Source organism: Siphateles boraxobius, unplaced genomic scaffold (genome assembly GCF_051911475.1).
Source record: "Siphateles boraxobius isolate OS27281-9 unplaced genomic scaffold, OSU_SipBor_1 76, whole genome shotgun sequence".
NCBI classification, from domain to species: Eukaryota; Metazoa; Chordata; class Actinopteri; order Cypriniformes; family Leuciscidae; genus Siphateles; species Siphateles boraxobius.
This window is the reverse complement of record NW_027509204.1, coordinates 2844922-2989100: the sequence shown is the minus strand read 5'-3', so window position 1 is coordinate 2989100 and position 144179 is coordinate 2844922. Positions and strand designations below refer to the sequence as shown.

General features: G+C 39.1%; 5 protein-coding genes across 6 annotated transcripts in view; 3 read left to right on the top strand and 2 right to left on the bottom strand.

Moving 5' to 3' along the window:
- Nucleotides 1–72169: 72169 nt before the first annotated feature.
- On the bottom strand, nt 72170–77566 carry aar2 (AAR2 splicing factor). The gene is made up of 4 exons (XM_077217786.1): nt 77248–77566; nt 75943–76701; nt 73961–74190; nt 72170–72696 (listed from the first exon to the last, which is right to left on the bottom strand). Exons 2-4 carry the CDS (start codon nt 76697–76699, stop codon nt 72529–72531), a joined length of 1155 nt encoding a protein of 384 aa, XP_077073901.1. The 5' UTR covers nt 76700–76701; nt 77248–77566; the 3' UTR covers nt 72170–72528.
- On the top strand, nt 77539–100632 carry LOC143724608 (translocating chain-associated membrane protein 1-like 1). The gene is made up of 11 exons (XM_077217788.1): nt 77539–77811; nt 80117–80183; nt 81669–81793; nt 86715–86831; nt 86909–86967; nt 88249–88333; nt 88763–88833; nt 89412–89516; nt 90114–90257; nt 92210–92367; nt 95638–100632. The coding sequence occupies exons 1-11, from the start codon at nt 77692–77694 to the stop codon at nt 95709–95711; spliced, it is 1125 nt and encodes a 374-aa protein (XP_077073903.1). The 5' UTR covers nt 77539–77691; the 3' UTR covers nt 95712–100632.
- A 503-nt stretch (nt 100633–101135) lies between these two features.
- On the top strand, nt 101136–117538 carry arl6ip5b (ADP-ribosylation factor-like 6 interacting protein 5b). The gene is made up of 3 exons (XM_077217808.1): nt 101136–101557; nt 109680–109897; nt 116175–117538. The coding sequence occupies exons 1-3, from the start codon at nt 101379–101381 to the stop codon at nt 116348–116350; spliced, it is 573 nt and encodes a 190-aa protein (XP_077073923.1). The 5' UTR covers nt 101136–101378; the 3' UTR covers nt 116351–117538.
- A 5501-nt stretch (nt 117539–123039) lies between these two features.
- srsf6a (serine and arginine rich splicing factor 6a) lies at nt 123040–140469 on the top strand. 2 transcript variants are annotated; one of them, XM_077217784.1, is made up of 6 exons: nt 123040–123249; nt 131201–131442; nt 134726–134841; nt 137948–138150; nt 139448–139525; nt 139606–140469. In XM_077217784.1, the coding sequence occupies exons 1-6, from the start codon at nt 123143–123145 to the stop codon at nt 140045–140047; spliced, it is 1188 nt and encodes a 395-aa protein (XP_077073899.1). In that variant the 5' UTR covers nt 123040–123142; the 3' UTR covers nt 140048–140469. The 2 variants fall into 2 exon arrangements, with proteins under 2 accessions (XP_077073899.1, XP_077073900.1); XM_077217785.1 differs by lacking the exon at nt 123040–123249 and adding an exon at nt 130969–131126.
- Nucleotides 140470–142867: 2398 nt separating this feature from the next.
- LOC143724603 (zona pellucida sperm-binding protein 3-like) overlaps nt 142868–144179 on the bottom strand; it is a 4029-nt gene continuing 2717 nt past the window's right edge. The window contains exons 6-8 of the mRNA XM_077217781.1: nt 143189–143271; nt 143027–143118; nt 142868–142952 (exon numbers count right to left, since the gene is read on the bottom strand). Of these exons, the coding sequence (XP_077073896.1) occupies nt 142882–142952; nt 143027–143118; nt 143189–143271 (246 nt within the window). The 3' untranslated portion in view covers nt 142868–142881. The remainder of the gene's footprint in view (nt 142953–143026; nt 143119–143188; nt 143272–144179) is intronic.

The following is a 144179-nucleotide window of genomic DNA, read 5'->3' as shown; positions in this document are numbered from 1 at the left end:
CTACACATTAAACTACACACTACATGACACATTAAACTCCACACTACATTACACATTAAACTACACACTACATTACACATTAAACTACACACTACATTACACATTAAACTACACACTACACTACACACTACATTAAACTACACACTATACTACACTACACACTATATTACACACTACATTACACATTAAACTACACACTACATTACACATTAAACTACACACTACACTACACACTACATTACACACTATACTACACACTACATTACACATTAAACTACACACTACATTACACATTAAACTACACACTATACTACACACTATACTACACACTACATTACACACTATACTACACACTACATTACACATTAAACTACACACTACATTACACATTAAACTACACACTATACTACACACTACATTACACACTATACTACACACTACATTACACATTAAACTACACACTACATTACACATTAAACTACACACTACACTACACACTACATTAAACTACACACTATACTACACTACACACTATACTACACTACACACTATATTACACACTACATTACACATTAAACTACACACTACATTACACATTAAACTACACACTAAACTACACACTATACTACACACTATACTACACACTACACTACACACTACATTACACACTACATTACACATTAAACTACACACTACACACTACATTACACATTAAACTACACACTACATTACACATTAAACTACACACTACATTACACATTAAACTACACACTACATTACACATCAAACTACACACTATACTACACTACACACTATACTACACACTACACTACACACTACATTACACACTACATTACACATTAAACTACACACTACATTACACATTAAACTACACACTACATTACACATTAAACTACACACTACATTACACATTAAACTACACACTATACTACACACTACATTACACATTAAACTACACACTACATTACACATTAAACTACACTACACATTAAACTACACACTACATGACACATTAAACTCCACACTACATTACACATTAAACTACACACTACATTACACATTAAACTACACACTACATTACACATTAAACTACACACTACACTACACACTACACTACACACTACATTAAACTACACACTATACTACACTACACACTATACTACACTACACACTATATTACACACTACATTACACATTAAACTACACACTACATTACACATTAAACTACACACTACACTACACACTACATTACACACTACATTACACATTAAACTACACACTACATTACACATTAAACTACACACTATACTACACACTATACTACACACTACATTACACACTATACTACACACTACATTACACATTAAACTACACACTACATTACACATTAAACTACACACTATACTACACACTACATTACACACTATACTACACACTACATTACACATTAAACTACACACTACATTACACATTAAACTACACACTACACTACACACTACATTAAACTACACACTATACTACACTACACACTATACTACACTACACACTATATTACACACTACATTACACATTAAACTACACACTACATTACACATTAAACTACACACTACACTACACACTACATTACACACTATACTACACACTACATTACACATTAAACTACACACTACATTACACATTAAACTACACACTATACTACACACTATACTACACACTACATTACACACTATACTACACACTACATTACACACTATACTACACACTACATTACACATTAAACTACACACTATACTACACTACACACTATACTACACACTACATTACACATTAAACTACACACTATACTACACTACACACTACATTACACATTAAACCACACACTACATTACACATTAAACTACACACTACACTACACACTACATTACACACTATACTACACACTACATTACACATTAAACTACACACTACATTACACATTAAACTACACACTATACTACACACTATACTACACACTACATTACACACTATACTACACACTACATTACACACTATACTACACACTACATTACACATTAAACTACACACTATACTACACTACACACTATACTACACACTACATTACACATTAAACTACACACTATACTACACTACACACTACATTACACATTAAACCACACACTACATTACACACTACTCTACAACGCGAACATGACTCTTTCAAATGTGGACGAGAGAGATCTCCTGAGCATAGAAGTGTAAAGTACAGCAAGTTGTAAATGGCTAAATTTAAAATGGTCAGATTTGAGGGAATTTTAAGTGTTTTCCCATAGTGACTGCTTAAAACATGTGGGAAAAATGTTGGTTTTGAAATTAGCCTTTTTAGTTCTAAAGAATTCAGAGAGACAGGGTCAGTTTTATAGTAGGACTTGTGCTCTTATTAATATTTGGTAGAGGGTAAAGTTTGATGTAGTTCCAAAATACATGACGCACTTCATTGATGTCAGTTTTGTATGATCAAAGGTTATATCAGGTCAATGAGTTGTGATTTAGGATATCAGGTCATTGAGGTTTGAAATCTTAGTAGTTGTCAGTTGTTGTTAATTCTTTAGATTCCAGCTTTTTCTTTTACCGTCTGTGAGTGGTGAGCACTTGGGAGTAAGAAGGTGTCAAAAGGAAAACCCCAATGCAGATACAATTTTATATGATGCTCCTGAGCTGCAGGTATAATTTACAGAAAGCACAGTGTTGAAAATAATAATAAAATAACAACTTGTGTTTTTGCCCCCATTTGCAGAGTCGTTTAAATCATCTGTAAAATATACGATCATTTGGGTACAAATAAAATGTTTTTAATTCTAGCCCTGTGTATTCTCAATTAATAAGTGTTTTTTAACATGTTCTGATCTTGCCTGAGTTTAAACAAACCATGAAACATCTAGAGAGAATTGTCCCACAAAATAGTATATGTGTGAGAGGCATAGATCCAAAAGCATCTTCATATCAACTCTTGTTTACTCTGTTCAAGTGATACTGTTAAGTAAAGGATATAGATTTTTATTCAACTAAAAAACAATTTGCAAAGGGCCCCACAACTACTGAATAGTAAATGCCTGGCCTCACAAAGTATGTAAAACTTGAAGTGTGTGTAGGTGGACCCACAAGGATGGAAAACCAGTTTGGGACCCCACATGTGGCATCCCAGTCAGGTCTTGTGAAAAGTTCTTAAATTTGAGATTATCAAGTGAGATATGGGTTTATGAATGTGTTCTGATCTTGCCTGATTTTTTTAAAAAGCGTACCTCTTCTAGAAAGGGTGGATCCCACAAGTGATGTCCCAGTCATGGGGTCTCACAAAGTAACAAAAACAAGGATGTGTGTGTGTGTGTGTGTGTGTGTGTGTGTGTGTGTGTGTGTGTGTGTGTGATGGGAAACGACTGCAGGAATTAGTAACAAATACAGTACACACTTTTACCCCTTAAAAGTCAGGAAAGGGAATCCTAGAAAGTCAGTATGGAAAGATCCATTGTAAAGGAAACTGTTAAGAGCTCTGTTACATACAGGAACTACCTTCCCAGTTTCACCAAAGAAAGCCCTCCTTCACTCCTGCGCCTGTTGGGACAGATTTGTTCTCCATCACTTCAGGAAATCTGAGACTGATGTTATCACTAAAATGGGGTATTTTGTAAGAAAGATCTCACTCTTATGTGCCTATCATTGAAAGAAGTGTGATTAAAGTGTGACTAAAACTTTTTTTTTTTACATGAAACTGATTCAGTTATTTTTCAGTTAATTTTTATAATGTACTTTAAAATATAAAAAAACATAAAACCATAAAAACAACCTGCTCTAAATAAAGATGTGCAATTTACAGTACTATGGTTTACTAATGTTTCGATAGTTACAAGGCCGAACATGTCGCACAAGTGTGCATACGATTGAAACTTTACTATCCCATGAGGCCACGGGAGAGGATTTCTGAATGTCAATGCAACTGGCGCTGGTAGGTCATGTGAAAATGACAAAATGGCAAATGTAGTAAATCCAGATTACACTCATGTTGCACACATTCATACTATATAGAGCACACTCTTTAGTGGTCATGAAGTAATTACTTATTCAGAATAAGTACTTAAGAGAGTATGCAATTTTGAATGCAGCCTTACTGACTACCGATCGAGTAAGAATAAGACTACAGAGTAAGACTACCAATCTGAATAAGGCAGATGAATCATTTTTATAATCACTTACTGTATATAAAATCTCCTATTCATCAGTACTGAATGTTTTTCTCTTTATCCAATAAAACTAGATACAACTGTTTTTCAGCATGAGTCCACTCACACAAATGCACACACATTACTGGATGGTGGAATGCTGTTTATTTTGCATGGATGGTTATTTAAAATTGGATGGTTTTCAATGCATCTCTAATCCATTTGATTAGCTGAACGCAGTAATCTTTGCAAAGCACAAAGAGCCCTTTCAAAGTTCCTTTCAGCATTAAACACCATATATCCCAGGAATTTTATATTTGTATTTTATCATATTCAGTTTTTCTTGTCAAATATGTGTTGTTCTTAAAACATTCCAATTAAATTTGACTTACTAAAAAAGCTTAAAGCTCGTGTAAATTAACAAGTACTTATGATACATGTTATTTAACAAAAAAACAAAAAAACAGTGGATGTTGTGGATGTTGGGAAGATAATCATGAACCTTTAGACTATCAGTTGAGTGCAATATCAATCACTCCATCCATGACATACAGGGAGAGAGCAAGGAGATGGTATAGTCCTATAAGTACCTAGAAATCCAGCTAAGCAGAAAAATAAAATCACATAGACATTTTTAGATAGAAACTAACCAGATTTAATAATTCCTACTGTATCTGTCAGATCATTACCACTTTGCTTATTTCCGTCTGTCCGACCTAACAATTGTAAACTATGATGTGCAACAAGGCTCGGTATTAGGCCCTTTGATGTTCCCCTTGTACATGCTGCCGTTAGGTGATATTGTTATGATACACTGATCTTTATTTCTTGAAGACAGAGTTTTCTGAACCTGCATCAAGGATTCTTTTGCTAAATTTTGATGAAAAAAAACACACTAATCATTGGACTAAATGTGAAAACAGATTTCTACAAACGGATCAAAAATTATTAGGATTAATTAATAAGCCACAATGTCTGAGAAGTCTTTAGCCTCGTTCAGACTATCAGTCCAAATCCGAATTTTATGCATTTCTGATTGAAATCCAATCACATGAAATAAGATTTTTACAAATCTGTTTGGAGCTACATTCATATGCTGTTTGCAATCCTATTCAAATCCCATTTCTGGAAATATGTTTCAATCTGACTGCTCTGATCGGGTTTCGTGTGGTTTTTGTGACTTTCTCATGCCACGTAAACCATAAACGTCAGACGGTGTTAGAGGAAACATGCTGAAAGTCGCTGCAGAAACAAGGGTGTGATGGTGCAAAGTGCCAAACGAGCAGAAAATGACAATATAACAGAGACATGTTTTCAAACCAGCAGAGACGACAGGACAGAATAAAACATAACAGCCTCATAAGTTTAAGACACAGTAGGGACTTTAAGCAACAGCTGCTGACGGTCCCTGGTAGTCCAGCGCAGCGGCTACACATTGTCATGTTGTAAATAAGACACAATCTGTATTGTAAAACCCCTCCATGTTGCAGTTGTTGTTTTTGGCGTATTCCTTTTGTATTCCTTTTGTATTCATGTTGTCACGGGTGTTGTGCGGGTAGAAGAAGGCAGGCTGAGGCAAAAGCTCTAATTCTAATATTTACTGAAAAAACTAATGAAACGAATAAACAGATACAGGCAGGTTGGCAGGTTGGCAGAATGGACAAGCACTAAACACTCTAAACATATCCAGCATAACATCTACGTAACAGACCAGGACCGACCAGGACAGACTGAACAGAAGCAAACTAAATACAAGCACTAATCAAACATAACAGGCCACGGCGTTGAGGACCCTTCGGGCAGCAACGGCGGTGAGGACCCTTCGGGTGACCGTGGGCTCTTGGGCGCCCACGGCGAGGGCCTACTGAAAAAAATAAAACTCTGTTGACAAGTTTAAAAAAAAGGCTAAATTAAATTGTTAGTGATTCAGTATTTCAGAAAACTTTTAAGAGGTTGCTTGAACTGTATGTGGTTCCTCTCAAGGTTTCTCCTTCTTCCTACTTAAGCATCTCAGATAATATTTTCTTTTGCTGTCACCTTTAATTTGAGTTTTGATTTGGAAGTGTATTGTGAAAATGTGCTACAACATAATTGAAAACTGGACTATTCTATTCAAACAGAATTATTTAAATAAACAACTTTCTCAAGCAGTCAAACTTGTTTTTTCTGTTAAAAACAAGGAATGCTGGACAACCTCTGAATTCTTCCCTTCGTCCATGTTCCACCAAAGCTGGGCTGTTGATCTTATAAGATCCCTAGAGTACTCACTTTTTAAACTCTTTTTAATCTAAACAAATATGTCAACCATTAGATGAGAAATATTCTAAAGAAAATATGTTTATGTAGTTTTAGAGGTACATATGTTAAAACAAGCAACAACCTTTGCAAATGACATCTTCATTCCTGTTTTAAAGGCTACATTCCCAAACATTTTGGCTTAAAAAAGAACACATACATTCGAGTTTGTTATTGGGCTTACGAAAATGGCACAAAAATATATAGTTAATTAGTAAATATGATTATGATGAACTTGAACTGTCACCGTCCACGCCTAAGTTTACTTCACTATATCACAATTAAATCCTAATCTAATCATGACAAACTATATATCGTTGGAAAGGTCAAAGACCCTAAATAGATATTTTAGCACTGTTTTTTGTTACAAATTATGTAGGAACAATAAAAGATGAATTATTGTGAAGAGTGCACCTCAAAAAATCGACATCATAACAGGAGTTCTCTCTTATTGCGTTAGTTTAGCTTACGCTACGGGAAAGATTCATCTTCTCGAGATACTGAAGCCAAACAATTATCCTTAATTTTGTATTCCTTGTCAACGCAGTGCAGCAGCTGGCAGATCTAGAGCAGGCCATCTCGCATGCTCATTGCCTGCCCTGCGGCAACTGCTGCAGCCTACCAGTGAGCCCAGCATGACTTCACGCCCAATGAAGGGGGCCCGCGCCTTCATAGCGTCACAGCCCGCCAGAATGGGCGTGGCTTAGCGTATAAAAGTAGGGGCTGTAGGCTGAATTCTCTGATTTTTCGTCTCTTCAGCGAGCTCTTCACATCGCTGGATTTGAGAGAAGCCACCGCCGCCATCGAACAGCGAACAGCCCGCTTAGGATAGCTACGCTATCCCGCGACGTATCCTTTTTGCTTTGCAAAAAAAAAAAATATATATATATATATATATATATATATTCTAAAAGAGCGTCTTTTTCAAGATGCCTCACACTTCCTGCGGCTCGTGTAGAGACCCGCTCAGCGCTCTCTGCCTGGGCCTGGAACACGCAGAGCTCGCCCTCGCGTCCGGGGGCTGCGAGCTCTGTGAGGAGCTTCCGCTTTCGACCCTGCGGGCTCGACTCGAGGCATTTAACACCGCAGCAGTCACTCCGCCCTCTGTGGGACCGCGCAGGAAGTAGCGCCGTTCCCTGAGACAGCCGGAACCTGTAGCCACAGCGACACGCTCGCCGGAGAACCTCCCTCGAGCCTCGCCTTCGCCTTCTCCGCCTTCTCCGCCTCTCCTCACTGACGCGCAGCTGCCGCTTACGAGCCTCACTGCCGTCGCATCGGAGGATGAGGCCGAGGAACACGCCACGAAACACTGCTGCTCCATCCTGGCATCGGACAGCGAGGAATGGTCGCTTCATTCCGCCACCTCGTCCATCCAGGAATCTACCCGTACCCGCGCTGGAGCTGATGCGGAACTGATGCGCCTGCTGACACAGGCTTTTGACCGTCTCGGGCTCGAGTGGTCGCTGCCAGAGGAACCCGCGCCGAACATGCTCGACCACTGTTTCCTTCAGAGTCGCCGCCGCCATACAACTTCAGCAACTAGGCCCGCTCCATTCCTGCCGGAACTTCAGAACTTCATGCGGAGCTGACGAAGTCGTGGAGTACGCCTTTTTCTTCAAGACTTCAGTCACAGGCCTCCGTGTCGCTCTCCCAAGTGGACGGCGCCGCCGAGAAAGGGTACACGGCTATTCCCCCTGTGGAAGAGGCGGTCGCAGCGCACCTTTGCCCGCCCTCTGCGAGATGGCGGTTACGGTCAGCCCTCCCGTCTAAAGCCTGCAGAGCCACGTCCGCCTTGGTCAGCCGCGCTTATACCGCCTCCGGCCAGGCCGCGTCTGCTCTACACTCAATGGCTGTGCTTCAGATCCTGCAAGCCGACCTCCTCCGTGAGTGGGATGAGAAGGGCCGGGATCCAGCTGCGGTTACGGATCTGAGAAGTGCGACAGATCTCTCTCTCTGCGCCACCAAAGCCGCAGCCCAAGCCATCGGACAAGCCATGGCCGCGTTAACTGTGACAGAGAGGCACCTCTGGTCAACGCTCGCGGATATGAGGGAATCTGAGCGAGCCACCTTCCTGAACACGCCGCTCTACCCCACTGGTCTCTTCGGCCCAGCGGTGAACGGGATCGCTTCTCTGAGGTGCAGAAGACCACGCAGGCCATGAACCTCTTCCTGCCGCGACGCTCAAGTTCTGCCACAGGCCGCTCTCGCGAGAGACAGAGCCAGCCGCCTGTGCGAACCAGCACCCAGCGTCCAGCACGGCCTCAGCCTCAGCCTTCGCAGCGACGCCAGGGCGGCCGCCCTAGATCGCGCTCAGACAGCCGTCACAGACCGCCGCCCCCCAGAGGGCCTCGGCAAAGAATTACGCTGAAGTCTGAGCACGCAAAGCCCTCCTAACAGTGAGAGTGAAAAGACGCCATTGCCCAGAACCGAGAGCGCACGCACCACGCTTTCGGCTCCGGTTCAGTTTCACAAGCCCGCAAATGGCGGCGGTCTGAACCCGGAGGCCATTCGCCCCCTAGCGGCTCACATAGCTGCGTGGAAAACTATCCCAGGGATTTCAGAATGGGTATTGAGCACAATAAAGCAGGGCTATACACTTCAATTCATTCGCCGTCCCCCGCGCTTTCAAGCCCGGACCGCGACGATAGTGAATGCGGAAGTAGCACACCTACTAGCAAAGCTGCTGTGCAAAGGGGCTATAGAAAAGGTACCGCCTTCTCTGAGCGAGTCAGGCTTTTACAGCCGATATTTTCTCGTACCCAAGAAGGACGGAGCCTTCAGACTTATCCTAGATCTGGGACATTTGAAGTGCTTGCGAAAAGACCGTTCAAAATGCTTACGACCAGAAAAATCCTCGCGCACGTTCGCCCGAGGGATTGGTTTATTTCTCTAGATCTGAAGGATGACTATTTTCAGATTCAGATACCCCGTCACAGGCGATTTTTGAGATTCGCTGTTCGAGGGCAGACCGGTCTTTGGCTAGTGGTCAGACCAGGAGAAGGGTTTTCACATAAACTGTCTGGAGATGATAGCGGTCGAGAACGCGCTGAAGTGCTTCCTCCCGTTTATACAGGACCAGCATGTTCTTGTCCGCTCGGACAACATGTCTGTGGTATCCTATGTAAACCGTCAGGGCGGTGTCAGATCCAGAAATCTCTGCAATCTGACGGAACGCCTCCTTATTTTGTCTCAAATGCACCTGCGCTCGCTGAGGGCGGCGCATGTGCCTGGCCACTTGAACGACGGCCCAGACAAACTGTACAGGGACAATGTTCCCCCAGGGGAATGGTTCCTGCACCCCCAAACGGTCCAGAAACTGTGGAGCCTATTCGGCAGAACGCAAGTCGACCTATTTGCGTCAAAAGACAGCGCTCAATGCCCGACGTTCTTCTCGAAGGACGAGGACGCGCTGGCCCAGGATTGGCCCAGCCTCCCGCTATATGCTTTCCCTCCGGTCTCTCTGTTGCCACAGGTGATCAAAAGAATCAGGGAAACGCGCCACTCGGTGTTCCTCATAGCGCCGCGTTGGGAGAATCAGATTTGGTTCCCGGAACTAGCACGGCTGTCACATACAGCTCCGTGGCCGATTCCGGTGAGTGCAGATCTCCTCTCTCAGGCTCGCGGCACGATCTGGCATCCCCATCCAGAGCGCTGGTCTCTGCATGCATGGTTGATCAACGGGTACTCGTTGCCCTGCCAGAAGGAGTAATGAACACGATCACGCAGTCTAGAGCCCCTTCCACGAGAAGGCTCTACGCGTCTAAATGGTTGGTGTTCTCTGGATGGTGCACCGACAGAGGTCTGGACCCGCGGACATGCGGGGTGGCGCATCTGCTCACCTTCCTACAAGAGCTGCTGGATAAGGGAAGATCCCCATCCATGCTCAAAGTATACGTGGCGGCCGTGGCAGCGTTCGCAGAATTGACGCACGGCCATTCATTGGGAAGACACGAGTTGGTCATCCGCTTCCTTAGAGGAGCTAGAAGGATGAATGCGCCGCGCCCCCCGTCGGTTACCATGTGGGATCTTTCGTTGGTCCTCGAGGCCCTGAAAGCTTTTTCATTTGAACCACTAGACTCCGTGGGGTTGAAACATCTATCACTGAAAACCGTCTTTCTGACTGCACTGTCGTCAGTAAAACGTGTGGGGGACCTGCATGCGCTGTCTATCAGCGTGTCGTGTCTTGAGTTCGGGCCGAATGAGTCTAATGTCATCCTCAGACCTAGACATGGCTATGTCCCTAAAGTGATGGGCACTCCATTCAGAGCGCAAGTTATTTCATTGTCAGCTCTCCCAGCATCTGACAGCGAAAGTGATGTAAATCTCCTCTGCCCTGTCAGAGCGCTGAGGGTTTACATTACGCGCTTCGCCTCCTTCAGGCGTTCGGAACAGCTTTTTGTTTTGTTTGGTGGGCGCACCAAGGGTCTCGCCTCCTCGAAACAGAGCCTGTCCAGATGGATAGTGGACGCTATAGCAGCCGCTTATGCGTCGAAAGGTCTGCAATGCCCTCTGGGCATCAGGGCTCATTCCAAGAGAGGCGTGGCCTCTTCGTGGGCATGGTCCAGTGGAATTTCCATCCATGACATATGTGTAGCGGCGGGCTGGAGCTCCCAGTCTACCTTTGTCAGGTTTTATAACCTAGAAGTTCCTGCCTTGCAGGCTAAACTGTTGTCAGTTTGAAGGAGAGGTGTATTCTGCCCAGATCTCCTGCTCAGATCACTCTCATATGACTCAGCTCTCCTGGTTGAGCTGCACTAAGTAGGCTATGTGCCATGTGCCTATACAGACCGGCGCGCTGCTCCTTATTTCCTACGTGTGCTTATGTACAAGTGATGGCGCGCGTGGCTGGCCACCTTATTTTTCACTTATGGGGTTCCCCTGAAAGTTTGGGGTCTCATGGTGGATGCTTGGCGCGCACGGCGTTGACAAAGTGTTCCCGTAGCGTAAGCTAAACTTACGCAATACGAGAGAACCTCTCGTAAGAGAACAATACTCGGTTACTAACGTAACCTCGGTTCTCTCTAGAGAGGGAACGAGTATTGCGTAACCGGCCGTGCTCGCGCCACAAGCGACTTCGCTTCAGTCAACGAAAAACCAGAGAATTCAGCCTACAGCCCCTACTTTTATACCCTAAGCCACGCCCATTCTGGCGGGCTGTGACGCTATGAATGAGCGGGCGCCCTTCATTGGATTATATATACGTATATGTAATCCTCTAAAATATAATATTATCTTTTGTATCACCTTTTTTTATTACATCACATATTTTAGTAGTTATCATAAATTAGGTATCATTTGAAAGCTTACGAACTCTGTGAAAACCGTTTTGAAAATGGACGTTGCGTTTCTTTTTCTTTTATCGGGATCCTCCCCTTTTGGGCATCATTATGTTTCATAATTTATGATCAAAACTTTTTCTAATCTTGAAAAAACACATATTGTCAGAAAAGTCTGAGTCTCAAGGTTCCATATTTTGTGACAGAAGTGATTTTTGGACAGAAATTTATCCATTTGTTACAGCCGAATGCATACAATTAAATTCAATGGAATGTGTGTCACCCGGTGGCTATTTTTGGTATTACGCCTAAACAAAATCTCATGGGAACTTCAATTTTTGTGATATCAACTTCAAATTTGGAACACAATTTGGTTAGATATATGGATTTGATTTTATAGTAATTTTAGAGTAAACAATATTTTGTGCAATATATATATATATATTATATAAAAAGAAAAAATATTAAGTACAGTATATTTGATTTACTGTAAATTTAAACTTCCATTACTTTTCATAATTTCAAACCTAGGAATATATTACAGAGCATTCTTGAATTACAACCATTTAAGTTTGAATAGTGCATTTTAATGTCCATTCTCAAAAAGGGGGGTGACAGTTAAGTGGTTTTAATTAGTGCCTAAATATAGTAGTATATAATTAATAGTGAACAAAACAATGTCTTATGGATATTTAAATAATAAATATCCCAATTCAGTTCCATAATTGTGTAATATACAGTAGTTACATATTAAAATTATGTGACTTGAAAATTTGCCTTAATGAGTCTCCTTGTTCTGTTTTGCAGCTTGTTTGTCTCAATATGCTGATGATAGGAAAACTTTGGAAAGTAGCTTGTGTCGTTGAACTGACAGATGGAAAACCGAAGCAAGTTTTCTCTGGAAGTATTCGGTCTTTAGAGATGTACAATAAATTCAGCACTGAGTATGTGATTGTTCTGTTAAGACTATCCATCATGCTAGAAACTTAAAGTTAAACGTCTGAATTATAACACAACATATGTTTCAGCGATGAGATTTAAACTAAACCATCACATTCACAATGCAACAGTCCAAAAAGTACTTTCAATAAATAGCCTTACAATCTATAACTTTACGTAGTTTTAAAGAGATTTCTGCATTTTATGTTGCATTAAATATCTCATTCAATGCACATTCAAGAAACACATTGTTCAATACAAATGATTCAACAGGAGCCTGTTCATACCAATCATTCATATTTACAAACAGATGTCAGTTAAATCCAAAACTTGAACCTGTAAGTCTATTTGAAGGGGAAGACCGCGGTCTAAAAAACTCCAGCTAAATAGACGCTTGAGAGCTAAATGTCAAACCCACCCAAATCATCAATATGAACTCTTCTCTTGTACAGCTGTGGCTCAACACTGCAAGCCAGCACAGAAGCTTCTGAGTCCATGCAATCTAGCGGCTGGAATGCATAAAAACTGCACATCAGCCAAGCTGGATCAAGTCAGCAAACCAGACGTTATTGGACGGACCTATGCGCATCCTGATGTTGGTGTGTAGCTTCAGAGCAAAAGCAAAAGCAAAGCATTCCAGTGGCATCAGAAGATCAGGAAAGCTGAGAGCGATCATGCCAGCTTTGGCTGGGTAGCGTGTGAAAGTGTGCCAAGAGGATGCGTAATGTACGCACGAGTAATAAATTGTGCCTTCTTCATGGCTGTGTGAAGCTGAGTTTGGACAACAGGTCGAGTCTGACTGCACACATGCACTCTGCTGTCTGGGACATCATCTGAACTCTCTGCACAGGAAGCAGGAAATAATTTTTTCTAATGAAAACAAAAATTATTACAAAATGGTAATATACCACATGATCTCCTGTCTTCTATTTACCCGTTTCTTTTCTCATTACTGGCTCAGAAAGAATCAACCAACACAGATAACATTCTAAATATGTATTTAATCATATAACTTAAAGGGTGATTCCCACTGTAAAAATAATAATACACTATATCTACTCAATACAATTGTGGCAACAGATTACAAGCAATGTTATTAATTCAATTCAACAAATAATTATTGAGTTAGAATTAATCAAATGAATTCCTTAAAAATCAACTTCAAATAGCACACACACAAAAAAGTAAAATTTAAACAAAAGACATCAAAGATGAATTAAGAACTCTTTGTTTTGTATTGCCAACCTTGAAGACACCAGATGATAACGAGCAGAATCACTGAAGGAAAGAGAAACACGAGTGCTACAACAGACTTCAGCCACAGCCTTAGATGAATTAGACTGAAAATAAATCTCTCTTATTACAACCAGACTGACTTAATTTCTGTCATACGTCTACAGAAGTTCTTATTGAAAATTAACAGAGCTTTAGATGATGATGTTTTATTGAAAATGGTTGGTTATCATTATGCTGATCAGTGTTTAATTTAGTTGGGCAGTTTGACTCTTGGCTTTTTATGTGAGTTTTTGATCTTAGTTTCACATAATTTGTTGCAAATGATGCCAGAAACAAAGATGATCAGATGATATAGTTTTCAGAATCAAGAAGTTTAATAAATCACTAATCGTATCCCTGCTCTTATCCTTGATATTGATTCAGTTTCTCCAATAGTATTTTGTTGGCACATATCAGACATTCTAAATTTGGATTTTTAAATACATTGCAGGAATTTTTCTTTTTTTAGAGACAGACATCAAGAACAAGCACATGAATCTTTCAACAATGGTGACATACTTCATGCTGCAATGTATGCTGGGAGTGAACAGCTCTGGGTAGAAAGTCACAGGTTGACATCTCTTTATTATAGTTATGATATAAACTCGTAGTTTTGGTTCAGGAAGAACTGTAAGATGTGTCTGCTGCTTGTTTGCAGACTCAGTGACTGTCGGTCTACAACTTTGCATTGCCTTACAGAACGAGCTGATGACTTGTGATGTCTGCACGAGCAGATGCACGAATGTATGGAAATACATACGTTGATAGGCACGTAGGACATCTTATCATTCTGAATATCTTACATGAATACTTGGCTAGAAATACTTGAAAAACTTAAAGCACTATTTAATTTGTATCTTTGTTCTATTGTTTATTTGCTTGTAATTTGGTTCTTACTGTCTTTGACTTTGAAACCCCCTGGGATTCACTATAAAATTTAAAGATTATTGGAGTAAATTTACAAGAAAATACTTTTTTTTTCACTTTAAAATGCCATGTTTAATTAATTTACTTGCCATTTCTTTGTAATTAATTATGAAAATGGTTTTGTACACTTTACACACAAACTAAATGGACTATTGCCACGCTTTAAGACTCGCACGGAATGAAACATTTATGCAAATATTGTATGCAATTGTATGCAAATAACAATGAAATATTTATTAACAGATCAAACAGAGTGAAAATGAAATCAAAACTGAACATAATCATAACAGCTGTATACTGACTTTATGTTCCTCTACGTATGTGACAGAACATTTTGGTTTCAATTTATTAAACGTAAAGCTAATTGCTATTGAATAATGCGCACAAGTTACCCTAGTATACCCTGTTAACCCTTGCTGCAAAAAAAGGCAAAATTCTGACAGTATCATACCATTTTCCATTAACACAGTAATATACTGTAAAAGACAATGCATTCTGGGTTATATTTGTCGTTTTCGAAAATGTAGCCTACAGGAATATACTGTGAATTAACCGCTCAATGTCGACACTGATCACAGCATGATGTGTTTTTTTAAGAAAATTGTCATTGTAACTGATTTCACAGTGGTGGTAATGAAACATTTTTGATACAGGATTAATAAACTCTGAATGAGATCAGTGAATGAACAGGCTATATGAGGATTGTATCATCATCATCAATATAACAAACTACATTCACAAACCGTGTGTATGTACAAGTGTGGCTTGTAAAATCACAGTTCATGCAAGAGGAAAATATTTGTTAAAAAGTCAAGGGTCAGCATCCCAACTAAAGCAAACACTGATCTCCATAATGGAAACTTCAAACCAAACATTTTCAATTAAACATCTCAATAACAACTTCTGTAGATGTATGACAGAAATAACGTCATACTGGGTCATAATAAGTGTAATAATGTGTAATGCTGGAAGCCAGTTGTAGTTCTTGTGTTTCTCTATTTTCTGTTCTTGTGTTCCTCTTTCCTTCAGTGATTCTGCTTGTTAACAGCAGGTGTTCATCACTAATGCTCAACAATCACCTACATATTCCCTTAATTATCTCACTGCAACACAGCCTCACTGTTTTTTTAGTGTTCTCAAATGAAATAAGTTCACAGTAATACTTTGCTCACATTATCAGTGTATTATAAATATTAGTTAATACATCTAAATGACTGTTGGTCAATTTTAGGCAGTCGGGTGTTGCAAATTAAATTAGTTAACTCGAGTTTTAATTTATTGCATATTATTTTTACAGTAACATACTGTAAATTAGATTATAGTAAATAACCGTACAATTAACAATAAATTACTGGCGACACCCTAGTAAGGTCTAACGGTGATGATACACAGGGTAACTTTTTGAGCAATGTTGCTGGGCAATCTTGCAGAGCCATTTTTGCTTGGGCACTTTCCCAATAAAAATGGGCAATACATTTCTATCTGGATAACTTAGTCGTGGGCCCTGTGTCTCATCTGGTTGCCCGTTGTTGACAACATTGCCTAGCAAAATTGGTCAAAAAGTTGCCCTGTGTATCATCACCTAACAGTGTAGACTATACTTTTATGGTGTTTTTATGTCTTTCATATAATAAATAAAAAATCCTCACTTTACTTGAACATTTCTTCAAATAATATCCGATAAGTATTACAATGCTTGCTTGAAATCACCTTCTAATAAGATTAAGCTCAAAACTGAAATCACTGAAAAACCTTTTAGTGTTATTGAAACAGTGCTGCTATGCTGTCGAGTAATTCATAGAGTGCAAAAGTGTTTTTCTCTAGCATGCAACAAGGACAAGAATGCATTGCTTTAATAAAATGATACACTCACATCAACTATTGATTATTGTTTATGATTATTTGAAGTGTAAACATGACTATAATTAATAGTTACAGCCAGACATGAGGCTTATGTCACTCTGCATGGAAAAGAATTGGAAAGACATTTATTGACTTCACTGGTAAACAAAACTATTTCAAATGCAACATCAAAAGGATATTTCATTATCATTTATGAAAATGCTTGGATGATAAAATGAGTTGTCATGAAAGAAGTCTGTATGATGTTTCCAGCACTCCAGTCTTTCCAAAACATCCTCTTTACAGTGTCTTGCCACTTTCCCATGAATCTGCAGTGTCTCACTTCAAGCTAACGGCACTAAAATCTCTGAGAAATCTCACGCACAGAGACGGAGACAGAATAATTCTGTGTTTGTTGCTGGAAATGCTCCAATTCTCTGGTCCACTGGGGTCATACATGTTTTACCCATGCTTGTGATATTATACAGACATTATTGCATGTGTCCGTGAGAAATATTGGAAGGTGAAAGGTCTGGATGAGCTCTTTATAAGCAGGTATATCTGGGAGTATTTTAAGCTCCAAGGCGGTTTGCTAATTCCCAGTGTAAAGGCTGTTCCACAAGGTATTCAACACTTCTAAGACAGCATTGCTGCATGAACAAGACAATCCCAGAATGCAAAGTTCAATAGAAAAAAATGACCTCAGATTGTGTATTGCGGTGGTTATCAGTATATTATAAAGATTCAAAACAGACTTTGGTACTTTAAATTAAAGTATAAAACCTAAACTGTTGTTTTCCTTACTTACTACAAAAACTAGGTAACCCAGAACCCATATTAAGTCCAAGTAGCAACTTTATAACACTTTCTTAGTGAGTACACTGTACTGTAACATACTGTAAATTCAAGTGCAAACAAATTAATATGGGATTCATGTTCTATCAATGTTATCACTAAACATGTTTAAAATATTTTTAGAGAGTGTTATCCTACCTTTTAGGAGAAAATTCTGGTAACACAAATAAAATGATCTACAGAAAAGCGGGCCCTCGTCAGAGCCCTCGTCAGCGGCGAGGGCTCTGGGCTGCATGGCGTCAGCGGGGAAGAAGGCTCTGTGCTGGACGGGACCAGCGGTGAAGGAGCTGTGCTGGACGGATCCAGCGGTGAAGGCTTGGGGCGGGAAGGTAGTTTTCCAGATCAGGGCTCGACACTCTCCAGACACCGGAGAACGGTTTCCCTCCAGTTCAGACCGGTGGTGTCTGTGAGGTCGATCCGGTGGTGAAAGGTGGCCCCGATCTGGAACAGGGTACACAACCTCTCGTCGTCGAGGGTGCTGTGGAGGGCAATCTGGATGAAACCCTCGACGAACGAGAGGAAGTGGTGGCATCTCTCAGCCAGGGCGATAATTGTGACCCCATCGTCCATCTTAGGGCGGTTGATTGTTCTGTCAGGGTCTGGTGTGGTTGAAGACTCATAGGCAAAAGCTCCACTTGAAACAGTTTACTCCAATATATAACATACAGGTACAGACAGGCAGGCTGGAAGACGGGCAGGTACACACACTAACACATCCATGTATGACTAACAATCGACCAGGACAGACTGAACAGGAAGGAACTAAATACAAGTACAAATGAACACTAACGAGGTGAAGACAGGTGACACAGATGATGAAGGCGATGAACAGGTGGGTGATTGAGGGAGTGAGTTCAGTTGTGGAGACAAGGAGGATTCTGGGGAGTGTAGTGAAGACGAAGACAGGCTGTTGCAGATGAGGACTGTGACAATAATAGCCTCAAAACATTCATAGAACAATAACATTTCTAGCTGGGATGAGCTCACATTGTGGCCATAGTATGATACATTTGAGTCCTCAAATGTTATGAGTTATCTTAACTTATTGGATTTGACTTTGAGTGTGATATCGATTAGCTAGCAAGGGCTCTGAGTTCATTTAAAATTATGAAATTACTTTTTTTGTGGACTCAATTAAAATAAGTTCGTAGTACTCATAACTATTGTTTTTATTAATCAAATCAACTAAATAGAGGTAATCGTTGTCCTCAGAATAAATGAGCTTGTTGAGCTTGTTGGGTTTTACAGTGGTGTTTTACTCAGTTCTGGAGGGCCACTGTCCTGCAGAGTTTATCCCCAACTCGCCTCAACACACCTGCCTGAAGTTTCGTAACACTTTATTTCGATGGTCCACTTTAGACATTCTACTAACTATAATTAACTTTGCGACTACGTCAACTTATTCTCCCATCCCGAACCCTAACCCCTAACCATAACCTAACAGTCTACTACAGTCTACTAATACTCTAATGAGAGTTAAATGACATGTAGTTGAAAAGTTACTTATAGTTAGTAGAATGTCTAAAGTGGACTATCGAAATAAAAGTGTAACCGAAGTTTCTATATGCCTAGTAAGACTTTGATGAGCTGCTTCAGATGTGTTTAATTGGGTTGGAGCATAACTTTGCAGGACAGTGGCCCTCCAGGACCGAGTTTGGATATCTCTGAGCATTGAGTGTGTTTGACATAAAATTGCTACTTAGGTAGACAGTAGAACAATTCCTCCTTCCATGTTTTGGAATTTATTATTTCCTGTCTTAATCATCCCAATGCATTAGTTCAAACGTTGAGAAAAGAGACAGAGTGATCTTGACCATCTCAGTCGTTCCAAAAGCAATTGTTTTTTAGTTTTTTTCTGGCTGAGCCGATGGAAAAAGTATGTGGTATTATTTGGATTTAGAAAGACATGTGTTATATTTCACTAAATCTTTCCTGGAAAAAAATTGCAGCAAGCAAGCAGCAAGAACATTATTGTTTGATTCTCTCAGAGGGGATTTGTGCTATTGACTGATGTTTCCACAGACAAAAAGAGTGCTAATATATCTCCTTAATAATGTGGTCTAAATGAAAAGCACATAGGAATGCAAGCCAATACAATACAAAAAGGGTAATAAATAATAATAGTGTCTTTAGAGTATAGTCTTACAACATGGGAAAAATGTGCATGGTTAACGTTCAGCAGAAAGACCATTTTATTGGGTATTATTGCCCATGAGAGTTAGACATTTTAACAAACCCCTGTACCAAAATATTACAGTATACTTTGCTTTGTGTTACAGATCTTTTACAGTTGTTGCAACATTGGCTTACTGTATCTTCAACCTTTGAACTGATGGATACTTTCTCCACTTGTTGATGACTGTCTTCACTGTGTTCCATGGTCTATTTAACGTAAAAAAAAACATTGCCAGATTCACTTTGATCTATTTCGGATAAAACTATTGCTGTTTTAGTGGCGTTCACTGTACATTTCACTTTGAAAATGTTGCAAAACACACAAGAAGCAATATCTTAATTATATCACTGCAGAAATGTCCCAAAATGTGTTGTGATTTAGTTTTTCCAATGAGCCTGATGAGTCATAGATCAGGCAGCTTGTTGAAGAGAGATTTCCTTTTTTTCAGAATGATCATACTTATGTTTTTCACCTGGCAGATAATTGTACTTTGATGATCTTAATGAAATTGTAAGGGAATATAAAGAAACAGTAACATTCACTTTAAATTCTCCACACAAAAAAAAAAACATTTATTGTAATAAAATGCAATACTCAAGCACTGCACACACCTGTGGGTAATGCATATGCTTGTGCTGTAAGAGCCATTGACTCTTGAATATGCTGGTTTGAGTCTGGACTGTGTCATATTCTGATCCCATTTCCCAACCCTCTTCCTCCACATTCCTGTCGCTAGACATTGTTCTATAAGTAAAGGCACTAAAGCCCATAAAAAGACACTAAACTTTGACTTCTCTGGGGACTGCTAATGTAAGTATCTGTTTAGCTTCTGAGTTCTGACCTTTTCAGTTCAACCAGGGATTAGGTTTCCTGATGGGAATCTACTAGAGAGAAGAAGAGAGAGAGGGAGAAGGTGGAATGACTGAGTATCTAACCCCGTTTACACCAGATAGAAGAATGTGTTTTCAGTGATCCAATCACAAGGGGTCAGCCAAGATGCATTACTGTTATCACCTGATATTAACATGCATTTCACATGTGTCTCATTTAAACAATTGTGATTTAATAGATCATGATCTTCAGAAAAATGAGCCAGCTAACATGCAGCACAATCTATATCTCCCACTGAGCAAAGGTACGTTCAAAAGACTTCTTTGTCATATATTGAAAAGACGTTCCCTGAAGAGCCAGTATGTAATATTTTATTACGTCTTTTTATCTTTTTATCATATATTCTGAATGTCCGATATTGACGTCCATGTGACTGCTGTACAATGTTAACAACTCTTTGTTGACATATTTTTAACGACTTCTAATGACGGCAACATTCTAACGAAAATATATTTACATATATTTATGATCACTATATTATATTTTGTAAATACGCTGAAAAAAATATTAAATAATATATTGCATTAATATAATGTGTTATACATTACAATACATTGAATAATAAGTAAGGAATTGCAGCTTTTTATACATTAACACTGTAAAATGTAATTAGTTGAGTGTACATAGAAAACAATTGCCTTACATTTTCAGTAAAATTGCAACAAGTAGCATATCATTAGGGTTTCTTGTTCTTCTGCTGGACTGAAGCACAAGCTCTGATCTTCAGCACAATGGTGACCCACAAAACTCAGACTTTATGTAATTAACAGAGGTTTAGATGTTGATGATTTATTGAAAATAAGGTTACACTTTATTTTAAGGTGTCATTGTTACAGTGTAATTATATAATTAAGTACTGAGTAACATTAAGCAACTACATGTACTTACTATAGGGTTAGGGTAGGATTAGGGTTTGGTTGAGGGTTAGTTGCATATAATTATGCATAATTTACTGTTATTACTATGGTAATTACATGTAACTTATGTAACAAGAACACTGTAAAATAAAGTGTTACCGAAAATAATAAAATTTTACAGTCGCAATGATGGTGATCAGTGTGTTTTTTAGTTGGGATCTTGACTCTTGAGCTTTTTATCTGGCTGCTGTAACTTTGTTTATAAGACACAGTCATTATGGCTCAAAAAGCCAAGCGAAAATCTGGGGGAAATCTGTTCTGTGTTTATTGATGTTCTGTGATAATTAATATATAATAATTATTATTAATTATTCTGAGTCTAGATCTCATCCCAAGATTTATCACTGATCAAAAGTGTGCTAGATCATAAAATGCACTTAAAATATTGTATTATAAACACTGTGAAACTATAACGAGGTTTTACAGCTGTTGTCACCATAATGGTGACTGTAAAATTATATTATTTTCAATAAATCATCAACATCTATATCCCAGTTGATTCGCAATAATAACTTCTGTAGATGTCTGACAGAAATGAAGTCCAAATGTTAGATATAACTGAAGCTGGTTATGCTGTTTTTGTTGTTTAACCCTCCCCCTGCTGAGATCTGTTAGTGTTCAATGTTCTGTTGGGATCTATTGCAGGGATATCTGTTAAGCTCTTTAAGATTGTTTTTTTTAATTATTATTATTCAGTTAAGTTTCAATTTAACAAATACAAATAAATGCTCAGTCTATCATTGTCCTGAAACTCTTGTATGTTTTTATACTAGAAACTTACGACTTTGAGTAAAACATCCTTGAGAAATTTAAAGTAATCGTTTTTCTCATGTTTTCAAAGTATGCTGAACTAATTACATTTTACAGATTGAATATATTGTATATTTTTTTAAATATGAAAAGCAGCAATTTTTATGTATTATTCAATATATTGTAATATACAGTATAACACAATATATTAATGCAAAATATTATTTTTATATATTTACACGTATATTTACACCATATAATATATTGATCATAAATATATGGAAATATATTTTTGTTCCGTTAGGGTGGGCAGATGAACATGAGCTTCATCAATCGTCACCAGAGATAAATCTGTTGTTTCACCAGAAGGTCCAGTTATGCTCAGATTGCTCCAGTCTGCCTTGCTGCTGGTCTGCATCTGTAAGCTCCGTATAGTTTTCTTTTTTAATCACTATTTACTATCATTCCTTGCTGTTCTTATTTGCTAAATTTTAACTTATTCATCAACATATATTAGATATTGTATAATATTACTTATCACATTAATCTGACATCGCTAGCTTTTATCTAAATCATTATCACTAGCACAACACAATCTTGCTACCCTGTTAACCTGCCATCCTTGCTTGCCGTCTTTTTTTTTTCTCACGCGCGAGTCTATCAAGCAACTAAGGTAAGTATAATCAGTCAACAAACACAGTGAGTAATGTCTTCTCCTGTTATTGTAACTTGCACTCCGTGTCACATGTATAGTATAGCCTTATCTGTCAGCATTGAAGGATTTACATGTGATAAATGCACGGAGACAGTCAGGCTGACGGAGAAGATTTCAGAACTATAGACACGCATCCAAATTTTAATTGAGGATAGTAAGAGTGCAAGGGCTTTAGATACTGCTTTGGATGCTACTAACTTAGTGTACTCTGTACGGTTCCAGCTGTAGAGCCTGTGCAGCAGGGCAACTGGGTAACGGTGAGATGCTGTAGTCGTGGGACAAAACACCTGTTCTTCCATTCCGATAACAATATTAAACAGGTTCTCCCCACTCAGTGAAACACCCACTGAGAATCCTGTTGAATGTGCCCTAGTTATTGGCGATTCTATTACATGGAACGTGAAAATAGAGACACCAGCCACCATAGTCACATGTTTGCTGGGAGCCAGAGCACCTGACATCAAAGCAAATTTAAATGTGCTGGCTAAGGCTAATCATAAATTCTCTAATATTGTTATTCATGTCGGCACAAATGATGTTTGACTTCGTCAGTCGGAGATCACCAAATTTAACGTTAAAGAGGTGTGTGAACTCTCAAGTACGATGTCAGACACTGTAATTTGCTCCGGCCCCCTTCCTGTTCACAGGACTGATGAGATAGTTAGTAGACTGTCCTCACTCAATGGCTGGCTGTCTAAGTGGTGTCCGCAAAATAATATAGAATTCATAGACTATTGGAAAAGTTTTTGGGGCAGACCTGACCTGTTGAAAAGAGATGGTATTCATCCCTCCTGGGATGGTGCTGCTCTTCTCTCTAGTAATATGGCACATAGTCTTAGAGCTCAAACATGACAATCTGGGGCTCAGGTCAGGAAGCAGACAAACTGGCTAAACCGACCGTCTGCCAGCTGTCTCACGTCACTGAGGTCAGATAAACCCCATCACATAGAGACTCTTTCACCTAGATATCATCATATAGAGACTGTGTCTGATCCCCAAATTAGGAGAAGGAAAAATTGAATTGATGTTCAACAAATAAAAAGCAGATATAATACAGATGAACAAATGATAGAGCTCAGGTTGCTGAATATTCTATCCCTTACTTCAAAAGCACTTATTGTTAATAATATGATTATAGATTATAACCTAGATGTGCTGTGTTTGACAGAAACCTGGCTGAAACCAGACGATTACATTACTTTAAATGAGTCCACCCCCTAATATTATAAACATGAGCCTTGTCTGAAAGGCAAAGGGGGAGGTGTTGCTGTAATTTATAGTAATATCTTCAGAATTACTGAAAAGTCAAGTTTTAAATATAATTATTTTGAAATGGTGGTGCTTAATGTAACACTATCTAGTGTAAATGATAAATTACATTTGAGATTTGTGCTGGCTACTGTATACAGGCCACCAGGGCACCATACAGACTTTATCAAAGAATTTGCTGATTTTCTATCAGAGTTAGTACTGGCTGCAGATAAAGTCCTACTTGTTGTTGATTTTAATATACATGTAGATAACGAAAAATATGCATTGGGATTGGCATTTAAAGACATTCTTAACTCTATTGGAGTTAGACAACACGTGTCAGGACCTACTCATTGTCGTAATCATAATCTAGATCTAATATTATTACATGGAATCAATGTTGATGTCATTGAAATTCTACAGCAGAGTGAAGACATCTCAAATCACTATCTAGTCTTGTGTATATTTCATTTAGACAAGGCTGCAAAGTCGACTCTGTGTTACAAATATGTTAGACCTATCACTTCTGCCACTAAAGATAGCTTTATTAATAATATTCCTGATCAGTTTCATCTCCTCAGCATCCCAGATAGCTTAGAAGAACTAGACATTGTGACAGAAACTTTTGACTCTCTCTTTTCCAGCACTTTAGACACAGTTGCTCCTTTGCGCTTACTGAAGATTAAAGAAAAGAGTCCAACACTATGGTACAACAAGCACACTCAGGTCCTGAAGAGAGCAGGCAGAAAAATGGAGCGAAACTGGAAGAAAAAAAACTAAATGAGTTTAAAAAATGAGTTTTTTCGCATTTCATGGACATAATGCAAAAATTTTGTAAAAATTTTTTCAAAAAATAAACAAAACCATAGGTCTTTATTTGAAACAGTGGCTAAATTAACGAAAAATAAAGCTTCAAGCCCAGATGTTTCCAAGCAGCACATCAGTAATGACTTTATGAACTTCATTACTAACAAGATTGATAATATCAGGGAGAAAATTATAACTATGCATCCGTCTACTACAGTATCGCATCAGACAGTGCAGTGTAGTCTCACTGACGAAAAATTTGATTCATTGATTGCTATAGGAGAGGGAGAATTTTATAAACTCGTTAAATCATCTAAATGAACATCATATATGTTAGACCCTATACCGACTAAGCTGTTGAAAGAGATGCTTCCAGAGGTCATAGATCCTCTTCTTAATATCATTAATTCATCTTTGACATTAGGATATGTACCAAAAACTTTTAAGCTGGCTATGATTAAACCACTTGTTAAAAAAACGCAACTTGATCCTACAAAATTGCTAAATTACAGGCCGATCTCAAATCTACATTTTCTGTCAAATATACTAGAAAAGGCAGTATCTTCACAACTATGTTCCTTTTTAGAAAGAAATGGTATCTGTGAGGATTTCCAGACAGGATTTAGACCGTATCATAGTACTGAGACAGCTCTCATTAGTCACAAATGATTTGCTCTTATCATCCGATCGTGGCTGTATCTCTCTATTAGTGTTACTCGATCGTAGTCCTGCATTTGATACCATTGACCACAACATTCTTTTAAATAGACTTGAAAATTATGTTGGCATTAGTGGAATTGCATTCGCATGGTTTATATCATACTTATCTGACCGTTATCAGTTTGAAGCAGTAAATGAAAAGATGTCTTATTGATCAAAAGTTCAGTATGGCGTACCAAAAGGCTCAGTACTAGGACCATTGCAGTTCACTCTGTACATGCTACCTTTTGGAGATATCATTAGGAAGCATGGCATTAGTTTTCACTGTTATGCTGATGGTACTCAGCTTTATATTTCTTCACGCCCTGACGAAACTTACCAATTCACAAAATTAATGGAATGCATAGCTGATATAAAAAACTGGATGACTATTAATTTCCTACTACTTAATTCTGAAAAAACAGATTCTAATTATTGGACAAAAACCTTTTTCACTTAATAACCTAGAATACTGTCTAACACTTGATGACTGCTCTGTCAAGTTTGTAGTATGGAACATGAGCTTATGTAACATACTTGTCCCTATTCAAATAAACTTAAAATAAAAATAAATAAATAAGTCCTCGTCGTCGGTTAGAAACCTGGCTCTTTGATACCAATCTTTCATTTGAAAGTCACGTGTCTAGTATCTGTAAAACCGCATTTTTCCATCTTAAAAATATATCTAAATTACGTCATATGTTCTCAATGAAAAATGCAGAACAATTAGGTCATGTGTTCATGACATCAAGGCTAGATTATTGTATTGCTCTTACTGGTGGTTGCCCTGCACGCTTAATAAACAAACTAAAGATGGTCCAAAACACAGCAGCTAGAGTCTATCTTCTTACCAGAACCAGGAAGTATGACTGTTTCTTTCAAGACTGCATTGGCTCCCTATTAAACATCGTATAAATTGTAAAATATTGCTGATTACTTACAAAGCACTAAATGGTTTAGCTCCCCAGTACTTGAGCGAGCTCTTACCAGCATTATAGTCCTTCACGTCTATTGCGATCTCAAAATTCTGGCCAGTTGATAATACCTAGAATATCAAAATCAACTGCTGACGGTAGATCCTTTTCCTCTCTAGCACCAAATCTTTGGAACAGGCTTCCTAACATTGTCCGGGAAGCAGACACAGTCTGTCAATTCAAATCGATACTAAAAGATCAACAATATGCGTTTAGAAGATAGGGAAGATAGAAGATAGGGAATTTTCATTTAATGCAGACTTTAAAGGAGTCGTACACCCAAAAAATGTAATTATGTCTATTAACGGACTACACTTAAAGCAGAATTAAGGTCATTTGAAATTATCCCCTCTGCTACAGCCCTCAAACATCATTTGATCTCTCCAGGAGCAGGGTTGCAGACACATTATGAACTGTTACTGTCCTTCTTGGAGTTTGACAGTCATGGTTAATATAAACTGTTGTGTGAATAAGAGGTGCATAAAAAAATCCTTTTGTGTTCATGGAAAAAACAGCATTTTGAGGGTCAGTAAATAATGTCAGAATTTACATTTTCAGGGAAACTATTTTTCTAAGATGGAGAAATCTCTTGAGCTTGTCAAAGAGAAGCGTATGCAATAACGCCTTTAAACATACACACACACAGTAAATCTACAGCAGGCAGTCTACACAGTAAATCAGTAAATCTACACAGTAAATCTACTTTACATCTGGTGTGTGTGTGTGTGTGTGTGTGTGTGTGTGTGTGTGTGTGTGTGTGTGTGTGTGTGTGTGTGTGTGTGTGTGTGTGTGTGTGTGTGTGTGTGTGTGTGTGTGTGCTTTTCAATCAATCCCGGTCTTTCTCTCTGACCGAATTTCTCTTGAACATCAGTGTGACAGGAACCGCACAGCCAGAGCAACAGTAAATGTTTGGTGCTGTTTCACATTCAACATATTGACACAGCTGGAGATTTATTGGGGCACTTAAGCTTAAACACAATACTTATGATCTAAAGGCCTGTAGCAGCTGGTGTGGAAAAATTTTAAGTTTTCATGAATACAGTCAAAGTCTATCAACTTTAAATAGATTTCAGATTTCATAGCTGTGGCGTGCTGTAAGACTCCTGACTCTGATTAACGCCCATGTGCTTTGATTCATTAGTCTTTATTTACAAATCTGCTTTACTGCTACAATCTCAAAAGCACTGAAATATATCCAGAGATGTCGTGTCACATAGTTCTAAAGAGAGAATTTTTTTTCTTTTTTTTTTCTTGCCAGTCAAGTCAAGTTAAGTCACCTTTATTCATATAGCTCTTTTTACAATACAGACCATGGGCGTCGGAAGCAAAAAAAATGTGGGTGGGCCATCCTTCAGAATTTTTTTACTGGAGTAGATTAGGGGTGTTCCCGAAGCCAAATACCTTTTCTAAAATCTCTATGCAATATTGAGTGAAGTGAATGAGTGAGAGTAAAAATGAAACAAGCACAAATCCGTCAATGCGTGCATCTCTCAGAAATCAGAGCTTGGCAAGAGTAATATCAACTCAAATAGGCTACTACATGTTCTACGATATGATATCGTATATTATTGTATGTATATTTAAATTATTTTAGCCTTGTAGAATATGATAGGCTACTCGAATTAATGGATTAAGCACAGCACGGTCACAAATCAAACAGCGCGTTTATTGCCGTCTCTGCGCGTCTCCATCTCAGCAAACAAACCAGCTCTAATAGCCAATAATAAACTAAGATGCATATACTGTACATGAATTAATTACTACTTGATATGTGTATTTAAACGTTTTAAACTTCGTATGATCTGTATTCTAACTGTTAGAAGCTCCGGTTCTCATAGGAACCTGAGAATCGCGTTTGGGACAGCAGATGCGCATTGGCTCGTCTGGCTCTGAATGAAGGTGGGACTCTGAAGGTGGAATGGATTTGAGCAGTAGCATGGAAATCAAGGCTGTGGCTAAAACGCGGAATGGATTTAAATTTATTAGGGCATTCCTCAAGTGGAATGGATTTGACTGACGGCGCTCTGAAAAGTGAACGTCTCGGTAACGTATGTAACCCTAGTTCCCTGAATAGGGAACGAGACGCTGCGTCAAACGCTCTGGGAACGCCCCTGCGTGAGTGCGTCATGAAGCATGTATGGAATCAGTACAATGGCGAGACGGAACGTCATAGAAGGGTGACGTCGTCGACCAGGAAACTATAAAGCACCCCAAAAACACAACCGCGACAGCTTCTGATAGGCCTGAAGCAAGTCGATCACGGGCATGCCGGGAGTATGGCAGAACGACGCAGCGTCTCGTTCCCTATTCAGGGAACTAGGGTTACATACGTAACCAAGACGTTCCCTATCAAGGGAACTCGAGCTGCGTCAAACGCTGTGGGAATGCTAATACCCACATCGCCATAAGAGCAAGTGCCCGACTGTGTGAAATCAAAGCGCACATTCAGCCGAAAGCACCCGCGCCCCAGGAGTGGAGCTGAGGTCTAGGTCGTAAAACCTAACGAATGTATGACCATTTAATGTGTGACCAGCCTGCCGCATCACAAACGTCATGAAGGGAAACTCCTGACAAAAGAGCTTTGGAAGCAGCCATACTCCTAGTAGAGTGAGCTCACCAAAAATGGTCCTATTGCCATTTGCAGAAATACACCGCTCCCGGTCAGAAACAACCAATCAGAGCCAGGAGGAGTGTCTTAGCAGTGTCAATCACGCTCGTGTACGCGCTGATCACACCCCTCTCTTGCACAGCGCGAGTGTGTACCGTCGTTCAAACTCAAGATTGCCGGTGTGCAGCAGCTGTGCTAATGCTCGAGAAACAACTTAAACTGCCAATTTCTCGAGTGGCACCTGCTCATAAAACAAAGAGGTAAAAGGATAAAGACCGATGGCGATAAACAAGCGAAAAAGAAAGAATTAGACAGAGACCATTGACTCTGTGTTAAAACTCGAGCAGCACAACATGTAGATAAAATGTCACGCACTGTGCTAATCAACAATTGAAATCTGCTTATTCACTGGCTTGTCATGTTGCTGAAATAATGTACTAGCAAACCTTATCTAGCATTACATATCGCTAGAATAATTACTTACATACTGTAACGTTAGTTACCGTTACATTAACGTTATCTTACTAGCTATTTATAACTTATAGAAAGTGTGCAACGTTATAAAGTTACATGTATTGCAAAATACATAACGATTTGAGGACCAAGTTTGTTGTCAAAGTATGGGCAGGCCATAGTCAATGTAAAGCATGTTGTTGATGTTTCGTCCCTATTAGTGAATGTGCCATAACTGTTTATCCATCCACCGTCATCGGTGGCCCTGCTTACTAGCCTGCGCGTTCACGGCAGGCTCCGCTGTGGGGGAGGAGCTGTGGAGGGAGGGCTGTACCCAGCAGAGAGCAAGGGGGTGGGACCTGTAAGTTGTGCATGTTAAAATTTTCAGGCTAAGTCAACGTTTTCTCAAAACTCCCTACTGCAGCTTTAAGTGTGTTTATCATGGGGCATACTTTTATTAATATGCTGTCATAAAACACACCGTATTTTATTCCTGTGCTGCAATCTAAATCTTGAGGAATTGTGATGCTTTGTGTGAGGAACTGTTGTAGAGTGAGATTTATTGTTAAAAGGTCAAGGGGTCAAGAGCCCAACTAAAGCAAACACCAATCAAGTCAAGTCAAGTCACCTTTATTTATATAGCGCTTTTTGCAATACAGATTTTTTCAAAGCAGCTTTACAGAGATAACGTTGTAATGTAATGTTGTAATAAAATTGTTAAATATAAAATTAAATGTCCCCGACTAAGCAAGCCAAAAGCCAATGGCGGAAAAAGGCAAAAAAGGCGACAGTGGCAAGAAACGTCCTGGTTGAGTATGCAAACCACCGTTCCCTGAAGGAGGTAATACACATATGGGATTACCGTTAGGATTGCAACATATGGACCCAGCCATATGGACCCAGCATTTAGTGGGCCAACTTCGCTTGGAAACAGCCTTCCCTCTCTGCTGACTTCTTGAACAGATAAGAGCTGGTGTCAGGTTCTAAGGCTTGCGTTCTGTACACATAACCTGCAATGAAGCGGACGGACAGAGAAAGCCAGGGCTGGGTCTGCCTCCTCCGGGCCAGCGCTTGCAGGCTCGCCACCTAGTCCCATTTAAGGGAGAGGTAGGAACCTTGGGCACATATCCAGGCCAGGGTCTCAGTTTGTGAGAGTTAGCCGGCCCGATTTCCAGGCACAACTCGTTGACCGAAAGCGAGCAAGTACCTACCCTCTAGTAGAGACCAGGCGAGCAGGAGAACTGTTTTAAAACAGAATTTTTAACTCACTGCCTGCACTGGCTCAGGGGCGGTCTCTGAGTGCAGTAGCACCAGGCCCAAGAGGATAAGAGGGGCGCAAGGCAATTATATTGCTCCCTCAAGAACCTGACGATCAGACGTGCATCCCATGCTTCTGCATTATGATGTGCATCAAGAAAACAGAGGCAACATTATTTTGAGGGTGGAGGAACAGCTTACTGGAGTACTGGAACAGCCTACCCATCTCGCAGGAAAGAGAGCACTGAATGACTGAACACTCTCAGGATCTCCTCAGGGAGAGAAGACTCACTCAAAGAATAGATTCCTCTTCTTTGCCGTAAGCACAACTCCTATTTTAGGGTGTGCTCGCAGAAGTCATGGTAACTACCACATGTTCCTGTGGAAGCTACTTGAACCTCCGTGTCCAATTAGGACTAGCCTGGAATCTCTCCAGGGGTCTGAACGCGGGTGCCATCATGCCCCGTCCCTGAAATTTATTCAGGGGAAGTCAGGAGGGCTGTCGAGGGGAGCTAGGTCTGGTTGGGCCAATAAGGGGCAACTGTCAAGACCTTCTCCACTCCTGACCTACCACCATAGGTGCAAGCGGCATGCGCGCACAAGACAGGAGCACTGCTCAACACTACATGTGAAGATCACTGAGCTTCAGGAGCATCTCTGCTCAACACCTGAGTGTGAAGAAATTTACTGAGCTTTCAGGAGCATTTCTGCTCAACATGTAAGTGTGATGAAGTCACTGAACTTGAGCAGGCACCAAACAACAATGAAACGTATAACCGCTTTCTTAGAAGGCTCACTGTGGAACGCATTTCTGCGGAGCCTGGGGCCAGCTAAGAGCCGTGTGGGGGTTGAAAGTAGATGCTTTTAACATTTTTAGTACTGTACAAGCTTACATTGTGTCTGTCAGTGAGCAATGCTTAATATATGACATTATGTTGCTCATGGCAATTTAATTTCCTGTAGAGGATTAATAAAGTCTCTGTCCTTTTCTCTCTGTTTTTTTTTTTTTTTTACCTAGGTTTGGAGCCCTTGAGAGGATGCCCTGTGTCGTACATACATTGCAACTAGTGGTGAACATAATTCAGAAAGAAGCAAGTGTCAAACGCCTCCTAGACAGAGTTCAACTTCTTGTCAGGCTCTTTTCCGTAAGTCATCCGTGGCAACAGAGCAACTGCTGAAGTTGTCTGGTCTCACTCTGATCAAAGACTGCCCCACTAGGTGGTCTAGCACCTACCTGATGATAACACGTCTTATTGATTTGAAGGACTCACTGACTCAAGTAGCTGATAGGATGGGCTGGGATTGTTTGCTGCCAAGTGAGTGGCAAAGGATAACTACACTCAAAGATCTGCTCCTCCCCTTTGCTGAGCACACCCAGATCCTCCAGAGTGATACATACATGCTTTTCTAAAAATGAATCGGTGTCAGTAGCCTGCCAAAAGGCCGAATGTTGTTACTACTATTGATATCCTAGTTTGCTTTAAGATGTCACCTTTGTGCTGATGTTAGGCCAGGTTTATCTTGTTGGCACTTGTGCACTTTCAACTTTTTTTATTTGTAGGTAGCAGAAGATTTTAAAGCAAGTGTTGTGTTCAAGTAATTTTTTGCTAATTATTACCTCTGCCAATAACTTTTCACTGGCAGACTTTTGACCCATGTAGGGTATATAAAGGAAGGTTTAACAAACCTAAATTTGTTAATAAAAGGCTCTCTTAGCCTGTAACTTTTTTGTTTAAGATTTCAAATGTTATTTTGCTTCCAAATGTGTACAGCCTTAATGGTTTTATTACATTATGTTTAAAAATACTGTACTCGAATGAACAGAACAATAGTTTAAAGTACTGTCCTCTTGAATTAACTGGCAGAGTGATATGTCAGACTCAGGAATATGTTCATGAGCCATTGCACTGACTGCGTTTGAACGTGTGTTCATTCTTTGCACTTTTATTTGAAGTTTCAAATAAATGCTGTTTTCCACAACAGCTAAAGAATTGTTTTTTTACTTGATTTTATCTATCCTTTTATCTATCCTTAAATGTATGATCCTACCTTATAGTTATAGATCCTACCTATAATTAACAGACAGCGCAGCATATAGGCTAACTAACTAACTAACTAACTAACTAAGTAACTAAGGAAAAGGGATATGTAAAATTGCACAAGTGCTACTGCTAAGAGTACAATTTCTAAACAGCCTGTTACCTTGATTCAAATTTCTCAGAATTGTATTGGTCTAAAGAGAAAAATTATGACTATTTTTTACTAAAGACTACATATAAAATGGCTACCAAAAGTAATGTTTGTAATTGCAGTTTGACTAAAAATACTGACTAAAAGTTCACAAAAATGCAATTACTTTTCGTCGGCTAAAACTAGACTAAAACTATGAAAGACAAAAATGACAAAAATGTGACTAAGACTAGAATCCATTTTCGTCAGAAGATTAAGACTAATTCAAAAATGGCTGTCAAAATTAACACTGATATGGAGGAAGCCAAGTCTGCCATGTGCCCCAGGGGCCTCTGAAAGTTCTTTCAGTGGGACCCTTTTTCACTTCTATATTGCACCAGTCGAACAGACTCTTTTCTTGAAGAGACATGTTGGACCGAGTCCTTCTCCAAACTGAATACAGAATGATCTGTGGAGCGGAAGGATCGGTATCTGAAGTACTGTCCTTCAGGTCGAACGCTGCAGGCCAACCTTGGGGACGGAGCATTTGGAAATGCATCTGTGTTAGCAACTTGAACAGAGGCTTTCGAAAAAGGGCCCGTTTCAATTGACACAGGTCCAAGATGGCCATGACCCACCTATCTAGGGTACAATGAATACAGGTTTATAGAAACCGGTCTTCATATCGGCTGGAGGAAGAGGCTACATTGTATCCTTTGCCAGTAGGATTGCGACTTGCGCACACAGGACAGGAGCAATGCTAGGTGTGATGAATATCACTAATCTGAGGAGCATCTTAGCTCAACACCTAGGTATGATTAATATCACTGAGCCAGGGCGGAAGCCAAGCGAAATGGATCGCAAGCCGAGTCTGATGGCAGACCTACCCGAGGTGGAGCAGTGAGATGGAGGACAGGGACCCGGCTCGGAAGGCCCGGAGGCAGCCCGAAGCAGGGTCAGAGTGTGGTGCACAACAATTACCTGTCTCAAAGAGACGGCCAGGGATGCGTGAGAGGGAGGTTGACCGGGTCCTCGAACCGCACCCAGCTGCTGTGCTGGTGAACAAGAGTGGGCTGAGGGGTGCAGGCTTTACAGGGTCGCACACCGCAAGACTTGCCCTCTCGGGACCCAGGAACAGAGGAACTTGCTCTTTCTTTGAAGTGTGGGTACTGCTTGCTCCACTTCTTTTGGGAGCCAGCGGTGGAACAGACACACACGCAAATTAAGACTCCTCCCCGCCCTCACCCGGGGGGAGGGAGTGGATCAGTGACCAACTCCAAGAGCATGCTCCTCCAACCCTGGGCGGCACGCTCCGGAATGCTTTCGCTGTCGCTTGCCACCTGGCTTGGCAGCGCCTGGAGCGGGCTGGGCGTCCCTACCGCGGCCGGCTCCATGCTGAGGCCTGGCTGGAGGCTTCTGCGGAGGCCCAGCGGGAGCGGTGGCCGGGTGAACGCCCTCGGCGACGATCAGGCAGAGGTACTGCCACCGGCGGCGGGGTGGAGGCAGCAGCGGCCGCCAGGGCTAGATGTGCCGGATAGCCTCTGTCTGCACTTGGGCGGTAGAGAACTGTTGGACGCAGTTCTCCGCTGCATCGCCGACCAGCCAAACCTGGGAAATTGGGGAGACCAGGAACTGAACCTTGTCCGCTTCCGCCATATCGACCAAGCTGAGCCAATGATGGCGCTCCTGACTATTCCCTGTTGGTGGAATGATCTGCCTAACTCAACCAGAGCTTCTGAGTCAGTTGCCACTTTCAAGAAACTGCTGAAGACGTATCTTTTTCGGCAGCACTTGATCCAGTAATACTAACACTTTCTCTTCTCTTCTATTCTCCTATTTAAAAAAAAACCACTGTGTTAAATTAAACTGAGAGGGGTCAAAGCACTTACGTATTGAGGTCCTACTGTTAGTTTAACTGCTACTGTTAGTTCTCATTTGTAAGTCGCTTTGGATAAAAGCGTCTGCTGTATGAATAAATGTAAATGTAATGTAACTTTATCAGACTGTTCATTTATAAACCCCTTATTGGTGATTGGCTGCAAGGGTGTTGTGCTGTTCCATCTGAACGGTCCGATCCACTTTTAATTTCTCCTATTTACAGCGCCAGGACTTATGTACAAATACAATATTTTTCAACACAAACAGAGCAAATATCTAGCAAATATTCACAAAATAGTTTCTTTGGGTGTTGATTTCAATTTTCTGCAGTGTTTCTCAGGAATCAATTGTACAGAATGTTTTGACTCTACATGCTTTTACTTTCTCTTTTATTCCTTAATTTGATACTTGTAACCATGATTTGGCCTTGCCGGTCGTCCTGCTGTAGGGTAAATACAGCTTCATTTCACACCTCTTAATCCAATTTCACACTGTTCACGGGGTCATGAAGAGAAATACTGTTGTGCCACAATCTCTATTTCCCCCATTCATTTTTCTCTTTCTCCCACTCCACTCTTCCACCAAACTAGTTTCCATCCTAAGGCAAGAGGTTAGTGTATTTTGGAGACACAGGGCTGGTTGTGTGGTTTAGAGTACACGTGTGGGAAACTCGAGAAAGTAAACACTTAAATGAAGGTCAAGTGAGCAGGATACTGGTTAGGCCAAAGCAGGTTAGTTCACAGATTTTACATGCTCTCGCATGAAATGAACACACATGATACTTAAAACAAATGTGTAATATTGATTGTAAATAATGTCCCTTGAACTGGCCTTCAACCCTGTAATATTCAACCATTGAAACACACACACACACACACACAAACACGTGGGAAAATATGATTTCACATGAAGTTTAGCACTGACCCCTTGAAGTGAAATTAATAACATGAAGAATCCTGTAATTTCCAGGCATTAATGGCAGTTTCCTGAGAATGGGCCTAAAGTTACCCAAAGACCTTAACACCATTAATTTACTACACACAAAATACAACACACAATTACTTATTACCTCAAATAACTGCACTGTGTGTAGCCAAGGGACATATCTTTTGGCCTATAGGCTGGAAATCATATCATATTAGCATTTAACGTTAGCAATAATGAATAATGATATGGACAGGAGAGCAGAGGTCAACACAGGAGCGTAGAAGCTGGAGGAATGCTAGCAATGCTAATTGAACATGTAATTCACCTTGACACTCCAACTGTCTAAAGCAGTAACAATAAATGTGAATATCATTGTTCAATTGTTTGAACAACTGTGATTTTTACTTAATTTTCAATATTAGGACAGCAACAGATGTAGTCACTTATGTTGTTCAATCTGCGATATGGAAGATTGCTGTATAAAAATAAATTTTCAAGCAAGTTCATAAAAACAGTGTTTTGCCTCTTTACCTTAATTCTCAAAGGTGCTTATAATGATTGATTTATAATTTGTGCTATCAGGTCAGATTTCGGACAACACAGGCACGGTGATTCTTATTCATAGCAACCTATAAAAATGTGAAAATGTGCTCAGCAAATTGTAAGCTGCTACTGGAATGTAGATGTAGGTATAGAGTGTGTTGGATAAAAGTTTACTGAAACAAACAGTACTTAATCAACAGCGGCATACGTACTACTGGAAACACAGCACACGACTGCTGATTTCACATGTACTGTGTGTATAATCCAAAAGAGAGGTGTGTGACGCAGAATGAAGGATAAAGATACTTTTAATAGATGATCAAGAACATGAACACTACATGTTAAATGTTTACAACACAGAACAAGGAACTGAGGAAAACTGAAGGCTTAAATGTGAGATGGGTGCCAGAGAGATGAGGGAGTCCAGCAGATCCTGAGGGATTGCAGACTATGGGGGAGCCGAGGGAGCGTTGAGCCAAGGTGGAGCCGATTGGTCGGGGGGTGTGTGGGGGGGGGTGTGTGGGGGGGGGGGCGAGGAGGAATCTGTGGCTTGGAAGCTTGAGATGAAGCTGAGGGATCCACAGGCCAAGACATAGCTGATGACTGGGACTGGACAACGAATACTTTGTGCTGGGCTGAACCTGCAGAGACAAAGCTGTGCCACACACCTGGTCAAACTTCACACTGTGCTCAGGCTCCGGGACCAAATTGGCCTCTGGAGAATGCTCTGGCTCTTGCTTCTTGGCCTGCTCATGCTCAAAGTCTGTGGTGGGCTCTGGCTGTCCCACTGTAGGCATGGCTGAAGGGTGGCTGGGCTCTGGGTCCAGAGTGGGGCTGGCATTGTCCTCATTAATGGGGCAGACAGCGAATGGAGTTCCACATTGAACCAGCACCAACTCCACATAATCTGCAAAGCTCCCTCGAGGACCATCCATGGACAGGCGCGCCTTCGACCCCTCGTTAGGGCCGGTGTTAAAGAAAACACATAGCAAGCGGTAGGGATAGTGGTTTAGACACGCCAGATCTAGGAAGTCCCGTTGTTTGATCTTCAAGGGTGTGATCACCCTGTTCCAGCAGGAGACAAACAGCAGGAATATCCATTGCTATTTAGGTCGTTTCAATCTTCTCTAGGTTCTGTCATGTGTGTATAATCCAATAGAGAACAGGTGAAAACAAATCAGAAAGCATGACAACAAATGAATGAATAGAACTCAGACAAAAAAGAACAAAACATGAACGTGACAGCTGAAGGACTGGCTGGATGGCTAGTTTTGAAAGACCATGTGAGACTGTTTCAAGCGGGATTCAATGGCGTCTCCGGCGTGGGAGTCGGGCCCGCTAACAAGGACACTAAAGACCGCAGCTTCTAGCATCAGTCACTAGCACACCTATTGAGGCCAGGGGAGTGAGGTTTACAAGCACAGCTCTTACTGGCTTATGTCCTTTACACATACTAACTCAAGACATAAAGTAATGTTATTATCATGTTAGCTTAACACAGTTTACATTTTCCAAAAAGTACCCATGACCTGCGTTCTGAAGTGTGCATGCGATAGAAACTTTACTATCCCATCAGGCCCTGAAAGGGGATTTGTTTTCCTTGGCGAGAAGGGATTTAACCCAGTAGTGCTTTCTGATGGTCTGGAGCCAAGAAACAAAACTAAGACTATCAGTTATAAGTACACTTATTCATCCTGACTGTAACCAGGATTGCGAACACTCATGCACTTGGTGTGGGACACGCTTTCAGGTTCTGTCTCACGCCCTCAAACTGCACAACTAAATTTCATGCCAAATAGCAACCGCAAAATAAATCCTTAAGTGTGCTCATAGGATTTTTACACCAGCAAGTGGCTTGATTGGTCTAAAACAGATATTTTTGACTGGTCTGATGAGAAAGCAATGAAATTCTACACCAATCAAACTTCTTGACTACATAGCAAACCTGTTGAGAAGAACGCAAACTTCAAGAACACATATTCATAGTCTTTTTTGGGCTGGTTATTGCATCAGGTGCAGAGAGAATTCATTTTGAGTGAATAAGGTACTTGAGAGATACAGTCCCCATATTCTTATTTGTATATTTCCATTTTGCAAAACAGTTTGTCATAATAGCAAGGGAGTCCCAGTTCAAATTCAAATATGTGAATACGTGTCAAAGAGAGAAATGCACAACAGAGAACAATAGCACAATAATTTAGACTAGAAAATGCATTTTCATGCATCATTTCATGCTTCAAATTATGCAAAAAATTATATTTTAAATAACTGTAATGGGATCTTAAAAAAGATTCACTTACATTCTATAGGAAAAAGTAAACAACACTGTGTTCCTGTTAAAGGGCCCCTATTATGCTATTTTAAAGTTTCCTAATGTTGTTGTGGAGTCTCCTACAACATGTTTACATGCATCAAAGGTAAAAAAAAACTGTTTAATTTCCTCATAATATACATTTGCACATCATCACATTTTCAATGATTCTCAAACGACTCCTCAAATGAATCAATCTCTAAATCCCTCCTTTCCGTGAGCTACTCTGCTCTGATTGGCCAGACAGCTCAGTCTGTTGTGATTGGTTTACCGTGTACTGTGCGTCAAGAACAAAAACGCCCATTGCCATAACAACGTCAGCTCTGCATGTCCTGAGGCTTCCTACACTGTAAACTAAACACAGAAAGATTTACGTCGATTCGACCAGATTAATGCGAGCAAGTTCGATGATGAAACACTGTTTCAAGGACGACTCGAGCAGGACGTTTCACAGTGATACACTACTCAGTTTGAGGTACATTATAAGATGTTTCAACTAATTCCTCACCATCAGCATTAACAAGTGCATATTTTTTACTTGTACTAATTTATTTAAGTATTTTTCTAATATATTGCGGTGAAGATGTGGAAACTGTATCAATAACAGTGCATGTATGCAATGTACATTAGCCGAGCTCTAGAGTGAATGATCTGAGGTAACATAAACGTTGGAAAAACAAATATTTCCTCAAAGTAGTGAGAACGACACATAATCTGCATTAATAGACACAATTTTAGGTAATAGTGGCCCACAGCTGATCAGCAGAAGTATTTCAGTAATAATGTGAGTTAAAGGATTAGTTCACTTTTTAAAAAACTTTTGCTGATAATTTACTCACCCCCATGTCATCCAAGATGTCCATGTCTTTCTTTCTTCAGTCACATTACAGAAATTAAGGTTTTTGATGAAAACATTCCAGGATTTTTCGTTCATTCAACGAACAAAATGAATGACATGACTCGAAAAAAGATTTGTTCATTTTGATGAACGAGTTTGAACAGGAGAGTCACGAACGTGCATCACGTGCATCACATTATAAAACTTAAACTTTTTTATTTATTTTTGAAATGACCGATCGTTTCGCAAGATAAGACCCTTATGCATCGTCTGGTGTCATTTAAAGCCATTTGAAGCTGCACTGAAACTGTCATTTGGACCTTGGACCGTTTGGTACCCAGTGAAGTCCATTATATGGAGATAAATTCTTGAATGTTTTCATCAAAAACCTTAATTTCTTTTCGACTGAAGAAAGAAAGACATGGACATCTTGGATGACATGGGGGTGAGTAAATTATCAGCAAAAGTTTTTTTTTTAAAAGTGAACTAATCCTTTAACCAGTTAGCAGGAGACCTATACAATATACAACTCAAAACTAAGTTTTTTTGAACACCATCCTTCAAGAGCAAGCGTTTTGCGAATCCTGCATTGAACTCCGAGATTTGAGAAGCAGACGTCAGTAAAATAAAGGGAGCACAGCAAAAGTTTAGGATTATACTGCTGTGGTATCATGGTAAAAATGAATTTTAACCACTGATTCTTCACATGCTCATCCTTAGGGAGTGAAAAATAAATCTTAACCTTCACATTATAGAGCACAGCGTCTTCTCGACTTGATGATATCCAGTTTCCACAGGAATCAGCTGCCGGTTTGAGGTTCAAGTTTCCCTGGTGTCTGCGCATGCAATACATGGGCGGGCAATACACCAATATTTCGTCTTGACGTCACAACGAAATGGCTTATGACTCATTTGAAAAACGATTAATTTCATTGACTCAGAGTCGACTCTTACTTTTGAAAGACAATAACTTTATATACGGTGCACTTTCCGATTTAAAACTTTGCAGGATGTTTTCATTCACTTAGAGCTGTTCCACACTACATGAAAGGTCATTTTCAAAAATCCATAATAGGGGCACTTTAACACTACATTTGATTTTGTTCTTAATATATCATAATACATAATTTTGTTCTTTTTCTTTTTCTCACACAAGTAATCTGTCTGTTTTTTGGTAAATTGTCAGAGAGATAATATTAGGTAGACACAGCTAACCATTGCAAGTTTCTAAAAAGTGCATCTAATACAATATTAAGCTTAAGCATTTGGGTAAATGGCCAGGTGGAGTTTGAGAAATTAAAAAATGAAGTGTTGGATCCTTAAAACTGTCACCGTCCCGTATACGGGACTCCTAACTTTACTTCGCGATATAACTATTACATCCTAATCTAATTATAACAAACTATATATCGTTGGAAAGGTCTAAGACTCCTAAATAGATATTCGACTGCTGTTTTTTGCTACAAATTATGTAGGAAGAGTAACCGATGAATTTTTGACAAGAGTGCACCTCAAAAAAATCTGCATCATAACAGGAGTTCTGACCTTTGTCACAAAAAGTCGATGGATCGACTTTTAATCATTGCAACTTCTGTTTTTATGCTAAAAATTCATAATAAAACATATATTCTAGTATTTGTCCATAAAAATTTACAAAATTATGTTATAAAAATAGAGAATATCCATCTAAATAGAGAATATCCATCTATATATGAACATATTCATGTACATTGTCTTGAATGAGACTAATATTTGTATATATATATATATATTTATAATAATTAGTATAATTATAATGTTCATTTTGTAATAAAATATTTGTTTGTGTGTGGATTTGCTATAATATACTAATTGCTATATTGGTAGAGTCTTCTGACCAGCAACAGCCCACCTTCACACTGTTATGTCCAATAACAGCAAGCCAAGACAGTCTCAGTAGCCAAGAAAGAGCTTTCATAGCTGTTACTAAGGCTCATTTGCTTTGAAAGCAACAGGTTATCCAATAGAAACTTAGTTTAGGTCTAATTGCAAACACGTGCCAATCACAATCAACCTCCTGTTTGTAAATGCTGCTGAACGTTTATAAACGTGCAGAGCAGAAAGCAGGAGCACACAAACTGCACTCTCATTCTCCACTGCCACACTCACAAAATGGATCCACAGAGGCCTAAAAAGTGTTTTACACTGCTAGAAGTAGTTGAAGAGCTTTGTAAGTCGAGTGATGACGAGCAAAATCATCCTTCCAACAATGATGAGCCTAATCTTCATTCGAGTGATGATGAACCAGACGTGCTTTTGCCAGAGGAAATGTCCGATTCAACCCTAGAACGGTGAGTTATATTTTCTTCTCTATATTCTATTACACAATCTTTACTAATTTTACTGGGTTATGTATAAATGTGATGTAAACATATAATTGTATAGGTATACATTTATATATACTGTATGTATATATATAATTGAATTATGCATGCATGTACCATGTTAGTTTTATGCTTTATTCGGTTTGCACAATAGTTGCATGTACTGTATTAGTTGAATGCTTTATTCAATTAGTACTATATTGTTGCATGTACCATATTAGTTGTTTTTACTATATTCAGTTTGTACCATATTTTTGCAAATTCTATGTAAGTTTTATACTATATTCAGTTTGTATATTGTTGCAATAGGTATTCAGATGATGATGGTGAGGACTCATCTGCATCAGCTACTACATCCACTTTCAGTGGGTTTAGTGAAGAAGGCAGAAGGAGAAGCAGAGGAAGAGGGCAAAGCAGAGGAAGAGGGCAAAGCAGAGGAAGAGGGCAACACAGAGGAAGAGGAAACAGAGGAAGAGGGGCTGTTTCTTCGGGTACCACAGAGGCAAGATGGCACAGCTCAGATGAACCCGACATCCTGCGACCTGAAGTTGTGTTTCGACCAGCTCGAACTCCTGGCCCTCAGCTTCTGACTACAGAGTCGTATAGCGCTCTGGAACTGTTTCGGCAGTTCTTTTCTTCAACAGTGTGTCAAACAATCATTCGCAACTCAAATGCTTACGCAGCTGAGCACCAAGACACAACCAGGAAGCCATGGCAGGACATGTCCCTGAAGGATCTATACTCATACCTGTCAGTGGTCATCTACATGGGTCTGGTAAAAGTACCACAGATTTCAAATTACTGGAGTGGGTCCAGGCTTTACAAATTTGGCTTTCCTGCCACTGTCATGTCTGGCAGGAAATTACAGGCCATTTCTGGAGCACTGCATCTCAGCGATCCTAAGATGGATGCTGAGAATGCAAAAATGAAGGGGACTCCGGCCTATGATCGCCTGGGTAAATTGAAGCCAGTATACCAGGAGATAAGAGATGCTTGCAAGACCTATTTTCACCCTCATCAACACATCGCAGTAGATGAGAGGATGGTGGCCTCCAAAGCAAGGATTGGGCTGAAACAGTACCAAAAAGAGAAGCCAACAAAGTGGGGGTACAAACTTTTCGTTTTAGCTGATTCAGCCTATGGATACACATGGGATTTTTTTATTTATGAAGGCAAATCCCCTGAAGGCCAAAATGGACAAAGTAAGGGGCTGAGTTATGAATCTGTGATGGCACTAGTGGATGAGAGGATGCTGGGAACAGGCTACAAGCTGTTTGTAGACAATTTCTACACCAGCCCATCACTTTTCAGAGACCTCCTCAAGAAGGGCATCTGGGCCTGTGGGACCATTCGAAGCAACCGGGTGGGCTTCCCAAAAACTCTGGAAAACAAGTTGCCCAGAAATGCTCCCCGTGGGAGTATGCGGTGGATTCGTGATGACCGACTCCTCTTTCTCGAATGGAAGGACACCAGGGAGGTGCTCATGTGCTCCTCCTTCCATTCAGCAGGAGGAGATCACACAGTACGGAGGAGGGTGAAGACGAGAGCTGGAGGATGGACAGAACTCACTGTACCTATACCTACTGCAGTGCACGACTATAACAAGTGAGTCGAATTTATTCAGTGGTGTTGTGTTCAAAAATTGTACAAATGAGTTAATTTTATTTACTTTGTTACATTTGTATTTAGATTTGAAATATATTCTATTATTTCCACACAGGTACATGGGAGGAGTTGATCTCTCTGATGCCCTTGTTGGGTATTACAAAATACTCAGAAAGACCAGGAAGTGGTACCGCTCGATTTTTTACCACTTCATCGACATTGCAGTGGTAAATGCCTTCCTCCTGCACCAGCAGTTGGCTGCTGCTCATAATCAAAGAGCAAGAACGCAGCGGGAATTCCGTGAGGATTTGGTAATGGAGCTTGCAGACTGGATGCCTCCATGTGAGCCTGCTCCTCCTGCTCCTCCTGCTCCTCCAGCTCCTCCTGCTCCTCCAGCATCTCACTTGACAGGAGAACCCTCAGGCCATGTCTGCCACCGGCCAATGTACATCACTAATAAAAGTGATGACTCCAGGAGAAGATGCCAAGTGTGCCATCGCAAAACGCTTGTGTTCTGTCAGGGATGTGGATCATACTTGTGTTTCCAAGCAACACGGGATTGCTTCAATTACTGGCATGATGTAAATAGTTTGTAGTTTTCAGAAGTTGTGAAAATTTGAATAAAGTTGTAAATAGTTTGTAAATAGTTAAAAAATTGGAAATAGTTTGATATTTATTTTTCCAGTATTTTTATTTCATTATTCTTTTATTTTATGATTTACTAAGTCTGATTCAAGTTTCAGTTGCAATATGTATAGTAAAGTGAAAATATTTGTGAAAGGTTTGGATAAAAGTTTAAAAAAAATCTCTCTCTCTCTCTCTCTCTATGTTTGTGCTGTGGTGTCAGATGTAAGTTCAAGCAACTAAGTGACCTTTGGGAATCACCAATGAACAGGGGTGTCACCTAGTGGCCATTTGTGGTGTGCCAACTAAAAGTCTTGCAGAAACCTCATTTTTTAAAATATCAAGCTGAAAATTTAAACACAATTCATTTAGACTTGCAGCTTTTACTTTTTAGAATTTTTAGGCTAAAAACTATATTTATTAATATTTATATATTTAATATAATAAAAATAATATTACAGCACATTTTCATAACAATAAACTCAAACTTGAATAACTTTTAGAAACATTAATATAATCTTCAACAATAATCTTCCATGTGTCTTCTTTCAAAAAAGACCAACCTTTTGTCTGTACTCCAAAGCATTCATGAATTACAGCTGTTTAAGTTTGTATAGTGTAATATCATGTCTATGCCCAAATATTGGGGTGACAGTAAAGGGGTTAAACCTCAAATAGGGGCATGTGATTAAAATGGTCAATGTCATCAAAATCTCACTCCAGCCAGATTATCAAATCTGGCAACCCTGCTGCACACAGGACAAGGCTCATAAAATCAGAGATGATTTTATCACCCTACTGAGAGGCACTTGTGAATATTTCTCAAGGTTAAAAATACATTATAGTCTTTTTGAACCTGAAAAGGACAGGAAAGGATAGATTACAAGATGATAAATACTCAGAACTGACAAATAATATGAGTATCTTAACAAAAACTACAGCATTGTTTTCACAGGTGAGGTCCTGTTTGTTTAGCTGAGAGGTTTATGTTACACTATATACACACTATCGATTTATCCATTAAATTCTATAACTATGTTGCAAGAAGATTATCAAACACATGAGTAATCAAGTGACAAGTTATGCTTGAGACTTTCCCAGAGTCTAAACATAAAAGCCTGATAAAAAAAATGTACTTGCTTATTGAAAATGTGGTTACTCGGTTATTTTAAATGTTCCTATATTAATAAAGCCATAAACCAAAATAAAGGCTTGTCAGGAACCAATCCTGGTTTTCTGAATTATTCCTCAGGGATGCATACACAGGAATGCACCCAGAAGTACTGAGATAGGGGCCCCTGGGCTTGAGTTTGGGCCCTACCTACAAATGTACAAATGCCCCACAAATGACCTCAACTAGAACATCATTATGGAGTAGCTTACAAAAAAATATAAATATGCTTTGAAGTTCCTAGAACAATTAATATGCAACATGCCTAGCCTAGTCAAAGTTTAGAGGTAATATTAAATAGACATTATAACACAATTAAATACAGAATGTGCTCTCTTTCGATTGAGAGATTAAGTTGCACTTAAGTTGCATACTCTTGATTGCTGATCGATCACTCAGCACACATGAGCCATTTGGATAAAGGCATAAATATTTAATTTGTCCTTTGTGACATATTATTTAAATGTTTAATTATATTCATTTGATGCATTTACTTCATAGACATCCTTCTCTGATATATCCATTCTGCACTCTGCTCTGTTGTTGGTGTTTCTTTGTCACAAGCACTGTACTGTACACGGTAAATTATATAGGAGCTTTTTAATGAGTGCCAGTACAAGTAAACAAGTGCAGTGCATCCCTATTTAAAATATAATTTGAAAAAAAAAAAAAACAGTTATTGAGCAAGTACATAAGAAATCAGTTTTCAAAACTGTTTTCCTACCTTACCGTGATTCGCAAAATGATAATTTGAGCTGTCGGGTCTAATTTCATGGGAAATGTCAGTTTGAGGTCATTCGTCTTTGTGTGGTTACGTCATCACATCTGTAAACATAAAGAAGAAGACTCGGCTACTATATGGTCTGTGTTATATTGTATTTATAGTGCTGTCTAGTATAAATGCTTTTGTGTATTTCCTTGGCATCTAAACCAGGTATATAAACATAAGTAAACCCGATTCCTGGCCACTCAATGTCCATGGACCATGGTTCTTTGGTAAGATGATAACTGTCGAGTTTAACTGTCTTAAACAGATAAATGTTTGTTTTACTCCTATTTTCACAGTTAGTGCTGGGCAAGCTACAGGATGCTCTGGCACTCAGTCTGACTGAGGGGGTGTTATCCAGCGGGAAAGTGACGTCAATGTATACCCTCTTTAAAGACGCTAATAATTTCAAGAATGGAACGATAAGATTCAACTATTTATTTTCTTTGAACATGAAAATAAAGAGGGTCACCTTGCCTTCCATGTGTCTGTTTTCTTTTCATAATGTAAAGACTCAGAGGCTTTCATCGTACCAACAGTGAACTAATAAACCTTCTCATCTTGTAAATCTCCCGGATGAAAATGAATCGTACAGATGTCTGCTCTAGTACCACCACTGGAGCACATGCTCATGGCTTCAGAGGCAGACGTCCCAAGACCCTTTCTAATCTCAGGGCATCAGTGCGATTTGTGTCCGGAAGGGATAGGAAATCAAAGACCCAGGTTTTTCCAAATTACTAATAAATACATGCACTCTTTATTGAGGGAATTTGACCTCAGCTTGAATTTACAGTGCTGGAATAACTGAGTAACAGCCTTATCCAAGAAAGAGATACAATTCAAGAAAAACTAGGTCAACTAGTGCTCTTCCAGTGTGGAAATATGTGAAATATGTGATGACTTTATTTCTAACGTTTATTAAATAAAGTGAAACTTTTATGTTTTGAGTGGCCCTGACAGTTCATTCAGAATCACTCAAGACAACCATGACTTTTTGCTATATTACACCAACAGATGAACATTTATTAACACCAACCCGACACAGTTTAAATGTGTTCGTTTCCATTAAATTTTAATGTATGACTATGTAGGGATTTTTACTTTCGCCAATCCAAAGAAGCTAAGTAATGTAGTGATTGGTACTCTCGTCACTTAAGATGGGGTTATGAGTACATCAGATTACCACCAACCCCCTCTCTTAGTTTGAGGCAGTTGGTCAGCTGACTTATCTGAAATATTATGAGATTGCTAACTTGTAGAGCCTCTTATGTATTATTGGCACAAGGAAGACACGAGTGTAATAAAATAATTTGTATTAACAAAAGATAAACAAGAATAACTAACACAACTACTAAATGAGTACCATGAATCATAAAGGAATAAAGTGCATAAGACTCTGAACTGTTGTTTCTCTAAGGTGAATAATGTGAAGAAGTTAATTATGCATCAAATATCCAGCAATATTTTACAATTTATACAATGTTTAATAGGGAGCCAATGCAGTATTGATAAAACTGGGCTAATATGGTCATACTTCCTGGTTCTAGTAAGAACTCTGGCTGCTGCATTTTGGACCAGCTGTAGTTTATTTATTAAGCGTGCAGGGCAACCACCCAGTAGAGCATTACAATAATCTATCCTTGATGTTATGAACGCATTTGTCATTGATAGCATATGACGTAATTTAGATATATTTTTAAGATGAAAGAATGAGGTTTTACAGATACTGGAAACATGACTTTCAAATGAAAGATTGGTATCAAAGAGCACACCCAGGTTCCTAACCAATGACGAGGACTTGACAGAGCAGCCAACAAGTGTTAGACAGTATTCTAGGTTATTATGTGAGGTATTTTTTGTCCAATGATTAGAATCTCTGTTTTTTTTTTTTCAGAATTAAGTAGTAGGAAATTACTAATCATCCAGTTTTTTATATCAGCAATGCATTCCGTTAATTTTGTGGATTGGTAAATTTCGTCAGGGCGTGAAGAAACATAGAGCTGAGTATCATCAGCATAACAGTGAAAACTAATGCCATGCTTCCTAATGATATCTCCTAAAGGTAGCATGTACAGAGTGAACAGCAACGGTCCTAGTACTGAGCCTTGTGGTACGCCATACTGAACTTTTGACCGACAAGACATCTCTTAATTTACTGCTACAAACTGATAACGGTCAGATAAGCATGATTTAAACCATGCTAATGCAATTCCACTAATGCCAACATAATTTTCGAGTCTATTTAAAAGAAGCTTGTGGCCGATAGTCTCAAATGCAGCACTAAGATCGAGTAACTCTGATAGAGAGATACAACCATGACTGAATGATAAGAGCAAATCATTTGTGACTAATGAGAGCTGTGTCAGTACTCTAGTACGGTTTAAATCCTGACTGAAATTCAATTCAATTCAATTCAATTCAAATTTATTTGTATAGCGCTTTTCACAATACACATTGTCTCAAAGCAGCTTTACAGAAATTGCATTTCGGAAATGTACATAGAAAAATACAGTTAGTTAATCAAGTATTAATTTATGGCATAACATATCGCCGGCTTTGAGTCGTCTCTTCACAGGCGTCGAGTCGTCTCTTCACAGGCGTTGGGGCATCTGAAGTCTCCGTGAGAGGCTGGATACAAACTGGAGCTGACGAACGCTATTTACCTCGGGACTAGCGTCCCGAGATAACAGCAGAAAGGCAGATGGGAAATAATTAGCATAGCTGATGTTCATAATGTTAATGCATTCGAACTGATTCAGCAGTATCAAAGGTTAAGCATTAAGTGAATGCTTGGTTAAAGAGATGCGTCTTTAATCTAGTTTTAAACTGGGACAGCGAGTCTGAGTCTCGTACAATATCAGGAAGGCTATTCCAGAGTTTAGGAGCTAAATGCGAGAACGCCCTCCCTCCTTTAGTGGACTTAGATATCCTAGGAATGACCAGAAGCCTCGAATTTAGTGATCTTAAAGAGCGCGATGGATTGTATGGCGATAGAAGGTCTGTTAAATACACAGGAGCTAAACCATTTAGGGCTTTATAGGTCAGTAGGAATACTTTGTAATTGATACGTAACTTAATAGGTAACCAGTGTAGAGATGATAAAATAGGTGTTATATGATCATATTTGCTTGATCTAGTAAGAACTCTAGCAGCTGCATTTTGCACTAACTGTAGCTTGTTGATTGAGGATGTAGGACAGCCAGCTAATAAAGCATTACAGTAATCTAGTCTCGAGGTCATGAATGCATGAACTAACTTTTCTGCATCAGAAACAGATAGCATGTTGCGTAGCTTAGCAATGTTTCTAAGGTGGAAAAAGGCTGTTCTTGTAATATATGAAATATGATTTTCGAAAGTCAAGTTGCGGTCTAGTATAACACCCAGGTCTTTTACTGTAGTGGATAAAGTAACAGGACATCCTTCTAAATTAAAGTTGTATTGTAAGGGATTTTGTGGGTAGTTTTTTGGACCAATAAGTAGTACCTCCGTTTTATCTGAATTTAATAGCAGGAAATTACACGTCATCCAGCATTTTATATCATTTAGACACTCTGTCAATTTAGATAAGTTAGTGTTTTCATCTGGTCGTGATGAGATATATAATTGAGTGTCATCAGCATAACGGTGGAAATTAATTCCATGTTTTCTTATAATATTACCAAGTGGCAGCATATATATTGAGAATAGCAGAGGGCCTAACACCGATCCTTGCGGCACTCCATAGTCTACTGACGTTATCTTTGATTTTTCCCCATTTAGACAGACAAAATGGTAACGGTCTGATAAGTAAGATCTAAACCAGCTTAATGCCTGTCCCTGAACACCAGTGTAGTTTTGTAGTCGATCCAGGAGTATTTTATGATCGATAGTGTCGAACGCAGCGCTTAGATCGAGTAGAACTAGTATTGAGATACAGCCTTGGTCAGAAGCTAAAAGTAAATCATTTGTAATTTTAACTAGCGCAGTTTCTGTGCTATGATGCGGTCTGAATCCCGACTGGAATTTTTCATAGATATCATTTTCTTGTAAGAAAGAGCACAATTGAGCGGACACAATTTTTTCTAGTATTTTAGACATAAATGGAAGATTTGAGATGGGTCTGTAATTTGCTAAGTTATTTGGATCTAATTGCGGTTTCTTAATGAGAGGTTTTATTACTGCCAGCTTGAATATTTTTGGAACATGACCTAAAAATAAAGACGAGTTAATAATATTAAGAAGAGGCTCTTCGACTACAGGTAACACTTCTTTCAGTAGTTTAGTGGGTATTGGATCTAATAAACATGTTGTTGGTTTCGATGCAATGATAAGTTTATTTAGCTCTTCCTGTCCTATAGTTGTAAAGCGGTGTAGTTGTTCTAGAGGGGCCATAATTGAGGCTGAATCATAAGACATCATAGAGGATTGTATATTTACAATTGTGTTTCGGATGCTTTCTATTTTCTCATTGAAGTAATTCATAAAATCATTACTACTATATTGTAATGGAATATTTTGCTCTGGTGATGTTTGTTTATTTGTTAGTCTAGCCACGGTGTTGAATAAAAACCTTGGATTATTTTGGTTATTTTCTATTAGTTTGCGGAGATGCTCAGCCCTTGCTGCTTTTAGAGCCTTTTTATAACGTGACATACTGTCTTTCCACGCGATTCTAAAGACCTCTAAATTAGTTTGTTTCCATTTACGCTCTAAGTTACGAGTTTCTCTCTTGATTGCATGCGTAGCACTGTTGTACCATGGTGCTTTAGTTTTCTCTCTTACCTTTTTTAATCTAATTGGTGCAACAATATCTAGTGTACTAGAGAACATGGTGCTCAAACTGCTAGTCATTTCCTCTAGTTCATCTGTTTGTTTGGGTGCACTGCGCAGCTGAGATAGATCAGGTAAGCTATTTGAGAATCTATCTATAGTGGTTGGAAGGATTGTTCTGCCTGGTCGATAACGTTGCGCAACGTGACAAATTTCAGCAGTACGTATTATACAAGTTACCATGTAATGATCAGTGAGATCATCACTTTGCGGTATAATATTTATATCAGTTGGATTGGTTCCATATGATATAATTAAATCTAGTGTATGATTTAGACGATGAGTGGGACCACTGACGTTTTGCGTGACCCCAAAGGAGTTTAATAAATCTGTAAACGCAGTCCCTAACGCATCATTTGTATTATCTACGTGTATGTTAAAGTCTCCAACAATTATTGCTTTATCGACATTGACCAATAGATCTGAGAGAAAGTATGCAAACTCTTTTAGGAAATCAGCATAGGGCCCTGGAGGTCTATATAGGGTAGCCAAGGCTAGAGATAATATGGATTTGTTTCTTGCATCTAAGAGCGTAACATTTAGCACAAGTACTTCAAACGAATTAAACCTGTGACCTGTTTTCTGAGTAACATTAAGAATATCTCTATAGATTGTTGCAACACCGCCGCCACGACCGATCAGACGGGGCTCATGCTTATAACAGTATCCTGGTGGAGTGGACTCATTTAGACCGAAATAATCATTTGGTTTAAGCCAGGTTTCAGTAAGGCAAAGTACATCGAAACTATTATCTGTGACCATTTCATTTACAATAACCGCCTTAGGTGTGAGCGATCTAATGTTTAGAAGACCTAGCTTTAGAAATTGTTTTTGTTCACTGATATTTAGATTTTCTGGTTTAATTACAATAAGATTTTTGCTAGATCCTACACTAGATTTATTGTTTGGCCTCACTAAGCGAGGAATAGACACAGTTTCTATATAATGTTCTACACTACTTATATCAATTAAGTTGGGACAGCAAAGACTGTGATTTGGACTTTGACTTACTAGTCATATGGTGTGTAACGTCTTGGAGATGTTGTCCGACAGAACAGCCGCTCCGATTCTGCTGGGGTGCAGGCCATCAGCACGGTAGAGCCTAGGTCGCTCCCAGAACAGATTCCAATTATTTACAAAGAGCAGTTTCTGTTCATTACACCATGACATTAACCATTCATTTAGAGCAAATAATCTACTGAACCTTTCTTGTCCTAGTCGGTACGTGGGAAGCGGTCCAGACACGATGATCGTTGCTTCAGGCGATGTGCTGCGAACCGTCTCGATCAGGCTTCTGTAGTCCTTCTTCAGAACCTCCGTCTGCCGCAGCCTGATGTCGTTCGTCCCGGCGTGTAGGACCACAGCTCCGACGCGCTCGTCACCGTTCAGGATCTCGGGAATCTGTGCAGCGACATCAAGAACACGAGCACCAGGAAAGCAGTGAGTGCGCACCTTACGCTTACCTGAGGTAGCACGGACATGACGGACCATGGAAGTGCCGATGATCACGGCGGCGTCACGTTCCGGCTCGCGAAGAGGGGAGAAGCGGTTCCGGGTGGAGATCTCGAAGACCGGGAGGGGGGGGGAAGTCCTTGGTCTGGTCCTGGCTCGTGTCTTCCGCTGTGGGATCACCCAGGGTCCGTGGTGTTGCCTCGGTGCCGGAGTGAATGAAGGCAGAGATGATCGCGTCCTCCTGGGCAGAGAAACGCACGGAGTAGACGAAGTCGGAGTCAAAAAGTTACTAACCACTGACTTGTGAGCATCGGCGCGTGATGTTTCAAGCGTTGATCGCCGATCTCGCAGCTCGGCTTGCTTCACCAGCAGAACGCGGATCTGTTTCTCCACCGACTCCAGCTCCAATCGTACCGAAACCAGCTCGAATGTGTCCTCACCTGCACTCAGAGGTAACGTTAGACACACATCCGATATGTTCGCCATTATAACAGATGAACAGTAAATTAGTAGTGATACTACCAATATCACTACTAATTTAGGACTGAAATGATGGATATAACACGTATCCTTTCAGTCAAACGGGTGTAAAATGAGAGGGTCGATAGGCGCGAGGCCACGCGTGAAATGCTAGCGGGCTAAAGGCTAGTAGCCGAGATTCGGAAAGTTGGATCTAAGTAGCGATATCAAAGCAATCCGATTGTTTTTTATAAGGAATAGTGTCGAGGATAAGTTCACATGATATAAAAATAGAAAGTGCTTGTTTATAAATGAGTGGTAAAGAAGAAAATCAGCGATTAATGAATCAATTCGACGGAGCTCCAAACACAAACACAGATCGCACGCAGATTCCTCGCAGATACCATTTCTTTCTAAAAAGGAACATAGTTGTGAAGATACTGCCTTTTCTAGTATTTTTGACAGAAAAGGTAGATTCGAGATTGGCCTGTAATTGACTAATTCTGAAGGATCAAGTTGCCTTTTTTTAACAAGTGGTTTAATCGTAGTATTGACTTTTGTAATGTGTTTATCTCCTGTCTGTTCTCCTACGTCCATAATTAAAGTTTATTTAAAGCAATCGAAGACACCTTGTAGCTTATGCCACAAAAATCATTTACTTTCATTCTTCTTGGTGGATCAAGATGTTGACATGGCGATCGTTACAATCAGCCCAGATGTGCATCAGGTTAGTATGGAGGGCAGCACCTGAGGCATTATTACAGAGTACAAAGCCTTATTTACTGACAAGCTCTGAGAACTTCCAATTACGTATTCTATAACAGCCAGTGGTTTGCCCCGCTCATCGCATTCCTCTGACAATGCAAAGCCGTATTAAAGCAGAGCTGGACCGCATGCAGAGCCTTGGCGTCATAACGGCAGTCTCAGAGCCGACGGATTGGGTTTCATCCATGGTGGTTACACACAAAAAGGACAGACAAGAAATCAGTCTCTGTATTAACCCAAAAGATCTTGACACTGCCTTAAAAAAGACCCCATCACCCTATTTGCAGATGTCAGGAGCAACAGTATTTTCAGTGCTGGACACAAAGAACTCTTTCTGGCGGGTTCGCCTCGACCACAAGTCCTCCATGGTGACCACATTTGGGCGCTATAGATTTCTTTGTATGCCCTCCGGCATAAACTCCGCAAGCGAGGTGTTCCAGCGCTTAATGGAGCAGTTGTTTTCAGGGTACCCCCGTGCAATTATTGTTGACGACATCATCATTGGAGGTCACAACCCTGCTGAACATCACATCAATCTTAAAAGGGTGTTGAACAGAGCATGTGAGATCAAGCTCAAGTTAAACCCTGTCAAATGCAAATTTCGCTTGGATCAAGTCAGCTATGTGGGCCATATCTTTACAAGTGAAGGCCTAAAAGCAGATCCTTCCAAAACAAAAGCAATCTCTGAGATGCAAGCCCCGAAGGATGTCCCTGCATTTCAATGTTTCTTTGGAATGGCAAATTATCTGGGGAAATTTATCCCAAACTTCAGCTTCATTGCTATGCCACTCAGAAAGCTGACACACAAAGAGACAGTATGGTGCTGGTACCAGCAACACCAACACCAACACCAACAAGCGTTTGATACCCTCAAGTCGTGTTTGTCCACTCCACCTGTCTTATCATACTATGACGTAAAGAAGCCAGTTACACTAACCTGCGATGCCTCATGCTTCGGGCTTGGTGCTGCTGCATGCAGGAGGGCAAACCAGTTGCATATGCGTCTCACACACAGACACAGAGACATGGTGTGCACAGATAGAAAAGGAGCTGCTAGCCGTCATATTTGCCTGTACTAAGTTCAGAGACTATGTGTATGGGAAACCTACACTCATTGAGACAGACCACCAGCCCCTGGTAACTATTCTGAAGAAACCAATCCACACAGCTCCTGCACGACTACAGAGGATGATGCTCTGGTTACAGGTCTATGACATCACTCTGGTGTACTAGAAGGGTAAGCACATATGACACCCTATCTCGAGCTCCAAACACAGAAGTCATTCCAGACACTGAAAACAACACATTTGAGGTCATGTCCATCAATTACATTTCCAATGCTAGACTGGAGGAAGTTGGAAACTGGAGGAAAGCATACGACGGAGGATGAGGTGTTAAAGGTTCTCAGCACTGTGATTCAACGAGGTTGGCCAATTAAAGAACATAGCGTGTGGCCCACTGTGCATCCATACTTTCCCTACAGAGATGAGCCTAGCTGTGGAAAATGGAATAGTGATGAAAGGCCATTAACAGTCATTCCTCGCTCATTGTAGGGAGAATATATCGGCGTAGTTCACAGAAGCCACCCTTGGCTGGACACTACGCAGCCATTGGTAGAGGGACAAGTTGTCAGAATGCAAACGCCGAAAGGAAATGAGCATCCAGGTAAAAGAGGTGAATAAGGAGCCTCGCTCATACACCATCCAATGCAATGGGAGAACATACAGGAGGGACCAACATCACATCCTTCCTGTTGCAGAGCCCCCTCCACCACAGCTCACCCCAGAGAACATTGACTCTCGAAGCACCACTACACATACAGAGGACTTTGCTCCCCATACACCACACTCACCACAAATAAACTTCCACAACCAGAATCCACACCTACTGACCTGACAAAGCACACAGTAGAGTCTCCCACTAAGGTCAGTAATGCACCTTACAAACCTTCCACAACCACAACGTTCAGGTCGCGCTTGCAAGCCGAATCCAAGGTACCAACAATGAGTTCCAGCAATGGGAGATTAAGTGATACTTTGGTTCTTATTCTGAATGCCTGACAAATGCTTTGATTATGGTCATTTCCATATTATCATCTTGTGATTTGTATCTGTTATTGTTCAGTTATTCACTGCAATGGATACATTGTTATAATGGAAGTCATTCATGTTCTCAGTTGTTGATCAAGTTAATGTCATACCACAGTATTGATCATCGTTAAGTATGCTTATTCTCTTTCTATGATTGATTATTTTAGCAAAAGGAAGGGGATGTGTATCATTGTGATAAATTATCTGCACAGAAGTACAATATGATTTGTGTATTCTAGCATGTTACTCTAAAAGTGTTGGGCTCTTTAACAACATCCTTCCCCCTCGGTGCACATGTACTAAGAACACACACGTGAGCTGTTTTATACTTGATATGTTGGCGACAAAAGCTCTGTTAATAAAAAATAACATCGCGTTCACATGTGGTAGTCGCTGTATAATTTATGGGACGTACCACATACATTATGGGGAAAAAATCTTTAGACACACACAGATATCAAGAATCAGCATATGAATCTCAACAATGGTGACACGCTTCATGCCACAATGCATGCTGGGAGTCACCATAGTATACAACTCATGGCTCCCAGCAAGCATTGAAGCATGAAGCATGTCACCATTGTTGAGATTCATATGCTGATTCTTAAACTCTGTGGGTGTCTTAACAAAAATTCATACAATGTATAAAAATTCGTTTTTAGAATGTCTGATTTGTGGTGAGAAAGTACTGATGGTAATATAATCAATTAATAACACAAAAACACTTTTGGTAAGGGATATGATTAATAAAAAGCCAGGAGGCAAACTGCCCAACTAAAGGAAACTGATCACCATAATGGTGACCAAATATTTTTAATAAAACATCAACACCTAAACCTTTGTTAATTCTCATTAAGAACTTCTATAGCCGTATGACCGAAATAAAGTCATTCTGGTTAGTAATAAGTGAAGCTGGTAATGTTGTGGAGTTGTTTAATCCTCCTCTGCTGAGATCTTGAGAGATTTAATGTCTTTTATCTTCAGTTGATTTCATCTAAGGCTGTGGCTGAAAGTCAATTGTAGTTCTTGTGTTTCTCTTTCCTTCATTGATTCTGCAGCAGGTATTCAGCACTAATGCTCAATCATCACTTAATTAATCACTTCATTATCACATTAACTTTAAGACGGATTCAGAGTTACTTTAACTCTCTGTAGAGTGGGACCAAATGTTCTCTGAGAAAGAATTTGTTTAACTCTGGGGATTTTGCTGTGCATGCTTAATATTATGCAAGACTGTGAAATGGTATGTCAAAGATGCCTAGATGGTATACTCTTTCCAGTGGATTATGGAAGTGTTTATCCCTACATCGTCCACGACGGAAGAAAAGTTTACAACAGTTCTCTTTCAATATTTCCAGTTGTAGCAATGAGATGAGCCACCAAAACTATAAACTGAATTTTAAAGTTTTTGTAATTGATCTAGATACTAGTGTTTACATGTTAACTGAAGCAGCATCACTCCACCCATCATCCGTAAACACTGAGTTCATCTCATTCATACAGCACAAGCAAACACACATGTGAACAAGTACATATATACAAGTATAATTAAAAACCTGCGCTTGCTTGCTTGCGTAATTAAAGACCAGCAGAGAATATCCTGAGGTTTTCTCTATGAAAGAAACTTCTGATTTAATACTGAATTAATATTGTGTTCCTGTAGCTCATCTGGTAACTTTTAAAAAAATATATGGTTCAACTGATTTGACTGACAGGTTACTACATAACCTGCTCAAAAACATACCACATCACTGTAACCAAAGTAGTTTGTGAACATATGTTAACATAAAAAAGTAATACAATTTTGTCTTTATGCCATCACAAGCTTTAAAGTGCATATAATGTATATGTTTTATTACTTATTGTTAGTTAATATTATTAGTTTATGGTCATAATGCAAAGTAATTATTAAGAGACCATTAGTGTTCAGTGATGTATATTCTGAACATATGGCTACAGTCCTTCTTCTGAAATGCCAGAAATAAATTTGTGAGATTGCAATAGTATTAATAATATTGATATATTCACAGACCGATTATACCTTGTGTAGCAGCTGATGTTGATATAGACATCTGACTGTTATTACAGTTCTACCAGAAATACTCTGGAGATAAATTGAATAACAAGCGTATATTTATTAAAAGCTCAGCAAGCATAAATTTATAAAGTTCTTTGGCGTAGGCCCCGTCCTTAGCGAGCAATGCAAGGGTAGCCGAATCTGCATGTCCTGCCTGAAGATGAAGGCAGGGGCGCAGCCGACCCCCCTGAAGGTAAAGGAAGGGACCATCCTGGTGGTGGTGGGGACGGTACCATCTTGGTGGTGGTTGGGGAGGATGGAGGTAATTCGCAGCGTCAGTATCTGCGAACTCAGACAAATGTAAGTACCAGTTTTTTATACTATGAGTGTTAGCACCTGATTGGTTAGAAGTGAGGTAATACGTGACGCGCTGATTGAGTCTTCCTGACAGAACTTACTCTAAAGCTTTCACATTGAGGCAGCATAAAGAGCAGCTGGAAAACGGATGACTGGAAGTAAACACCTTCGGTCCGTTGATTCTGTCATTTTACCCTCCTGTTGTTCCAAACATGTATTACTTTCTTTCTTCTATGGAATATAAAAGATATTGGCCACCCAAACTATTGTGTGTTGTGCAGAAGAAAGAAAATGTCACGGTTCATGGGTCTGTGTGTTCATCCTTGCATGTGTTGTGTTTCTGTCAGTGGCCAACCTCACCTGACACTCATTTTCTCTTTACCTTGTGTTGCAGTCTGTTGCTCGCTGCCAAAGTCTGTCATCTACAGCTGTTGTATCATCTGACCATCACTCTCACTTTAAAAAATGCAGGGTTGTTTTAACCCAAATATGGGTCCATTATGGCCAAACCCAACCATTGGGTTAAAAAATGTTATTTAAAAATGTATCTCAACTGATGGATTTGTCCATATTTGACCCAAATTTGGGTTGAAACAACCCAGCATTTGTTAGAATGTTGCATTCGCTACTGGATTCACGTACTTTTTACGTGACAGAAAATCATACAGGTTTGGAATGACATGAGGGTGAGTAAATGATGACAGACTATGAACTACCCTTTTAAAACATTTCATATCCTAAACTTGACATTTTTCTTCTATTTTACGTTTTAAAGGGACATTGTGTAGGAATTTCTCCCATCTAGCGGTAAAATTGTATTTTCCATTCAAACGAATTTGGCTCTCCAGCGCCTATCTTTTTCAAATGCGTGTTGCATCTACGGTAAATGTTATGTACCAAAAAGCTATGACAGGATGTCTTCTAATAGCACTTCGTCGAGTTTTCCTTCGGGTGAACAGGTTTGTAATTTCAAACAAACTGCAACTTGACACAACGAACACACGAATGTTACAGTATGAATTACTGACTGACTTGCCGGGGCCGTGACAAGCGCCTCTCACTGCTCTGCTCCTCCGTTTTTGCTGCTTTCAGTCATGTGACGCTGGCTCTGAATGAAAACGCGTTGTGTAAACGCGTTGGCCTAGTACTTTTTGACCCTCTCTGCTATTATAGTTTTTCAAGATGGCGGAACGACATGGAAGCCTCTGTGGACCTACCCGTAACATGTATATAAATATAATAAATTCTTCGTTTACGAGGATAAGTCAGATAATTGGCAGAGGTGTTTGTACACAATTGAGGACAAATTTATGAATAAAAATATTGATTTTAGATAATAAAATACCTGAAAAACTACACATTGTCCCTTGAAGTTTGTAGAAACAGCATGTTTCAATAAATTATTCGAAAATAGCAAAACCCAAAAATTTTAAAGAACTTAGGAAGAAAACATGTTAAATGTTTTTGGTGGAATGAATGTTACCAGAGGAAGAAGAAAAGAGAAATAAGGATGATTGAATAATTATATCTACCATAATGATGTCTAAAGGAATTATATGCATTGAGCAAAACAGTGGAAGAAGAAAAAGAAGAACCTTTGTTGTCATTGTATGCACACAGTGGTACACGATAAACGATAAACAGTATAAATAAAGACAATATGAACTAAATCAATAAAAATATAGTGCAGCTCCAGTATAATGTTGTAAAGTGAGAGTGTGAGAGTATTGTAACAAAAAAAAGCATCAGTATTACACATATGTTTTTAATTGTAATCAATGTTCACAGAAAAACAGTATAAAACCAGTTTAAAGGGTATATTATAAGGGTAAACAGTACAAACATTAATGCAGCAGAGGTATACTGTTATAAAGTGATAGTGCAAGAGAAGGTTTTGTTGTCTGAGTTTTGTGTGTCCCCATTGTGCTGAAGAGTAGAGCCTGTGCTTCAGTCCAGCAGAAGACCAAGAAACTCTGATGATATGGTGGATGATGCTTTACCTAAAAAGCAATTAAGGCAATAACATTTTAGCTTTCTCTCCCAGCGCCGCCTGCGTCTCCTTCCGGTCGTCTCGTGATCCACAGAGCCTCCGGTGGTCTGGCCAGCTCTGCGGGAGTACTGTTGAAGTCACTAGACTTGTTTGTGAACAGCACTCTGCAGCTCCTTCCAGTGTCTAAAAAACATCTCTCAGCTCTCACACTGTTCACTGCATTACTTACAAATAAATACACAAAAAGTAAAAAAGTGTGTTTGTTTGCTGAGCCACTGCATTGGGATGTTTGTCTTGGGGGCCATCTTTTCAATGAAAGAGAATTAAAGGTGCAGTGTGTGATTTTTAGCGGATTTCTAGTGAGGTTACGAATTGCAACCAACAAAAGTTATGGTGGCCGACAGGAAGTGATGTCATCGTCTGATATACAGCAGAGAGTAGCCAGTTCAGCAATGAGGTTTCTTTATAAGGATAAATTAAGAAATTATGTTTACTTAATTATTCAGTAAAACTATATGTTATTGCGAATATTATTGTTACTTGTTCATCATTGTGTCAGTGTTTTATTCGCTGAACTAAGCTCGCTTCCTTGCACGAAGAGCAACATAGTAACTAAACGCCTTTGTCGGTTTAGGGCCACTGTAGAAACATGTCGGCGCATTTCAATGAAAGGGAACCCGCGGTGTGTGTAGACAGACATTCTAAGGTAATACAAATATAACGGTTCATTAAGTGAGGTCTTTATACACCACTGAAAACTTCTTTTTCAAGGTAGTGAGGAAACGCGCTCTGTAGCGCTGTGTGTTCGCTGTCAGCTACGCTAGAAACATGACCACACAATATGTCGATCTCCATAGAAGGAGCTCGCGGGTATGGAGATATAAATGTCTCATTCTAAGGTAATAAAAACATAACGGTTCATTATGCAAGGTCTTTATACACCACTGAAAACATAGTTATGGATCTCATATTGCATTTCTGTCAATAGATCCTTAGAAATATTACACAATGCACCTTTAAATGAATGAAAGCTATAAAAGAAGGATATAAAGAAAGACAAACTATTCATAGTGATAGTAAAGTAGTCAGGGCAATGGAAAGATGAAAGTAGAGGTCAGGGAATCCAGATGAGTTAGATAACGCAGCTTTCCTCAACGTTTTATGAAAGATGTTTGTTTACTGCTCTGATACTGGTCAGATACTGAAGTGAAGTTGACGATTCCTAACTGAGTATGAGAGTCCGTAAATGAACCAGGACGTTGCTCAAATTTCTGTTATGTAAACAGAGTAACAGGCGAATGCTTTTTCGACAGCTTTTTGGAAACCAAGATCTTTGTGATCTCCAAGTTCTCCAGCCCAGTCACACAGCTCTCATATAAAAATCTCGACCAGGCCGTCAAATCCAGAGAGACTTGTTTGTTTTTCTTCCATATGAGTTTGAAATGCATCCCAACATAACCATGAGCTCAGCCAAAAAGGAGAATACTGGGAAATTTTAAACCTCCATAAATTATTTTCTTAAAACATATCAAAGATGGCATTTTACTTACCATGCAAATTTAATAAAAAATACAGGCATAAATCCATTCACAGACATACACAAGATCCATACACCTGAATCAATAATCAATCAAGTAAAAGTTTATTTAGCGTTTTAAACTTACAGGGATAGCTCACCCAAAAATGAAAATTAGCCCATGATTTAGTCACCCTGAAGTCATCCTAAGTGTATATGACATTCTTCTTTCAGACGAACACAATCAGAGTAATATTAAAAAATGTCCTGGCTCTTCCAAGCTTTATAATGGCAGTCAATGTGGAAAACTCAAAGGAAAAATGTCTCAGTTTTAAGCATATCTTTGTTGTGTAAATGTAGTAATGTACCCTAAAAAGTGAACTTTGTGGGAAAATGTGCCCTTACCTTGTGGTGGCTTGAAATTCCCAGAGTAAACATGTTTAGACGTCGATCAGATGTCCAGATATCGCATATGTGTCTGATTTAAAGCCACATTTGGAAGCGGCTCAGAATTGATGTGAAAAAATCGGATCTTGTGCAGATTTTTGTGTTTACATGTGCACAAAAATCTGATCTAAGTCAGATGTGAGTAAAAAATTTGATATTTTGTGCCAGTGTAAACACAGCAAAAGGGTTTAAAAACCCTTGTCACAGGAAAGTATGGAGTGGAATAAAACAATCTTTTATATGACATTCGACAACATGGTATTGCTTCCTAGCTTTTGGTTTAGTTGGGGAAGTATGTCTATGATGCTTACAATACTGTCTAGGTTGCGCACTAGGCTTTTTGAGAGAGTTAATATGTGCGGATTATATTGACACAAGAAAAAAAAAAACAAGAGCTGGACAGGATAAGGCATCCTAATGGAAAATAGTGAGATAGAGAAAGATAGAGAAGGGTGGAGGGTGGAAGGAAATTGTAAAAAAAAAAAAAAAAAAAAAGGACTAGGAAAATCGATGCCAAAATATGATATACGCAGTGAACAATATCCAAATGTCTGTTATTGCATCACATGTATTGGGAACAAGAACACTAATCACATTGTATCCAACCAATGATCCAAAGCACAGTTTCTCTTTTCCCTCTTTTAAAGCCATTGTCTGTTTCTCCTGCATGGGTCCATGGCCAGAGAGGTGCGGCTTTATATTGCTGTGCATGAATGCAGTGACAAAAAGAAAATCATGTTGAATTAGACAACTTTTCCAGCACAGGGCGGAAGGCTAACCTTTGCTTTTCACTTTCTAAAGCTCATAGAGCCAAAACAAGAAGTGAAATAGTATCTAACTCTTGAAGTTCTTCAGATCTTCCAGGCGTTGACAGGGTCTGCCAGAGTTTAGAGAGGGTTGCCAAAAGCAATAGCAGGCACCGTGGCAAACAGATTTCCCCTCCAACCAGACCGTTCGCCCGACGGACAAGTGGAGAAACTGGAGGAGAGAAAGAGAAAGCGAGAGTTTCCTCTTCTAAGTGCACTAAAGTTAGATGAATGTGATTACGTTTCACAGAGTGCAGTGAGAACTCACGAGAACATCAATTTACTTGCAGAAGGATAAAAGATCCTCCATTAAAAGGAGTAAAAAATTGGAAAATAAGACCAAAAATAAGAGGCCTTTTTACACACGCCTCAAAAAAACGTTTCTCTTTTCCAGCTTCTGACATCACCTTACCAGGCAACACCTGGAAGCATTTACCGTCAAATATGGGGATCTGTACAAAAACTCATTTACACACTCAAGTGCCGGGCCAGCACATCAAGCCAGTATCATCAAGGGCAAAATTTATCAGAAGAATTAATGTAAACAAAGGAAAAACTACACCCTTTTCCCTGTCGGAGCAGGAGTCCTCCTGTTATCCACACAATAGGGCTCTTTGTTTGGCTTTGGAGCAGAGCTCTGAGAAGCTGATGCTTCGAATGCCGTCATCACAATAATGCTGTTTTGTTAGAGACCTGGTAACTTCATGTCACCAAACAAGCATAAAGTTTAGTTGCTATCATGCTGTATTTATCGTGATGATTAGAAATGATTATGCTCTTAAACAAGCAATCAGCAAATTGCTGATCTCTTGCTAGGTCCAAAAAGTTGATGCTACTCCAAAGACCCTTAAATACTTCACGTCATTATTGGATTCTGCGTTCTGGTAATGTGTTTAAAGGCCCATGAAGTGCCTTGGATCACGCAGCTTTGTTTGAGGCGTTGACATAATTTCCACTGAAACAGTAGCTGAGGCGGGACATATTTAATGGCTCCTCCCCCTTTTCAAACAGCCAATAGCGTTTAGTTTCCCTCACAGACTGCAAGTCGTACTTGACAGCACGACACGATACGTTGGATTCAGTAGTAGAGGTGTAAATATATTCTCGCCATTTCATTCTTAACCAACATACAGAATAAAACTTGAGGGTTTGAATAATCAACCTCACGTCTCCAACCCATGTTGCTCTGTGATGTGCCAACGCTCGCTTTGGCCAGGTGTTGTTTATAGAATAGGGGGCGGAGCTTTAGATTCTAGAGAGCATATGATTGGACAGAAGATGTGATTAGAAGCTGAAGTCTGCGGAGATGTCATAAAAATCCCTGATCCATTTTAGCGGAAGTGAGAGACTATAAGTTTTGCATGCTTATCTCTAAATGTGAATTTGTTCATTTTTTTGGAGCACACCAGCTTATTCATAATCTTAAGGCTAACATATTCATACTAAAAGCTAAAAAAAACTTACATTTTGATTTCAAGGTGCCTTTAACTTTTTCCTACCCTTCCCACATAGCAACATTGTTTCGGCCCAGATCCGGTCCACATCTGGCACTTGTGGGATGATGACCCTTGGGCGGCTCTCTCCTGTTTGCCCCATCTGGGCCACAAGCAGGCCATAGCCAAGCCACATGTCAGCCAAGAGCAAAGAAATAAACCAGAACTGGACCTTATCTGAGCCATAAAATCTGTGTATATTAAATATGGAGTCATCTTAGCATTAATAAGCCTGTTAACAAGCAGAATCACTGAAGGAAAGAAGAGAACAGAAAAAGAGACGAGCAGATTGTCACCATTGTTGATATCCATGTGCTGATTGTTGATATTTGTGTGTGTCATCGTAGATTGACTTTTCGTGCTCATGTTTAAATACTGCTGGATGTCATGCTGCAATAACACAGAGTTTGTGATCTGAATATATTAATGTTACAACACAATTGTTAGATACAAAAGACATCAGTAAATCAGTCTATTTCATGATGATTATAAAACAACAGGTAACCATCATCACCTGATCTCATTTCACTTTAGCTTTCTTGCTGCTGCAAATGTGTTTGTCAAAACACACTCACAGTGGCCAAAAAAGACATCATCAGTGTTAAGAGCCCAACTAATGGAAACACTGATCACTGTTATGGTGACTTCAAATGAAAAACACTAGAGTTAAACCCCTTTTAATTCTCAATAAAAACTTCTGTAGACGTCTGACAGAAATAAAGTAAATTTGGTTCTAGTAATCTAGTACTAAGTGAAGCTGGTAATGCTGTTTGTGGAGTTGTTTAATCGTCCTCTGCTGAGATCTTCAGAGATTTAATGTCTTCTTTTATCTTCAGTTGATTTCATCTAAGCTGTGGCTGAAGTCAGTTGTAATTCTAGTGTTTCTGCTCATTTCTTTTTCTGTTCTCTTCTTCCCTTCAATGATTCTGCTTGTTAAGGCTGAGATGAGTCCATTTTTAATATACACAGATTTTGTGGCTCAGATAAGGTCCAGTTCTGGTTTATTTATTTGCTCTTGGCTGACATGTGGCATTGCTATGGCCTGCTTGTGGCCCAGATCTGGCAAACAGGAGTGAGCCAGCGTGAGGGCCGTCACAGTGTTGCTATGTGGGTTCATTAAGTAAATGGTGTATGAAACAACGTTTAAGAGAGTACAAGGTCTTAAATGCATCATAAGACTGAAGCAGCTCATATTGCCAATACAATGAGAATCAAATCTGATGTGATTAGATATGACAATAATATTATTATATCCAGTAGCGTTATCAGCACACAGACACTAGCAGACGATATCAGGCCTCCTTATATAAAAACTGCCTGTGTCTTCTATACATCTATACACAGGGCTTGACAATGAGGAGCGAGAAAGATGTTCTGGACCGTTGACAGAATTACGTCGTCACGAAAGTTTATAATTTGCATTTGTTTTTAAGTCTTGTCAATTTAACAATTCTAGAGATTTTTAACCATTCAGATTAAAGCTTGCACAGAGAGTCATCTGACAGCAGCTCACGAGTGCTGTGTTCTCTTCCTGTGCTTAACACACACAACAAATGTATGGTACCTGCCTGGTGGGCCAGGTATAAAATACAATATAATTATTAATATAATTTTGGCAGGGCAATTAAAACTGGACAAATCCTTAGCACTGAGCTCTGACTCATGTCCATTGCACACGTTTAAATAAAACAACTTAAAATGCATTTAACTTTCTGATATAACATGTAAAAAATATGTTAATAATAGTAATAAAGAAAGAAAATATAAAACATGTATGAGCTGTGGTACATATTCTACGACACCACAAAAAACAGGTCGTCATCATAATAAGTAAAATGGAACTAACAGCCCATGTGAAAATTATATAGTCTCAACAGAAATACATTTGTGGATATGTCTGCAGACTTTGTGATGAAAATATGTGTAATTTTTAGATTATTTCACTGTTGTATCTGATGTAACTGCATTCCTCTGCTGCAATGACACCAAAGGCCGTCACAAATTGAAAGATCAGTTGAAAACAGCCTTCATTTCACAGCCTTCATGTGAGATGTGAGGGGACACTATGTCAAGTGTAGAGAGTTTTTTTTTTCATGCTTTCCGGAAACTGGTGTTGTTGAATGCATCACTTCAACAGTAATAATAAGATTTAAGGTTGTGGTTCTGTCTCCCTTTACTTTGGGGGTGATGAATTGTCACACCTTTAGTGCAATGGGAGAAGTTGTAATTATCTGATTGGTCAGTTTGAATGTCTCACATTTGAGTTTTAGCCACATGGTCAGGGAAAGGATAAAAGAAGATTGTAACTTTTGCTCTGTCTTTTTTATGCTCTCTCTCTCTCTCTCTCTCTCTCTCTCTCTCTCTCTCTCTCTCTCTCTCTCTCTATAGTATATCATACATCTATGTTGTAACTATTTTAAGTGTAACCATAACCATATTTTGTCTTTAAACATTTTCAATTACAAATAATGTGCTAACTTTTGATTTGGTATTGACTTTGAAGTGCTACCTATTGCAATACAGTATTGTCACTCTATATAGCAACGCTCTCCCACATATTAAGCTATTGTGACTGCGCTTATTTCCGTCGTTGGTATGAGTAGCAGTGGCTGGTAATAGACAAGAAATGTAGAGTTTTCTACCATCATGCTAATAACGTTTCTTTAGTCATTCGGCAATCTTGAAGCCTGAACCCCTGCAGGAAATCACCCTTAAAATAGCTATATTACTGATTACAATTACTGACATAATAACAAGTGTAATGAAGATTAAAAAAATGACAATATTTGGAGTCCTAGTCCTGCATTATAATGCAAATGTTTGTGGACTTTCTAGGTATTGCCATAAAATGAATTACCAACCAAATAAACTTTGATCCTGCACTTGTCAAGAGTGTCGCCCTGACTCCAGGTACGCTTTTAAAAGGGTTATTTTTGAGACATGGCTTGCTTTGTGAGTGCCAGTAATTCAGTCAAAAGGTCTGAACTGTCAGTCAGCAGTCTTTAGTCTGATCTGCCTTTTACACACTTTAAGAAGAAGAAAAGCTATCGCTGCCTGTGTGCAGAGCTCAGCTCGCAGTCCAAACTCCCTCTCATTTCCCACAATCCCTGTGATTATAACAGACGGGTGGGGTTTAACGGCTGTTTCTTTCTATAGCCTTGCCCTCCATGCCATAAACTATAGAGCCAGCTGCATGCCTTTCCTGATATAAACCTATAAAAAAGGTTGATAGGTGTCTGGGTTACTCATTAAGCTGTGTTATATTCCCCAAAATACATCAAAACACACAGTACATTGGGAAGTGGAGCTTTAACATGATTTGGGTTTGGGCTAAACATGATGTCTTTAGCAGTGCTGGTGAGGATCGTCAGATGTGGAGGATTTGACTGCTGGATTCATGACCATTTGCCTTTCAATGTTCCACTTTTATTGTCAGACGTAATGAAGACGGGGAGGGGAGTTTATATAATGCTTCTATGAATAATTGACAGAGTTTGCAGAATTCACACAATTAATCTTAGTAAAATATTCCTGCTTAATCAGAACTGAAGGGATGCTTCTCATATTGAATACTAGTCCTTAATATCCTGATCTTCTTAGACCAGTCCAAGTCAGCATTAAAGTCACCATCACATCAAAATGGACAATTCTTATTTTCATGGAATATTCCAATGTTTATTATAAATTATTTTGCACATCATTATTATTAAAATTCATGTGCCCTTGTAATCTTTAATCAAAATAGCATACTCTTTTGTCTTGTATTATGTTATGAAATTGAACAAGCTCAGTGTCAATTGATTGTCCGCCAGTTCTTTTAATAGATTTGAATGTGTGCAAGGGATTGTGGGTGATTGGGGAAAGATACACTTGACACATTCTTCAAAACATGGACGTAGATTTAATAAAACGTAAATTCGTTTTAGTAAATGTTGAACCTTAATATTAATAGAAGTATTGACCATTTTCAGTTTATAAATAAAATGATTGACTCCGTCACAGTAGACTGCTATAATAACTTTTCTCCATAAGAAGCTAATGTTTAACCCTGACATTTTTACATTATATGATTCAATAGATAAGACTAAGAGCTGAAACGAAATCTTCCATATGTAGTGTAGTGATAAAGTGACTTTTAAATAACACCTGCTGTTCCCTTTATGTACATTGTAAAAAATAAAGCCCGTCATTTAGACAAAGGTCAGGAAAAACAATCAATGTTTTAGAGAAAATAGATAACTGCACTAACACACGAAGCTACTGTACACGTTCAAGTGTGCTACATTTGTGTTCGTTGTATCGCGTTTTAACGCTCCATATGATTCAGTTCATGAACTGTCCAAGTGAATGAGTTTTTTAATAGCAAAAGTGTAATAGGCTAACCATGGTTTAATTATGCATTTTCTGTAAAGCTGCTTTGAAACAGTGTATTGTGAAAAGCACTAATACAAATTAATGTGAATTGAATTGTAGTAAAAGTGTAGCAAACATGGTTAAAGGGGCATTCAGCAACTATTTCAACTTAATAAAACCGTGTAGAAATCATTTGGATGGTTTAATAACCTGTTTTGGTGAGAATGGTGACTTTCCCCGCTCCCCCCAGCATTCCCAGGCAGGAAACCAACCTTGCTACATGGAGACTCACGTCCTGGTAAATTGGAAATAGGAAGTCTTGGTGAGAAGCGAGAACGAGCGAGAAACACAAACTGCTTTACGGAAATTCGACATTAACACACACACCATATGATACTGTGTATGATGTATTACACACCTCGGTAGACACACTCCACACAATAAAGTTTGCCGGCTCCGATAATAACAAATGCACATGAGCAGCGGTAGAAGAAGAGCAAGTGAGTTTTTTTACGACATTGTTGTGAAATATACGCCTCACAGCTGTAAGGGGAGCTCGTTGAGATAACATGCGACAACAAAAGTATAAATCAGCGAAGAAAAAGCTAGAGTTGCCGAATGCCCCTTTAAATTATAGTAAAAGTAACCATGTTTGTTTTTTTTTTGTTTTTTGGTGGATTGATTACCATTTGTATAACCACAGTTTTACTACAAAAATCAAGGGTAAACTATGGTTATTGTAGTAAAACCATGGTTCATTTGTGGTTGGTATAACTACACTCACCTAAAGCATTATTAGGAACACCATACTAATACTGTGTTTGACCCCCTTTCGCCTTCAGAACTGCCTTAATTCTACGTGGCATTGATTCAACAAGGTGCTGAAAGCATTCTTTAGAAATGTTGGCCCATATTGATATGATAGCATCTTGCAGTTGATGGAGATTTGTGGGATGCCAATCCAGGGCACGAAGCTCCCGTTCCACCACATCCCAAAGATGCTCTATTGGGTTGAGATCTGGTGACTGTGGGGGCCATTTTAGTACAGTGAACTCATTGTCATGTTCAAGAAACCAATTTGAAATGATTCAAGCTTTGTGACATGGTGCATTATCCTGCTGGAAGTAGCCATCAGAGGATGGGTACCCTGGTGGCCATAAAGGGATGGACATGGTCAGAAACAATGCTCAGGTAGGCCGTGGCATTTAAACGATGCACAATTGGCACTAAGGGGCCTAAAGTGTGCCAATAAAACATCCCCCACACCATTACACCACCACCACCAGCCTGCACAGTGGTAACAAGGCATGATGGATCCATGTTCTCATTCTGTTTACGCCAAATTCTGACTCTACCATCTTAATGTCTCAACAGAAATCGAGATTCATCAGACCAGGCAACATTTTTCCAGTCTTCAACTGTCCAATTTTGGTGAGCTCTTGCAAATTGTAGCCTCTTTTTCCTATTTGTAGTGGAGATGAGTGGTAACTGGTGGGGTCTTCTGCTGTTGTAGTCCATCCGCCTCAAGGTTGTGAGTGTTGTGGCTCCACAAAGGCTTTGCTGCGTACCTCGGTTGTAACGAGTGGTTATTTCAGTCAAAGTTGCTCTTCTGTGAGCTTGAATCAGTCGGCCCATTCTCCTCTGACCTCTAGCATCAACAAGGCATTTTCGCCCGCAGGACTGCCGCATACTGGATGTTTTTCCCTTTTCACACCATTCTTTGTAAACCCTAGAAATGGTTGTGTGTGAAAATCCCAGTAACTGAGCAGATTGTGAAATCCTCAGACCGGCCCGTCTGGCACCAACAACAATGTCACGCTCAAAATCGCTTAAATCGACTTTCTTTCCCGCTCTGACATTCAGTTTGGAGTTCAGGAGATTGTCTTGACCAGGACCACACCCCTAAATGCATTGAGGCAACTGCCATGTGATTGGTTGATTAGATAATTGCATTAATGAGAAATTGAACAGGTGTTCCTAATAATCCTTTAGGTGAGTGTATATTAATAATATAGGTTTTGGTTTTATTTGTAGTTAAATCATGGTTAGCTCTAGAATTTGAATGCGGATGGCATGACATGAGAAGTGTTAGGTTCATGTCATTCATTGCATCTTTTCTAATCTGAGCACAATTTGAGACAGCAAAAAAAAATTACTAGAGGAGACAAGATTATAGAGAAGTAGGAGACTTCAGTCTATTTAATCTTTATTTAATCTCACTGCTGTCTAACAGACAAAACTGAAATATGGGGAGAAAAGGCACTGAAATCACTGAAACCTTTGGCACTAATTTCAATCAAATTCCAATGGACAGACATCATCTGACTAACCTGGAGCAAACCTCTCCTGACGCTGTCATTGATCAATGAACTATTTCAATTAAAACTCATGAGCACTTAAAACCTCATTGTAAAGAAATCAATGCTTTCACTGTCCTCTAATCTCTCCCTATTCTAGCGTATGCAATGTCTGGAACTGTATTTTGAGCACTTGCTGTGTTTATTTGCCTCTTCACGATGAATCGCTTGCTGTATTCCTCATTTGTAAGTCACTTTGGATAAAAGCGTCTGCAAAATGAATAAATGTACATAATGACTACTTTGAACAGCGTAAAGCAATATCAGTAATGTCAGTGCTTTGATTTGAATCTACTGACAATAGTAGTGTATGATTAATCTCCCAGGGTGTTTTTATGTGATGGTCAGAGGTCTGATGGACACGAGAGAGTGTGTGTGTGTGTGTGTGTTTGCCCTGTGTGATGACGACGAACGCCTCATAACTGCTGCAAACTCATGCCAAGAAAATATTATGTTGAGGGAAGTGCGTAATTAAACTAAAAATAAAATAAATAAAAAGACTATAGTAAAACTGACGCTTTGTGTTTTAGATTTCTTTTTTTTTTTTTTTAAAGGATACATTTTTTTAGGCAACTGCTAGGTAAGTGATTGAAAAATGTCCATAAATGATTAATAGTCTATATATTATTGCATAATATTCTCTAGTTTAAGTCAAAATAACCTACACCAAATTATGGTCCTAAAATGTTTCTAAATTCAATTCTTTGTCCATGTGATTTTTCATCCAGCAGGATGATGATGCACATCTCTGCCACGTCACATGACTCGAGGAATCACTCATGTCCACAGCACAACCGTGTGGGACGGTTACATGCGGACACTTAACACTTAAGGATCTAGGTTTGTTTTAATCTACTGTACATGTGAGCATTAATAATAGTAATGTTTATCTCGGCAAACATCTCTAATAAACAGGAAGACTTTGAAAGGAGTGAAAGGTTTCTTGTTCCGATGATATTGCAAAGACACACCATGAATGACCACATATAAAAAGGAACAACAATTATAAACAGCACGTTTCATGAAATATAAGACTGTTCAGGATTCTGTGTACTATCCTGCCCTCTAGTGGCTTTACATGGTGTTCAGGGACATAAATACCTAAAATCAAGAACAATGACGTGAAAGAATTAGCTTTAATATAAAATAAAAATGTCAAAGAAAAATGACTTAAGAAGAACAGGAGAATATCCAGATGTTGTAGCATGTGAGTTTGTGAAAACAATACAAAGACTGGCGTTTCAGCAACGTCCTGCGCTGTAATCTGGGACCGGAAGCGCTCAGTCCCGGGCGAGTCCCTCGGGAAGCTCCACCACCACTGGAGCACATTCATCAGGATCCGCATCGAAGTCCCAGCTGAACTTTTTGGTCAGATGGACTTTAAATTTTTCAGCTCTTTTCCGTAGAGTGCTGTCGACCCCGGGGCCGCTGGCAAACTGGAAGAAGTCCTGGAATGCACCAATAGGAGAAAAAGATATTCAAAATGATGAGTTAGTTACATTAAAAAACACACACTGTTTGACAAATGCATTGTGAAAGAGAGCAAACCAGTCCAGCAATTCTCAAACTTTTTTTTTTTTGTCAGCTGAACCCATTTGACCTAAAAGTAATATTTAAAAACATATACTAAACAATTATTAATAATTAAACGATCACAACTTTACAGTTCTCTGATGTCGGTAATGGCCCCTGAAGTGAAAGTAAACATAATATTTTTTTGTTGATTTTTTTAAATTATTTTGATTGTTTTATTTTAAATATATAGTGCGTCACACACGCACGGCGTCATCCGTAGGTGCGTCGGCTAGAAGTTCCATATAAATTTCGAAATTTTTGTAGAAACGTTTAGGTCAAACGACCTTCCTCAGGCTTAGACTTATGTTTGAGTAGTATGCAGAATTTTTATTTTAAAATGTATTAAATTTATTTATTTATTTCAATTTTACATGTTTATATTTTAACTAATTATTAGCTTTCAATCAACTCACAAACCCCTGGGAAACATTTATGAAAATTATGAATAAACGTGATTTGAAACCCCTAGAAAACAAACCAAACAATTTTGGTAACATTAAAAAATTGTTTCAGAGGTGGAACAAATTATTACAATTCTTTTGTTTCATCAAAATATTGCGTACTGCACATTAAGAATGTGTATTAAAGGAGTAGTTCACTTCGTGTCAAGAAATTTCAAAAAGAAATTTGCAAAAATAAGGAAAACATTCCAGGATTTTTCTCCATAGTGACTTCAATGGAGTCCAACAGTTTGAAGGTCCAAATGTGAGTTTCAGTGCAGCTTCAAAGTATCGACACGATCCCAGACGAGGAATAAGAGAGCATTAGTGGGTTAGAAAATGACCAATCGTTTGGCTATTTAATCAATTAATAAAAACCCTTACTCCTCGTCTATGTCGAGACTTTGAAGCTGCACTGAAACTCACATTTGGACCTTAAACACGTTGGACCCCATTGAAGTCACTATATGGAGAAAAAACGTGGAATGTTTCCCTCAAAAATCTTCATTTCTTTTCGACTGAAGAAAGAAAGACATGAACATCTTGGATGACGTGCAGGAGAGTAAATTATCAGGACATTTTAATTCTGAAGTGAACTAATCCTTCAACAAGTAAAAAGTGTTTCTTTTGATTGAATGTTGACTTTAAGACGACCTGAGTGGTCATGATCCACTTCTGTTCCACTGGAACTGCGCACCTGAAGCGTGGAGGTGAGGAAGTTGTTCTGGGACACGATGTCCACGAAGAAGTCTGGTGGGATTTCTCCGAGCTGATGGTAGAGCACAGCGATGAGGCCGAGGTACAGGTCGCTGCGCTCGCTCACGGCCTCCTCGCAGCGGCACAGCAGCGCCAGCAGACTCTTCCAGTGCTCGAACGCCTCGTACACGTTCCCCAGCAGGAAACACACGAACGCAAACTGCAGCTCGCCTAAACACAACCATCATACAACTACACTTTTATATCGGTGTTATTGGGTCATTTTTGACTGAAAACACCACAAGCCTACAAAAAACCTACTGATAAATCTCTCATTTACTAAATATAGGATTCAAACTTTTGTCAAATTGTTTTCTACCTAATTTGGTTAAAAATAACCATCCTTTTAAATAGCTTGTAAATCTCTCATTATGCTTTATCACCAAATACTGGATTCTATTTTTGGGATTTTATATTTAAAAAAATATGCTGGATGGAAATGCCAAGATGTGCATAAATTCTAAACATGCTCATTAAAAACATATGATCTCAATTGAGGAGGACACAATTTTGATCCGATAAGAAGATACGTGTATAAACTATGATAGAAACACATTTACTGAATAAATCCCTCAATGCACTACAAAAAAGTACTTTTCCTCAGCAAAGGCTGTGATTGGTTAACTGGACTAGCCAGTGGACCAATTGGCAACGCAGCATCTCAAATGTTGGTTTGGTGTTTCTGAAACGCCAGAGTCAAAGCCTGTGATCAGAATGATTTGGTTTAAGTCCCTCCAGAAGCGTCTCACACACACGAGTGTGTTCCCGAACACCAGCATCTCAACGCAAGAGAACATGACGGCGTTTATCCCGTTTCCTCTGTCATAAAAAGAGCCGGTTTCTTCCCAGATTGTAGCAACATCCAGATATTTTGCGCCACTTTCCCAGGAAGTGACGATTTTGTTCTCTTGAACACATGGGAACGCTGCTTTATTCGAAAATGTTTTATGCGATATTCCAATTTTGCGAACAACTTAAATTTGCAACTTTGTACGGAAGCACAGCCAGTACTTAAGCTGGACTCTGACGCTATTTTCTTCTGGAAAAAAACTTTGTTGCATTATTTTCCTGTTATCTCTGTAAAGCTGCTTTGAAACAATCTGTATTGTAAAAAGCGTTATATTAATAAAGGTGACTTGACTCAGATCAGATCAGTGAAGCCTACGATCAATCAGATCCAAATAGAAATACAAAACCATATAACAAGAGATTTACAAGCTATTTTAAAGGATGGTTATTTTTAACCAAATTAGGTAAAGGATCTTCAGCACAGCACAAGGAAAAGAGGAGCATGAATCAATAAAAACTAGGGGTGTAACAATATACCACGTCACAATATATCGCAATACAAAAATGCAACAATATGCATTGTGGATAGTTAATAAAAAAATCAAGTTTACTGAGTTTTAGTGTCACTACTACATTAAACTACTATATATAATGTTGAATATAATGTCTAATAATGCAATGGAGGAATGTGTGTGTGTCCAGGTAATGCCAAATGTCTGATGTCACCAGTATTTTACATATATCTAGTGACAGAGTGCAAGCATAAAATAATTCTGTATTTTCAGCTTCAAAATCATGAATATTTTTACTCTGGTGTCACTATTATCCTGTGCTTTGGGTTTCCAGCACAATATCAAATTTAGCATTTTAATCAATTACATTTTTTGTTAACCTTTTATCATATGTCTTGGAGTATCGCAATAATATGGTATCGTGAGTTTAGTATCGTGATACACATTGAATCGTGACAGTATCGTTACACCCCTGATAAAAACCAATGACAACACATTAGATTACAGGACAACAAGACCTAAATACAATGACATGTCAGGGGCTTTTATGGCACAATGGTCATTCCTGAATGTTTAACAACCTGATGTCCAGTTAGTAAAGTGAACAGCAACCAATGCTCACCTAGTACATCGAGCGGTTGCTCTTTATAGTGTCTCTCGAGCACGCAGTTGAGAGAGTAGGTCCAGTCCATGCTGTGCTGTGTGATCTGAGCAGGGGTCGCCCCGGGGGGGTACGCCTGTTCGGGGATGTGGGAGAAGCGCAGCGCTGTGCCTTCCCTGTGCTTCATCCGGGGCAGTCGCTCCAGGCCCTCCTTCATGCTCTGGCACTCCTGATCGTGTCGGGGCAGGTTCTGCTCGGCCCGGTCTTTAGTGTGGGTCAGCTGCAGTTCTGGGATCACGTCGCTGAAGGCACACACGCGCCCGCTGAGGGGCTGAAGAGCACTGGCCACTTCCAGACTGAGTCGGTCAGTCAGCGAAACCCACTTCCGGAGGGTGTCGTAGGGATACGGGCCCAGAAACCCGTCCAGCTCCCGGAGATGGGCCCTTACGCGCTCAACCTCCTCCGGGCTCTGGGAGATCTCCAGGTCATCTTCGGTCTGGTTCCAGTGGGCCACGAGCACCTCGCGGGGCTTCAGGGACAGGAACAGGCCTGTTTTGGGGCTGATTTCCCCACAGGCCTCACTCGTGCTGACAGAGCAGTAGTGGAGGAAGTGAAGCCCGGGTGGAATCATCTTCACCCCGCGGAACCGGGGTCCCAAAGTCCAGGTTTTGTAGTCGAGCCCCAACTCTGTTCCCTCTGGAACACCGAGTAAGACAAGAGTGGCTCCTTCTTCAAATAAGCCCCGAGCCACTTCAGGGTCCATCTCTGTTCCTGCCATATCTGCGTAAAATAGTGATCATAAACAAAATTACAGTAGATATTACATCCCAGACCGCAACACAGTGTAGGCCCAGATCAGGCCCACATCTGTGGACCGACACTATGTTGCTGTCTGGGATGTGACTGGAATCACATTACAACGAATGATAATAACTATTTCAGATATTGTCATTTGTATATGTCATAAGAGATCACTGTATGACCTCTAGAAAGATGTGCATTAAAACTAATACATTTTATGTGTACAGAAAGTTCATTATCAATTACAGTTTGGCAAGAAATATATATTAAGTTGGCCATATATGAACTAAGTTATGGCAGATTTAACATCAGGAGAATGATTAAAAAGTTCAAGATTTAGCTTTAGCTTCTTAAATACAAAGTAAAAGACATTACATTATATACAAGATTAAGGTATGGCACTGTATGAGTAAGCAAGAAATCTGTTTCCATAATAATGTAAATAATTAAATAACCACCAACAGCAAAACTAGTGTAAAACATGAATATCGTAAACGTAAGGGCAAAATAGAAAACTCATAATACCAAAACAACCGCGCTCAGTCACAAATCCAGCATTTCTGCGTAAAAGCCATGTGTGAATCAACAAGAAAGACACTTCCGCTTAAAGGCAAAATAAAAGTCCTACTTTACACAACATCTATCTGCATTTGCTTGTAGTGGAAAATGTGTCACCCCACAAGTTTAATGGGGCATTACACGCGTTTTTTCCTCGTCCTCCGTTAAAGTCTCTAACAAAATTGTATCCAACAGCTATTTCTCAAGAAAAGAAGAAGTTTTTGTTGTAGACTTTTACAGCAACACCTTCGCTGCTCTTTGTCGGACACTCAACAGCTTCCGGTGTACATCGCGAGCGGGTGTGATTGTAGTGGGGCTTTTATGACGGAATAGTGTGGTTTTAGCCTTGATCTGCTTGTTCTGCGAGTGTCTGCAGTGATCAGGAGTGTGTATTCCTGCGACAGAAGAGCGATGGGCTTCCGCAAGAAGAACAAGAGTCCGCCAGTGCTGAGCCACGAGTTTGTCATCCAGAATCACGCGGATATGGTGTCGTGTGTGGCCATGGTCGTCCTGCTGGGGCTCATGTTCGAGGTCTGAGTTTACTCATAAACACACACCTTAACATCTTCAGTCAGTGTTAAATCGGTATCATACACACCTTAACAACCTCAGTCAGTGTTAAATCGGTATCATACACACCTTAACAACCTCAGTCAGTGTTAAATCGGTATCATACACACCGTAACATTTTCAGGCAATGTTAAATCTGAATCATAACGTTACACACCTTAACAACCTCAGGCAGTGTTAAATCGGTATCATACACACCTTAACAACCTCAGGCATTGATAAAAATTAATCATAACGTTACACACGTAACATCTTCAGGCAGTGTTAAATCTGTATCATACACACCTTAACAACCTCAGGCAGTGTTAAAACGGTATCATACACACCGTAACAACCTCAGGCAGTGTTAAAACGGTATCATACACACCGTAACAACCTCAGGCAGTGTTAAATCTGTATCATACACACGTAACATCTTCAGGCAGTGTTAAAACGGTATCATACACACCGTAACAACCTCAGGCAGTGTTAAAACGGTTTCATACACACCGTTACATCTTCAGGCAGTGTTAAAACGGTATCATACACACCGTAACAACCTCAGGCAGTGTTAAATCGGTATCATACACACCGTAACAACCTCAGGCAGTGTTAAAACGGTATCATACACACCGTAACAACCTCAGGCAGTGTTAAATCGGTATCATACACACCGTAACATCTTCAGGCAGTGTTAAATCGGTATCATACACACTGTAACATCTTCAGGCAGTGTTAAATCGGTATCATACACACCGTAACAACCTCAGGCAGTGTTAAAACGGTATCATACACACCGTAACAACCTCAGGCAGTGTTAAAACGGTATCATACACACCGTAACATCTTCAGGCAGTGTTAAATCGGTATCATACACACCGTAACAACCTCAGGCAGTGTTAAAACGGTATCATACACACCGTAACAACCTCAGGCAGTGTTAAAACGGTATCATACACACCGTAACAACCTCAGGCAGTGTTAAATCGGTATCATACACACCGTAACATCTTCAGGCAGTGTTAAAACGGTATCATACACACCGTAACAACCTCAGGCAGTGTTAAATCTGTATCATACACACCTTAACAACCTCAGGCAGTGTTAAATCGGTATCATACACACCTTAACAACCTCAGGCAGTGTTAAAACGGTATCATACACACCGTAACATTTTCAGGCAGTGTTAAATCTGTATCATACACACCGTAACATCTTCAGGCAGTGTTAAAACGGTATCATACAATGATTGGCCATCATGTCTGAAGTTATTTCCTATTAAACCTATTTTGATAAGATCAGTAATACATCTATGACATGACTGTCATGTTTCAGGTTAGAGTTTCCTATTAAACCCATAACATAACATGTTTAATCTGTGTTAAATCCATATCATACAATGATCGACTATATCAAACATGATTGGCCATCATGTTTGAAGTTATCATTTCCTATTAAACTCGTATCATATCATGATCGTCACATTTGAGCTTATTTTTTAATAATCACATATCATAACCTGTTTTGATCAGTAAATCTATGACATGAACGTCATGTTTGAGGTTATTCACTTTAAAACTCAAATAACAACAGCAGGATTATTCTTGAGCATGATAGTGTATTGTATTATACACTATTAAACTCCACATTATCATGTTTGACGTATTTATTTTGATCAAACCTTTATGAAATCATGCTATTGAAATTTGTAGTCGTAACACGATTGTCACATTTTAGTGTATTTTTAACTAAAATTACACTCAAATAATAACATGGCCATCTTATAACGTTATGTAAATATGCATTATGTATTACACAGGCAATTAATTAATGGGTTGAATATTTCAGTGAAGACATAAAATCTTAATACGTTGTTCTTAATATAATTGCTTTATTAGAAGTAGGTGTCCACATGCCACTGAATGCAAGTGAAAGTTATTTTAATATTTTAGCTAAATGCACTAAACATGCTAAATGGTCTAAAGTCAAGGACGTCAAAAAATGAAAAGATAACTGACTTTGCTTCCTCATTACAGTCTGACTCTTACATGGAAGAAACGGATATTTGACCTGTACAATGTTCTCAACTTCCTCCCAACTTAAACTTCCTTAAAACACTATATTATAAACTATAAAAACTTTAAAAATCGAATCTCTGTTTCTGTAAGAATATTGCAGCAGTTTGTACTAGAACGGCAGGGCATATTTGATGTGGTGCTGTTAATGTTGTGGCTTTTGCAATTTGTTTTTGTATATGTGTATTCATATGATTTTTGTTTTATTGCAGGTGACAGCAAAGTTTGCCATCATGTTCATCACAGTCCAGTATAATGTCACACAAAGCCTGGAGACAGGTACGGCCTAGATCTTTCAGCAATGCTAAGTTACAATCATCAGGGTCCAAGCTGAAATACATGTGACTACAACTGACAAACTGAAACGAAAGACCCAGTTGTTTTCCCACAAAATGTCTGTGGATGAACAATTTTCCTGTGTGAGTGAAGGATTCAGAGTCAATCATTTAGATAGTCTTCACAGGTCCACTTTCATCCGAAAACCCGAGACCGGCTTCAGGTACAAATCTCGGACTCGAGGGTGATATTGGAAGCTTCGTGTCTTGGGTAATAAAAAAGGGGTGAAAAAACGTGCTTTTACCATGTGGACCTGAAAAGACCAGATTTTATTTTATTTTTTTAATATGCTTATGAACCTAAAAATAAACTTATTTTTCATTAAAAGATATCTTATTATTTAAAACAAATATAATTAAAACATCAATTAATTTTATGATGGTGTTTTGATGCCCATTCCTCCCTCTTCTCTGTCAGTCTGTGCTTCAATGTGGAAATGCTGCACAATTCTGGATGAATCGAAAATGATTTTTTTTTTGTTGCAAACAATTCTGACTTTTTTCTCACAATAGTGAGTTTACATCTCAGAATTGCGTGATATAAAGTCGCAATTTTGTATTAAAGTAAAGTTGTGAGATATAAACTTCTTATATCTCTTCTTATATAAAGTCAGTCTTTTTTTTCCTTAGAATTGTACTTTATAACTCGCAATTGCGAGAAAAGATGTCAGGATTGCGAGATATAAACTCGTAATTTCGTGTTATAAAGTCAGAATTGCGTGATATAAAGTCGCAATTGCGAGAAAAAAATGTCAGAATTGTGAGAGAAAAAGTCGTGACTATCTTTAAAATGTTTTATTCTGTGGTGGAAACAAGTTTCCATACGAATCTTCCACGATTCTGAATAGACAACTAAACAAAATCAACTCACTAGAGGTTCTGACACAATATTAAGAGTTGCAGTCTATTTAATAATGCTTAATTAATTACAATGAATTATTTAAAAAACATCAGTTTTAATGAATGATTCATAAATACTTCACTTGTTTCATTACTGGATGAATCTCTTGGAAAAGAACACGCTTTTTAAAAATGATTTATTTATTATTTTAAATGAGTTTTTCCCGCAGATCCGTGTGAATGGCTAACGCTCAGACAATGTCATCTTTACACGAAACAGTTTTTAGCACATGTGTAAACGTACCCTCAGGGAAAGTGTAAATTCACACATTATAGTGACCGTGAAAATATTTATTTATTTATAAAATACCGTTTGTGAGGAGTCCACAGACGATACAGTTCTTCTACTCACGAGTGTGTTTTTCTGCCGCTCATGACCTTTCACCTCTCACCCAGGCTGCATCCGTTGAGAAATGTCAAGTGTGTGATGAGCACATCACAGGTCTTGCTGTAGTGAGAAGTGTGTCTAGATGAGCTGCACTGCTTGGACCCCTAATGAGTGTGTATGAATGTGTGTTGGTTTGCTCAGATGCAGAGGACAAGCCTGAACCCGTGAACTTCTACAAGTACGGACCCAAGGACATTGCCACGGTGTTGTTTTACCTGCTCATCGCCATCATTCTGCATGCCCTGATTCAGGAGTACATCCTCGACGTGAGTAATGCCTTATATTCAGCCTGGGAAAGAGGAAATCTTTAACGCTGTGTTTCAGGATCACTGCTCAGATGTTCATTCGTGATATAAAAGCTCACAGTTTCTCCTCAAAGCTGCAGGACGTCCAGGCTCGTTCAGTTACAGTGGAGGGGAAACACCAAACATTCATGTTTCTGCTTTCAGTGTAACTGGTCACTCATTAGTGCAGTTTCTACTAGGGCTGAACGATTAATTACATTTGCGATAATATCGCGATATGATGAAACACGATTTTGTAACCGCAAAAGCTGCGATTACACTAGTCACGTGACACGCGAGAGAAAAGCAGAGTCTGCAGATCAAGCATCAACTTGGCACGCTACGCGTCTGGGCTTAGTTTTTAAACACAGATGCGTGATGACGCTGCGCGTGCTTTAGAAACAACCGTATTCTGATTGGTTCTAATTTCTCTCTCTCTCTCTCACACACACACACGACACTGCTCGAACCTTCCGAAAAATAATCTTTCATAAAGTTCGGGGTTTAAGCGAATTACAAGGACAGTCGCGGGCTTCATTGCACAGGTTTTGCCGCTTTGATGCATGTCGTGCGCGGTCATGGCCGCCGGAATTTCCCTTACAAATGCTCCACAAAGGCATTATTTATGTCTTTTGGAATGCAGTTGGCTTATATATTAAACATATAAAAATCACTGAGAAAGCTGCTTTCATTTTAAAATACTTACGCGCGCTTTGTGAAGAGCGCTCGTGCATGCGGCCGTGAGCGACTCGTTGGTTAAATGTTCTTGCATCTCAAAATGCTTTTATGACGCAAAATTAATGTAAACACGGTCAGTTATATCTTAACCCAGGGGTAGGCAAGTTCGGTCCTAGAGAGCCGCTTTCCTGCAGAATTTAGTTCCAACCCTAATCAAACACACCTGAACAAGCTAATCAATGTCTTCAGGATTATTAAGGCTATAGGCAGGTCAGATTTTTTTCTGTGTTGGAACCAAACTCTGCAGGACAGCGGCTCTCTAGGACCGAACTTGCCTACCCCTGTCGTAACCCAACAAGACAAACCACATTTACAAATTCAAAAGAGATATGTGCATTAGTGTGAATGCAAAAACGTTCAGACAGCCTAATTTAAATACTGAAAGCACTCTTTGTTTATTGCTTGTAATGTTTTTTTTTGTTCCTCTTTATTTACTAGCTCATATATTTTGAAGTTATATTAGTTTATAGCCTATTTAAAATTCTTAACATGTAATTGGTTTAATTCAATATGTTTATATATACAGTATATATATATATATATATATTAGGGCTGTCAATCGATTAAAATTTTTAATCTAATTAATTACATACTCTGTAATTAATTAATCTAAATTAATCGCATACACAATCTTACAATGTTTACATGGTACAATTTCTGGTAAGCTACGTTTTTATTATTATTGCTTGACACAAATTTCACGATTTCAATTTAATTTAATTATTGTGATTTGATGCAATATTGACTCATTTGGATAAATATTAGGTACACAATATAGGCATTCATTTTTCTCAAGAAAAAAAAATCTCACCCAATGCTGTAAAAATACAGAGATATTACCATATCAGCTGGTAGTATTTAAGGTTAAAAATAGCTCAAATTAAATGTAATGCGTCTTTATTACAAATAACAACATTGATATAAGTAAAAATATAATACATACGTAATATAGTAGTAGGCTACATACATTTTGAAAAATACTCTCTATAGCTCTTTTTTTATAGCCAACTATAACATGCTATATGGTCATGAAATGGCTTTCCTGAGGTAACTTAGGGCTAAATGTTATGTGACATAATTGTTCTCCAGCTGTTTTATTGACCTCTTTTCGCGGTTGAAAAACACTGATTGATCGAGGAATATACATTTCGGTAAGTTTTAGGCTGCCCTACTGTATCTTTCAACATTGGTCATTCGTGTTTATTTACAATTAGCTAGAGATGATTTACAAGCGCCAAAACGGTATTGTTTGATTTTCGTAATAAAATTAACAGAATCTGAGAGCTGAGATTTTTTTAATATCATAGTAACGTGCTCTGTCTTGTCTGTTTCCGTGTCCTCTCTTTGGTGCGCGATTTTTCTGTGCGTGAGAAAATGGTTGTGTGACGTGAGAGCGCGTGAAAAGTTACAACACACACACACACACACACACACAAGCGCGCTTTCTCTCAGACACACTCATCGACTCACGCACAAACTCCTGGATGCTTTGCATTTATGTGGTACTTTAGAGTTTGACGAACTCCGTTTGTTATAAGTAAATGTTCCAAACAATGATCCAAGCAGCGCGTTCTTGTCTCCCTCCTTCTTTTTACATGAATGCTAGAACGGCTCCGCAAAGGTCAAAACGGAATGGATTAATCTGCGTTATTTTTTTTTACGCGTTATTTCTTCTAAGATTAATGAATCGAAATTAACGCGTTATTTTGACAGCCCTAATATATATATATTTTAAGTATGTATATTTACACATGTAATTAAATACATATTTTAAGTGTTATTAAGATTAATCAATAAGAAAAAAAGTAGATCGGATCATGAGCTGCCTAAAGATTCCCATCTCTAGTGTACAATGATTTATTGCTTGTCTTTGTCAACTAATTAACAAGGTAAAGAACTTAAAAAGTAATCGCATATTAAATCGCAATATTGGTTAAAAAAATCGCAATTAGATTATTTTCCATAATCGTTCAGCCCTAGTTTCTACAATACACTAATGTGTTTTCTAATAGAATTTTTTTTTTTTTTACTTTTAAAAGTGCAAAATGTTTTTTGTGTGTGTGGAGAGAGATTTACTCAATACAGTAATATTGTAACTTTTTAAAGAAATCATTCCAATATGCTGATGTGCTCAAGAAACATTATTATTAATGTTGAAAAGTGTGAGTGTGAGTGTGAGTGTGAGTGTGAGTGTGAGTGTGAGTGTGTGTGTGTGTGTGTGTGTGTGTGTGTGTGTGTGTGTGTGTGTGTGTGTGTGTGTGTGTGTGTGTGTGTGTGTGTTTACACACTAGGGATGCACCGATGGAAAAATGTTGGCCCGATAAGGATAATTCTTTATATTTGAATATAAATTCTAGAGTCTGAATACAGAAACAAAGGTCTCAACATTAAAATCCATGTCCAGAGCACACAGTTATAATGTTCTCATGATAATTTTATGTAGTCTATATGACAGACTTTGCACTGTTGCACTGAACCGTATTTTCCTTTTTTTTTTTTAAAGTGATTTCAATCATATTTCAAGCGATTTAAAACCATCATGTTGAACAGTGTGCATCTGAAGTGTCTCAGCTGAATAACATAATACATTATTTGTCAGCTTTAATATATTGGCCAAATTTTCTTATTTGGGCCGATACCGATATGGTGGTCAATATATCGTGCATCTTTAGTTGAAACTAGGGCTGTACTCAACCAAAGAAAATCTTGGTCGACTGAAGTCCTGAAATTTTCGACTAAAAATTACGTTAGAAAAAAAACCCCGTTAAATTAATTATCTGCGCACTTTGCGCAGTACTTGGTAGCCTTGTTGTCCACCTAAATGGATTATAAATTAACATAAAAAACTAGTAGGCTATTTGCAGTATATTAAATAATTTTTTACCTAATTATTTTCCCCTGAAATGAGTATGACACACGAGTCTGTCGGCTCTGACAGCGTTGCATCACGTGCACCTGCGCAAAATCATTTCCGAAAATAGTACAATGTCAACTAGTGATATCACAAGAACTGTTGAGGAATATGCAACATAATTTAGACAATTCTTTTTGTCATATGTTATAATAAGTTATAACTGTCATTCAGTTCATCATTTCAGCCGCTCTGTGCATCACACAGAGCCCAGCTGCGCGGCTGAAACACGAATAGACTATTAACTTAAAGCTTTTACTCTTAATAAACACAAAAGGCACGTCCACTTTAATAAAAAAAGAATATTTATTTAACAAACCAGATAAAGAGCAGAAACGAAATAAAGTGCATAACTGATACGCCAATTCTGATATGTTCATAATAGCCTACTCAAAACAGACAGGGCAACCTAACGCAGACAAGTTTACCGCTTTTAGATGATATGTCATGTTTGTCGTCGAGCTGTGGAAGGCAAACTGTTGCTTGCAAACTTTGCATTCGACCTTTTTGCCGTAATCAATTTTTTAACTAAATGCCGCCACGCTGTCGATGTCTTTGTTGTTGACATGTTAGAAGAAGACTGACTATTCAACGCTCTCACAATTAAATAAATAATATTCAGCATCAAACTTTCTATAGCCTATTTATCTGTCTCTCTTCTCCAGTGGGTTGGGCTAATCTAAAAAAGTGAAAACAAGGGGTGTTCTGAAGACAGACTGTTACCTGTGAAACAGGGGTACTCTGAAAACACCCCCATTAGCAGTTGGTGCTTCCCCCCTGATGAAATGAACACGCAAAAAAATCGACCAATCAGAATTTTAGTCGAACCAGAACGTATCGACCAATTAATCGACTGGGACATTACAGCCCTAGTGGAAACGATACATTTTTTCAGGATTGTTTAATGAATAGAAAGTTTAAATCAATATTTATATGAAAGAGAATCTTTTGTAACATTTATAAATTTAATTTGTGCTTGCTAAAAAATATATATTTTTAAGTGGTAGTTAAGTGGTATGTATATGCGTGCAAGTAAGGGATATTCTTTATCTAGGTGTGCGTTACACAACTTTAATGCACGACGTGGAGGTAAAGAATGTTGTGCACATTTATTTATATATTTACGCAAAAATATTGTGATTTTGTCCGTGACTTCTTGCCATTTCAGGCCTTAAGCCTTTGTCAGACTTATTTTATTCAACAATGGATCTTGAAAGCGACTCGAATGGCAATAACCTGACTCCTTTCCCGCAGAAAATCAATCGCCGGCTACACTTGTCCAAAACTAAACACAGCAAGTTCAACGAGTCGGGACAGCTGGCCTCCTTCTACCTGTTCTCCTTCGTCTGGGGCGTCAGCATCCTCACCAATGTGAGTCATCGAGACATCACGACTCATTTATCCTGCACACACACACACAATAACTGACTGTGGTTTTCTGTCCACAGGAGGAATTTGTGACAAATCCAACTTTTCTTTGGGAAGGTTATCCTCATATTCACATGGCGTGAGTTTTGAATCATGTGACGACTTCATTCTAACAGCCATTAAAAAAATTTGTCCGATTGCTGATAAAAGTGTCCATCAGCCACATGAGGCATCATTAATGTGTAATACAGACAGTGCGGGACATGTTGTGTGCCTGAATCTAATGCTTTTGGTAAAGTGCTCATTCAAATCACTAAGTATGCACAATAGGGATAGTGATCATTTATTTAGCAGTCATGTAATGTTAGTGGTTTATATCTGTTAAGTCCAAGTGTTAGAGGATCCATGTAAAACATTTTTACAACATTTTTTACAAATTTAGTGTTCATCAGAAAGGTCCAAGACCCCAGCACTTTTGTTGCACTTGAACCACGAATACAAAAAAAAAAAAGATTTGAGGAGTTTTGTGGTTGAAATTTTAAAAAGTAACAAATCCTTCCCTCGCGGGTCAAATTGACCCTGTTGGGAATTAATGTAAGTCGAGGAATGCTTCAGTACACATAGAAAAAACTAAAAATGCTAAAACTTTACCAAAAAGTTATTTTATAATGTCTGCATGTGTATCTGAATGGATAATGAAGTTAACTGGCTTTAGGACCCAGAGGAACAGCTCATTTACTCATATAGAGCTATAAGCCCATCTAGTGGAGAGTCATGAAATATCATGTTATATTAATATTTCCCACAAGAGGTCGGCAAAGGTATTTTGAGCAGAATTAAAAGGGTTATGCATGAAATTGTAAAAGTTGAAATAATGTGAGGAATGTGCTTAAATTACTATTTATTTATTGATAAAATGTAACAAGTTAAAAGTAAATGCACTAAAAAAATCTCCACACAAAAAAATTTGCTTTAAATTTTGAAAAAATATTAGCAAAATGAAATAAAATAACCTTTCTGGACCAAAAAAAATTAAGTATAATTTTAGGGCTTCGGGTCATTTTGACCCGCGAGAAATAGAAATGTGCAGCATCAGTTAATTCCTATACACTATTCAGAAATACATTTCTCATTAGCTTTAGTAGAAGATATGAACTTATATCTATTTTGTTGTTCAGTAAACTTCAATAAAAAGCCAGATCTTAAATGCCTTGTAATTTAACTATCCAAAAACAATGAACAGCTGTTCAAATCCCACTCAGACAAACATTGTGCTGTTTCCTGGCCATGATGCTGTGCTGCACGTGCTCTATGGTTTCAGCATATCAGTACTCAGATTGTAACCTATTTATTTGTGTGAGTGTTTGACACATGAAGTGCCCCGTCGAGGCTGATCTACAATCATCTTTCTGTCTCTTAGTTTCCAAGTCAAGTTTTTCTACATCTGTCAGATTGCCTACTGGCTCCACGCTCTTCCTGAACTGTATTTCCAGAAAGTACGAAAGGTAAGGCTTAGTTCAGCTGGAGCTGAGAGCAGTTTCTATACAGTATGGGGAAACACTTTACTCGGTTTATTAGTTAACTTTAGTTCATGTATTAACTAACATGAACTAGACATGAGCAATAGATTTGTTACTGTATGTATTAATCATCTTTGTTAATGTTAGTTAATAAAACTCCCGCTGTTTATGTTAGTTCACAGTGCATTAACTAATGTTAACAAATACAACTTTTGATTTTAATAATCTATTAGTAAATGTTGAAATTAATATTAACTAAGATTAATAAATGCTGAAGAAGTATTGTTCATTCTTAGTTCATGTTAACTAAGGTAGTTAACTAATGTTACCTAATGAACCTTATTGTAAATTGTTATCCAACATGGTTCTTGTAATATGCAAATAAATTGATATTGGGTTTATTTTTGTTTTTAGGAAGATATTCCACGTCAACTCTACTATATTTGCCTTTATATATTTCACATCACTGGTGCCTATGTCCTCAAGTGAGTGTTTTCTCATTTCACGGTGAATCTGTGTTATGATGAGGATAGTGATAGACACAGAGACCCAAACCTGTTCATCTGTCTCCCTTTAAAGAGAAAGAGCTCAATTTATTGCAGCATTCATTCATTTTGCACAGTGACTATACAGTTATTTATAGCATCTGTAATGGTGAGAATGATTAGCTTTAGAAGATTGGAAATGACTGTGAACATTAAAACGGGCCTGAGAGGAAGGCCATGTTCATTTAGACAACTACAACCCAGAGTGTTATAAAGGTGATGATACACAAGGCAACTTTTTAAGCAATGTTGCTGGGCAATCTTGCAGAGCGATTGTTGCTTGGGCACTTACCCATTGAAAATGGGCAATACATTTCCATCTGTATAATTTAGATGGGTCGTGGCCCTGTGCCCGTTGACGGCAAGATTGCTCAAAAAGAGTTCACATGTTTTCTGTTTGCACAGCACACGGTAGACAAGTGCATGAATATGGGTAATCATAGTTTATAGATGTTTATTTTTGACTGGTTTAACAGTGAATCTTACTCGTGTGTGTGTGTGCGTGTGTGGCCTCTCAGTCTCCACCGTTTAGGTCTGGTTCTTCTGGTGCCACATTACCTGGTAGAGCTGCTGTTTCACGCCTCACGACTCTTCTACTTCAGTGATGAAAACAAGCAGAAAGGGTTTGTTCACTTCCTATCTCGAGCCCTCAAGTCACTGTGCTTATTTCCACATTTTTCTTGTCTTATAATCTCATAATAATGTTTTTATAACGTTACATAACGCCTACTTCCTTTCCCCACACACGCTTCCTCTGCAGAGACTGTTAAAGTCCCCGTCAATCATTTTATCCCTTGGAACTCATGTTTTATCACCAAAATTACATATTTAAAAGTTTTTTCCTTGAAAAAGAATTTGTCATGTCTTAAAGTTGCTTGAATGTAACTCGACACCCTTTCCTCATTTAGTATGCGCGGTTCTCTGAATATGCAAATGAGCCCCACCTCCACTCACTCACTCAGCTCAGAGATCCACTCATTGACGATCACACGTTGATCTGATTGGTTACAAGGTAGTTTGTGACGTCAGAAACACCAGCGATTTCAGGCCGTGTTTTTGAGACTGTTTTTTGGTTCACTGCAGTTTTAAGGAGAAAATACTCAGCAATGCTGTCGACTTATGAATTTACACATGGTTTGTCTTAAAGCATATTAAAAACACCACATAGACATATTAACACCATTAAAAGCTTGAGATGTCCTGTGCTGTTTCTCTCTCAGGTTCACACTGTGGGCTTTGCTGTTTGTCATCACCCGCCTCCTGACACTCACTGTTTCTGTTCTGACGTTCGGATTCGGCCTGTCCCGCACAGATAATCAGGGATTTTCCTTAGCGGATGGAAACTTCAATGTGCTCACTGTCAGGTAGGTCATGTCCCACATGCTTGCTTGCTCTGTGTAATTTAGTTTTACTAATGTAAGCAGTAGACAGATCTAATATTCTAACAGAACAACTAAGTGACTGTAAGACTGGAAGCATGCTGGGTAATATCTTAATCAATCATCTGATGTATGCTGACGATCTGGTCATTCACAGCTGTTAAATGTATACTCTGATTATGGGATTAAATATGATGTAAGAATGAAGAAGAGTGTTGCCATGATATGTAGAACAAAACTGGATAAGGACCTTCATTTTCCAGATTTTGATTTGTCAGGGCATGTACTTAATGTATGCACTAAAACGAAATATTTGGGGAATGATGAACGTGTGATGATGACGATATGTATAAGCAGTGCCGAATGTTATATACCCAAGTTTATATGTTGGTGAGAAAATTGTATGTGTGGTGGGATCAGGTTAAGATAAACCTAGAGCATAATGTACTTCTTTATATACTGCTCTCTTGTGGGTTTAAAAAAGTGAGCCTATGTAACCTTCAGGTTACCTGGAATAATTGTATGAGGATTATATATTTGGTGGAGCAGTGCAATAATCGATTTTGTATGTTGAGAGCAAAAACCTTTATGGCTTTATAATCGGCTGGATCATGCAAAGAATGCTATTATTATGCTGTCGTCAAACCCTAGGCAAAGTGTGGTGCGATGTCAGCCATTTATGAGAAGTGGTCGACCGATAGTGGTTTTTTGATGGCCGATGCCGATATCTTAGAGAGCGGGATGGCCTGTATAAAGCCGATATTTTTTTTATATATATAAATATAAATAATATTTATTTTAATCAATATTTAATAAATTAGAAAACAAATCCTTAAAATAAACATGCTTATACTTTAGATGGCAACTTCTTGAATCTGCAATCCTATTACAGTATTTTTCACAAATAAACTAAATGTTTAAAAATATATGAATATGTGAATGAAAAGGAAGTAAACACTGCAACGGCACTCAGTAATCTGGTCATTACGTGCGCTCTGGAAAATCATATTTTTTCAAGTAAAGACAAGGGAACACTAATTTTACATAAAGCACACAGTGAAAACGATATGAATATGACACAGTGGGCCACTGGATATAGCACAGCATATTTTAAAATGAAGGATTTAAAGTTTTTCGACGGTCTCCTGTGAAGCTGATCTTCTGTTCACATTCACTCACTATACATGGACCGTCACTCGCAGGAACACGTTTATGCAGGCTACAAATACACACTTCACAAGATATCACAGCTGGATTCGATTAAATCTGCAAGGTTTGTGAAATTAAATGTTTATTAGATATTCATAGATTTGTTTAAATGATGTAGATGCGCATTTGCTGAATGTTGACGGTAAATGATAAAGTATTTTAGCCTGATTGTTTGCCTTTTCTGTTACAAATATATAAAAGCAACGCTTTACTTTTTCGTATACCATTTATTTTCTTTGTTTACCAGTTGTGTCTAACAAAGTATTAGATATGAGTGACAGAGATCGTAAACTAATGAAGACGGAGAATGTCAGCGAGCGCTGATCGGGCGATGCCGATATTTTTAAAAGGCCAAATATCGGCCAATATATATATCGGTCGACTACTATTTATGAGAAAGTATTGGCATAATTGTCTATTTTAAATGTTTAGTATTTTGTGTAGGTTGTTGAATGTTTTCTCTCTAATGGACCTTGAGTCGGGAAATAAAGTTAAATTGAAATTGAATAAGTAGTTCATCCCAAGGATACGGCTATGCCAGTACGAGATGGTGGTTTTGAAAGTGTGAATGTACATGACCAGTGCCATGTGTTCTGTGACGTTAGGCTGGTCATCATCTACAGCCACAATTGTATTGGCAATCATCAATTGTATTCTGCAAACTGCAGTTATTCTGACGTTAAATGCTGAATTGGGGTATTTGTGAGTATTGGACTGTCCTCTTTCAGGATGACCTGTCTGTCGGCCATCTGCCTGACCCAGGCCTGGATGATGTGGAAATTCATAAACTTCCAGCTAAAGAAGTGGAGAGAACAATCTCAAATCCAGGCCAGTAAGAAGAAAGCTGTCAGCCCGAAAAGCAGACCCAGCAAGAAGGACTCCAGAGGTGAGTCTTTCCCGAAAGCCATTTTGCATGTAAATTATAATGATAAATTACAATAATCTTTCTATTTATATTACTTTTCTCCCAAATTAGGGCCATTTACGCACGGTTTTTAACTTAAAAAAACAAAACAAAAAATTTTTTATGCACTTTGGCCGTTCATTTGGACAACAGCCGTGTTTTGGGGACATGAAAATGCAAAATTTTGAAAACAGGTTTCAAAGTACAAGGTTTTAAAAACTATACCGTTATCATCTTGGTGTAAACTACAAAACTTAATTTTTGTGATAACTGACGTTTTACATGTTCAGTCTATAAGCGTGTGGCACTTCTTTTCTAAGTGACATCGCCATCTACTGGCCTACCAGCAGAATACAGCACTTTTAGTCTTTTTCACGGATCCGTGTGAACGGGGATCATTTTGACAACATTGACGTCTGTACACAAACTTTTTTTTTGAAACAAAGGAATAAACGTATTATTATTAGGGATGGCCCGATACCGATACTGGCATCGGGGATCGGGTCGATACAGTCTTCATATACTCGTACTCGTACTAATAAAAATTTGCCGATACCACGCCCCGATACCACATACATTTTGTGAAACGAAACTGGCCGCCGCGAGTGCTTTGTCGAGGTGAACTGAGGCATAGGGACGTGCACTCCCAACGCAATAGAGTGCGGCACGGCACTAGATCTGATGGCAGAGTGCGAGCGCGGGCAGTAATGCACTCACTCTGTGTGCGGGTTGCGGGAGAATAAAACGATTCGCGGGACTCCCGCAAACTAGAAATATCTGTGAATACAACATATTAAAACTAATAGATTTTTATTCATATGTTGCAGAAAAGCAAGAAAAACAACCGAAACAAAACAGAAACGATTTACAGGCCAGAGTTTCTATTCATAACATGTTTGCCGCGTTGAGCGATGTAGCCAATCACAGACATGTGTGTTGATTTCTTGAACGCAATGGCCAATCAGAAGCATTTAAGATAGACTCCCCTCACCGCTCTGAACTTTTTTGTTCAGTGCTGAATTCTGTATGCTGGCAAATCCTCTAATTATAACAAACAAAGTGTGGATATTATGAAAGATTCATTGTGCTGTCAGCTTCATTGATGATAACAGATTTGTGAGATCGCGATGAACTGTCAGCTTTAGGAATTAGGCTATTAAGGGAGCGCGCTTTGGGCGCATTCAGTAATGTCAGACCATGCACGCAGTAACTGCTTGCTTTTATGTTAAATTAACAGTGGTTTGTGTGTTAATAGATTTATTATTTTACTCATTATTATTTATTTTTAGACTTGTTAAAACAAGCAGAGAAGAAAATAAAAACAGTCTTCTAACCTGTGTTCTAAACTAGTCTTCTGTCTTCTTTTCTGGGAGCCTATAGTTACTTTTGTGGTAGAAATATCGGTATCGGTACTCGGTATCGGCAAGTACACAAATGTAAATACTCGTACTCGTATCGGTTTGAAAAAAATGGTATCGGGCCATCCCTAATTATTATTGTAAAAAGTGTCATTTATATATGCCGCGGGTCGCCCCTCTCAGTGTATTCCACCATGTTGAAGACCATAAGCATCTGAACATCTAGATAAGTCACTTCAGATTAGGGATGGGACGGTATGAAGATTTTATATCACGATTATAGTGACCGAAATTATCGTGATTATCAATATTATCACGGTTTTGTTGAAACAAGATGAAAGTGTTAAAAAAGAACTGATGCTCACACTGAAAACATTTCAACAAGTTTTATATTTGAGAATCAACGAACAACAAATAAAACGAGCAGCTCTATGCACTTTTAAAAGTAAGATTCTATTCTGTGGCATTTATGACCGTCGTCAGTAGCAACATATTATAACCGTAACTCAGCGCACATCCATGCATCACAACGGGCGCGCTCATTTCATTCAAACACAATTTGTCATCTCGCGTCTCCGTTTTTGATTGTATTGAAAATGAAATCAGAGTTGATTTATTGTTTACAGAATTTGATAATATTGTTGTGATCATCTTGTCTGGACGAGTTTTGTACGCTGTACAAAATGGGTTTAACAGGTAAGAATAGAGACATTAATCTCTATTCAATATGTCCCCGTAATTATGTGGTAAAAAAAAAATTGATGTAATAAGTGTTCAATGAATATACAGCTGTTTGAACTTGTTCGTTTGTCTTTGGCTAAAAGCCACTTATTAGTGCGAACTTTTCTTCGCGGAAGCTTCAAGCTTATTTCAAGTGAGTGAGATAAAATATTTGAACTCAAAACAACATTTTGTGACAAAGTTAACTTGCCTTGCGTTCGCTACAACAGTGGATGATGGTCACACAGGATGGCTCGGCAGATTTGAAGTGTTTATCACAGCGACTTTTTTGAGCATGTTCTGCAGACAGAGTGACCATCCTCGATTAAGTTTCCCTCAGGATTTTTGTAAATGCTAAAGTATGACCACACCTCAGCCTGCGTCAGACTGTTTCTGGCTGGACAGGATTTATAGTGAGTTATTAAAATCGCGATAATCAAACACGGTTTTAATGATAATTGAATTTTAAACGATATTACTAACCGTCAGTACATTTTATCGTGGTGTATAGTGAAACCGGTAATCGTCCCATCCCTACTTCAGATAAACGTTTGAGAAAAGAGGAAAGTTGTTACTTGTCAGTTTCTCACTGGTGATACAGCTGGCGGGGATTTTCTTTAATGCCTTTTTTCTATCACATATTTTAGTAGTCATCAGATATCAATCAAAGGCATAAACACTCAAAATTCATTGGACAATGATTTTCAATGGAAACAGTACTTTAAAACTTAGATAAAATTTACTGCACTATTTTAAAATCGAATACTTTTCTAATCTTGACTAAACGTATCATTGGAAAGAGTCATGGTTCCATATTTGGCCTCTGATTTGTGATATAAGTGATATTGTGATGGAAATGTAATAATTTGTGACACAGGATCTGTGACACATTAAAAAAAATCTAAGTAATGTGTTTTTGGTAAAGCTCCTAAACAAAATCTCATAGGAACCCACATTTTTGTGATATCAAATTCAAATTTGGAACATATCTTGGGTAGACATATCTTGGCTTAAATTTTTCCTAGCAATTTTAGAGTCTAAAAAGCATGCACAACAATGTTGTTGTTTTTTTTGACAAAATGCCACTACCAGGAAATGCTGCAGATCCAGACATTCACAGTGGTCTTGAAATTCCTTTGTTTTTCTTCCTAAGGCTGTTGTTTCTTGTTGGCAGGGGGTTCAGTGAATGGAGTCATGAAACCAGACGACAAGACATCGCCTAGAGCAAGAAAAGCTAAAGCCTCGTAAGAGGGAAGAGACCGCAGGTGCCCGAAATGTGATGCTCTGTTTCCACTCTGAACTTTAGGAAAGAAACAGATTGATAACTGCGAAACGAACCACAGACTAAGGAACTAAGTTGTACGGCATGGTTCAGGTGTAATTTTTCATTTTCAAAAAGAACTATAGATTTATAATCATTCATTATATCCATTTGCTCGTGACTTCTGGTTAGAGAGGGAGGTTTTCTGAATGGTTTGTGTTGGACATGAAGAGAAGTTATAGTTGCCTGATCCTCACTTTCAACTCCAGTATCTGCACAATGGAAATATCTCTGTCTGTCGTGCTGAGAAGTTAATCTGGCCCTGAGCTTAACACCGTTAACCCCGATTCGACATCATTTCTGTGCTTCTCATGAAACACACCGTGTGGATAGAAGCATTTGAGTCCCCGTTGTTAAAGCTCAGTCAGAAACTCCTGTATGAGAGGCTGAGGTGGCGAAGGACTGGTCACCTGACACACAACACGTCGGTTTCACGTAGCTTTTAAATGACCTTCGCTGTGTAATTTTACATTTAAACACTGAAAGCAGATTTTAGACTCCCGTTTCAGTGTTTTGCTGAGTGTGAATGTCGTTTAAGGCGAATCTTTTTGTGATTGTTTGTAGTGACATCAGTTGAGTTCCCCTGAAGGAAGCCGGTCTGGGGGGGCAGTTTTTGGTTGTGTTTGTGGACAGTTGTTGAGGTGGTTGGATGACGGCGCCCCCTGCAGGCATGGATGATTTATTTCTTTAAGGGTTGATAATGCCCTTTTTTTCTTTTTTGCATTTTGCCCCAAGAAGGGCTTCACATGCTAACCCAGGACTATTAAAGAGCTTAAGTTCGGTTTCTTGGTGCCTATCATTGCTATCATATATGGTAATCGATATATCCATAATTCATGCCTAATGACATCCTTCCTTGTTTCAGTTGTGATGCCAATTTAATCTGGGCCACACTAAAGCCTGGCTCTCACTACAGGATTTTTAGGCCGATCCGTGCCCGATTTACCTCTCTGACAAATCTTGTCCATGATATTGGCAAATGGTCGGTCCAATGTTCAGCCCAGATTATCTGGTATTGTGAGGCGTTTACAGATGAAGTCTTAAACCTCCCCATCAGGGGTGTGTTTCCCGAATAGCGACGTATCTCGCTGCTTCACTACTATAGAAGAAATCAACTAGCGAGTCACGACCGTTTCCCCAAACCGTATTGATGCAAGTTCAACGACTTTGGTTAATGATGTCACGCACATGGTGGAGTAATAACTACTTTTAATGAATCTGTTTGAGATCGAATTAGCACTAGATGTTTTTCTATAAATTACAGACATGGCATCTGAGGACTATTTCTCATTTATCTCAGTTATTTTGCTTTATTTCCAGATTCACTCATAGGCTCGTTCTTACACACTAGAGCACGTTCGCACATGCACACTCTTCAAAAACGACACTTTAAATCTCTTGACAAACTAAAAGATGTAAATGACATGTCTATGTATTCTAAATAAAAGACACAGATTGCACTGAATGTCAGCTTGCTTATTTGGCTCAAGATAAGGATTTATTGAGTCCACATGTCATGCAAACAAGAAACTCTTCTAGCCACAGATTGAGAGTGTCGCTAACACAATCACACAACTCTGCGATGCTGGTTAGAACGATGGTTCTGGGAAACACAGACTCGTTGAACAACGATAACGACAGAAGTTGCAAACATAGTTGGCTATCGGTGCTTTTGGGAAACACACCCCTGATCGTGGACACATCGGCCCAAGACGATTCTATCAAACATGTTTGATATTTAGGATTTTAATTACATCAGTTCTTTCACAGCAGCCAATGAGAGAAGTGACTGAGCACTTCTGAAATCGTTACGCGACACAAGCTGCCGTGCGGGTGTGTTGATCATAGGAGAGGTGTGTGGAAGGAAACGTGACATAACCTGTTGAGATGTCAGTGACGTTTACATTCGCTTCCCCGCGAGTCACGTGAGGTGCTAAATCTGGCATGTTGATCTTAATATCATGTAGTGTGTGATGTGCTACAATTTTCCAATCTTGTAGTGTGTGTGTGTGTGTGTGTGTGTGTGTGTGTGTGTGTGTGTGTGTGTGTGTGTGTGTGTGTGTGTGTGTGTGTGTGTGTGTGTGTGTGTGTGTGTGTGTGTGTGTGTGTGTGTGTGTGTGTGTGTGTGTGTGTGTGTGAATGTTTGAGATTTGAGGGAAAACAATCTGTGAAGATTCTCCTTATGTGCGTGTTGCAACCAGATTTCACAATCGATTAGGATTTTAAAAACTCCTGTAGTCTGAGCCTGACTTTTAAATGTGAGTGACCACAAACATGACGATAAGAAATCATTGATGTAACCGTTTTGTTCCTCTAGTGTGAGTAGTGCCGTGATGTGACCGGGGAAGAGGGGGGGCCGGTGGTTTAGATTGAGTCGGTGTGAACATGGGCTTTACATGTTACAGCGCGAGCTGGAGGTGAGTCTTCTGTCAGATAACATACAACATGTTGAGGTCAGAATTGTGAGATAAAAACATGCAATTCTGAGGAAAAAAGTCATTTTCCTTAGATTTGGACTTTATAACACGCAATTGTGTTTATCTCGTAATTCTGAAATTTATAACACGCAATTGTGATTTTAGATCTCGTAATTCTGACTTTATATCTCGCAATTTTGAGACAAAAAGTCACAATTATCTTTTAAAATGTTTGAGTCTGTTGCGGAAACAAGCTTCCATACTGAACGCCTCACACCACAGGAAAATCTGAAGAGATAATCTGTAGATCCATCCAGATAATCGGGACTTTCCCTAGGACTGTCGGAAGGGGAGAAATCGGTCCAAAGTCGCTTGATGTGTGGTTGGCTTAAAGACTTTAAAATGACTGTGTAAGTGTGGATTTTATCTTTAACACAACAAAAGCCAGTCTTGTGGGAAAGTTTTCAAATTATTAAAAAATTGGAAGAGGTTTTGGGTGCAAAATGTTGCGATGTGCATATGGAGCGTTTCTGTGAGTGACACCGAAGCGTGTGAAGCCCTGTTCTTATATGAGGAGACTCTTTTCCAACACTGTGGCCTTTTCCCTTCAGTTAGAGTGATGTTGTGTGTTATGTGTCACCTCTAACCCGTGACATCAGCGTGTGGCGTGAAGCTCATATGAAACCATACGATTCTCTAAGTGTCCTTAAGCGAACGAGTAGAAGTTGTGGTCTTTCTCGGTTTCAGCACTGTTGAGTTCTCTTTGTGTCTTTGTTATGTGTTTATTAGTGTAATGAGAGGTTTTGATCCTCTTTATCCTTGTTGAAATGCCGTGAACGTGTGCATGTTGCGATCTGTGAGAGAATTGCCTCGTTGAGAGCGTTTAATGCCTAATAGCAGAAATAAAACTATAGGCCTGGAATCAAAAGTGCTGTTCTGTTAAACTTCTTGTTTTTGTTTTATAATCAAGCATGTAAGCAAGACACAAGCTGCCAGTTCACTTCATTTATTGTGTGAACCCTGCCTTCACACACACACACACGCTATTGGATTATTACACAGATTTACACACACACTGTGGTGTATATTAGTTGCCAAATTGATTATAATGGACTTTCTCCAATTATTTTGTCTGTTCACATTAGTTCACATGCTTGGTTTGGCTTTAGTTCGGTAAGTTTGTAAGAACCAGACTCAAAGACAGTTTCTTGAGCAAAGATTACATAGAAACTTTCATAGGGACCTTGGTAATGCTCAGAGGTCATTCTCAATTCAGGGTTTTAAACTGCGATCTGTAATTATAATATTATATTATTATAATAACACTGCTATATGGATATATATATATGGATATGCCTCACACATGTGTAAAACTTTGTTTGTAATGCAAAGCTGATTCCTGAAATTCAAGTTGGTGCTTGTTCTTGTCTTACAAATTGTGTGTGTGAGGTCAGGAGGTTTTCTAAAATAATAAAATCTCCCATGATTACACAGAAAGATTTTGTTTTTGTCCCAAACCTCCAACTAAACCCCCACATTTAAACTTTTGTTCTGCCTGTGTGGATCAGGATTTTTCGGAGGAAACCTTTTTTTTTTTTTTTTTTTACAAATCTTTTTTTTTTTTTTTTTTTGTTGCTGACTGATGCTTGGCAAACTAAAGACAAAAAGAAAATTATCAAATAAAGTCATTCACTACTGAATAATTGTCAGATTTGTAAACTATTTTTATAGCGTTGAAATGTTGAGAGATGAACATTTTATTTAGAGCATATGAATATTTTACTGCTTTATGGGTTTATTATTTTTATACTGTGTGGGAGAAGCTTTCTACCATTTCAGTGGGACTGCAAAATGATAAATACTTCTAGTGACTATAGATATTGTGAAAAGATTTATACGTTATTGCCGCATTCCCTGATTTGTCACTGTTTTTAATTTGGGAAATAAAAGGTTATTAAGAGTCTGTAATCTGTATGATAAGTCTTCATTTTGTTTTCTGTTTGAGTAATGGGATTCTGGTGGATAAACACTGAAAATAAACATCACACCCTCTCATTGTTCTGTCACTAATGGAGAACTGCTGTTTTTGATGTGACTTAATTGTTTTCATTTTGTGTATATAAATGGACAAAAAATCAAATTCACAAAATAAGTTTTTACAATACTTGCAGTGATCATTCATCATCACCACAATTATTATCTGTCAAATTAAAAGATGCACCAAAGCCTTCTGAAATACCAGATACACAGAATCTAAATTATTTTCCACCATGCTTTACATTTACGCTGTTACTTTTCGAATGCTTGCCTGTATGTTGAGATATATAGGGTTTTTTTATACATATAAAATGTTATTAATATATATATATGTATTTATGCAAGTCTGTGATGCTTTTTGTATGTTTGTTCTTTGATTAAACCTTTTGCTTAACCCTAGTTTTGATCATTTTGACCCCATGTATTTCTGTTGTACTGTCAAGAGGTTATTAAAAATACAGCAAGTCAGCAGAATATAACGGACTATAAAGTGTACTGTTGTCTCAAAATAACATGAGAAACATTTTTTCTTAATACTGCACAAAAAACTGATTGATTGTCATTTTAATTAGTGAGGTAGGTAGGCTTTACGTTATATCTAACATGTGAGCACCATAAACCCTGAGCTTTAACTGTTATAAAAACACACGTCCAGTTAAGGGGAATTCAGTTTCTTGTCAAATAACTGAATGATAGTGAAGTTTAACTCAGTCCTAATGTCCTTATTTTTAGATATCTTGATGTCAATGTCATATTTATTTATTTTAGCTCAAGAACTGTGACGCACCGTTTCTACACCGGATGTGACGCTAGGATTGGACGGCCAGCATTTTGTGATTGGTCCATCAAGACAGCACGTAGAAAAGTAACTCGTACCTTGTGTGACTGCTGAACTGTGTAATAGTTAATACATTCATTATGAATAATGTCACTAAGAAACGTTAACAGCTACTGAATTGGAAATCCACCAGGATATTAATAATTATTTTGATCCGTTGTACCACCTGACCAATCACAGACATCGCTCGGGCCGGTAACTCCGCCCACTTGTGTTCCCCGGATCAATGCGTTCTTCCCACACACGTGACGTCATTGCTCGGTCCCGTTGGCATCCGAGCTGTCAATGATCAGATCATCATCATGGCAGGGATGGAGGTCGCACCGCTGAGACAGTGGGATGATTTCTACCCAGGCCTTGACCGATTCTCCAAACCTGATTGGAAAGATTTAAGCAAATGGAACAACAGAGTCATCAGCAACCTGCTTTATTTCCAGACGAATTACTTTGCTGTCGCCATCGTCGTAATTCTGATTGTCGGGTAAGTAAATATATGAATTATTTATATTTATTAGTGAATGCATCATTTAATTTGTGTATAAGTTACATAATTTCATAAGCTTGCATAAATGGGGCAGCCAGCTCGGCTAAAGCGAGTTATCCTCCATTTAATGCACCAGTATTTCAATTCAGAACGTCAAAGATAGGATTTAAAATAGTAAATCAGAAAAACACCGTAATGTTATCAAGACTTGTGAAATATGTCTTGTTCGTGTGTGGAATGTGTTTGACACGGACCCACCCTGGTGTGTGTAGTCCTCATGTCAACCTCGCAGGCCTTTTGTTCTCCAGCTTTCTGGATTCGGTGAGTCACTTTCTGTGTGGCTGAAGAAAAGGACTAGACAATATTTTAGACGAGGAACAGACTTTTATTCAAGAAAGACACATTAGTTATAATATTGGATAGATAGATTGATACTAGATAGGCCTATATGTTAGACTACAGTGGATATGGTTAAGATGATAGTTTTATCTTATTGATAGAACTCAACTTTTTTTTAAGTTGGCTTTTTTTTTTTTTGGCTTGCTTAGTTGACACTTAATATTCAACAATAATATTGATCTCCTGCATTGACACCATTATATGAGAACTGAACTGAGCTGGACGATGACATCACTGTTTTCTCCAGAGCCAACTAAATTAATGCAATTTTTATTACAAAAATGAACCATCATTGAACTTACTTTAGCTGGACTATAACACTATTTTCTTTTAGATCTGCTGTACAGCATAAACAAATTGTGTTGCATTATTTTCCGGTTATCACTGTAAAGCTGCTTTGAAACAATCTATATTGTAAAAAGCGCTATATAATTAAGAGGACTTGACTTAAAACAATTACATTTTGGGGGTTTTGCAGTTATTTTCAAAAAGCTATCAAAATCCTATACAAATTATAGTTATGTTAAATTAGCAAGGGGGATTTCTTTCTGGCAGATTAGAAATTGTTTTTGTTTTTGTTAGAAACACAAATGATTGTCCTTTAGAAGAAAAAAGTACATTTTTTTAATTTAAAAAAATGAAAAAAACATTTTAGTTGTCAGTTTGCAGATGACACTGCCTTATTTTTGCAAGATAAGAATGAAATCATTGAAGCAGTGAAATGCATACAATCTTTTTTAGATATCAGGGCTAAGAATGAATATTCATAATCAGCATTGTTTAATTAATTTCTGTAATATTCCAATTGCAAATCAAGTTACATATCTGGGAGTTGTTATATATAAAGATGAATATCTGTGTAATAATTAAAATTTAAATCCAATTATTAACAAAACTAATAAGAGGTTTAATATGTGGTTAGAAAGGGATCTGTCAGTTCAGGGGCGGGTACTTTTGTCAAAAGCTGAAGGAATGTGTCGTTATCATTGGATATCCCGCCTACAGTTACCACACAATTGGATAAAATGCTTTTTTAATTTATTTTGAAAAACAAGAAATTCACTGAAGCCCAAAAGCACTTGCGATTGATGACGCACTTCATGCCGGAGCGCGATGCTGGTGTCGGACTGGGTTCAGAAACGGCTGCACGCTTCAGTTCCCGCGCAGACCATCCCGCTTTTCTCCGTCTCATCAGAAGTTCCTTAGCAAAATGCACCTCTGCTTCAGGCAGAAATCCAGACGCTCCTGGCCAAACATCAGTGGAAGTGATATCGTCAGACCAACGAGACTGTGGTCTAAACAGCCACTATTTACTCTTTCCCAAAAAAGGATGATAGCTTGCGTCCCATTCTGGATCTAAGACCGTTAAATCGTGCTTTGGCGAAACACTCGTTCAAGATGATCACTGTAAAACAGATCCTCACGCATATTCAGCCCGTGGACTGGTTTATCGAGATGGATTTTAAAGACGTGTCCTTTCACCTTCATAGCTCCTCATCACAGAAGGATCACGTTCAACGGGGTCCCTAACCAGGTCAAAGTTCTGCGGTTTGGGAAATGGCTTTGGCACCCTGTGCATCGCTTTCCCCCTGAGACTCAGTGGGATTCGCATGTTGAACTACCGGGACGATTGGCGTATCATCTCCCGTTCACAGCAGGTGCTGGAGGAACACAAACGTAGAGCTCTCGCACACTATCTTGCACCCAGCGCAATTGACTTTACACAAAGACACATGTATCATTCCTATTTTGCACCCGACGCATGGCGGACATTTCCCTCCACAGACGCACATCTGTAAATTAGGGAATGAACTTGCAGTTTCAGAAAACAATTCCACCTCAAACCAGGAAACGCGTTATTCAGATGCTATTTTAAGGGCGCATGCTTGGCCATAATATAGCGTGTGCACATCACACATACACTTCGCCTCTCATTTACACAGACGCAGCAGTTCCCATTTTTGCAAACCATACATAATTACAAGGAAAAATATTACCACACGGAGGAAATCATTGTGATGTCCATGAAGATGTGAAAAAATAGGTATAAATCTAGCTTACACATTTACCCAAATTATTATATGCCTGTTTAACCGAAGCTAATTTAGGTGGGTTTCTCCCGTCCCCATACAATGTCACTTCTCTCTCTTTTACGGGTCTGACGAGAACGTCGGTCTCCTTGGCTGTGAACTACTCCTGGCGTGCCAAAATCCACCATTATAATAGCAATCCGCCATGAAACAAGTGCGCCTGCTTTTAAAGAGAAGTTGAGGTGAAGCTCTGATTGGTTTATTGCACGCTACGCCCAAACCACACGTATGAGTAATGTAGCTACTTAAGAGATTACCATTTTAGATCCGCCCACAAAGTTTCTTGCGTTTTGGTTTGATACTTCAACTCAGTTGAAATAGGGCCCTTAGTCTGTCAGGGAACATGCCCTGAAGAGCAAGCTTCAGCCCTCTCAGTCCATCACATTCCTGGGAATGAGTTTAGACTTTCGATCGATGGTTTCGCGGCTGTCACCGAACCAGTTCAGACCGTTTTCCATGCTCTGGCTGCATTTCGGGTAGGTCAACAAGCCATGCCTCTGAAGTCTTCCCAGAGACTGATGGGATTGATGACAGCTGCAGCCTCAGCTTGCCGCTAAGGACATCAGCGTGGAAAAAGCGCTGAGAACGCGAGCGCATGCGATGACCCGCTGCCAGCCTGGTTCGACAGGATCAGGGGATCAGTATGGGCAGGGTGTCAGATCTGCTTCTGTGTTTTGCGCTCTCAGGACTTTTATTTTCTCTAAGTTTCTCTGTGTCTAGTTTTTGTATTCCTTCCTGTTTTTTTTGGCCAGGTTGTAGTTTTTTCCATTTTTATTAGTCTGCTCCAGGTGTGTCGGTTTCCCTTGTTAAGCTCGTTTACCCCTCTGTTTAAATAGCCTTGTATTATCTGGTTCTCTGTCCGGTCGTTGTTTGATGTCATGCAGGTGTCTGTGGTTCCTAGTGTTTTTCTCAGTGTTGTTTTGTCTCTGATTTATATTATTATTGTTTATTTCCATTAAAATCTCCTTGCATTTGGATCCTTCATCTCTGCCTTCCGTCTTTGATTCCCCCGTCCTGTGACAGAGGGAGGTCAGACTGAAAGTGATCATAACAGATGCATCGCTGAGCGACCCTGTGTGATGGCAGACCGGCTTTTGGGGTTTGGTCGGATGCCCAGAGTCAGTGGCATATAAACCGCCTGGAAATGAAGGCTGTTCACTTAGCCTTGCAGGAATTTCTGCTGTTTGTGAGAGCATTAGAACGGACAACAACAGCAGTGGTGGCGGCATTCATCAATCGCCAGGGAGGTGCTTTACAGGCTGGAGGAGCACACAGTCCGAAATTTGCGTAAACAATTTTTGCATGGTAAAAATAAATGTGACCTCATGTTTTGTCAATCACGTTTACACTCTGTCTCCGAAACTTTCGTCCAGCATAAAAAATATTGAATCGGATTTGATTTTCTGTGTTTTTCGCATCCGTAACAAGCATTTTGAATGGGGTTTTGACAAGTCAGAGCCACTGAATGATGAATACGAAAAACGGATACGAAAATTTTGGCCTCAGTGTGCAATGACCTTTACTATTGAAGATAGACCAGAGGCTGCATTGGATAAGGGCAGTTGATACACCGGGCAGGGTGTCCAGAAAGGGTGTGGTGCACGGAAAATAAAGGCCTGGATGATGCGACGGCAGCCATATTGCACCACACACCAGCTTACTGGTGGAGAAGAGACAGTGATGAAGCCAAATCAGTATATATGGGGATGATTAGGAGGCCATGATGGACAGAGGCCACTGGGCAAATTAGGCCAGGATGCCGGGGTTACACCCCTACTCTTTCGAAAGACATCCTGGGAGGTTTTTTTTTGAGCACAGAGAGTCAGGACTCTTGGTTTAACGTCTCATCCGAAGGACGGTGCTCTTTGACAGTATAGTGTCCCCGTCACTATACTGGGGCTTTAGGACCCACACAGACCACAGGGTGAGCACAGGGTGAGCCACAGGGTGAGCCCCCTACTGGCCTCACGAACATCTCTTCCAGCAGCAACCTGGTTTTCTCAGCAGGTCTCCCATCCAGGTACTGACCAGGCTCAGCCCTGCTTAGCTTCAGTTGGCAACCAGTCTTGGGCTACAGGGTGATATGGCTGCTGGCAAGCGCTGAAATGGCCCAACCAGTCATGGTTTCCGGAGCGTATGGACCAGTTTGTGGCCCTATCCGCTGACAAAGGACCTCCTATCCCAGGCGAGGGGTAGCATCTGCATCCCAGGCCGGAGCGGTGGGATTAGCATGTGTAGCAGGTCAGCGCAGCGTGAGTCCGCCAGGTGTTTCGCAGAGAGTGCTGAACACGATAGCAGAGGCAAGAGCGCCATCAACTATACGCTCTCAGATTGAAAGGGTTCTCTACCTGGTCGAAAGCCCTGACTCACTCCACTGATCCTGGCTTTTCTGCAAGACCGATAGCGGATGCGGGCAGTTCATCCTCTACGTTACAGGTATACCATTCACATCACTGTTGAGGGACGATCAGTGGGCAAACATGCTCTAATAATGAATTTTCTGCAGGGTAATGAACCCTCCCCGCCCCTATTTAATGCCAGTCTGGGACCTGTCTTTGGGACTTTCAACCGCTTCATGCGAGCGAGCTGAAAGTGCTCCCATTTAAGACAGCACCACTACTCTCGCTAGCATGTGGGAAGCGAGTAGGGGATATGCTAACTCTCTCTGTTAATGGTACTTGTATGCAGTTTGGGCCGAATGACTGGCTGACACCTAGACATGGTTATACGCTCTTAACTCTGTTCAGACCACAGGTTGTAACACATTCAACAGCTTTTCGTCTAGTATGGGAGTATTAAGAAAGGCTATCCAGTGTCTAAGCAGAGGCTTTCGCACTGGATAGTGGAAACCATCCGATTAGCTCGTGTTTCTCAGGAGACTGTTGGTGTGTGCGCCCACTCCACTAGGAGTTTGGCTTCATCTTGGGCTTGGGCAAGAGGAATGCCTATTCAGGACATTTGCTCAGCAGATGGATGGTCTTCACAGAATACCTTCGATAAGTTTTATAATAATTTTGAAATTCCTTCTTGTGCACTGCGTCTGTGCAACTGGAGTTTAATAAGCTGACACTGGATGACTGAGAGACTCGTCGCCACGCCCCTCCAGGGCGAGTAGTTTCGACAAGGTGGTATAATAAAAGATTGTGTGGTGAGCATCGACACTTGCGTTTCATATAGGGCATGAGCGGGCTCTTTGCTGCTCCTATGTGCTAACCAAAAACAACACTCGTCAAGCAGCTCGCTTGACTTATAATCAGGGTTTGAAATAACACCCGCCAAATGCGGATAAAAATCAGCTGTGGATGGTAACGCTGTCAAATCACTAGCCAATTTTACTGGGTTACTTATGATGTTTACTCACTTTGCTGCAAAAGTTCATATTGCACTAAATCTGCGCATGTCTGGCTTACTTGAACACGCCCGTCACTACGCAACAAATAGCGGCGCGTTTGTTCAATTGCATTGAAGCAATAGCTAAGATTAAAAAAAGCTGTGACATAGTTAATCTGGTTTATTTCTTTTTTCTTTTTTCTCCTTTATGGCTAGTAGAAGTTCTGAATCCCCGGTAACTTAAAAATGATGTAGCCAAATTGGCCGGTGAGTGGAAAAGTTCATTTCAAACCCTGCTTATAATGACAGGGCTCCAGCTGAGACTGCCTGCCCTGTTTTGTTTGCATATCACTGTATGCAACCCTTTTAATAGCATATAAAATCTGCTTTCCTAAGCTGATCAGGGGATTTTATATGTTCCCCATCGGATCATCTTCGACGCAATATCTCGTTCCATACTCTCTGGGAACCATGGTTACGCGAGGAACCCGAGACGTTTTCTCTTACGGATCATATTTCACACCTGTTGAATGTACATTTTTAAATTAATTTGACTGAAACACCCTTACGAAAATTAACCATGGTTTTATTATAGTAAAAGTGTTATAACCATGTTTTTTTGCGGATTGATTACCATTTATAATACAGTTTTACTGCAAATACAATGATTAAACAATGGTTAGCAAAACCATGATTTTTGTAAGAGCAGTATTAAAATATTTGCATGAATGTGCGGTAACTGCCTTAAAGAAATTTAACAATGTTTAACATTTAATTTATCTTAACAGCGTTAGAATGTTAACAATATTATTTATATAGCGCTTTTTACAATACACATTAAGAATGTTTGCATAAATGTGTGAATTACATTAGTTAAATTATCTAAAATATTTAATACAAATAAATAAATCTGTTCATTCTGATATTATTCGTCAGGTCTCACACTGCAGCTTTGCTGTAACTAGTTTAGACGAGCACTGACACCGGGTGGTGAAAAAATCACAAAAGGTTAAAGCACATTTTTTGGGGCTGGGCAGTGTATATAAATTTTGAGTTGAATTGACATATGAATGGTCATTTAAATATCTGAAAACCTAAAATAAATGGAGATCAGTCACATCATTTAAAACCCTTCCTGGTAAGGCAAGACTGCTGTGCTGCTCAGTTGCTGTGCAAATGAATTCATCCTCTGAACTGCATTAAACATTCTGTGTGCAGACACTAATAATGCCACATCAGAAGCGCTTCAGTGCCACCTGAGTGTAAATTTGCAGTGAAAATTTGGCACATTCATATGTAACCAACAAAAATTTAATTGTGCATTATTTGTCACCTACCCTACATCTGTTTGGGGCCTGAGCTGTTACTATTTATTATTTACTTTGTATTATCTTACTTTGTGTTAAAACAGAGTGATAACTATAGCTTCCACACCAACACTTTGTGCTGCAGTTTTGACGTCTGACGCTTAAAATACAAATTGTTCTTAAAGTGTTTCAAATTAGATCATTCCTCTGTGTTGTTATTGGTATAGCTTTCACTATTCTCATAGAAATATAATGAGTATTAAAACTACACAGTATCCTACTCTTACGGAACAAAAATATATGGGAATATACTGCAAATTTATAGGGATATATTACATAATACATTTCCATATATGGGAAACTAGTGCTTATATTTTTGCATATACTGCAATGTATGCATTGACCATGTATGGCCATATATTAATATATATAAAATATTTATACAATTTTATGAAGACAAAAATAGCATTACATGTACATAATATTCACAAAGTTTTATCCTTTATTGTGTATATATTGCACATACATGTTCCTTCCCATATAAATGTAAATGTATGTTCACACATACATATACACACATTCACGGAATGAGTTACAATAGTTTATTTCCCAGCATTTTCTGCATTTGACTGTTAAAAAAGAACAGCAAATGTTAAAGTTAAGCCGCAAAAAAACGTAAATTCCTTATTATTGAATATATTGTAATATATTAACACAATATATTATTGTGGAATATGTTTTCTTTTCATAATGGTAGCAATTTGTCGGTCCACACCAAATGTGAATTCCACAGACAGTCTCTCGTTGTCTATACTTGCTGATTAATATTCATATTCAATGAGATTTCAGGATGGATGACGCTAGAAAATAAGCAGCTGGCAAAATGTAGGAAAAAAATTACATACAGCACCTTTAACAAAATGTAATAATAGCAATAATATTGATTAATCAATGTCATTGCTGTGCATTAAATGACTTGTGTGTATTTTTCAGCTTCCTGAACCCGTTGGGCATGTTTCTTGGTGGGGCAGTTGTGGCGCTGGTCTTCACAGGCTCTGTGTGGGCAGGAGAGAATAAAGCCGTGATCAAGAACTTCAAGAAGAAAAATCCCGCCCTGTTTGTCGTGGGTGTGATGGGAATCAGCTACTTCCTGTTGTCCTTGTGTGGAGGAGTGATGGTGTTTCTCTTTGGCATCACATTCCCAATGCTCTGTGAGTACTAGTATTAGATCTCCTGGATTTGCACTGCCTTATTACAAGTGCACTATCATGTCATTTCTGTTTATGTCTTGTTTGGAGCTTTCCTTGGACTTTGTACTGACACTTACTGGTGTGGATGAAGCATCACCCCAAAACAAACAGTATTTCTGTCACCATTGTAGGAATAATGATCTTTACGTATTTGTCACCCACACTAAAAAATGAAGGTTACAAAAGAGAACCAAAGCGATGCCAATGAAGTTCCACAGAGAACCTTTCAGTTCTTAAAAGAACCGTTTTTCTTCTAAATGTAAAAACTTTTTTTCTCATAAAGAACCTTTTGTGCAACGGAAAGGCTCCATGGATGTTAACGGTTCTTCGTGGAACCATCAATACCGATAAAGCACCTTTTATTTCAAGCGTGAAGAATCAGAGTTTACCCAGAACAAGTGAGTGGTATTATAAAACCAATACATAAATGAAAAATAATACATCTCTTTTCTACACCCAGTAATGACCGTTGGCATCAAAAGTAACTAATTAAACAGCAATTCTACTTTGAAAAACAGAAAATGGCTTCCTCAATGGTTTCAGTTTTTCACCCAAAACTGAAAATTCTGTCATCATTTACTCACTCATGTCATTTCGAAGGGCCGTTCACACCAAGGACGATAACTGTAATGATAACGATAAAGATATAGTTCTAAAAATCATTCTAAATATAAAAGAATAGCAAAATTCACACCGCAACTATAACGGTAACGGCACTGAGGAACAATATCGATGGAATCACTTTCAGAACGATGTTTTACAGCTGATGAATGATTAAAACATTGACAGCCAATCAGAATCTATTCTGCTTCAAAGAGCTCGAGCATTTAAAGCAGCAGACAACAAGACTGCAGCGTGCTTAGAATAAACCGGATGATATTGTCCGCTGGTGTGAACACTAAATCATGTTACATTAACAAAGTTCGGGAGGAGTATGTTCAAATGATCTTGGAGGGTGAGTAAATGATGACAGAATTGTAATCTTTGTGTGAATTATCCCTTTAATGTTGGAGGACCTGAGCTACTACATTATATCAGCGTGTGACATTCATAATAACAGACCTAACATGATCATTATATACTCAGGATAGACTCGTGCTGCATGAGTATGTTGTGTTACTGTGGAAAACAGGAAGAGATTTAGTAGAGTGTTTTGCATGTAGCTATGGCAACACAAAACACCATTACCTAATTACAGTATATTCCATTTTAGCACTTGCTGACAGTAGCAGATCCGATTCTTGGCAACATCCCTGCCTAAAACCACTACCAGAGCCTTTTACAGCAGACTGCCCTATTACCAAACGCAATATATATACTAAACACAATGTAAAGGGATCTTAAGAATAACTCTGTACAAACTAAAGACAAAAAAGTAACCAAATGTCTGAGAGTTAAAGGGTTAGTTCACCCAAAAATGAAAATTCTGTCATCATTTACTCTTCCCCATGTCGTTCCAAACCCGTAAGACTTTCGTTTCGGGACACAAATGAAGATCTTTTTGATGAAATCTGAGCGCTTTCGCACGATCGCTTTATATGATGAACAAACAGATTTAATTTAGGCTTGTATTCACATATAAACATTGATCAGCAAACATAAAAGGTCCTAATTACCTCATTGGTTTTTACAGAAGGTCAAACGGGCTGCGTTACACGAGAATAAACCTCATTGGTTCTCATACCCGTGAACAAACATGTTTGAGCCTCCGTTTACCACAACTGATATATAAGCTGATGAATGTTGATATGTGGATAAAAGCCTAAATTCAATGTGTTCATCATTTAAAGGTCCTTTATTGTACCCCTTTCTGGAGTTTTATTTTTGGTTTTTATGTCCTTAAAGGTGCAATGTGTAATATTTCTGAGGATCTATTGACAGAAATGCAATATAAGATCCATAACTATGTTTTCAGTGGTGTATAAAGACCTTGCATAATGAACCGTTATGTTTTTATTACCTTATAATGAGACATTTATATCTCCATACCCGCGGGCTCCTTCTATGGAGGTCGACATATTGTGACGTCATGTTTCTACCGTAGCCGACAGAGATGCGCGGTTGGCGGTTATAGCCGCGTACTCTGCGGATAAACCGCGGATCGGGCGGATGACGTGACGGAAAAAAATATTTTAATTAAATTCGAGCGGGTGGCGGGCGGTTTCTAGTCTCACAGCTGTCATCAGCAGCGCCTTGTATCAGCGGATGGCGGGCGGGTGCGGTTTTGAAAATTGATCATAAACGTTGCTGCGGATGGATGGCGGACGGATGATGAGTTTTGTGATGCGGTTGCGGATGAAATAATAGCCCATCCGCTAGATGTGGGCGATATATCGTTTAGACGATAATATCCAAATTGTTGTCTGGACGATATGCAAAATTGGGATATCGAATATTTCATAAATTGTACAATCCGACCCCCCAAACATGAAAAGAGCTGAAGGAAGTTAAAGAGAAAACAAATAACGCATAACCCTCTAAACAATTATATGTAGGGATTTTAATACTGTAGGGGTTGGTTTGACTGCATTTTATTTTATTTTTTGTACAAATTCACGATCGTTCCTCAATTGCAAAGAGAGTAAGCTGCTACTAATTTGCAATATACAACTACGAAGTTCTTACCTGTGTGTTATGACGTTTCTTAGGTTGAAGAAACAATCCAAAATCGTAAAGAGTAAAGCCGATGTACGATTAATAAAATAGCTGTCAGAAAAGGCAACATATGCGTTGTTTGTGGAAAAATTATCTGAAGTTAAAAAGTTTTTCTTAAATGTCTGTGGCGTCCTCAAGTGGCGAGCTTCGTGATTGCATCATTAGAAAATTGCATTGTATAATGAATCCAAAAGATGGAATAAATTTTCCCAAGAGATCGGTTCCGTACGCATTACAAGCCGAACCATTCCGGTGGTTGGACCATTTTTCCCGCCGACCAAAATCCGCGCTGGAGCGAACACCACAACGTTGTGCAACATCAAATGGCAAATGTGATGAAAGCGGAACGAAACTCATTATTTTGTGCTTCACGGACCGTTTATCAGTTCGGACGAATGTAAGTGCAGCGCGATTAAGCGACACCGTTACTACATAAGAGATCCTGTAACCAAAGCATTTGAATTCGCCACTTAAGTAATAACATCGCTACGAGATCTAGTGAGAAGCGTTACAATTTCTCCGTTATTAACGGATCAAACAGCGCTGACGTGGAAACCAGGAGAAACATCGTTACATGAATGAACTAGTTATAGGTTTTAAGTCCACAGATCATTCACCTTGGATTTAATGTAGTAACACTAACTTGTAAGCAGGGAAGTTTGGGAGAAATATTAAAATGCTTTCAAGTACGTCACACATCTTTTTCCAGCACTTCAAAACTCAAATGTTATTTAAATGTTATTTTCAATGTGATGACCAAAACATTATTTGTTCATGCTTCAAAGATTACCCCATTTATAAAACTAAAAGTTTCAAGATGTAGGAAAACTCACACTTATTTAAAAATATTTTTTCTTTTAATAAATAGGAAATTTCTATGGCATTTCTTTATTTTTGCTGTGTCGAAACAGACGGAACCGTGACACCACTGTATCGTATCAAACTGAACCGTGAATTTTGTGAACCGTTACACCCATAAAAGAACAATAAAGACTTATTGAATAATATTTTATTATTTTAAAAAGTTTAGGAGTCTTTAAATCAATAATGTCTCATATCTTTATGTACTAGTAATTCTATACAATAATAGGTCAAATGCAGCAAGTCAAAAGACCAACTGGACCTTCTTTGCCAGTTTGCACACATTTCTTTGAAGGATTGCAAAAATATCGTCTGAATATCGATATCGAGATATAGAAAAAAAATATTGAGATATTAATTTTTGTCAATATCTCCCACCCCTACCATCCGCACATCTCTAGTAGCCGACAGCGAACACACAGTGCTACAGAGCGCGTTTCCTCACTACCTTGAAAAAGAAGTTTTCAGTGGTGTATAAAGACCTTACTTAATGAACCGTTATATTTGTATTACCTTAGAATGAGTAGTTTCTGTCTACACACACCGTGGGTTCCCTTACATTGAAATGCGCCGACATGTTTCTACGGTGGCCCTAAACCGACAAACGCGTTTAGTTACTATGTTGCTCTTCGTGCAAGGAAGCAAGCTTAGTTAAGCGAATAAAACACTGACACAATGATGAACAAGTAACAATAATATTCGCAATAACATATAGTTTTACTGAATAATTAAGTAAACATAATTTCTTAATTTATGCTTGTAAAGAAACCTCATTGCTGAACTGGCTACTCTCTGCTGTCTCAGACGATGACATCACTTCCTTTCGGCCACCATAACTTCTGTTGGTTGCAATTTGTAATCTCACCACTAGATGCCGCTAAAAATCACACACTGCACCTTTAAGAATATATATTTGCGGTATCCACCTTTTTCCTGGTTAGCGAATTTACCCACGATTCATTGCGGGTTTGAACCGGAAGCCGGTTGTCCTTTTCCGGTTCGAAGCTTTATGAAGATTAAGCGCCGCTTGCTCAGAACGTCGCAGTGATGTGCTGGTTAGAAAATATGTGAAATAAGTAGGGCTGCCCCTGCCCGTGCACGACTGAAGTTGGGTTGAAAGTTATGTATACTATATGGGAGAGAATGCTAAACCATAATGAGCGTTTTCCTAATATATTGCCTATTCTGCATCTCAACGCACACATAAGCTTGCCACAAAAAAAACGGCAAAAGTAATGATTATGCATTAAACATTTGAATTGTTTATTAATAACTAGTGTTTTCTGTAAGTGTCGACTGCAAAAATAAATTTGATGATACTGACTCGCCAACTTCGCAGTAGTGAACGCGCCTATAGAGAGAAATGCACACTTCATACGAATTAACCTATACATAAGCAGAGAGCAGCCCATTTCTGCTCGTTTTTAATTATTTTCATTACAAGTACACATTTCAAGCTTTCTATAGATATACTTATCATGTATGTGAGGCAAGTACATACACTGAGTTTCGTTGATTAATAAGACGTGCTCCAGTTCACGCGCCTGCGCCTCTGTGTCCTGTATATCTACTATTTGTGCTTCTTATTTATTATTCCAGGCAATTTGTTGATAAAACATTGATAAAAATGAAGATACAATTTATACTAAACGAAATTCACTTTAAAGAAAGGCTTTCTACAAAACAAAACTTGATAAGTGGTCAAAATCATATCTGAGCCATCCAAATGTTTTCCGATATATTGGGCATCTTATGATCATATCTGACTCATCTCATGCGGTTCCTTTTCATATAATCAACATAGATGAAATAAATTTAAAAAAAACATTATATTGTGAAACTTAAATATAAAACGTATGTTTAGTTGTTTTTTGTTTAACTTATATTTAAGCGTCACACTGCTCTTCTTTGCTCACATGCTCTGGTGTGTAGCCTATAGCCTATACATGTGTGCGTGATGTGATGGAGGGGGGCGATTCTCAAATATTAATTGGATAATACCCAGCAATCTTCGAATATTATTTTTGCTTGAAATGCAAAACATACTATTTTTGGTTTGGCATGACAGAAATAGCGGCCCCTAATAATTCCTAAAAAAACTAACATCTCAGTTCTTCGCGATCTCACAAAGCTCCGTTATTATCAATGATCAATGAAGCTGACTGCACAATAAATCTTTCATAATGTCAACACTTCGTTTGTTATGATCAGAGGATTTGCCAGCATGCAGAATTCAGCGCTGAACAAAAACTCAGTTTTGAGTGGTGAGTGTATTCTGTCTTAAGTGCATCTCATTGGCTATTGCGTTCCCCATGACCTCTGTTATCATGAAAAAAGCCATGAAATTTCATTTTTGATAATATGGGACCTTTAAAGCGATCGAGTAATTAATGACAGAATTTTCCATTTTGGGTGAACTCTGCCTTTAAGCAGCCTCCAATTTATCACTATATGTATGTGTTTTTATGTATCTAAATTTTAATAAAATAAACTAATAATAAAAGGAATGACTGCACTGCATCCAGTGGGCACTATACTATACACTTGGAAAGATGACAGACTACAGGGAGAAACGGCATTAAATACAGAGTAGTCGTCTTTCTCTGTCAGCTTTGCTAAGTGTTCAGTCTCATAGCATGTAATATATTACCATGTGTCCAGTTTCTGTTCATCAAGAGAGGTATTGTTGCTTAAGATTCAGTCTTTTGTTTCGCCCCTGCAGTGATCCTTATCCACGCTTCTCTGAGACTTCGCAGCATAAAGAACAAGTTGGAGAACAAGATTGAGGGTGTTGGCCTAAAGAAGACGCCCATGGGAGTCATACTGGATCTCCTGGATCAACAAGAAGAAAAAATCAACAAAATTCAAGATTTTTTGGAGAGCAAGCTGAAAGATTGAGCATGAAACACATCAGTGTCAAGAAAAAACAGCCACTGTTTCTTTTCAAGGTTTTTTTTTTGTGGGGGGTGGGGGGGTTGGTCTTGGTTTGACAACCAAATGCCAGAAATGAAAATATTTATTAAGTACCAAAGTATGACAAAATTCCAAAACCATATGTTTGTCACGTCACCAAAAAGAATGATTGGAACTATTTAAAATCATGTTTATAGTTCTTGCTAAGACTGTCTATCAAACTCTTGTCTTAGCTAGATATCCTAAACCCGTTTCCTTTGTGTATGCAGCTTCCATTGACATTTAGTCTGTTTTTGTTTTCATACCAAATGAATATGAATAAAAGTGTATTATTTGTAAAGCTTTAATAGATTTCTATTGACAGTCACTGAAGGCACTTTGAAATATTTATCATCATAGAAATTATAGGTTTGGTTATACCTTATCTTTCCCCCATGATGAAGGCGATCATCAATCATCTACTGCACATTAATAATTAAATTTAATGTTTTCACATGCGCTATGATATCTGAAGTGTATTTATTAATGAAAAATACATTTTTTGCATGTTTTGTTTATTTTTTTGGCTAACAGCCTCAGCGGTGAACAAACCTTTATGCTTCTGATATCATATAAATGCACAATTACTGTTTGCTCACTGGTTTGAAGAGATTTAATGAATGTGGAAAAGTTTGGACATGATACGAGTCAGTAATAAAGTAAACAACTGCTTTTGCAGAAATCAGATTTCAGGTAGAAGTTTTCTTTCAAAGTAATGCATGGTTGAATTCAGATACAGTATGTTTGGGATTGGGATTGGTGTTTTTACTCATTAACTCTTAAAAGAGTTATTCCCTTCTGCACAATTTTGGCAGAAGTTATCCAAGGCAATGTTACCCTTTTATGGTGTCTATGCAGGTTATATTTTTGCAGCTAACATTTCTTCACTCCCTGTTGTGCAGTGAAACCTAATAGAGGGCCTCTAGTTAGATTTGATTTCAAAGCTCATTTGATAATTTCAGATAATGCATGATCAAGTGTTGGTCACTTAGATAATATCTGGAGTGTGAATTGCTAAAACTCGTTTTTTGATGTTGTTTTTTCCTACATAAGCATGTAATCTCAAACTGCAGAGCAATTTAAGATGTTTAGCCTAGTGCTAATTTTGAATAAAGGCTTATTTTTCACAGAGAACTATACTTATTTATTATACTAAAACAAATTGTGGTGTGTGTGTGTGTGTGTGTGTGTGTGTGTGTGTGTGTGTGTGTGTGTGTGTGTGTGTGTGTGTGTGTGTGTGTGTGTGTAGGTTTATATTCATAACTTTGTTAGTGGTTAAAGTGGGGAAAACACAAATGCACATTATTCCAAAGAATGTTTGACTTAGTAATCTTTCGTGAAAATATAATATATATTTAATATATTAAAACATATTATATAAATATAATATTGCTCCACCTCTGCAATGACTTCCCTTTTTCAGCTGAAATGTTTCTCCAAAAGGAATACTACAAAAAGGATGAGAGCGTGCATGCTTTACAACACAGACAACTGTTGAAGTCCTTATGAAGGGGCCATGCTAACTTGGGATGATTTCAACAACTACTAGTATTATTGTGTAGTATTAATGTAATGGCCTAAAGATGATTTTACTGGTTAAGTTTCTTAACTGTAATCCATACTGTTACAAAGTACAAACTAACATTTACCTTATAATTGATGTAGTAACTGGATGGAATCAAAAACATACTATTTTAGCAGAACCTCATTTTTCCCACTACATTGTGTATTGTTCATGAGAAGAAATATATTGTGTGCTTAATTGTTTTATAACTGCAGACAGATACCAAACATTGGCTTACACCTTTGGTCACAAAATTTGGTCTCTACTTCTCCATCGACTTACATCACGTGTCCCACGGCCAACCCGGCGCCATACTATGGCTTTGCGGAGGAATGCAAAGGATTCCTGTTACATGATTCCTCTTGCGGTCACTGAGCCTCGAGATGCAGCCTCAACGCGTCCCCACAGAGGGAGCTAAAATTATAATAACAAGTTCTCTGTTAACAGCAAGAGCGACGATTTGCAGTAATCCTGGGTGGTCACGCACTCCCTTAAAAGTTTCACTTCCGTGAAGTGTTTCGTCAAGGATTGACACCTTCACTGCGGCTGCATCTCGCTGTACGATGACACTATCTGACTGAAGAAGTTCATTCAATTGGCCATTTAAGTCTCCCATCGTATGCTGGGTTGTCTGGAGTCCACCGAGGGTAAACAAAGCAAGCCAGCTCTCCAGGACCCCTGCAAATCGAATCCACTCAACTTCCCATGGCTGAGCGATGCCGACGGCAGACCCAGGGGTAATGTTTATAAGGCGGAGCAGCTGGGCATGCCATCAATTCATGCCATCAATCCATGTCCTCTGGTGAGTTTTGTTCAAACTTGTGTTAGTTCCACTACTGCCTCTAATGTGTCTATTTCAGTCACTGTTATCTCACCTCCAAAAGACCATCAAGGAGTGGAGTTACCAAGCCCAGTCCATAACTGGCAAACCTCTGAATCGTAGCACCATTAAGTATCGAGTGGGTCCCATCCAGTTACAAGTTGACCATCTGCATCGGGAACAAATCCATCTTCTGGTTCTTAATAAATCCACCACTGGCATCATCATAGGGCGACTGTGGTTAATCCAATTACCACCCTGTACGTGTTGAGGAATGGGGAAGTCCTAAAGTTGGGGGGTGACTGTTATCCATCTTGTTTCCCAGAACTGCTATTGAAAATGCTCCATTCCAGTCCAACCTGTTCCAGTATATTCTACATCTACTAAAAGTCATCTTGATAAGCAGTCTGTGGATATTCCAGAGTGTTATGCCCACTTCAGTGACATGATCCGCCCCAAGAAAGCTTTCCAACTTCTACCACACAGGCCACCGGACTGTGCTATCAATCTCATTCCAGGTGAGCCAGTGCCCAGAGGAAGAATTTATCCACGCTCCATCCCCGAGCAGAAGGCCATGGAGGAGTACATCCAGGACGTTCTACGGCTGCATTTGTCCATCAACCTCCTCTGCTGCCTCTAGTTTTTTTTTTTTTGTGGCAAAAAAGGATGGAGGCTTGTGGCCCTGTATTGATTATCGCTCCCACAACAACATCACCATAAAATTCCGATATCGTCCTCTCGTCCTGGCAAAATTCCCTCTCTTCCTGGCAGCCCTTGAACACCTCTGTGGCGCTACCATCTACACTAAGTTGGACCTTTGTAGCGGCTATAATCTAATCAGGATTTGCGAAGGAAATGAATGGAAAACAGCTTTTGTAACCCTCTTCAGGCTACTTTGAGTACTGCGTTATGCTGTATGGCCTGGTCAATGCCCCCTCAGTCGTCCAAGATTGTATGCATGAGATGTTCTGGGATTATCTCCACCAGTTTGTGTTAGTCTATATCAACAACATCCTTGTCTACCGCCGAAGCACACCTGAACACCGCTGCCAAGTTACAGAGGTCCTCAAGAAGTTACAAGAGTTCAACCTGATTCTGAAAACTGAGAAATGCTAGTTCCATCAGTTTGAAATCCAGTTCCTTCATTACAACATAAGTCAAGATGGTGTCTCCATGGACGAGAGGAAGGTAGACGCTATCCACAACTGGTCGATCCCCATTTTCCTCTTCTCTGTGGAAAGCCCACGTCTCTGTCCTGGTCCCCTGAAGCCACAAATGCCTTTAAACAACTGCAGCAAGCTTTCTGAAGTGCTCCGCTCCTGACACACCCTGACCCCGACAAGCCCTTCACCTTGGAAGTAGATGCATCAGCTACCTGAGTAGGAGCAGTACTTTAAATGAATCTGCAGTTTTGAACGAATCGGTTGAATCAATCAATCAATAGTTCCCTTTAAGGCAGTTACTTGCCATAAGCTACTGGTGCTTTTAGGTTCATATATAAAGTATAATTTCATTTATATAGCTATTTTCAATATAATTAAAATATAATAACATTATGTGTTGTATAAATGCGTTAACGACACGTCTAAGCTTCATTAAACAGTCTGTATATTAGCCCGTAGCTCGTCTGTAAGGGCAGGTGGTTCAGTGTCCCACCAAAATATTCATTCAAAACATAGACCTCTATATAAACTGAATCAATAATAAATTGTAAATGTGTTCAGCATTCTAGAACAAACATTTTTAGGATTTTAAGCTGTAAAGTGAGCAGGATATATGTACGGGTTAATGCCCGAGGAGGTGTCCATTGTCAGGTATTAATGGACGACGGCGAGGCGTGAACCGTCCGACGCGCAGTGGTTGCCTCCGCTGAAGTCCATTAATACCTAGACAATGGACACCTCGAAGGGCATTGACCCGCTTATACCTTGGTCACTTGCCAAAATTTCTTTCTTCAGCAGCATCCCAGTCATCAAAGTTGTCAAATTCTCCACTAAATTTAAAAGAAATATCGAAGTCGCACATAGTAGGCTATGTATAACGGCTAACTAGATGTTTTTTTTGATACAATAAATTGTAAACGGATACTTTGACTGCCTGTTGCCATGGTTACTCACAGCTGATGTAGCCAGCGCATTAATTTATTAATTTCGAATGTTAAACAGTCAGTTTCACCAGAACTCCTTTACTAGGTGTCCTCTATCACTTTTTAATGGACACCCTGCAGCCAATCAGAACCGAGTATTAAACCAGACCATGTTATAATAAAATTTAGAGCATAGCTTTGGCAGGCTTGTACCAGGCATGATACTACACGGGGCAGCGGGTGCTTGACCCCTCTGATTTACTGATCTCATCTGAAGTCTAATCACTGCTCAAAAGGGGGTTTTGTTATTAATTCACTTAAATACTATGGTTTTGTTTAATGTGCTACTGACCATGAAATACTATTGTGAAAATCAGATTTTCTGAAAAATGAAAACATGAGAGCAGGACTTTATTAATTACAGTGCTATTATACACCCACAGACATCAACAATCAGCATATAAAATTCAACAATGGTGACATGCTTCATGCCAGAATACAAAACTGCTTCATGGCTCCCAGCATGCATTGCATCACAAATAAATTATGCAGCTTTATTCTTTTACTATTTGTATTTGAATATTTTTTAATTGTCACCAATGATGAGGTTTGTTTCGTGAGTGTTGAGGTGGATGTGTGTCTCAACTATTAAAGAGGTTGTGTCAAAGGCTGAATTTGTTTACTACTTTTTCCTTCATTAAAGGGGCATTAAGCAACTATTTCAGATTAATAAAACCGTGTAGAAATCATTTGGATGGTTTAATAACTTGTTCTGGTGAGAATGGTGACTTTCCCCGCTCCCCCCAGCGTTCCTAGGCGGAAAACCAACCTTGCAACATGAGGATTAACGTCCCGGTATATTAGAAAAAGGAAATCTTGTGAGAAGCGAGAACGAGCGAGAAACACAAACTGCTTTACGGAAATTCGACATTAACACACACGCCGCCCTCAATGTGTATGATGTATTACACACCTCGGTAGACATACTCCACACGATAAAGTTGGCCGGCTCCGATAATAACAAATGCACATGAGCAGCGGTAGAAAGGGGGAGGAAGAGCAAGTGAGTTTCTTTTTACGACATTGTTGTGAAATATACGCCTCACAGCTGTAGGGGGAGCTCGATGAGAAAACATGCGACAACAAAAGTGAAAATCAGCAAAGAAATAGCTAGGGTTGCCGAATGCCCCTTTAATGCTTCGACTCCAGGACTTTATTAGTCAGTCATGAAAGTACAGAAAAAGCAGTTGTTTAAACCATATTAATCCTGTAATTTGACTGCTATTGAACAGACATGTTAGAAATCAATGATCTTCGCAATGAGTTGATTTTATGATTGTGCTTTGAATAGTTTGTTGTCTATGTCTGATGAAGGTCATTGGACCGAAACGTTGCGGCAAATAAAACAATTTTGATACTTTTGCAAGTATTGATAGTGTGACATTCTTTTGTTTTTAATAAAAATTTAGTTGAAAGAATGTTTCATGATACCTTTTAAACAAAACATTCCTTTAACATGAACAAAACTGGACATTTTAATGTTTCCATAACCAAAACAGAATGTTTGGAAAACATTCTTAGAACAAAGATTTGTTGTGAGATTCATTAAGTCCTTATTGTTCCTCTGTATATATTTTTTCACAGCATGCTGAGTTGGGTCCCCACAATGAAAATAACATGAGTGTGTAAAGTTTATTAATTAAAAGTATGTGTACAATTAATTCGTTTTTGTGCACAAAATGTTTTTATATGATGTCATAGGCTAATATTACTTTGGTGGGCTTTTTGGGAACAGCACCTATGGGTTAAGGGAGTCGTTCCTTATAAACTCAACTTGAGAGAAGAGTTCCATTGATGTTAATTATGTTAAGATGTTGTTGTTGTTGTTGTTGTTGTTGTTGTTGTTGTTGTTGTTGTTGTTGTTGTTGTTGTTGTTTTAGCTCAATATACATATTTCTTTTATTGGTGTTATTTTTATTTTTTTTAATCCCTTGTTCTATTGCATCTATCGGTCTGTCCTGAACTAGGTACAGCTTACGGCTTTTAAATGTGAAGAAAATATTACTGGTCCATCACCGGATACTTTTGATTTGACTTCGTGCCCTTTTTTTTTTACATAGGACTTTTAAGTTGAAAACACTCTTATTTTAGAAGGTGCGCTTTCAGGCCAAGAGCTTCCGGTTTACAACACGACAAAAGTCTGTTGTGGCTGTTTTCATTTGTTGGAGGTAATCGGTGTTACGGCTGCTGAGTTTAAACAAAGTCAACATGCCTCGAGTTTATATCGGCAGGTTGAGTTATCATGTTCGCGAAAAAGATATCCAGAGGTTTTTCGGTGGCTATGGGAAGCTGCTGGAGGTGGATCTGAAAAACGGGTGAGTTCATTCATCTGCACGCGACACGAGGGAGGTAACGTTAACGGCAGAACCAGCGTGCAGTGATAATAAATAAATCCAGAATTCAAATCGTCTGGTTGGATTTCAGCTGCAACTATTAGGTTAGTAACGTTATTAAGTTACAGGTCTAAACCTTGAGTTGTTACATTATTACAGTAGAGCTAAGTTAAACTGAAGGGCTACTTGATGTAGCAGTTAACCAATATGAGTTTGTTTATTTGGAGTCGTTGATTATACGATATCGCATAATCAGTGACTGCAAATAAACCAACCGATATCCGTTTTGGCTGTAAATGTTTTGTGGCAGAAATATTCGGCTGAAAGCCTCGCCACGTTTACACGCTCCGAGCGCCTCCATTTTCTCGGCCTAGAAACAAGTGAATTGAGCGCCATAACGTTAACGTTACATGCAGTCAATGAACGGTCCGCTGTGTTTGGGGTTTCGCAATATCACTGCATGTAATATTCTCACAAACACGCACGGTTTGTTTCTTGAGAGAGCCAGTAGCCTATATTGTTATTTGACTGTTTATTTCAGTCTGTTAATTTTTTTTACTATTTTCTCATATATCGCTTTCCGGCTGTCCATCTTTCTAGCAATGCCTACCAACTAATTTTGGACATGCTAGTTAATTGATACATCCCGACTTGCCATCCAGAAAACCTGTAAAGTCTGTCTTTCTGATAGTTTGCAGGGCCTTAAACTTGTAACTTATATAAAAAAAAACTTCTTTGAACTGGAACCCTTAATTTCAAGCTTTATAAATTTTAACTTTCAAAGCCATGCTTTCTCAAGCCAACATCAAACTTTTTTTTCTTTTTTTTGTGTAGTTGGTCTGGTTGATTGTGCGAACTAGATTCTTGCACTGAATTTGTATGTTAGTATTAATTTAGTTAATTTTTGGCCTGGTTTCACAAATTAGGATTAGGCCTGCATTAAGTCAGGATTAGGCCTTAATTCAATTAGGACATTTAAGTAGCTTTTATAAACGTGCCTTTAAAAAAATATTACTGGTGTGCATCTTGAGACAAAATACATTACTTTTTTTTATAGGCTTTCAGGCCGTGTGTCCACCAAAGCGTTTTTAGCCGGCTGAAAACACTAGATGCTCTGCTGAAAACGCCTAGCTGTGGGCGATTGAGAGCGTTTTGGCAGCAGTGTTGCCAACTATTTTCAAAGGAAAGTAGCTAACGCCTTCCCTAAAAGCAAAGAGTATAGAAGAACAAGAGGCGAAACTCAATAGAACGTTCCATTGCAACAAACGCGCCAGCAGCAGCGCTACGCTTCCGCCATTTTGGGGTGAAAGCGCCTCGGCAGTCCACTAGTGTTGATGTGTCGTTCGCGAACGAGCCGCTCTAAAAGCCGATTCTTTGAAAAGAGCCGGACTTCCCATCACTATCCACTAGCTTTTTGCTGTCGCTATTGTAATATCAGCTGCTTTGTAATTTTTTTTTTAAAGTAGCCTACATTAAAGATCAAATCCAAACTTAATGATGACAACACAGAATAACGTACAATCACTGGACTAGTGATCATCAAATCCCTTTTAACAGTTTATTTCACAGACTTAGACAAGTTTTCTACTTTTTTTCCCAAACAACCTTTAGTAGGCCTATTCGCATTACAAACACTGAATTAATGCCAACATATAACAGTAAGTAAAGGACATGCTATATCAGATAATTGGGAATGTTGGACAATATATAACAGCAATAGAATAGCTTTACAGTCAACTGTGTTTTTTTTTTGTGCAGTAGCTACTATCTTATATTAATGACTGTTAAAGCAAGACTATGTAAACAAAAAAACACAGCCACTGTCCATCATGTTCTTTAAGATCATCATGTTTGTAGCATGATCCAGGGGATTACCCATACAGAAATGTAATATATGTCAATATTAAGTAAATTACATATATAGCCTAATGTCAGTGCCCATATATGTCTGCTGCCTATATGAGAATATATGAAAAATTCATATAAACACATAGACATATATGAAACAATATAGCAAAAATGTCCGTTTTCATGTAAGTGCCATATATTTTCCTGTATATGCACATAAATGTTAAATATATGTAGCCTAAGACGCAGATATGTACTTATTTCAATGCATCAGTATCGCATGTATGTTTACATACATTTATTAAATATGTGGGAAACAAATGTTTGTCATATATTTATACTTAATGTTTTCCATAGGCGAGAAATACTCTACTCTGTAATATAAGCAGATATATGGTATCATATATACAGTAGATTAACTCAAATATTTTCTTCACATGTTTGGACACATAAATGTTCATATATGTTGCAGGCATAGGCTATATTGTGTTCTCAGATGAGTCAAATATATGTATAGATATGTCATGCTATTTAAAATATAACATATATGGCCATATATTACATTTTTGTATGGGTAAAAAGTACAAAATATATTTCAGGCCCAGTGGAGTTGGAAACTAATAATAGTAATAAATGTGTAAAGTTGCATAAAATGGAAATTCTCAATAAAATAAGAAAAAACTACCTCAAATGTGTATTTAATGATTGGATTAACTGTTATCTGTGCTGTTGTCCAGTGACTCCAGTTGGAATTTTCACACGAAAATGGCGGCTGCGCTACCGAAGCGCCACCTAGTGGCTGTTACCAAAAACGCATCGGAGTTTCGCCTCTTGTTCTTCTATACTCTTTGCTAAAAGTCGCTTAATGTAGCTAGATGACGTCATACGTCAATTAGCATCTTCGTGACGTCATCGCGTCGTACTTGCATTGTGCTTGTCTGTGTTTTCTCTATAAATTAATGCTCTGCTCACATACTGTATTTAATATATTATAATATAATAAAGCCGAATGTAAAATAAAGCTGTTCTCATTTCCTATATGTGTTTTGTCAGACAATAGAACGAGTAGCTATGATATAGGCCTAGTGATTGACAAAAAAAAAGTTTCATAGGCCAATGTGGAAAATTATCTGAATTGAGAGAGTTCGGGAGCCGGATGAACAAAAGCGTTGTGATAGTGAGTATTACAAGTAGCTAATACCGTAAGCACAAGAAAAAGGAAACTAAATTATCTAATTAAAATAAAAAAGAAATCCATTTTGTTCGGTTAGCTCTGCTGGTTGACGTCGTTGTTCAGAAAGAAAGTTGTTACGGTTGGTCGGTGTGGTATTTGTCTCGCCCCTCCTCCACTGTGATTGGACTACTGTGTAAAGTTGAATATTTCAGCATGTCATATGAATATAATTTCATAGTTTTTTTTTTTTCAAACGTCAAAAGATTGCGTAGCTCACGTTTACAAGCCAGCGTCATTATATTAGCCTATTGTCTACTGTTTTACATAACGGATGCTAATTCAATTCAATGTTTGTGTGGTAGGTAATAGCCATACATCGTCAATATTATAATATCAAGCTACCATAGGCTATAATGCAAATCGATTTTCAAATTTGCAGATTCGTCTGAGGCAAGACACTTTCACCAGAAAAATAAATAAACTAACATGATTATCGGCCTGCAGACATTAGGGTAGTTATCCTGAAAGATTATTTATTTTAACCATCGTAAAATAGCATGTTAGTGTTTAACGTTACTGGCTACCAGATTGATAATTCGCTACTCTACTAGCATTACTTGATTCATGAAGATAAATGGAGGAGCAGATAGATTCCGTAACATGGCCAGGCTATGTTATTCAGCCTTTTACATTTTGCGCGGTAGTCAGCTCCCTGACTCCCTGATTTATTTATACATTCATAAACGCTTTATAGATAACTGACTGCTGCGCTTGTGACAGTTACTGAAAGAACCAGTATAGAGAGAGAGAGACTGTCGCGCGGGCGCACTCTCACCGTCTTCAAACTGTCTTGCTCTCCCTCCAATAGTGATCCTCGTCCAGTCTTTTAATTTGTCACTCTCCCTTTTTCTTCTTTTAGTCTCCTCTGACAAAACTTTTGCCGCCTTCCTTTTGTTTGTTGCTTCGGTCATGACAACAACATACAGACGGGTATCAAACGCTAGTTGGACTCTCAAGTCAGAATTTGAGGAAGTTGGGGGTGGTGGGGGAAGTGACGCATGTCGTAAAGCTGTCGAATTTTGTAGTTTTTTTTGTGCTCGGCTTACTACCCGAAACCCGAAGTTACATAGTGCCAGTAAAAGCGATACAGACACTGTCAGGCTACGACAGACGTGTCATTCAACCTATTGTAAGTCGATGTACCATCTCAAGGGTCTTGGAAATATATAATGAAGGTTGAAAAATGACATGGTGTTGCTTTAAATACACGCTTAGCGCCTTGTTACGCTCATGGCGTTCAAAAAACGCGGCGCTCCCATTGAAAACAATTGGAATTATACACCAGCTGCGTGAAAAAACGCTTTGGTGGACACACGGCCTGATAGACCGACAGATTGAGTGACTCTTGAAGGACCAGCACCACATCCTCTTGTATCACTGTTTGAAGAATTCATCTTCCAGAATCTGGCACTAATGCCTGGTTCAGATTACACTATTTTAGCCCGATTTTGGCACGATCGGTTTGACGTAGGGTCTCGTGGGGATTCGTAAACGACAACGGGCGTCGGGACGCAAGATTCGATCGTATCATCTAGGGCTGCAACTAACGATTATTTTGATAATCGATTAATCGGACGATTATTTTTTCGATTAATCGATTAATCGGATAGAAATTAAATTAGATTTTTTTTTTATTATAACTAAATAAAACCGTAAATCAGGGTATTTATGTGTAAAAGTGTACTTTAAAAAGTGCAAAAGCCACACATTGAGTTTTACTAATATCAATATTTGCATTGTTTTTAATGATAATTGCTGATGGCAAGTTGACAAACATGATTATTGTTAAAAAAAATGATATCCAACATATTATGTTTTAACACAATTTTTGTTAAAACAAATTTACACAGACATGTTGTTCAGATGTGAATATCTGAACTAAAAACAAACTAAAAACATCTAAAATATATAATTCATTTAATTTTTATTTAAAATTAATTATATATAAGGAATATAAGGATAAAGAATATAATATATATTATATATATATAATATATAAAAGAATATAATATAAGGATAAATTGATTAAATAAATATAGAAAGACTGAAAACAATTGTGTGAACGTAGAGCCGCAGTAGATCGCGTTTGAAAAACAATTAAAACTTAGTAAACAAATGCTATAAAAAGAGAACGGAATGGAGGTAACGTTACCCAGCAAGCTAACAGGCTTGAGTAAAGGACAGGAGAAATTATGCATTAGTGCACAAGCATTCGCTGAAAACCACTGAGTACAGTGACTAAAAAACAATATTTTACTGCTGCTGTTATTAACTGCCTTTGTATTTAATGCTTCACTTTGTAAACACCGTTTTAATTTAACCTATTTCTGCGGTAGCGCTATTTTAATCCATCACTTACGTTGCGAGCGAACTGATTGCACAACCTGATGCTCGAGACAAAATACAGACATCCCGGAAGTCCCGGGAGTCTCCTGCATATTGATTGCGGCTCCCTGATGCCCGCGAATTAGTTCAAACTCCCGAAATCTAGAGCGCGCAAGCAAGAGCGCGCATGCGAGACAGCGAGACATAAGAGACTGCTCCAAACCGTGTAGCGCGCGCGCTCCGCAGAGCGCCTGAGGGAGAGAGACCTTGCGTGTGTGTGCGTACCAGTAAACGCTCCCCGTGACGTAAGCAGACCAACTAATCGATAATGACATTCGTTGACAACGATTTTCATAATCGATTATAATCGATTTTATCGATTAGTTGTTGCAGCCCTAGTATCATCTCGTATAGTGTGTCATAGTGGGTGACAACCTACGTCGCGTCTGCTTCACGACAAAAAGACTAGCATGTTTAATTTTTTAAACGGTCGTCCACGACGGGTTCCGTCACATGTATGAGGTTGACCAATAGGAGCACAGAAGCTTTTCCGTACACAACTTTCAAAAATGGCGAAACGAAAGAGAGACGATGGTGCTACTAGGTAGAGTTATGACATGGAGGAAAGCTTCGTAAGAAAACAATATTTTACCTCAAGTTCTCTGTGGAGGATTGACAGCCAATACTGTCCTCTTCGAGCAATCCAGGAACGTGTCCATTGTCGGGTTTTCTTTCTTTTTTTAAGTTTTCTGAACACAGGACAGCCAATACAACACTCACCGCCACATCCATTGTTTGTTTACGTTCGTTTCCGGAAGTCACTCGCTATAGTTTCGCCTTCTCAATGACATCATGCGCGTCGTTAAAGACGGCAAGCGATGACTGGTCGGGAAGCAACGTGTAGTCTGACATGTTTCTTGTCCACATCACGACAAGATTTTAGGAGTCAAAATCGCGTAATCTGACACAGTGACTCTCGTAAAAGACCAAAAAATCGTGTAATCTGAACCAGGCATAAGTTTTGGGAGTTCATTTTTAGTCCATCTCCTACCCTGAAGTCCGTTTTGCAGAGATGGACTAAAAATTTATGTAAAAGAAAAAGTGCCTATTATGCACACCTTAATATTAGTTTTTTTTTTATTTTCCAGCCTTCATGAACAATTATATTCACTTATAAATGATTAAATAGGCTATACAAAATCAGGGCTCCAGACTTTGACCAATTGTTCGCATTATGTGACCATTTTTCCTGCCGGTGCGACCAAATATTTATTTGGGTCGCACTGGCGCGACCACAACGTTGCCGAGCAGCGAATGCAAACAAAATGAGAGCGGAACGAAAATGCGCTACTCATTTCACGGAACTTTTATTAGGTCGGACCAATAATAGAGAGCGCAGCTCCCCGAACTTGCCAGTCGCGGGCCGATCTCGATTACGCGACACTGTTACTAGGAGATCCAGTGAAGAAATCCATTGACTTCACCTCATCGCTGCGAGATCCAGTGAGAAACACTCCGATTCGGCGCAGAGTTCTCTGTTGTAAACCATAGATCAGCGCTGACGTGGAAACCAGGAGGAACACTTATAGAAGGCTTTCAGTTCACAAATCAGCAACATTCACCATGGGTTTATGGTAATGTGGTAACTCTAAGCGTTACTATGGTATAGAGACAGAAATAGTAATTTACTCCAGCGCTTTACACCACCGCGCCGCGCGCTTTACACCACCGCATCCCACGCCTTACACCACCGCATCCCACGCCTTACACCACCGCATCCCACGCCTTACACCACCGCATCCCACGCCTTACACCACCGCATCCCACGCCTTACACCACCGCATCCCACGCCTTACACCACCGCATCCCACGCCTTACACCACCGCATCCCACGCCTTACACCACCGCATCCCACGCCTTACACCACCGCATCCCACGCTTTACACCACCGCATCCCACGCTTTACACCACCGCATCCCACGCTTTACACCACCGCATCCCACGCCTTACACCACCGCATCCCACGCCTTACACCACCGCATCCCACGCCTTACACCACCGCATCCCACGCCTTACACCACCGCATCCCACGCCTTACACCACCGCATCCCACGCTTTACACCACCGCATCCCACGCTTTACACCACCGCATCCCACGCTTTACACCACCGCATCCCACGCTTTACACCACCGCATCCCACGCTTTAGACCACCGCATCCCACCCATGGAAACCCATTGCATGAAGCTCTATGCACTGTCCTCGAGTTAATCTGAAGGCCATACGAAGTTTGGAGGTCTGTAGAACTATGCAGAAAGTTGGCTACTTCTACGCACTGTGAGCCTCAGCATGCGCTGACCCCGCTCTGGGATTTTAAGTGGCTGAGTTGCTGTTGCTCCCAAATGCTTCCACTGTTATAATACCACTAACAGCTGAATGTGGAATATTTATTAGTGAGGAAATTTCACGTATGGACTTCTTGCACTGGTGGCAACCTATCACAGCCTAATCAGATCTGTCTTCATAGGTATGGCTTTGTTGAGTTTGAAGACACCCGTGATGCAGATGATGCCGTCTATGAGCTGAACGGTAAAGAGCTGTGTGGAGAGCGGGTCATGGTGGAGCACGCCAGAGGTCCTCGTCGAGACCGTGACAGCTATGGAGGAGGAGGAGGAGGAGGTGGCGGCGGAGGAGGCGGCGGCGGGGGTTATTATGGTGGCGGTGGCAGCAGTGGTGGTGGAGGAGGAGGAGGTGGAGGAGGACGCAGCAGTAAGTACAATAACATCAGTTATGTTGTCTTATTGCAGAGAGTACTTGGTTTTAAATTTCTGGAAACCTCTTCTAATAGGATTTTAAGTGTTCGCGTTAAGCAAAAATAAATCAAACTTGCTACCCAGTTTTATACTGTTTGCACGTAATTCTTTTTCCTCCTTGCGGTTAATTTAACAAGCAATTATTCATTTCTGTGTTAGCATTTATATCAAGCATCATGCTGTCACTATCAACTTGTGCTGCTGAAAATGCTATTATTAAGCTAAGATGTTTTCTTTCCTCTCCTTTCTTTACGTTTTAGGGGGCTGGGCGATATGGCCAAAAAAAAAATCTTATTTCATGTTATTTCACATCCTGCCCAATGTTGCCCAGTGTTCACATTGAAGGCTATGAAAACAAATATAGTGAATGTAACTATCTAGGCTATGCTATATGTGCAAAAAAGGGGCTAAAATCACGTTACATTCTATTGTAAAATTACAATAAAAAAGTGTTTTAAAGCAGAAGTTAGAATCCCTAAATTCAAAATTAAACTAAATAAAAACAAAACACAGACTAAATGTTAATTATTATTACACTGATAATCATTACACGGCCCTGTGGAATACTTGATTCTGATTAGTCAATAGCGCCATTCAACGGTATGTTATTCCCAGATAACAACCGCTCAAAACAGAAAACGCAGGCTCATCCGGGTCACTGAAGTCAGCAGCACTATATGCTTGCTAGGAAAACATTTTCTTTGTGGAAGTTTTGCATTTGGTGAGCTAATAAATTTTAACGGTTGATTGAATAATTTTTGTACAGCGTTATTTTATTATGCCATCCAGTATCGTGGACTCGCTCTCTTGATTCAAACAACGCTGCTGCTGCTGCCATTTTGTGACTATTTTGTACACTGTTGGATAATGAGATGCAAACAGGTATGATTTTAAAACAGTTTTATCTGAAATCAAAATATCTTATCTCCATAATTATTAAATGTGAAATGCTCTGTAATAAGTGTATACCGTATCTCTTAGATGTCCGTATAGTTTGAACTTCCCGCGCTGCAACTGCTCTCTCCACTGAAGATTTGCGTTAAAGACCTAATAAAATATTTCAACTCAATTAAATAATTAGACATGAAATATTGGTCTAAGTTAATGTTTAAGTGTTTTTTGTGTTTTGTTTTACCGTGGTATTGTGTACTTATGTGGTATCGGTATCGACTACTGTTTTGGGTATCTTGACATCCCTAGTCACAATGATGGTGCTCCTCTCCTAATGATGGTGCTCCTCTCCTGTCACGCTGCGTCTGTGTGTTGGTGCTCATTCACTGAAGTCTGTGAAGGTTAACGCCCTGAACAAGCCTCGTCTTCTCCTGACAGCTAAACGGAAATATTAGCGTGACTTTCTAACATTTACAGACTGAGGAAAACCCCATCTTAAACGTATTAAAAGCCTCAAGTATCTGTCAGAGCGTCTGACGGGGCAAGCAATGTTAAACTATACACACGTTAACTATATATTACAAGTTATTTTGAAACCTTTGATATAAAACATGTCATGTTTAGGACAAATTTGATGATTCACTTTCGCAGCAGCAACTCATACAGTAGTTTGAAAAAAGGACACAGAGTATCAATTTAAACCTCATCCTATATCGTTTATAAAAAATATATTGCAATATCGTACAACCTCAATATACCACCCATCCCTTATTTTTAGTAAAGAAGCCCAAACCAGCTTCACACAGCTTTCTGGATTCCTTATGTTCTCATTATTATGTTAATGAAATGTCATCTGTGAGCATTAAGCCTTTAGCCCTTTCACATCAGGCCAAGTCATTGCCAGTACTTTCTCAAAGACTGTACCTTGATTGAATTATTCAAACTAGGGGTGTAACAATATACCGTGTCACAATATATCGCAATATGAAAATGCAGCATGTATCGTGGATAAGTGACAATCTGTATTGTGTATAGTTCAACCAAAATAAAAATGACGGAGGAAAAATTTGAAGTTTTAGTGTCAGTATTAGATTAAACTACTGTATATAATGTTGAATATAATGCAATGGGGGAATATTTGTGGGTCCTGATATTGCCAAATATCTTCTGTTACCTGTAAAAAAGGGGCCTATACTATTTTAAATGTAGCTAGTGTAAGAGTGCAAGCATATTCGCCTCAAATAGGCACTAAGTCCAAGCCTATTGACACACCCAATGCAATACCAAATTTAGTATTGCAATAATATCGTATCGTGATATGAGGTTATAGTTACACCTCTAGTTGTGAAACTTATGTGAAACATGTTACACTTTTAATTTTTTAGTGGGTGTTTACACCAGTGCTTCTCAAGCCTCATCTTGAATCCCCCACCACTGCACATTTTACATGCCTCCCTCATCGTACGCACCCAATTCAAGTCCTGCAGTCTCTACTAATGAGCTGGTGATTGGAGTCAGGTGTGTTCGATTAGGGACACATCCAAAATGTACTGTGGGACAGGCTTGAGAATCACTGCTGTATACAATGGTGTTTTTTCCCCCATATACCATTTATTCTTTCTTCTTGCCTTTTAAGCTTGTGTTCTAGCCCAGTGGAAAGTAACCATCAACGTCCATGTTAAAGTTTAATTTGATTTCCAATTTGATTTCCACAATAACAAAGTCCTTGATGTTTCAATTTGAAAGAGTCCAGTGGGGGCTGAGGCTGAGTCCAAGTGTCGTTGTGGCTAAGATGACTACCTGACCGGTTTGGCCTTGGCCTCTTCACCTTACAATGTGTGTGTGACCTTTGCCCCTTGATGCTTTGGCTGACCTAACCGGAAGCCAAGATGACAGCAGCCTTTTGCCAATAGACCAGGGGTGATGGTGAGGAATGCCACTAGTTATTGCTATGTTGTCCATATGGAAAGCCTCTTGCCAAAATGTAATAGAAATACCTGAAATGGAAACATTGTACGGGCAAGATGTTCTTGCGAGGATTTGTGAGCCTAAATATTAAACATTTAAATGTATCATGCTGCCTATCAAAATATAATTTTTGCCCTGAAAGACCTGGGAACGATTGTCTTGTTGTCAGTCTTATCAGCTTCTCTCTTATCCAAATAGTAAAGCCTTTTCTGGGAGACAACAAACTGCTCTTGAGTCTGAACAGGTTGGCAATAAGCAACAGAGGGCAAATATGACTTGTATCCTCTCGTAGGTTCTAATGTTAATTCAGTGGCGTCCGTCTTTCCTTGATTTCTCTGTCATAAAGGGATTTCTATGTCCCCTTCCCTTTTCTTCTGAAGGTGGTTACAGCAGCAGAAGTCGCACCGGTAGGGACAAGTATGGTCCTCCTGTTCGCACCGAGCACCGGCTCATTGTGGAGAATCTCTCCAGTCGCTGCAGTTGGCAAGACCTTAAGGTAAACGCTGGTGATATACACATTAATGCTGACCGCATTGCTGTTTGCATTTTTTCAATTCTCACACCATTGCATACAAAGGGATCAATTAGACTTAATGGCAACCAGTTTGCAATAACTTCCTTCTGTGAACTGATGTGGCATCATATTACAGAATGAGGCAGAAATTAATTTATTTTATAGTATTCTATTATGTGTTAATGGCATGTCCATTTAGCCTGGTCCCACCAGACTCTCGTAAATTTCATTTGTACATAGAGTCTGGCACCGCTCCTTTGACAAACGTTAACTTTCTTGTAGGCGGGTCCTCTATTGGATCTGCCCACAGTCACTCTGGTTCTGCTATAGTCATGTCATGTCGAACCCCGTGGGGAGGAGGGCCACAACATCATGGCCACCAACAAAACTAAGCAAAGATTGTTCTTGCTCCGGCTTTAACTTCTTGATATTCGGCAGCTCTGTGACTCGTTCGGGAGTGACTCGCTGCCAAGATGGCGACGGCCGGCTCCGCCCATTTTGGGCTTCAAAATTGCTCTTCAGAAACCTGTCACGGACACTACGTTTATTTTTTTTTTTTACAGTTTATGGTAAAAATATAACAAAATCATTTCTAGTGATATTTTTTGTAAAAAAACAATTAGTAGTAAACATACAAATAATAATCCACAAGTTTTCATCTAAATGGGCACTCTTTTAAACTAAAAGTCCCCAGGGATTTAAATGTAAAACGCAGAATGGTGTCAGCAGTTAACTAGGGCTGTCACTTTTGAGAAAAATCTAATTCGAACAGTTATCGAATATCAAGTAATGTATTCAAATATATTCGAATTTCTACGAGACCCCCCCCCCAAAAAAAAACACCGTAACGGAGATTCAATCACAAATTTATTAACAGTCTGACAGTCATAAACAGGACTCAGGCACGTCTGAAAACATTTTTTTTGACTTAATGTTTTAAACAGCAGGTTGTCAATTTAATCTATATAAAGTGCCACTAAGCTACATTGAAAAAAACTGCATCGGAACAGCACGGCACAAACAATAACGTGACGGCTTAAACAGCAGGAGTAAGGCCTATAGCCTAGCCTCATTTCTTATTTCAATTCATTTCTTAATATTGTTTGCTAGAAACACCAATTTATCAACTTGATCTGGGTCAAGTGCGGCTCTCTTTTTATTGGCGATGTTCCCCGCGGTGGAGAACACGCGCTCAGTGCGCGCACACGTGCCTGGCACACACAGATTTGCGCATCAATGTTGAGAGAAGTGGTATACGGTGTAGCTGTAGAACACAAAATATTTCCAGACTCGACTTTTTAGATGAGTTGAGTTCGTAATTCTCCGCTCGGGCTGTCGTTTTGTGCGTTATATTCCATTTTCAAAACAGGGAGGCTATTATTCGCTTGATTTGGTCATGGGCTTACGCTACAATACGTTTGGTGCGCCCGCTCCTGGATAGGGATGCACCGATACCACTTTTTTCAGAATCGATCCGATACCAAAAATTCTGAGTATCGACCGATACCGATGCTGATCCGATACCAACACAGTTTTTTTTTAAATTAAGTAGAATTTATATAACTCTGTGTGTTGAACTGATAATCCCTCTTTTGTGTGTTAAACACAATCTACTTAATACAGACAACTTCATTATAAAGAAAAACAAATCCAAAAATATATGATCATAATCTATGACAAAAATGCTTTTATAAACTAGATTAGTGGATAATTCAGCAGTAAAATTTAGTCTAGAAAAATCCACAATAATTGTATAAAATCTGAACATCTAGTGAAAAATACAAACACGTTGCTCTTTGTATTGTAAAATGCATTCATGAAAAACAAGTTAACAAAAATCAAAAAGATGCATTATTTTATATATAGCTATAGGCTACTATACAATTGAGACATGTTTTAAATGTATAGCACAGCTGTTTAATGAGGCAGCAACATATGATAGATAGGAAAGAACAAGAAAGCCCATTAATAATCTTTCATTGCATCACTGTATTATTATGAAAGGCTGCAATATAGTGCGGCACAAAGCGCTTATGCGCATACCGAGCGCAAAATGATGCGCTTGAAGCAACGTGGAGTCACAGCACGCAGCGCGTCGAGTCCGTATTGAAAAGTTCAAAGCACAAACGAAAGACATTGATGCGTAGTGTATTATACTGTATCTATCTATGCAATAGTTTATTGAGCCTTTCTTTTAACAGTTTTAAATTTTAGTTACTACTAACTTTTAGTTAGTTACTGTGCGCTTGAAGAACAATTATAGTGGACTCTACTCTAGTGTTGTGATCTAACAGACACCCGGGCCGGTAGAAACATGATTAAGTTACAGCAATAAAGTCCAACAAGATAGTTGTTTTATGCGAAACCATAGAGCTTTATCTACATATCAAGTATAATAATAGTAACATTGAATCATCTGGGAGAGGGTTTCATCATGTTGACTGTCGTAACCGAACGCGACGCTGAATACTGAGTGAAGAATGACTGACAGCCGCAGCGGAGGGAAAAGTTTACGTGATCTTGAATTTAATGACTTAAATGTTCATTTCTGTCTCACATTATACTATAATGGCTTCAGAACACTTGTAATATAGTGCACGAAAACTTTATGGTGCTTTATAATGTTTTTGGTGCTTTTGTGGGGCTTAACAATAACACAGAATAGTAGGCCTATACGCACAATATCGGCTTTGGATAGGCCTCGTCTGGTCGATACCCGATCTGGCAAAAATGGCAGTATCGGAGCCGATACTGATGTGGAGTATCGGATCGGTGCACCCCTACTCCTGGATGAGATGGCAAACAATAATAAAAAACAAAAAACGGTCTAATCATAGACTGTAAAAAGTGCGCTAAACATGGCACTTTAAAAACCGGATAGTTTATTTACAGTTCGAATACGGATATTTCACGCCATGTTCGAATGCATATTCGAATATCGAATAAAAAGTGACAGCCCTACAGTTAACAGGTTAATGTAACATTGCCTTTAATTTCGGTGCATCATTACTTTTTTCATAGTCAAGTATGTACTTTGCAGTCACAAGCTATGTTGTGCACAGAGGTGAAGGTTGTGTTTCCTGTGCAGGACTTCATGCGCCAGGCGGGGGAGGTGACCTATGCAGACGCACACAAGGAGCGCGCCAACGAGGGAGTCATTGAGTTTCGCTCCATCTCGGACATGCAGAGAGCGCTGGACAAACTGGACGGAACGGACATCAACGGCAGGAAGATTCGTCTGGTTGAAGACAAGCCGCGGCGCCGGCGCTCATACTCTGGGAGCCGCTCTCGGTGAGTGCTTATCGAGTTTAACCACCAATTATTAGATTTTAATATTCAAGACACTTTAAAGCTTTGCTAGGATTGGGAAATCATCTTGCTGGGCATTAGGAGTGTAACGATTCCCTCATGTCACGATTCGATACATCATCACAATACCATATTATTGCGATTACTCCCAAGACATATGATAAAAGATTAACAAAGAATGTACAGTTGATTAAAATGCTAAATTGTGTGTGTAAATGATTAGGCTTGGTCTTTGTGCTGGAAACCCAAAGCACGGGACAATAGAGACACCAGAATAAAAATATTCATGATTCTGAAGCTGAAAATACAGAATTATTTGTGATGAATATGCTTGCACTCTTTCACGGACTACATATATTTAAAATAATATAAGGTCACCTTTATTGGTAACATTTGGCATTATCAGGTCCCACAAATATTCCCCCATTGCTGTATTATACATTTTATTCAGCATTTATATACAGTGGTTTAATGTAGTACTGACATTAAAACTCTGAAAACTTGAAGAAGAAAAAATTCTCACAGTAATTTATTATTTTGGTTGACTATTCACAATATATATCGTCACTTTCCACGATACACATTGTTGCATTTTTGTATTGCGATATATTGTTACACCCCTACTGGGCACTTTTCACCTCTGGTGTACCACAAGGTTCTACCTTGGGCCATAATTTATTGCTGGTTATTACTTTAAAGTTGACCTATTATGCAAAGTTCACTCTTACATTGTTGTTGGACATAATTGTATCCGCAATGTGTACACAACCACCCTATTATGATATAAATCCATTCAATCCGTTTGTAATGTTCCCCATAAATCAGAAAGTGTCTCTAAATGAGACATTCAGGAATGCATGCTTTGTGATGTCACAGTAGAACAGGCCCCGCCCACACTGGCCCTATTAGCATAGCTCCTCCCCTGATTGAGCTGCACACAGTCCGCCATGTTTAACTCCTCGCCAGAGCATTCAAGTACATTTATGGTCAAGAGCAGTGAGTGATCGTCTGTTTCTCTTTTGCTTGATTCACATTAACAGCAGCATGTACTGTATATTAGGCCGCTCTTACTTTAATACACAGGTCTAATATACACTTACGACGGCAACTTTTTTTAATGGCTTTTTTCTCTCCCATCTTATATTCACTGGACAAACAGTCCTGCTTCATACTGAATGCTGCTAAGATAAGAGCCGCAGTATTTACACTTACAGTTGACTCTGCATATAATGCTGGGATAGGAGTATGTTAATAAACTATACCTTTCTTTTCCCCCCAGGTCTCGTAGCCGGCGTCGTTCTCGTAGTAGGAGTAGGCGTAGCAGCCATTCTCGGAGCAACTCAAGATCTCGCTCAAGGTAGCAATAAATCATGAAAATTGATTTGGATGTGAATATTTGTTTTTCCTTTCCCTTCAGCTTCTGATTGTCTTCTGTAGGTCTCGCTCTCGCCGACGCCGCTCCCGCTCCAGGTCCCGTTCCAAGTCAGGACACAAGTCTTGCTCCAAGTCTCCGCCGAGCAAGTCTCGCTCGCGCAACCGTAAATCTCGTTCTCGCTCCCGCACACACAAATCCCGCAGTCGATCAACCAGTCGCAAGTCTCGCTCCCGCTCAGGCGAGCGCAAGTCCCGGTCTAAGAGCACTTCTAAAGTGAAGTCAGATCGCGGGCGGTCCCAGGAGAAGTCCGTCAGCAAGAAGTCCCGGAGCAGATCTGCTTCTCCTGTGGAGAATGGCGACGGGGGGCGTCCCAAGTCCAAGTCTGCTTCCCGCTCTCCAACGCCTCAGGCTGGGAAGTCTCCAGACAGGCATTCACGCTCCCGCTCAAAGTCTGGCTCGCGCTCCAAATCCCGATCCCGCTCCAGATCCAAGTCCCAAGACTAGTTTTAAGTGCCGTATGAATTTTTTTTGTTATTTTGTTTTTCTTCCGCCCTCCCACCTCTTTAGGAGTCCAGTTGTCCAGGATAGTTTTCTAATGGTAATGATGGGATCCAGGTCCAAGTTATTGCATTAGTTTTAACTTACCCATCTTCAACAGAGTGAGTCATAGCTTTGATATTTTATATACGTACCAATGGCATGAGAATAATTAACTGATTTAATTTAGTGTGCTGCATGTCAATCTTTTTATAAACTATGATCCTCTGTGCTGTGCTGGGAAAGGCCTCTCTCTCGGCAGTGAAACGACTGGCCACTGCGTCCTGACTTAGAAAATGCTAACTATTATCTGAAAAATCAAGGTTTCCTTTTCTTCATTTAATTAATTGAAAAATGTCTGATTTTGTTTTATTAAAATTTACAATCTATTTCACTGTTGGTGTTTTTTTTAATGCCGTTTTTACCAAAACTCATTGTGAAGTCGATCTGATTGGCTGTTCAGCTTTAAGAACCAGTGCATGAGAACAAAAACAGTTGCTATGCTATCAAAATATTAGATATCAGCAAAATTGCACAATTCTCAATACGATACCACAACAGAATGGCTGACTAATGGAAATAATCCTTATTTATTGAAAACAATTGAATGGTTAATTCAAGAAAATCTTAAAGCACTTTTTATTTTATTGTTAACTTTGCAGTAACACGCAGCATTACGGACTGTTGTACAGCTAACTCTTGTTTATCATATTTAGGACCCAAGCCCTGGACGGTGAGAAGGTCTAATGTTTTCCTAAGGATTAGTATTTTGTTCAAGGTTTCAGGGGCTTTTGTGGGTCCTTAACATGTTCAAAACCTCGGATCAGATCAATGAGGCCTATGATCAATGTGATCAAAGTACAAAGTTCATCCTCTGTGAAAAAGAGGGCCTGTAATACTCAAAAGAGTTTGTGTACATGAACGTGTGTGAGTGCGAGTGTGCCTAAATTCTCACATGCACAGGTCCAAGGCCTTTATCTTTGCAAGCACATATACTGTATATCAACATGCTCCTGAACATTACATTTTTCTCTTATTTTTGATCTCCCCCATTCATTTTCAATGGATGGTCATTTTTGAACAATTTAAGCTCAATCAGTCAGTTTAAAAAGTAAATACAAAACCTAATTGAAAGAGAACAAGTTGGCAAAAAGATTACATTCGGTATTTGGTGGTAATACCGTAACGAGAGATTTATGGGCTAGTTTTTGTAGGCCGGTCATTTTTAAATGGCAACCAAAAGTGTGATTTTGTTCCATTTTGTAAAAGATAAAAGCATTTCAAAACAACATTTCCCGGTTAAACATTAAAGCACACTAGTATGATAAACTGCACTGTTTGTTGTATATTGACAGATTTATCCACAAATAATGCTTATCTCACTCAAAAACTGAGGTGCATGAGCTCAGATCCAAATAGAAATACAAAACCTGTGCTAATTGAAAGAAACAAGTTGGCAAAAAAGATTGAATCCAATATTTGGTGATAATATAGAGTACTGAGAGATTAATTAGTAGTTTTTTTGTAGGCTGGTCATTTGTGACAAGGCCTGATCTGAGAATGATTTGAGACCATTTGATAAAAAAAACCCAGACAATTATTAATAATATGAAGAATTTACAAACATTTAGCTTGAGAAGACCTTAAATAAACCACAACATTAAAATCAAAGACAGATGAAGCGAATAACATTGATTATATTGGTACAGTGGCATTTATGGGATATATTAGGTAGCAAGTGAACAGTCAGTTCCTGAATTGTATGTGTTAAAGCAGGAAAAATGGGCAAGCGAAAAGATCTGAGTTCTTGACTTTGACAAGGGCCAGATAGTGATGGCTGGAAACCTGTCTTGAAGGATCCCTAGAACAGCACATGTTGGCTGCGTAGACATTGACTCCCCTCGCTGCACTTTAGGCAATGACTTTACAGGTCGAAACTGATTTCAGACACACTTCTGATGATCTACTGCAAAAAAGAGAATGCTTTGGTGAAAACTAAGCAAATATAATTACTGCAATAGGAATATCTTGCTAGAAATGACAAAAAAAAAATATGGTCAAAAGTGCACATTTACACACAAACTGGATGCACAAAGCACAGGATTGTGCCAAAATTCCTATATATATTTTTCAATCTCCCGATCCATATTCCACCCTCTTTTATATAAAACACCCTGAATAAATATTGACAATAGAGTATAATCAGGGGGTCTTAAAGCTACCTGAATTTGAACACCTGGTCCAGATGTTTGGAAGCCACTTCATCTCCTCACGGCTTAAAATAAACCTTTATGAACTAAAGAAAATGAGGGCGCTGAGACAGGGGTGGGAGTGGAGATAAGAGCATCAGGCAATGTTGTCTGCTTCTGAGATGACAGGTGTGCTGCTACCTGATCCACCAGGGCTTATCTGGCAGATCACATGACTCACATCTAACTCTCCAGTTTAGTGTTAAACCAGGTTCATGACGTTGTATCAATATTCTGAGCACAGCTCAAGTGTACATTAGTGCATATGAAAGCACTATAGAATGCCTCGGGTATGGTTTCCGACAGGAATTATTTTTAAATGACTTAAAAAGCATAACCTTGAGCTTGCACTAGTGTTCTTCAAAAAGTTATTTAAAACTACCTATGGAGAAAGTTAACTTCGGGAACCCTATGGTTGCATGCTATATGGGACTTGAAAAGTAAAGTTGGACTATCAGTTTGACTACTTTGGCACTTTTTACCAAGTCAAAAGCAGTTAAACCATGAAGCAAAATCACAAGTCAGATACAATCAAGGATTGATTTATCAGTTTTATTGAAAAGCTCTCTTTTGCCCTTGAACCATTACAGGACCAAGTGAGGCCTTGCCTTCCCACTGAATGCCTAGAGAGAGGAAAAAAGCCAAGTTAGGAGCACTTGGAATCAAAATCAACCTTAGATAGAACAAAGCTACCAACCTCCATAGGGAGAAGCAGCAAATTCACCATCAGGACCACATGTTGAGTCACAGCAACCACAAACTTGGTCATTACCATCAGCAGCAAACCACCTGCAATAAAACAAAGACATTGTACCTTCAACATGAGAAAATTTACTGTAAAAATAAAAAGCCCACTTACCCATTGGTAAAGGAACAGGATTTGCGCTGAGCGTCACTAGGTGCAGAAGCAATAGTTGCCTTCAGAATACAAGTTATGTAGATCTGTAAGGGGCAAGGCAAGGCAAGGCAAGTTTATTTATATAGCACATTTCATACACAATGGTAATTCAAAGTGCTTTACATAGAAGAAATTAAAATAATCAAAAGAAATCAGAATAATTAAAACAGTTTAGAATAAAAAATAAAATACAGAAATAATCAAATGAAATCAGAATAATTAAAACATAAAATAAAATACAGTGCAAACAGTCGGACGAACAGTGGCACAGTGCTCATTCAGTAAATGCACAGCTAAACAGATGTGTTTTGAGTCTTGATTTGAATGTGACTACTGTAGGAGCACATCTGATCTCTTCTGGAAGCTGGTTCCAGCTGCGGCTGGCATAGTAGCTAAAAGCAGACTCGCCATGCTTAGAGTGAACCCTTGGTATTTCTAGCCGATGTGATCCTAATGATCTGAGTGATCTGTTGGGTTTATATTCACTGAGCATATCTGCAATGTATTGAGGTCCTAGGCCATTGAATAATTTATATACCAGTAATAATACTTTAAAATCAATCCTAAATGTAACTGGCAGCCAGTGTAAAGACCTGAGGACTGGTGTGATGTGTTCATATTTTCTGGTTCTGCTCAGAATCCTAGCAACAGCGTTCTGTATGAGCTGCAACCGTCTTATGGTCTTTTTGGGAAGGCCAGTGAGAAGTCCATTACAATAATCCACCCTACTGGTGATGAAAGCATGTACAAGTTTTTCTAAGTCTTGACTGGAAACAAAGCATCTAACTCTTGCAATATTTTTCAGGTGATAGTATGCTGATTTAGTTATTGCTTTGACATGACTACTGAAACTAAGGTCTGACTCCAGAGACACACCCAGATTCCTGACTTGATTTTTAGTTGTTTGACCCCTAGACTGAAGGTATGCGTTCACCTTGAGAACTTCATCTTT

Coding starts and splice junctions, on each gene's coding strand:
- aar2 (XM_077217786.1), bottom strand. CDS start 76,699: ATGGCAGGAACAGAGATGGACCCTGAAGTGGCTCGGGGCTTATTTGAA. Junction 74,191..75,942: donor GCAACCGCTCGATGTACTAG/GTGAGCATTGGT, acceptor GGTTGTGTTTAG/GCGAGCTGCAGTTTGCGTTC. Junction 72,697..73,960: donor TCCTCACCTCCACGCTTCAG/GTGCGCAGTTCC, acceptor GGTGCATTCCAG/GACTTCTTCCAGTTTGCCAG.
- LOC143724608 (XM_077217788.1), top strand. CDS start 77,692: ATGGGCTTCCGCAAGAAGAACAAGAGTCCGCCAGTGCTGAGCCACGAG. Junction 86,968..88,248: donor TATCCTCATATTCACATGGC/GTGAGTTTTGAA, acceptor TCTGTCTCTTAG/TTTCCAAGTCAAGTTTTTCT. Junction 88,334..88,762: donor ATTTCCAGAAAGTACGAAAG/GTAAGGCTTAGT, acceptor TTTTGTTTTTAG/GAAGATATTCCACGTCAACT.
- arl6ip5b (XM_077217808.1), top strand. CDS start 101,379: ATGGCAGGGATGGAGGTCGCACCGCTGAGACAGTGGGATGATTTCTAC. Junction 101,558..109,679: donor GTCGTAATTCTGATTGTCGG/GTAAGTAAATAT, acceptor TGTATTTTTCAG/CTTCCTGAACCCGTTGGGCA. Junction 109,898..116,174: donor CATCACATTCCCAATGCTCT/GTGAGTACTAGT, acceptor TCGCCCCTGCAG/TGATCCTTATCCACGCTTCT.
- srsf6a (XM_077217784.1), top strand. CDS start 123,143: ATGCCTCGAGTTTATATCGGCAGGTTGAGTTATCATGTTCGCGAAAAA. Junction 134,842..137,947: donor GCAGTTGGCAAGACCTTAAG/GTAAACGCTGGT, acceptor TTTCCTGTGCAG/GACTTCATGCGCCAGGCGGG. Junction 138,151..139,447: donor TACTCTGGGAGCCGCTCTCG/GTGAGTGCTTAT, acceptor TTTTCCCCCCAG/GTCTCGTAGCCGGCGTCGTT.